The sequence below is a fragment of the Macaca nemestrina genome, chromosome 10 (genome assembly GCF_043159975.1).
Source record: "Macaca nemestrina isolate mMacNem1 chromosome 10, mMacNem.hap1, whole genome shotgun sequence".
Lineage (NCBI taxonomy): Eukaryota > Metazoa > Chordata > Mammalia > Primates > Cercopithecidae > Macaca > Macaca nemestrina.
In genome coordinates this window covers 78,993,550-79,108,635 of record NC_092134.1, presented here as the reverse complement: position 1 = coordinate 79,108,635, position 115,086 = coordinate 78,993,550, and the positions used below count along the sequence as shown (strand labels likewise).

General features: G+C 50.2%; 4 protein-coding genes, 1 long non-coding RNA gene and 1 other non-coding gene across 10 annotated transcripts; 1 reads left to right on the top strand and 5 right to left on the bottom strand.

Moving 5' to 3' along the window:
* Positions 1-8,781: 8,781 nt before the first annotated feature.
* LOC112425290 (U6 spliceosomal RNA) lies at positions 8,782-8,885 on the bottom strand. The gene has a single exon (XR_003016360.1). It is a non-coding gene; the product is annotated as a U6 spliceosomal RNA (small nuclear RNA).
* Positions 8,886-13,355: 4,470 nt separating this feature from the next.
* Positions 13,356-41,477, top strand: LOC105474223 (COPI coat complex subunit zeta 1). 2 transcript variants are annotated; one of them, XM_011728720.3, is made up of 9 exons: positions 13,357-13,460; positions 30,602-30,670; positions 32,589-32,670; positions 33,629-33,720; positions 36,029-36,084; positions 38,352-38,429; positions 38,585-38,636; positions 40,224-40,262; positions 41,076-41,477. In XM_011728720.3, the coding sequence occupies exons 1-9, from the start codon at positions 13,443-13,445 to the stop codon at positions 41,121-41,123; spliced, it is 534 nt and encodes a 177-aa protein (XP_011727022.1). In that variant the 5' UTR covers positions 13,357-13,442; the 3' UTR covers positions 41,124-41,477. The 2 variants fall into 2 exon arrangements, with proteins under 2 accessions (XP_070927736.1, XP_011727022.1); XM_071071635.1 differs by lacking the exons at positions 40,224-40,262; positions 41,076-41,477 and adding an exon at positions 40,292-41,063 and having other exon boundaries at positions 13,356-13,460.
* Positions 41,478-43,035: 1,558 nt separating this feature from the next.
* On the bottom strand, positions 43,036-49,783 carry LOC105474224 (uncharacterized). The gene is made up of 3 exons (XR_982707.3): positions 49,116-49,783; positions 48,864-49,021; positions 43,036-43,198 (listed from the first exon to the last, which is right to left on the bottom strand). It is a non-coding gene; the product is annotated as an uncharacterized lncRNA (long non-coding RNA).
* A 3,480-nt stretch (positions 49,784-53,263) lies between these two features.
* LOC105474225 (G protein-coupled receptor 84) lies at positions 53,264-55,595 on the bottom strand. Its single transcript, XM_011728721.3, has 2 exons — positions 55,500-55,595; positions 53,264-54,652 (listed from the first exon to the last, which is right to left on the bottom strand). Exon 2 carries the CDS (start codon positions 54,642-54,644, stop codon positions 53,454-53,456), a length of 1,191 nt encoding a protein of 396 aa, XP_011727023.1. The 5' UTR covers positions 54,645-54,652; positions 55,500-55,595; the 3' UTR covers positions 53,264-53,453.
* A 6,198-nt stretch (positions 55,596-61,793) lies between these two features.
* LOC105474222 (zinc finger protein 385A) lies at positions 61,794-84,889 on the bottom strand. 4 transcript variants are annotated; one of them, XM_011728716.3, is made up of 8 exons: positions 84,771-84,889; positions 77,658-77,794; positions 68,587-68,697; positions 66,657-66,819; positions 64,127-64,369; positions 63,586-63,755; positions 63,285-63,380; positions 61,794-63,142 (listed from the first exon to the last, which is right to left on the bottom strand). In XM_011728716.3, the coding sequence occupies exons 1-8, from the start codon at positions 84,778-84,780 to the stop codon at positions 62,912-62,914; spliced, it is 1,161 nt and encodes a 386-aa protein (XP_011727018.1). In that variant the 5' UTR covers positions 84,781-84,889; the 3' UTR covers positions 61,794-62,911. The 4 variants fall into 4 exon arrangements, with proteins under 4 accessions (XP_011727018.1, XP_011727019.1, XP_070927735.1 ...); XM_011728717.3 differs by lacking the exon at positions 84,771-84,889 and adding an exon at positions 79,194-79,294; XM_071071634.1 differs by lacking the exon at positions 84,771-84,889 and adding an exon at positions 77,925-77,942.
* A 3,946-nt stretch (positions 84,890-88,835) lies between these two features.
* On the bottom strand, positions 88,836-113,057 carry LOC105474221 (integrin subunit alpha 5). Its single transcript, XM_011728714.2, has 30 exons — positions 112,589-113,057; positions 105,441-105,571; positions 103,427-103,539; positions 103,175-103,295; positions 102,834-102,895; positions 102,697-102,742; positions 102,069-102,194; positions 101,791-101,835; positions 101,608-101,651; positions 99,501-99,557; positions 99,299-99,351; positions 98,802-99,010; positions 98,336-98,527; positions 98,063-98,108; positions 97,778-97,879; positions 97,543-97,598; positions 97,257-97,411; positions 96,819-96,956; positions 96,615-96,682; positions 95,812-95,962; positions 95,633-95,725; positions 95,408-95,487; positions 95,217-95,297; positions 95,005-95,110; positions 94,478-94,627; positions 93,502-93,585; positions 93,281-93,394; positions 92,239-92,340; positions 90,910-91,032; positions 88,836-89,928 (listed from the first exon to the last, which is right to left on the bottom strand). The coding sequence occupies exons 1-30, from the start codon at positions 112,951-112,953 to the stop codon at positions 89,845-89,847; spliced, it is 3,297 nt and encodes a 1,098-aa protein (XP_011727016.1). The 5' UTR covers positions 112,954-113,057; the 3' UTR covers positions 88,836-89,844.
* Between the last annotated feature and the right edge of the window lie 2,029 nt (positions 113,058-115,086).

The following is a 115,086-nucleotide window of genomic DNA, read 5'->3' as shown; positions in this document are numbered from 1 at the left end:
GAGAAAATCTCAGAATCTGGCTAACTAGCATCACTTTAAATTTAAAGGGTGCCGTGGCTCATGCCTGTAATCCCAGCACTTTGGGAGGCCGAGGCAGGCAGATCACTTGAGATCAGGAGTTAGAGACCAGCCTGGACAACATGGTGAAACCCTGTCTCTACTAAAAATACAAAAATTAGCTGGGCGTGGTGGTGCATGCCCATAATCCCAGCTATTTGGGAGGCTGAGGCAGGATAATAGTGTGAACCTGGGAAGCAGAGGACGCAGTGAGCCGAGATTGTGCCACTGCACTCCAGTCTGGGCGACAGAGCAAGACTCTGTCTCAAAAATAAATAAATAAATAATAAAAAATAATACCCCTAAAACTCAACACTCCCAAATAATTCTATATTTCCCTGGTAAATTCTCTTTTCTACCCTGCATAATGATTGTTTCACACCTTCTCTCTTCTAACATCTCCAATACCACCTCCACTTCACTCTCAGCAGATGATCTTGCTTCGTGTTTCATTGATAAAATAGATGCAATTAGATGAAACTGCCTCATTTTTTAGAATACCAAATCCACCAGTTTACTTGTATCTATTCCCACATGTGTGGTCTTCTACCTTATCAAGGTGAAAGAAGGCAGCCGGGCACAGTGGCTCACGTCTGTAATCCCAGCACTTTGAGAGGCCTAGGCGGGTGGATCACCTGAGGTCAAGAGTTTGACACCAGCCTGGCCAACATGGTGAAACCCTGTGTCTACTAAAAATACAAAAATTAGCCAGGCGTGGTGGTGTACGCCTGTAATCCCAGCTACTCAGGAGTCTGAAGCAGGAGAATCACTTGAACTCGGGAGGCAGAGATTGCAGTGAGCTGAGATCTTGCCACCGCACTCCAGCCTGGGCGACAGAATGAGACCCTCTCTCAAAAAAAAAAAAAAAAAAGAAAGAAAGAAATATCCCTCTTCCTAAGGAAAGTCATCCTCTCACAGCTCTGTGAAGGGATGAAAAAAATTGGATTCCTCTGAGTGCATAGCTAACATTCAATTCTGCCCCCAGCAATGTTCTCTATGCAGGTTACTATGTTTGATGTAGTCCTGAGGAAGACTGATAAAGTAATTAAGAGGTAGGGGTGGATCTTTAGGTGGCAGTCTAAATAGTTCATCCAGGTAGCACTCCAACCTACTGGATGAAGGTTGCAACTACATAACCCTAGGAATCTTCCTTTTTGTGGTCTTAATTTTCATCATAGTCATATGTTGGGGAGATACCTCCTACACCTCAGAGACAAAACCAGACCGTTGTTAAGTTAGATGCCACGACTGGGTGTGGTGGCTCACGCCTGTAATCCTAGCACTTTGGGAGGCTGAGGCAAAAGAATTGCTTGAGGCCAAGAGTTTGAGACCAACTTGGGAAACATAGTGAGACCTTGTCTCTACAAAAAAATTTAAAAATTAGCCATCTGTGGTGGCGCACACCTATAGTCCCAGCTACTTGGAGGCTGAGGTGCGAGGATCACTTGAGCCCAGGAGGTTGAGGCTGCACTCCGGCCTAGACAACAGAGGTGTTTTTGTCTTAGAAAAAAAAAAAAAAAAAGATGCTGGGCACGGTGGCTTACACCTGTAATCCCAGCACTTTGGGAGGCCAAGGTGGGTGATCACCTGAGATTGGGAGTTTGAGACCAGCCTGGCCAACATGGAGAAACCCCGTCTCTACTAAAAATACAAAATTAGCCTGGCATGGTGGCACATGCCTGTAATCCCAGCTACTCAGGAGGTTGAGGCAGGAGAATCACTTGAACCCAGGAGGCAGTGGTTGCAGTGAGCCGAGATTGCATCATTGCACTTGAGCCTGAGCAACAAGAGCAAAACTCAGTCTCAAAAAAAAAAAACAAAAAAAAAAACCAAAAAACGATGTCACCCTTCTATTGTCTCCCCAAGACCTGATTTTGTGGAGAAGATTCGCCCACATCTCCAGGTCAACAGCTGTAGTTGCCCCAACTCTGCTGTGATGACCACTGTGCTGTTTCCTATTACGCAGTGGCTGGAGTAGAAGCAATCTATGATTGCTATAGTAGGAGCCAAAGCAAGCCCTGGGTTGGGAGTTAGTGTCTAGAGCCTTATCTAATTGAATTGTGTGGCCCTAGGCAATTTGCATTGCTTTTCTGAGTCTGCTTCCACTGCAGAATGGAAAAACCAAAAAATTCCTCTCACTGTCTCTTCTGAGCATATGAAACAAGGTTCCTTCCACACCTGGGTTGATTACACTATCAAGGATAGAAACATTGCTAACTTTAGGCCAGGCGCGGTGGCTTATGCCTGTAATCCCAGCACTTTTGGAGGTCAAGGCGGGTGGATCACGAGGTCAGGAGATTGAGACCATCCTGGCTAACATCGTGAAACCCTGTCTCTACTAAAAATATGAAAAAATTAGCCGGGCGTGGTGGCGGGCATCTGTAGTCCCAGCTACTTAGGAGGCTGAGGCAGGAGAATGGTGCGAACCTGGGAGGCAGAGTTTGCACTGAGCCGAGATCGTGCCACTGCACTCCAGCCTGGGTGACAGAGCAAGACTCTGTCTCAAAAAAAAAAAGAAAAAAGAAACATTGCTAAGTTTTTTTTTTCTAAGAACATTCAGGCTGGGCACGCTGGCTTATGCCTGTAATCCCAGCACTTTGGGAGGCCGAGGTGGATGGATCACCTGAGATCAGGACTTTGAGATCAACCTGGCCAACATGGTGAAACCCCATCTCTACCAAAAAATACAAAAATTGGCCAGATGTGGTGGTGTGTGTCTATAGTCCTAGCTACTAGGGAGGCTGAGGTGGGAGAATCCCTTGAACCAAGGCGGTCGAGGTTGCAGTGAGCTGAGATCGCATCACTGCACTCCAGCCTGGGCAACAGAGTAAAACCCTGTCTCAAAAAAAAAAAAAAAAAAAGAAAGAAAGAAAAGAAAACATTCAAGCTTTGGCTTGAATGCCCATGTCAATTTTGGTCAATTAATTCATCTTGGAAGAACTCACTTATGCTGACCAAACTTAGAAGAGTGTAACATATAAGCCACATGGTTAATTTACATATTTCTACATAAAACTTCCAGTGGCCTGGCTGGGCACGGTGGCTCGGGCCTGTAATAACAGCACTTTGGGAGGCCAAGGCAGGTGGATCACTTGAGGCCGGGAGTTTGAGACCAGTCCAGGCAACATGGTGAAACTCTGTCTCTACTAAAAATACAAAAATTAGTTGTGCGTGGTGGTGCACACCTGTAGTCTTAGCTACTTAGGAAATATTTATCTATTTTCAAACTGAAAATCACTTGAACCTGGGAGGTTGAGGTTGCAGTGAGCCGTGATTGCACCACTGCACTCCAGTCTGGGTGACAGACAGCGAGAGACTCTGTCTCAAAAAGAGAGAGGGTGGGGCAGAGAGAGAGAGAAAGAAAGAGAGGAAGGAAGGAAAGAAAGAAAAAGAAAGGGAGGGAGGAAAGAAAGAAAGAAAGAAGGAAACGAAGGAAGGAAGGAAAGAAAGAAAAAGAAAGAAAGAAAGAAAGAAAAAGAGAAAGAAAGAAAGAAAGAAAGAAAGAAAGAAAGAAAGAAAGAAAGAAAGAAAGAAAGAAAAGAAGAGAAAGAAAGAAGAACCAAACAACCTCTCTGTACCACTTTTTTTTCTTTTTTTGAGATGGAGTCTCGCTCTGTTGCCCAGGCTGGAGTGCAGTGGCGTGATCTCAGCTCACTGTTACCTCCACCTCCCGGGTTCAAGAGATTCTCCTGCCTCAGCCTCCTGAGTAGCTGGGATTACAAGCACATGCCACCACACCCAGCTAATTTTTTGTATTTTTAGTAGAGACGGGATTTCACTGTGTTAGCCAGGATGATCTCGATCTCCTGACCTCATGGTCCACTTGCCTTGGCCTCCCAAAGTGCTGGGATTACAGGCATGAGCCACCACACCCGGCCGTCTGTACCACTTTTAAATTTTGTTATTAAGAAATAGAGAAGGCCGGGCGCAGTGGCTCAAGCCTGTAATCCCAGCACTTTGGGGGGCCGAGACGGGCGGATCACGAGGTCAGGAGATCCAGACCATCCTGGCTAACACGGTGAAACCCCGTCTCTACTAAAAAATACAAAAAACTAGCCGGGCGAGGTGGCGGGCGCCTATAGTCCCAGCTACTCGGGAGGCTGAGGCAGGAGAATGGCGTAAACCCGGGAGGCAGGGCTTGCAGTGAGGCGAGATCCGGCCACTGCACTCCAGCCTGGGCGACAGAGCGAGACTCCGTCTCAAAAAAAAAATAAATAAATAAAAAAGAAATAGAGAAAAAAAACTTCCAGTGGCCTAGACAATCTTATTGGCTAATTAAAATGGTTGACTATTTTGGAAGCAAGTTTGATCTTAGAAGGTTGCTTAGTGAACAAGTGGAATTAGTTGGATTATTTTATTTTATTTTTATTTATTTATTTTTTTTTTTTTGAGAGGGAGTCTCGCGCTGTCGCCCGGGCTGGAGTGCAGTGGCCGGATCTCAGCTCACTTCAAGCTCCGCCTCCCGGGTTTACGCCATTCTCCTACCTCAGCCTCCCGAGTAGCTGGGACTACAGGCGCCCGCCACCTCGCCCGGCTATTTTTTGTATTTTTTAGTAGAGACGGGGTTTCACTGTGTTAGCCAGGATGGTCTCGATCTCCTGACCTCGTGATCCGCCCGTCTCGGCCTCCCAAAGTGCTGGGATTACAGGCTTGAGCCACCGCGCCCGGCCTATTTTATTTTTTTGAGATGGAGTTTTGCGGTCACCCAGGCTGGAGTGCAGTGGTGCGATCTTGGTTCACTGCAACCTCCACCTCTCAGGTTCAAGAGATTCTCCTGCCTCAGCCTTCCAAGTAGCTGGGATTATAGGCGCCTGCCACCACTCTTGGTTAATTTTTGTATTTTTAGTAGAGACAAGGTTTTGCCATGTTGGCCAGGCTGGTCTCGAACTCCTGACCTCAGGTAATCCACCCTCCTCGGCCTCCCAAAGTGCTAGGATTACAGGCATGAGCCACTGAGCTCACCCTAGTTGGATAATTTTAATGACTAATGAAGCATACATCTTCTTTATACAGATATAAGACATTCATTTGTGTTGGACAAATGGGTAATCTTCTTTCCTAAATGTCACTGGAGAAATAATGACAATTTTAGGGGTGGGAATTCTTTGCAGAGTACTTCCTTACTCCCCTTTCTATGAAGACAAGGTACAATTCAATTGATTGGGTTTCAGCTCTAGCCAACTTAATATAATTGATTCTGTTTATATTCCCTTCAGCCATGTTATTATAATTGATTGGGTTAGAATTTGATTGTGTTAGGCCTCCAGCCATTTTACTTTGAGTGATTAGGTTGCTAGAATTTTAGATATGTTGATAGAATTATGCTTTCCTGAAACTACACCAGATTATTTGCTACTTCTACAAATGACTGATACCATCTGTTATACTTTGAGTTTTCCTAATTTTTTTTTTTTTTTTTTTTTTTTTGAGATAGGGCCTCATTCTGTTGCCCAGGCTGCAGTGCAGTGTCGTGATCATGGCTCACTGAAGACTTTAACTCCCAGGCTCAAGGGGTCCTTCGACTTCAGCCTCCCAAGAAACTGGGACTGCAGGTACATACCACAATGCTCAGCTGACTTTTCCTTATTTCACTTGCGCACAATCTTTGGGGGACGTTTTCTTACTGTTACTGTTTTGTGTCCATTGTAACCTGAAGAACTGCAATGAATTCCTAGTTGGTCTTTCTGCTTTCTGTCTCTTCAAATCCTTTCTGCACACACAGCTGTCAAATTAATCATTTAAAAATTGCTTCCATAAACCTACAGAATAGAAGAAAATAATTGCAATTTTTGTACCTGATAAGGATCCAGTATCCAGAATATACAAAGAACTCTTAAAACTACAATAATCTACTTAAAAGTGAATAAAGGACTTGAATAGACATTTCTCAAAAAAAGATATACAAGGCTGGGCGTGGTGGCTCACGCCTATAATCCCAGCACTTTGGGAGGCCAATGCGGGCAGATCACAAGGTCAAGAGATCGAGACTATCCTGGCCAACAAGGTGAAATCCCGTCTCTACTAAAATACAAAAGTTAGCTGGGCGTGGTGGCACGTGCCTGTAATCCGAGCTACTGGAGAGGCTGAGGCAGGAGAATTGCTTGAACCAGGGAGTCGGAGGTTGCAGTGAGCTGACATTGTGCCACTGTACTCCAGCCTGGCAACAGGGTGAGAATCTGTCTCAAAAAAAAAAAAAAAAAAAAAAAGCCCGGGCGCGGTGGCCCACGCCTGTAATCCCAGCACTTTGGGAGGCCGAGGTGGGCAGATCACCTGAGGTCAGGAGTTCGAGACCAGCCTTACCAACATGGTGAAACTTCACCTCTACTAAAAATACAAAATTAGCCAGGCATAGTGGTACATGCCTGTAATCCTAGCTACTCGGGAGGCTGAGGCAGGGGAATTGCTTGAATCTGGGAGGCGGAGGTTGCCGTGAGCCGAGATTGCACCATTGCACTCCAGCCTGGGCAACAAGAACAAAACTCCGTCGCAAAAAAAAAAAAAAAAAAAAAAAAAAAGATATGCAAATAGGCAAACATATGAAAAGATGTGCAAATCATTAGTCATTAGGGAGCTGGGCGCGGTGGCTCACACCTGTAATCCCAGCACTTTGGGAGGCCGAGGTGAGTGGGTCACGAGGTCAGGAGATCAAGACCATCCTGGCTAACACGGTGAAACCCCATCTCTACTAAAAATACAAAAAATTAGCCAGGAGTGGTGGCGGGCACCTGCAGTCCCAGCTACTCGGGAGGCTGAAGCAGGAGAATGGCATGAACCCGGGAGGCAGAGCTTGCAGTGGGCCGAGATCATGCCACTGCCCTCCAGCCTGGGGGACAGAGCGGAAAAAAAAAATCATTAGTCCTTAGGGAAATGCACATCAAAACCATGAGACACCATGGTTTACAAACACCACTAGGATGGTCGTAAAGAAAATACAAAACCAAAAAACTCAGAAAATACCATGTGTTGGTGAGGATGTGGAGAGGAGAAATCAGAATCCTCAAACATTGGCCGGGCACGGTGGCTCAAGCCTGTAATCCCAGCACTTTGGGAGGCCGAGGCGGGCGGATCACGAGGTCAGGAGATCGAGACCATCCTGGCTAACACAGTGAAACCCCATCTCTACTAAAAATACAAAAAGAAATTAGCCGGGCGTGGTGGCGGGCGCCTGTAGTCCCAGCTACTCCGGAGGCTGAGGCAGGAGAATGGCGTGAACCCGGGAGGCGGAGCTTGCAGTGAGCCGAGATCGCCCCACTGCACTCCAGTCTGGGCGACAGAGCTAGACTCCGTCTCAAAAAAAAAAAAAAAAAAAAGAATCCTCAAACATTGTTGTTGGGAATGTAAAATGGTGCAGCCACTGTGGAAAATAATTTGGTAGTTCCTCAAGAAGTTAAACACAGGGCCTGGTGCAGTGGCTCACGCCTGTGATCCCAGTGCTTGGAAGCCCAAGGCAGGAGGATCGCTTGAGATCAGGATTTCAAGATCATCCTGGGCAACAAAGCAAGAGTCCATCTCTACAAAGAAATTTTATTTTATTTTATTTTATTTTATTTTATTTTATTTTATTTTCTGAGACAGAGTCTCACTCTGTTGCCCAGGCTAGAGTGCAATGGAGTGATCTTGGCTCACTGCAACCTCTGCCTCCCAGGTTCAAGTGGTTCTCCTACCTCAGCCTCCCAAGTAGCCGGGATTATAGGCACCCACCATCATGACCCACTAATTTTTGTATTTTTATAGATATGGAGTTTCTCCATGTTGGCCAGGCTGGTCTTGAACCTCAGGTGATCTGCCTGCCTTGGCCTCCCAAAAGTGCTGGGATTACAGGCGTGAGCCATTGCGCTGGCCTACAAAAAATAATTTTATAAAAAATTAGCCAAGTGTGCTAGTGCACACCTGTGGTCCCAGGTACATGGGAGGCTGAGGCTGAAGGATTGCTTGAGACCAGGAGGTTGAGGCTGCAGTGAGCCGTCTCTTTGCCACTGCACTCCAGCCTGGAAAACAAAAACAAAAAAGCAAAAAAACAAAACAAAGCAAAAACAAAAAACAAAGTCCCAAAAAGAAGTAAAACAGGCCGGGAGTGGTGGTTCACACCTGTAATCCCAGAACTTTGGGAGGCCGAGGGGGGCGGATCACCTGAGTTCAGGAGTTCCAGACCAGCCTGGCCAACATGGTGAAACCCTGTCTCTGCTAAAAACACAAAAGTTAGCCGGGAGTGGTGGCGTGTGCCTGTAATCCCAGCTATTCAGGAGGCTGAGGCAGGAGAACCCTGGAGGCAGAGGTTGCAAAGAGCCAAGATCCCACCACTGGACTCCCACCTGGGCGACAGAGTGAGACTCTATCTCAAAAAAAAAAAAAAGGAAAACATAGTTACCATGTGACCCAGCAATTCCACTCCTAGGTACATACCCATAATAATTGAAAATACCTGTGGCCGGGAGGAGTGGCTCATGCCTGTAATCCCAGAATTTTGGGAGGTTGAGGTGGGTGGATCACTTGAGGTCAGGAGTTCCAGACAAGCCTGACCAAAATGGTGAAATCCTGTCTCTACTACAAATTAAAAAAAAAAAAAAAAAAGCCTGATGTGGTGGCACACACCTGTAATCCCAGCTACAGCAGAGGATGAGGCAGTAGAATCGCTCGAACCCAGGAGGCAGAGGTTGCAGCGAGCTGAGATCTCACCACTGCACTCCAGTATGGGTGATAGAGCAAGACTCCATCTCAAAAAAAAAAAAAAAGGAAGGATTCGTGAATTTGCATGTCATCCTTGCACAGGGACCATGCTAATCTCCGCATCATTCCAATTTTAGTGTATGTGCTGCTGAAGCCAGCACTATATATATATGTTTTTGAGGCGTAGTCTTGCTCTGTCACCCAGGCTGGAGTGCAGTGGCATGATCTTGGCTCACTGCAACTTCTGTCTCCTGGGTTCAAACCATTCTCCTGCCTCAACCTCCTTACAGGCGCACACCACCACGCCCAGCTAATTTTTGTATTTTTAGTAGAGATGGGTTTTACCATTTTGGCCACGCTGGTCTCGAACTCCTGACCTTGTGATCTGCTTATCTTGGCCTCCCAAAATGCTGGTATTACAGGTGTGAGCCATCACACCTGGCCTCTTTCTGTTACTTCTTTGGGGTGTCTCAATGAAATGTCCCCTTCTGAATAAGGTATTCCATGACCACCCTATTTAACTCTTCTTCCTTGTTTCTCTCTTCTCCCTAACATAAATGTACCATTTCAAATTGTGCAACGCATAGCCCAGCACCCATGGCATGAGCCTGTAGTCCCAGCAACTCAGGAGACTGAGGTGGGAGGATCCCTTGAGCCCAGGAATTGAAGTCCAGCCTAGACAACAGAGTAAAACCTCATCTCTAAAAAAGAATATATATCTTGAACATATATGTAAAAGAATATATATATTCTTTTATATATATTCTTATATATATATTTTATATTCTTTTTTAGAAATATTTTCTTATATCTAAATATATATATACACATATATATAATAAATTATTCAACAAAGTGGAATTGTCCACTAACCTCTTTTTCCATTTTGTTGTTCTCCATAATACTTATCACCTAACCTACTATATAGTTTACTTTTTTTTTTTTTAAGTGGGGTCTCACTCTGTCACCCACACTGGAGTGCAGTGGCAAGATCATGCAGCTCACTGCAGTCTTGACCTCCTGGGCTCAATTGATCCTTCAGCCTCAGCTCCTGGAGTAGCTGGGAATACAGTCGCATGCCACTGAGCCCAGCTAATTTTTTATCTCTTTAGAGATGAAGTCTTGCTATGTTGCCCAGGCTGGTCTCAAACTCCTGGCTGGCTTCAAGCAATCCTCCTGCCTCTGCCTTCCAAAATGTTGGGATTACTGGTGTAAGCCACCCCTCACTGGCCTCAGTTTACTTATTTTTTTGGTTTATTGTCTGCTTCTGCACATTACCCCACCCCTCCAGCTAGAATGCAAGTTACATGAGGGTAAACATACTTGTCTGTTCTGTTCACTGCATTATCCCCAGTGCTTACAGTAAGTGCCTGGCCCACAATTGGCATTCAATAAATATTAATAGAATAGAATGTAAACATTTACAGACATAATTATTCATAATTATAGTCTTTTGTGTGTGTTTTTGAGATGGAGTTTTTGCTCTTGTAGCCCAGGCTAGAGTGCAATGGCACGATCTCGGCTCATTGCAACCTCCTTCTTCCAGGTTCAAGTGATTGTCCTGCCTCAGCCTCCCGCGTAGCTATGATTACAGGCATGCACCACCATGCGTGGCTAATTTTTGTATTTTTAGTAAAGATAGGGTTTCACCATGTTGGCCAGGCTGGTCTGGAACTCCTGACCTCAGGTAATCCATCTGCCTCAGCCTCCCAAAGTGCTAGAATTTCAGGGGGTGAGTCACCACGCCTCACCTATAGTCTTATTTTTTTTTAATAAAAAAATGAAATAATGACATATAAATTACTCTGCAACTTACTTTTGTCATTTAACATGCCATTGTTATTTCTCCAGGTGAATGTATGTAGATCTAACATTCTTTTTTTTTTTTTTTTTTTTTTGAGACGGAGTTTTGCTCTTGTCTCCCAGGCTGGAGTACAATGGTGTGATCTTGGCTCATGGCAACCTCCTCCTCCCGGGTTCAAGCGATTCTCCTGCCTTAGCCTCCAGAGTAGCTGGGATTACAGGTGCCTGCCACCACACCCAGCTAATTTTTGTATTTTTAATAGAGATGGGGTTTCACCGTGTTGGCTAATCTGGTCTTGAACTTCTGACCTCAGGTGATCTGCCCGCCTCGGCCTCCCAAAGTGCTGGGATTACAGGCGTGAGCCACCACGCCCAGCTACTTCATAAGGATTTAAAAAAATGTATTAAATAATGTATTTAAAGATTTAGCGCCGTGCCTGGCACATAATAAGTGGTCAGTAAATGTTAGTATTATCATTAAACTGCCAAGCCAATGACAACCCACTGACTGTGATGCCAGGCACAGTAAATGTTTGAACAACTCTCCTTGAGGAATAAAAGGACAAGCCTTCACTTCTTCCAGATATAAGGCTTAACACCTGGGATTCCACCAGAAATTCACCTTCCTTCATAGTACACTGTAGCTCTATAATTTGCATTGTATTATTTTTTATTTTATCTTATTTTTATATATAGACTGGGTCTCACTGTGTTGTCCAGGCTGGAATGCAGTGGCTATTCACAGGCACAATCACTGTGTGCTACAGCCTCAAACTCCTGGGCTCAAGCATCCTCCTGCCTCAGCCCCTGGGGTAACTGGTACTACAGGCACATGCCACTGGGCCCTTGTATTGTATTGTTTTATATGTTTCTTTGATTCTGCTCCGACTATTAGAAAAATTCCTGGGTGGCTGGGCGTGTTGGCTTATGCCTGTAATCCCAGCACTTTGGGAGGCCAAGGTGGGTGGATCATCTGAGATCCGGAGTTGGAGACCAGCCTGGCCAATATGGCAAAACTCCGTCTCTACTAAAAGTACAAAAATTAGCCAGGGGTGGTGGGCGCCTGTAATCCCAGCTACACCGGAGGCTGAGGCGGCAGGGAGAATCGCTTGAAACTGGGAGACAGAGGTTACAGTGAGCCAAGATCACACCACTGCACTCCAGCCTGGGAGACAGAGAGAGACTCCATCTCAAAAAAAAAAAAAAAAAAAAAAAAAAGAAAGAAAAAGAAAAATTCCTGGATAAGTCTGGAATCTCTTCTTGGAGAGCTCCTAAGGACATAATTTTCAGAGATGAGGGAAAAAAATCCCTGAGGGATAATTAAGGCAATAGGTATCCCTGCCCTAAGAGGAGTCAGGGATCAGGAAACCAAGAGATAGGGGAAAGGCCGGGCGCGGTGGCTCAAGCCCGTAATCCCAGCACTTTGGGAGGCCGAGACAGGCGGATCACGAGGTCAGGAGATCGAGACCATCCTGGCTAACACGGTGAAACCCTGTCTCTACTAAAAAATACAAAAAACTAGCCGGGCGAGGTGGCGGTCGCCTGTAGTCCCAGCTACTCGGGAGGCTGAGCCAGGAGAATGGCGTGAACCCGGGGGTGGAGCTTGCAGTGAGCTGAGATCTGGCCACTGCACTCCAGCCTGGGCAACAGAGCGAGACTCCGTCTCAAAAAAAAAAAAAAAAAAAAGATAGGGGAAAGCCAAGCTTCATCAAAACCATTCCCTATTGTGAAATCCTTGCATTCAGTAAACTTCTCTTTTCTCATTTTGCAACGGCTCGTTTCTTTCCTTTTCTTTTTCTTTCTTTCTTTTTTTTTTTTTTGAGATGGAGTTTTGCTCTTGTTGCCCAGGCTGGAGTGCAATGACGTGATCTTGGCTCACCGCAACCTCGGCCTCCTGGGTTCAAGAGAGTTTCCTGGCTCAGCCTCCCGAGTAGCTGGGATTATAGGCATGCTCTACCACGCCCGGCTAATTTTGTATTTTTTTTTTTTTTTAGTAGATACGGGGTTTCTCCATGTTGGTCAGGTTGGTCTCGAACTCCCGACCTCCGATGATTTGCTCACCTCGGCCTCCCAAAGTGCTGAGATTACAGGCTTGAGCCACCGCGCCCAGCCACAACGGCTTGTTTCTATTGGAAAACCCCAGACCTTACTCCCTATAACCCTCCCTTATTCTAATCCCTTTCCCCGTTTGTCCCCCCAACTCCATCTCCAAAGACGATTTCACGTTGAGCCAAAGTTAGCTTTTACAAACTCTGACTTCTCATGTTCCTCAGGCCCAGCAAAGCCTGGAACTCCACCTTAGGGAGATTGTTACTGCGACTATCATCTCCTGGCAGCCTTGGTTTATGTAGTTAACATGTTGGGCCTTTCTTGGCTCTACTCTATGGTTGTGCAGACTTTCTGTGAGGATGCTGAAGTGACCCGAGCGAGCCTGAGGGAAGGGCTAGCCACAGAGATCATGGACCTAGGGGGCGCTGAAAATAGGGATTATTAGGGCAGGATCCCTGTTAGGAAGCGCCAGCGTTAAAGGCTAAGGAGACACAGCGCCCCCTAAAGAGGGTGCGGTTTAAAATCGCTAAATCAGGCCGACAATATCACGTGTCCCCGGCCCTACCAATTGAAAATTAACAATCGCTTCCTCCGTTCCCCATGGAAACAACCCCGCCCCACCGACCCTCCCGCCCTAATAAGTCGTGAGGTTTTGGCGTTTTATTGAGTATTCAAACTGACAATCAAACACCTGTGCCTTCTGGTTGGATACTCTGCTTCCGGTAAGCAAGTTAGTACAATAATTGGTCAACAGAGCAAGTCTTACCCAATGATCCTTATCCTAGGCAGGGCCTAATGGGGACGTATGGCCAATCAGCGGTGGCGTTACTTTTGCGGCTCCACGTCGGCACCAGCTGCGGGGCAAGATGGAAGCGCTGATTTTGGTAGGAGCTGGAGGGGCAGCAGAGATGCTGTGCTGTCCACAGGGGCCGGGAGTCAGGGTGCAGCCCGAGTGGGAGACGGGGAAGGAGAGTTCCGGGTAATTCTTGGGGACTGACGGTTCTGCCGACCCTTGGAATAAGTGTGTGGCCTAGTGTAGGAGCTAAAGCCTTGGTTTAGAGTAGGAAGCCCTGCCGGGGAGAGGGCATAGAGTCGGTGGAAAGTTAAAGGTAGCACATGGACTCCTTAGGATACACAGACCTGTAAGCGTACTGGATTAGGACTCTTCAGGTTTCCCCTTATTTTTAGCATTGTGGATGATATCCTGATTTTAATTTACCCAAACCACCAAACTAGCCCCATATTGTGAGAAAAGATTACAGATGTTTTGTCGTTACAGGCTCCTCCTGATGGTTTCCCAAGTTTGACTCTCCATTGCTGATTCCCTGCCACATTCTTTCAGGAAACTGTTTTCTCTTGGGTTTCCTGTTAATCCCTATTAAATAGGTTTGTCATGATAAAGAATCAGTGTTTCATCAAAGTTCTGGGATACCTGATAAAGTTAGCATGGATTGTGGAATATTTTTTCCAGACTCCTTATTCTGTTCTCCTTTTCTCTACCCATTGGACCTTAGGAATTCTTTTTTTTTTTTTTTTTTGAGACCGAGTCTTGCTCTGTCGCCTACGCTGGAGTGCACACGTGGCACGATCTTGGCTCACTGCAATCTCCGCCTCCCGGGTTCAAGCTATTCTCCTGCCTCAGTCTCTTGAATAGTTGGGACTATAGGCGCGTGCCACCATGCCCGGCTAATTTTTTTTTGTATTTTTAGTAGAGACGTGGTTTTACCATGTTGGCCAGGCTGGTTTCGAACTCCTGACCTCAAGTGATCCGCCGGCCTTGGCCTTCCAAAGTGCTGGGATTACAGGCGTGAGCCATCGCGCCTGGCCAGGAATTATTTTATTTTATTTATTTATTTATTTATTTTTGAGACGGAGCCTCGCTCTGTCGCCTAGCCTGGAGTGCAGTGGCGCGATCTCGGCTCATTGCAATCGCCTCCTCCCTGGTTCACGCCATTCTCCTGCCTCAGCTTCCCGAGTAGCTGGGACTACAGGCGCCTGCCACCATGCCTGGCTAATTTTTTGTATTTTTCTTTTTTTTCTTTTTTTTTTTGAGACGGAGTCTCGCTCTGTCGCCCAGGCTGGAGCGCAGTGGCCGGATCTCAGCTCACTGCAAGCTCCGCCTCCCGGGTTCACGCCATTCTCCTGGCTCAGCCTCCCGAGTAGCTGGGACTACAGGCTCCCACCACCTCGCCCGGCTAGTTTTTTGTATTTTTTTTTTAGTAGAGATGGGGTTTCACCGTGTTAGCCAGGATGGTCTCGATCTCTTGACCCCGTGATCCGCCCGTCTCGGCCTCCCAAAGTGCTGGGATTACAGGCTTGAGCCACCGCGCCCGGCCAATTTTTTGTATTTTTTAGTAGAGATGGGATTTCACCGTGTTAGCCAGGATGGGATTTCACCGTGTTAGCCAGGATGGTCTCGATCTTCTGACCTCATAATCTGCCTGCCTTGGCCTCCCAAAGTGCTGGGATTACAGGCGTGAGCCACCGCGCCTGGCCAGGGATTCTCATTGTATGATCTAGGATGCTAATTTCTCCCTTTCTGGTTACATGAGAATTGTGGTCGCTACAAGGAGTGTATTAGCTCTCTTGTCCATATGATGCTTTATGCTTGTTCTAACAAATAAAATACCTGTTACCCCTTATTTAGAACTGAACCAGATAATTTCTCTCAAAAGTGCCCTATTTTGCGATTTGGAGGGGTGTGTGTGTGTGTGTATGTGTGTGTGTGTGTAGGTAGGTAGGTAGGTAGTATAATGTAGGAATTTAACTCCCAGCCTCCTTCGTTAATTGGCTTGAACTCCAGGCCTCTTTCCAAAGAAGCTTGTCTTTTATTTTCCTTTAGATCTCCTATGCATACATATTCAGATCCTCGTCAGATAAAAGAATAACAGTTTTTAATTCCTCTCTTTCAGCATGTTAAAGACAGATAATTCCTTATGTCAGTTGGTCAAATATAGGTAAAAAGCTTAAAATCTGAGTAGTTTTAAATATTTTCTGTACCAGGCAGTTAACAAATATTCTTTTTTTTTTTTGAGATAGAGTCTGGCTGTGTTACTCAGGCTGGAGTGCAGTGGTACTATCTTGGCTCACTGCAACCTCCGTCTCCCAGAATCAAGCAATTCTCGTGCTTCAGCCTCCCGAGTAGCTGGAATTACAGGCACGTGCCACCATGCCCAGCTAATTTTTGTATTTTCAGTAGAGACGGTTTCACCATGTTTGCCAGGCTGGTCTGGTCTTGAACTCCTGACCTCAAGTGATCTGCTGCCTTGGCCTCCCAAAGTGCTGGGATTACAGGTGTGAGCCACTGCACCTGCCCAGTTAGCAAGTATTTTTGTTTTTGTTTTTGTTTTTGTTTTGGAGACAGAGTCTCACTGTGTCATCCAGCCTGGAGTACAGTGCTGTGATCTCAGCTCATTGCAACCTCTGCCTCCCGGGTTGAAGCAATTTCTCCTGCCTGAGCCTCCCGAGTAGCTGGGACTACAGGCACACACTGCCACGCCTGGCTAATTTTTTTGTATTTTAGTAGAGACGGTTTCACTGTGTTGCCCAGGCTGGTCTTGAACTCTTGAGCTCAGGCAGTCTGCCTGCCTCAGCCCCCTAAAGTGCTAGGATTACAGGAGTGAGCCACTGTGCCCAGCAGCAAGTATTCTTTTTTTTTTTTTTTTTTTGAGACAGAGTCTCACTCTGTCGCCCAGGCTGAAGTGCAGTGGCGTGATCTCAGCTCACTGCAAGCTTCGCCTCCCAGGTTCATGCCATTCTCCTGCCTCAGCCTCCCGAGTAGCTGGGACTACAGGCGCCCACCACCACACCCAGCTAATTTCTTGTAGTTTTAGTAGAGATGGGGTTTCACCATGCTAGCCAGGATGGTCTCGATTTCCTGACCTCGTGATCCGCCTGCCTCAGCCTCCCACAGTGCTGGGATTACAGATGTGAGCCACCGTGCCTGGCCACTGGCAGCAGATATTCTTAAGTAAGAGATTGAATTCAGTGGCTCACGCCTGTAATCCCAGCACTATGAGAGGCTGAGGCAGGAGGATCTCTTGAGCCCAGAAGTTTGAGGCTGCAGTGAGCTATGATTGTGCCACTGCACTCCAGCCTGGGTGACAAAGCCAGACCCAGTCTCTTAAAAAAATAAGAATAAAAAACTTGCCCCCAAACCCAATTAACAGACTAGGATAGATTTTAGGGAATTGGTTTCTTTGGAAGTTTTTATTTATTTATTTATTTATTTATTTATTTATTTTTTGAGACGGAGTCTCGCTCTGTTGCCCAGGCTGGAGTGCAGTGGCCGGATCTCAGCTCACTGCAAGCTCCGCCTCCCAGGTTCACGCCATTCTCCTGCCTCAGCCTCCCAAGTAGCTGGGACTACAGGCGCCTGCCACCTTGCCCAGCTAGTTTTTTGTATTTTTTAGTAGAGACGGGGTTTCACCGTGTTAACCAGGATGGTCTTGATCTCCTGACCTCATGATCCACCCGCCTCGGCCTCCCAAAATGCTGGGATTACAGGGTTGAGCCACTGCGCCCGGCCTCTTTGGAAATTTTTAGACTTACCTATGTATATTTAGAAGGGAGCCTGTTTAAAGGTAAAGGAATGAGGAAGATAATACTTGGGGAGCCCTTTTAACAATGGGCCTGTGTGTAATGGGTAAGTTGGGGGAGTTATATGTGAAAGTATCTCTGTCAGGCGCAGTGCAGTGGTTCACGCCTGTAATCCCAGCACTTTGGGAGGCCGAGGCAGGTGGATCACGAGGTCAAGAGATGGAGACCATCCTGGCCAACATAGTGAAACCCTGTCTCTACTAAAAATACAAAAATTAACTGGGCATGGTGGTGTGTGCCTGTAGTCCCAGCTACCTGGGAGACTGAGGCAGGAGAATCGCTTGAACCAGGGAGGCAGAGGTTGCAGTGAGCTGAGATCGTGCCACTGCACTCCAGCCCGGGCGACAGTGTGATACTCCATCTCAAAAAAAAAAAAAGACCAGGCACGGTGGCTCACGCCTGTAATCCCAGCACTTTGGGAGGCCGAGGTGGGTGGATCACGAGGTCAGGAGTTCGAGACCAGCCTGACCAACATGGTGAAACCTGGTCTCTACTAAAAATACAAAATTTAGCCGGGCGTAGTGGCAGACGCCTGTAATCCCAGCTACTCAGGAAGCTGAGGCAAGAGAATCACTTAAACCTGGGAGGCAGAGGTTGCAGTGAACCGAGATTGTGTCACTGCACTCCAGCCTGGGCGCCAGAGCAAGACTCCGTCTCAAAAAAAAAAAAAAAAAGAAGAAGGAAAAGTCTGTCTGTCACATTTCTCTTCCCTTAGTTCTCTGTCTCTGCTTCCTCAGTGAAGTCTGTTTCAGCCTGCTTCTACCTTATTCTTCTGCTTTATCTATGCCTAATAGGCTGCATTGACAGATCACTGCTAACTTGGTCAGGTAACCCTGGACTTTGCTTTTAAAACCACACTGATTCTTTGTTATGGCAAACCTATGTAGTGCTGTTAGGGACAATCTGATCAAAGCATATTCTTTTGTCCTTACCTCTACAAGGTACATACATAGCTGCAGGATGTTGAGAAAAAGGGACGGGTAAGATACAGGGGGTCAAGAAGAACTGTTGATCAAAGTTGCATTGATTGCGGAATTTCTAAATAACAATAGGTTCCCTTCGTTTAGGTACTTTACAATGGGTCACATTTCTTTCTTGAATTAAGTAATCCAGCTATAGCTTTCAAGCAGATTTGTCGATTCTCTCTTGGGTTTCCTTAGGCTCTAAGGAAAGAGACCCTTTTGTCTCTTTTAGTTCCCAGTACTTAATAATAGTGATCTCAGCCTACATCTTTGGACTTGGCTTCTTCTCTCTTGCTGTTTCTGCTGGGGCTCCCTTTTTGAGTTGCAAATGGAGAGGATCTCTGCAGGTCACCATTCTCCATTAATAACCTATGGAATCTTAAAGATAAGGATTTCCCCTTCCTCCTTCCCTCTTTACTTTTTTTCTTTAAAGCTGAATTACTGGGCTGGGCTTGGTGGCTCACGCCTGTAATCACAAGGTGAGTGGATCACCTGAGGTCAGGAGTTCAAGACCAACCTGACCAACGTGGTGAAACCCCGTCTCTACTAAAAATACAAAAATTAGCTGGGCCTGGTGGCATGCGCCTGTAATCCCCAGCTACACGAGAGGCTGAGGCAGGAGATTCGCTTGAACCTGGGAGGCGGAGGTTGCAGTGAGCCGAGGGGCCATTGCCTGGGCAAAAAGTGAAACTCTGTCTCAAAAAACAAACAAACAAAAGAACTGAATTCTGTATCGGTTTAGATCTTTAAATCTTTGTTCATAGGTTTTATTTTTCCTAATCCTCTCTGGATTCACTTTCAGAGTGCTTCTCCAGTGCTTTACAGACTAGACTTCTAATTCTGTAATTTCTCTTACCTTAATATTTTAAAACCATGACCAAATCCCAAATTCTAAGCCTCATGCAAAAATCAGGCCATCCAAAGTGCACAAGGATATGAGTATATATGGAGGAGGAAACTATGCGGAATACGTCAATGACTTTAAAGGTTGATATTGCTCCTTGGCCTTCGCTTCCTGAATCATCTTAATGGGGCTTTTGTTAAATTCCTTTGGCACTAACAGTAGAGGTACTTGGCCTAAATGCCCCCCTCCCCCTGCTCTGGGCAAAGGTATCAATTACATTAAGCCCCTAAAGCACTCCCATCTCGTTCCTGGCAGTCCCTTGTGCCCCTCTCCCAGCTGCGTCCTTGCTGGTGCCTGGCCCCTCCATTTCGTTAGGAGAAGCAATCTCCTCGTTCCTGCGCTGTGGAGATATATTTCTCAGCTAGGGCGCGAGCTGTGCCAGCACTGCCCCCGGTGAGGTCCCTGGCAGCAATAAAAATTTTTATTGTGATTATGTTGGTGTCGGGGTGTCCATCTGGGTTATTGCACACCTAGTTTAATTGATTGAAGTTTAATTTATTGACACTTCAAATTAAATGATCAGAATAAACTGTGCTGTTACTCTGGCCGGCTTGTTTTAATGGTTGATTGCTGGAAGCAGACCTCGGCTTGAACTAAAACCCCCAAAGAGCAATTGATGCTGCTTCTAACTCTCCCCATGTCTTGCCCTCCAAGAAGACCTTGTTATAGATTTCCGACGTATTTATATATATTTTTCCCTCTCCTTCACAGTGGTGGGAAAGAGTTGGTCCCTGGCAAGGTATAAATTATATCAAAGATCTAGGGGAGCTGTCACATGGTCAGAAGAGGAGGAGGGGGCCTCCATGTGAAGAAAACCAGACCCTTGAGAAGCTAGGTCAGCCTTGGGAGGCAGAGGATGAATGCAATTATCCAGGTATTTGAGGGAGCCTAGTGGCAGGTTTAGGGTCTTTTTTATATAGATACTTGCTGCTGTTTCTTACTTTACTCCATTGACATGACTTGGTTAGAGTCTGGATGTTGACAAGAAAACAGGTTGTGGAAAGGGAAACTAGAGGAGCAAATTAGATGGAGCAGGGATAAAGAATCAGTACCTATGTACCCACTTGTGCTGGAGTAATTAGGAAGAGGAAAGGCAGAGTGCCCAGGGGACAGCTGATGAAGATGGATTGGGAGAATGAGTCCATGCACTTGTAAGATGCTTGTGCTTACAAGGGCCCTCTCACATTCTGTCCTTCCTGTTTCTGGGCAGAATAGGTTTCCTTACATCAGATTATTAGGGGGATCTCTCCTGGCCTTACATTCCCTAGCCTGTGTCACCTCTTCTGGTGTTTGACCACACCCATCTCTTCAGGAAGTCCTTCCTGTTGTGTAATCTAAGTTATATATGCTGCAGATGAAGCCTGCTTTTTTATTCGGCTTTTTATTTTCTCACTCTCTTTTTTTTTTTTTTTTTTTGAGACAGAGTCTTGCTGTCATTGCCCGGGCTGGAATGTAATGGCACGATCTTGGCTCACCACAACCTCCACCTTCCAGGTTCAAGCAATTCTCCTTCCTCCGCCTCTCGAGTAGCTGGGATTACAGGCGCCCGCCACCATGCCTGGCTGATTTTTTTTTTTTTTTTTTTTAGTAGAGACGGGGTTTCGCCATGTTGGCCAAGCTGGCCTCGAACTTCTGACCTTGTGATCCACCCATCTCGGCCTCCCAAAGTGCTGGGATTACAGGCGTGAGCCACTGCGCCCGGCCTATTTTCTCACTCTCAATGCAGATATCCCATCCATAGCCAATTGCGCTGGATAGCTCGGTCAGCTAATTTTCTGCAACTCCTTTTCTGTTGTGTAATTTTAGAGGGGGACTAAAACCAGAGGAGAATAGAGCAGTTTTCCTTTAGGGGTTGATTTGGGGGCATAAATAGACTGAAAGATAACACAGAGGCTGTCAATTCAGTCTTTCAGAGACTAGCTTTTTGTTTTCAGGAGCAAAAGCAGGGGGCTGTGGGGGGATAAATCATGATACAAATCGTGACCGAGGACTCATCAGGAATGGATCTAGCCCCGTTTGATTTTTTTCCTTTTCTGAGTGATATTTAAGTGAGGGCCCCTGGATTACCAAACTGAGAAGGCAAAATGTTCTAATGGTGCTCTCAGGCCTCAGGTCTGGAGTTCAGTCTGATTTCTCCTTCTTCAGTTCATCTCTCTTCCCAGCAGTACTGCTTTGTCCCTCATTTCTGTGATTCTTTCACTTCCATGATAGTTGAAGAATTAGGGACTATGTGACCCCTGGGTAAAAAATTCTCCAGCAAGTCCGGGCATGGTGGCTCATGTCTGTAATCCCAGCACTTTGGGAGGCCGAGGTGGGCGGATCACGAGGTTGGGAGTTGGAGACCAGCCTGACCAACATGGTGAAACCCTGTCTCTACCAAAAATACAAAAATTGGCCGGGCGTGGTGGCGTGCGCCTGTAATCCCAGCTACTCAGGAGGTTGAGGCAGGAGAATGGCGTGAACCTGGGAGACAGGTTGCAGTGAGCCACTGCACTCCAGCTTGGGCGACAGAGTGAGACTCCATCTCAAAAAAAAAAAAGATCCTCCAACAGACAGGCTTTCTGAGTTTTGAGAAAGAACCTGAGACTTTGCATTCCTAAAAAGCTTAGGGTTTGGTTATCTTTGTCCTGCCCATTTCACAGTCACCAAATTCAGCCATTGAAAGCTGGAGGTGGCCGGGCATGGAGGCTCATGCATGTAATCCCGGCACTTTGGGAGGCTGAGGTGGGTAGATCACCTGAGGTCAGGAGTTCGAGACCAGCCTTACCAACATGGCAAAACCTTGTCTACTAAAAATACAAAATTAGCCAGGTGTGGTAGTGGGTGCCTGTAATGCCAGCTATTTGAGAGACTGAGGCAGGAGAATCGCTTGAACCTGGGAGGTGGAGGTTGCAGTGAGCCGAGATTGCGCCATTGCCCTCCTGCCTGGGCAACAAGAATGAAACTCGGTCTTAAAATAAAAAAAAAGTAGGGAAAAAAAAAAGAAAGCTGGAGGGGGTGTGGTTGCTGACCTTTATTCCCCCTGCTGGCTGTTAGTTTTCTCAATCATATTTATTAATTTATGAAGGCCACACACACATTTATTGAAGTCATTACTGGGTGCCAGGTAGAGTAGAGGGGGTGATTTACAAAAGTATTACTCATTTCCCCTCTTTTTCCTGCTCCCTCCACACCATCTTATTATATACAGAGAGAATCTCACTTAATTCTAAACTCGACTCTATGAACTCTTTGAAATCATAAAAAAATTGTTTTTATATATATGTATATATATATTTTTTGAGACAGTCTTGCTCTGTCATCCAGGCTGGAGTGCAGTGGTGCGATGATCTTGGCTCACTGCAACCTCCATCTCCGGGGTTTAAGCAATTCTCATGCCTCAGCGTCCTGAATAGCTGGGATTACAGGCATGCATCACCATGCCCAGCTAATTTTTTGTATTTTTAGTAGAGACAGAGTTTCACCATGTTGCCCAGGCTGGTCTCGAACTCTTGAGCTCAAGCGATTTGCCCCCGCATTGGCCTCCCAAAGTGCTGGGATTACAGGTGGGAACCATCATGCCTAGCCATGAAATAAAAAAAAAATTGTGAATGTATTTTGCTGGGAATAAGGGCCATAGATTTAATTGGTTTATCAAAGGGGTCTGCTGTAACTCAAAAAAGGCATTAACCTTAACTGATCTAGATCAAGCCTCTCTCTCATTCTCTGATGAAGAAGCCGAATCTCAGAGAATGGGAAAACTTGAGTTAATGACTGATTCTGATTATAACACAAGTATTGTAGCCAGGCGTGGTGGTGCATGCCTGTAGTCCTAGCTATTTGGAAGGCTGAGGCGGGACACCTTGAGCCCAGGAGTTCAGGTCCAGCTTGGGCAACATAGCAAGACCCTGTCCCTATGAGATGGATTGTAGGAGTTTAGAGACATTTTCTCCTGTAATATCAAAACTCTTTTTTTTTTTTTTTTTTGAGACGGAGTCTCGCTCTGTCGCCCAGGCTGGAGTGCAGTGGCGCGATCTCGGCTCATTGCAAGCTCCGCCTTCCGGGTTCACGCCATTCTCCTGCCTCAGCCTCTTGAGTAGCTGGGACTACAGGCGCCCGCCACCGCGCCCGGCTAATTTTTTGTATTTTTAGTAGAGACGGGGTTTCACCGTGGTCTCGATCTCCTGACCTTGTGATCCGCCCGCCTCGGCCTCCCAAAGTGCTGGGATTACAGGCGTGAGCCACCGCGCCCGGCCAAAACTCTTGTTGACTGTGCTTTACATGTTTTGGGTCTGTGTCAGATAGGAAGATTGTAGGTGTCTCTTCCTCCAGTCAGTTCTTCCTGAGTCATGTGTTGAGTTTTTTCTTTATAACCAATATTTGGTATCATGTCAGCTGGGTAATATTCTGTGGTACCAGTGGCTCCCACTCTTTCCTGAGCTGTGCTTTTTGAATCTAATCTTGTTTGTATCCAGAAATAATTAGCAGGGTGTGGTGGCATGTACCTGAGTCCCAGCTACTTGGGAGGCTGAAGGGAGAGGATTGCTTAAGCCTGGGAGGTTGAGGCTGCAGTCACCTGTGATGGCACCACTGCAGTCCAGCCTGGGCAACAAGAAATGATAATAATATTAATAAATCTGATATAGGCTGCGTGCGGTGGCTGATGCCTGTAAGCACTATGGGAGGTCGAGGCGGGCAGATCACCTGAGGTCAGGAGTTCAAGACCAGCCTGGCCAACATGGCAAAACCCCATCTCTACTAAAAATACAAAAATAAGCTGGGTGTGGTGGCAAGCACCTGTATTCCCAGCTGCCTGAGAGGCTGAGGCAGGAGAATTTCTGGAACCTGGGAGGCAGAGGCTGCAGTGAGCCGAGATCACACCACTGCACTTCAGCCTGGGCAACAGAGCAACACTCTGTCTCAAAAAAGAAAAAAAAAATCTGATACCTAAAAACTGCTCTTCCCTGTCAAAGACTTTAGCTAATTCTTCTTTTCTTTTCATCTGAAGTCCATAGGATTGTGGCTGGCAAATTGGAGCCCTTAACCCCAGAGGAGCTTTTAATTTTAAAAAAGTTGGCACAGGCCCGGTGCAGTGGCTCACGCCTGTAATCCCAGCACTTTGGGAGGCCGAGGCAGGTGGATCACGAGGTCAGAAGATCTAGACCATCCTGGCTAATATGGTGAAACCTCATTTCTACTAAACAAAAATACAAAAAAATTAGCTGGTCGTAGTGGTGGGTGCCTGTAGTCCCAGCTACTGGGGAGGCTGAGGCAGGAGAATGGTGTGAACCTGGGAGGTGGAGCTTGCAGTGAGCTGAGATCGTGCCACTGCACTCCAACCCGGGCGACAGGGCGAGACTCCGTCTCAAAAAAAAAAAAAAGTTGGCACAGAGGCCAGGTGCAGTGGCTCACACCTGTAATACTAGCATGTTGGGAGGCCGAGACAGGCAGATTACCTGAGTTCAGGAGTTCGAGACTAGCCTGGGCAAGATGGTGAAACCCCATCTCTACTAAAATACAAAAAATCAGCCTGGCCTGATGGCAGTCACCTGTAATCCCAGCTACTGAGGAGGCTGAGGCACAAGAATTGCTAGAACCCAGGAGACGGAGGTTGCAGTGAGCCAAAATGGTGCCACTGCACCCCAGCCTGGACAACAAAGTGAAACTCTGACAAAAAAAGGAATGTTGGCACAGAGTCAGGAAGTATACCTACTTAGCCATGTGGAGCTGGGAGTGGTATCTAGGAATTTCTCCTTCTAGTTTTTACCATCTTAGTTTTACTTTGTAAACAGGATTGAGAGAAGAGAGAATCTTGTTACAGTTTTTAATTCATCAAGACCCATTGCCACATCAGGGTAACCCCTTTTGGTATGGCCTTAAGGATTTTTTTTTTTTGAGATGGAGTCTTGCTGTGTCGCCCAGGCTGGAGTGGAGTGGTGCGATCTCAGCTCACTGCATCCTCTGCCTCCCGGGTATAAGCGATTCTCCTGCCTCAGCCTCCTGAGTAGCTGGGATTACAGGCGTCTGTTACCACGCCTGGCTAAGTTTTGTAATTTTGGTGGAGATGGGGTTTCACCATGTTGGCCAGGCTGGAAGGATTTATTTATTTATTTATTTATTTATTTATTTATTTTTTTTTTTTGAGGCGGAGTCTCGCTCTGTCGCCCAGGCTGGAGTGCAGTGGCCGGATCTCGGCTCACTGCAAGCTCCGCCTCCCGGATTTACGCCATTCTCCTGCCTCAGCCTCCTGAGTAGCTGGGACTACAGGCGCCCGCCACCTCGCCCGGCTAGTTTTTTGTATTTTTTAGTAGAGACGGGGTTTCACTGTGTTAGCCAGGATGGTCTCGATCTCCTGACCTCGTGATCCGCCCGTCTCGGCCTCCCAAAGTGCTGGGATTACAGGCTTGAGCCACCGCGCCCGGCCGGATTTATTTTTAAAGTAGACAATGAAGAACTTTTTGGTGATCTCAGTCAGCATCTTTTTTTTTGAGGCATTCTCACTGTTTTGTGTAGCTGGAGTGCAGTAGCGCAATTGTAGCTCTCTACAACCTTGAACTCCCAGGCTCAAGCCATCCTCCTGCCTCAGCTTCCTGAGTAGCTGAGACTACAGGTGCATGCCACCATGCCTGGCTTTTTTTTTTTTTTTTTTTTTTTTTTTTAAGTTCTCACAGAGACAGGGTCTCACTATGTTGCCCAGGTTGGTCTTGAACTCCTGGCTTTAGTGATCCTCCTTTCTAAGCTTCCGAAAGTGCTAGGATTACAGACATGAGTCACTGCGCCTGGCCTCCAGATTCTTATTTGTGCTCTTTCAGCTCTGTAGCTAGCATCCTGTAATTCCCTCCATAAAGGCTTCTTGGTTTTTTCCCCTAAATGAATCAAATAATTCATCATAGTTCCCAGGTATCCTCTATCGTCCCCAAACACTATTCCCCTAGTCTTCTGGTGGCTTACTAAGATCTTACCCCAAAGGGTTCTCTTACTATATACATTGTGAACAGACTTAATTCAGTTATTTTTCAGGGCCCATCTCTACTAGTTTGTCCTACAAGACACACAAATAGCTTTTATCCAGAGCTGCCTTTGAAAAATATTTTTGCTAATGACTATAATCCTGTGGAAGCTGCAGGTCACCAAGAAGGCCCACAGGGGGCAGCATTGGGAATGACTCTTCCCCTCTAGTCCTCTATGTGCTAGGGGAGAGGGTTCTTGGAGATGTTGATACTTTTCACCAGGCTTTAGAAGCTCCTGACTGAGGCCCAGCACGGGTGCTCATGCCTGTAATCCCAGCAGTTTGGGAGGCCAAGGCAGGCAGATCATGAGGTCAGGAGTTCGAGACCAGCCTGGCCAATTTGGTGAAACACCGTCTCTACTAAAAATACAAAAATTTGCTGGGCGTGGTGGTGTGCACCTGTAGTCCCAGCTACTCGGGAGGCTGAGGCATGAGAATCGCTTGAACCTGGGAGGCGGAGGTTGTAGTGAGCCCAGTTTGCTCCACTGCACTCCAGCCTGGGCGACAGACTGAGACTCCGTCTCAAAAAAAAAAAAAAAAAAAGCCCCTGAGATCAAAGATTCATTTGCAGCAGCCTAGTTGCTTGTTCTGTGGTGTTTCACCTGTCTTGAGGACAGCATTCTTGTTTTCTTGATAATAAAAACATAAATACATGAAAATCTGCCTAAGTCACCCAACCTCCCACAAAAACAATCTGCCTATACCTCATTTCCAAGCACGATTAGCATTTGAGGTGAAGTTCTGTTATACACTCAGGCTGTGGCTCTCTGAAAGTCAGTGCATCACAGAACTTTGTCTCGAAAGCTTTCTAGCAGCTACCCATTTTGGGAGTGGGAGGGAAGAATAGACCTTTTTAAATTCTTTCAATGTGGCCCTAAGCTGATAAGGTCTTTCTCAACAGTCAGCATTTAATGTGTTACAAGGTCAAGCCTAGTCCATTGTCCTGGAAGCCCATTTCTCAGTAGCTGGGAGTTATTTATAAACTTGCCCTTTGCAAAAACTTAAAATGAAATTACATTATCAGTAATGACTTCTGGGGCCTTTAAACTGGCTAGTTTTATGGCATAGCCCTCCCCACTCCTGAGAGGTAAAAGCCCCAGGCTGAAGTGGAACCAGCTGCAGTCAGGAGGTGGCAGGAGAAGTAAAGAAGCTGCTGGCTCCAGCTGTAGCAGAATGGAGAATTGAAGCGGCATTTAAGCTCCTGCCTAAATTCTCAGCTTTATTTAGTATGCTTCCTCCTTTGGAAATTTGAAATGACCAGCCTTTTCTGTAATGCCTTCTTTCCCTTTTGAGAGCTCCAGTAAGCTCTGTGTCAAATCTAGTCTTCATCCTTGTCCTCCTTAGCCTGTCTTTTATTCTTCCCAGGAAGATCCAATGTTTCTATTTTTGGGGTTTCTTTGATAATGTCTTCTAGGAAGCCAGTGAAAAGAACCAGGAGCAGAACCCAGGGATATGTTCTCTCTTTGCCAGTGTGGCTGTCGTAGGCACTCACACCCTGTTGGCCACAAAGGACATTGACTGACTTTCCCAGTTGGCTGGTGGCCATTAGGGCTTTTCGTTTCTTTGGGTTCTAGGGATGCCAAACTCTATGGCTGCAAGAACCAGTTTCCTATGCCAGGTTAATGCCCAGCTTAAACTAATGGGCAGCTCTCTAAAGTTGCTATGAATGTGGATGGAGGAACAGGGCCAAAGAATTCCAGGAAAAGGTTGTGGGAAAAAATGATTTTGTCTAAATTTCCTTCCTTTTGGATTTCTTTTGTTCCATTAAGAAAACTCATTCCCATTGTTGTCTCCCTTTTGGAATTGAGGACCCAAGTTGTTACAGAACTGAGCCTGCTTTAAGGGAAGATCTTTCTGTGAGGAATTAGGAGTTAGGAGGGCTGCTTCTACTTGTGACCTTTTAAGACTAGACTCTAGAGGACTTCCCTCCACTAGGCAACAAAGTTCTTTAATTTGAGAGAGGAGTTACTCATGCCTTGTTTATTCCAGAGTGTTATGTATACAGGATGGACATCTCTAAGGAGGGTTTATCAGAGGAGGAATAAAGTTGGTAGTAATATCACCCAAAGTGGCCACATCAGAAAATCCACTTATATGTGGAAGTCTAATTATAAGTAGTCCCCTAGATGCACACTGCATCAAGATATTTTAACTTTATTCTCAAACTTCCTTTATTCTCTCAACTGTTCACCAAATATTGAGAGTTTAGTATGTGTCAGGCATTGTTCTGGACAAATGCGATAAACCAGCGAACAAAACAAAAATTGCAGTCCTCAAGAATTCAAGTGGGGGGGGGAGGGGGGAGGGATTGCATTGGGAGTTATACCTGATGTAAATGACGAGTTGATGGGTGCAGCACAGCAACATGGCACAAGTATACATATGTAACAAACCTGCACGTTATGCACATGTACCCTACAACCTAAAGTATAATAATAATAAATAAATTAAAAAAAAAAAAAAAAGATTTCAAGTAGGGAAAACTTATGTTCCTCATCAGCTTGTTGTCAAAAGACTGGGTTCCTTTTACTCCCATTCTGAACTGCCTGCCCCCCTCTGCACCCACAAACAGGGTTGATTCTTTGCATGGAACCATAAACCTCCTGAAGCCTCATGAGACAATTTATGTTTGTAGAGGCTACAGTTTCTGGGTTCTTGGCAATGATTCTTTCCTCCCCACTCTTGGATCTCTGTCAAACACACACTTTTGTGTTTGGCTCCTGTGAGGACTGTGGGTTTCTTAAATAAGGCCAGGAAAGAGGTAGCAAAGCAACAGCCTTGTCTCATAGCACAAGGGATATCAATGGTAAGTAATGTTGATTAGAAGGTCAAAGAATGTAGGCTGGGCGCAGTGGCTCACACTTGTAATCCCAGCACTTTGGGAGGCCTAGGTGGGAGGATTGTTTGAGCCTAGGAGTTCGAGACCAGCCTGAGCAATATAGTGACACCTTTTCTCTTAAAAGAAAAAAGAAAAAAGAAAGTCAAGGAATGTGAGGCTGCAAATACCTCTCATGCACACATCACTGTCTCCCCTCACTTTTGGTTTTTCTCTTCAATCAGAGATGGGGTTTCACTCTGTCACCCAACCTGGAGTGCAGTGCCACAGTCATAGCTCGGTGTGGTCTTAAACTCCTGGGCTCAAGAGATCCTCTCAAAACAAACAAACAAACAAACGAAAAAGAGATCCTCTCACCTCAGCCTCCTGAGTAGCCAGGACTGTAGATGCACACCACCACACCTGGCTAATTTTTTTATTTTTGTAGAGATGGGGATCTCCGTATGTTTCCCAGGCTGGTCTTAAACTGGCCTTAAGCAATCCTGCCTCAGCCTCCTGCGATTTTTCTTCTCCTAGTTAGCTGGCTTCCTGGAAGTTGCAGGGGTAGAGGAGAGCACCAGACCACCACAGCTTTTGCAAGTGATATACTTACAGTTGAAGAACCATGAAGATTGAGGCTGTGATTCCTTATGTGATTCTTGGTAGTGGAAAAAAAAATTACCCCTCTTGCTCACTCACTCTAGGCCCCAGAGTGTTTCTCAGATCATTTTGTCACTGCTTCTTAACTTCCCCAAAATTCAGATTGGCTTTTGTCCTTGGAAGTTTTTTGTTTTTTTTGTTTTTTTTGTTTTTTTTTTGAGACAGAGTCTCGCTTAGTTGCCCAGGCTGGAGTGCAATGGCGCGATCTCGGCTCACTGCAAGCTCCGCCTCCCGGGTTCACGCCATTCTCCTGCCTCAGCCTCCCGAGTAGCTGGGACTACAGGCGCCCGCCGCCTCGCCCGGCTAATTTTTTGCATTTTTAGTAGAGACGGGGTTTCACCGTGTTAGCCAGGATGGTCTCGATCTCCTGACCTCGTGATCCGCCCGCCTCGGCCTCCCAAAGTGCTGGGATTACAGGCGTGAGCCACCGCGCCCGGCATGTCCTTGGAAGTTAATTGGTAGTGTTAGTTAAGGTATAGTAGAAGAATTGGAAGACATAGGAGAGTTTTTGGAAGATGGCTGTCTTACTAAGCTGCATTGAGAACTGGTGTGCCTGTGTGTGTGTGTGTGTGTGTGTGTGTAAACGCTCTTTTCCCTCTGCTCAGTGTGTGGGTGGTTTAGGGAAGACTTGCTTTATGTTTCTGCATTGCTACTGCATTCGGACTGCAGAAACTTCCAAGTATACTAGGACATTCAACCCTATTTTCAAATGGCCTTGTTCAGTGCCTTTTAATTAATCTGGTCACATTCTATAACCGCCTGTACATGGGAGAGCAGGAAGGGAGAGGGTAATTTGGAAAATAACTGTACCATAATATTTGGAAATAACAGCATGACTTCTCTTGATTAAGCCCCCTGTGCATCAGAGAAACTGTTTCTCTGATGGTACTTTGGAATCCTTTGTTTAAATGCTTTCTCAGTTTACTTACCCTCGGTCTTTCTCAATGGGAAATATCAAAATCTGACCATGTTGAGGTAAGGGACTTACAGAGGTACCTCTGTATCCCCTTGCAGCCCCAATGGGACTAGGGGAAGGTATCTGGTTTACCAGTGGTGGTGGGAGCCTCAGGACTGAAGGTGTGTTCGTATCTCTTCAGGAACCTTCCCTGTATACTGTCAAAGCCATCCTGATTCTGGACAATGATGGAGATCGACTTTTTGCCAAGGTGAGATTCCCTTTTGAATTAGTTTAGGAACAACACAAAGGCTTATTCTGAGATTTGAATCTTGGGACTGATCCCCTATTAACTCATGTTGCTCAGTAGTATAATTTTGAGAACACTTCCATCTTTTTTTTTTTTTTTGAGACAGAGTCTCGCTCTGTAGCCCAGGCTGGAGTGCAGTGGCGCGATCTTGACCTGGGCTCACTGCAAGCTCCGCCTCCCGGATTCACGCCATTCTCCTGCCTCAGCCTCCTGTGTAGCTGGGACTACAGGCGCCCGCCACCGCGCCCGGCTAATTTTTTGTATTTTTAGTAGAGACGGGATTTCACCGTGGTCTCGGTCTCCTGACCTCGTGATCTGCCCGCCTCGGCCTCCCCAAGTGCTGGGATTACAAGCGTGAGCCACCGCGCCTGGCCTTTTTTTTTTTTTTTTCTGAGATGGAGTTTCGCACTTGGCGCCCAGCCTGGAGTGCAGTGGCACAACCTTGGCTCACTGCAACCTCTGCCTCCCGGGTTCAAGCAATTCTCCTGCCTCAGCCTCCTGAGTAGCTGGGATTACAGGCACACACTACCACACCCGGCTAATTTTTTGTATCTTTAGTAGAGACAGGGTTTCGCCATGTTGGCCAGACTGGTCTTGAACTCCTGACCTCATGATCCGCCCGCCTCGGCCTCCCAAAGTGTTGGGATTACAGGTGTGAGCCACCATACTCAGCCTGAATTCTTCCATCTTATCTTGCCTACTCCAGATAAAACCTGTTTTCTTTTGTCCCTTTGTTGTACTGTTGCCCTGCTTACTGTCCTCAGACTTTGACCTCCTTTGTTGTCAGCATCAGATTAGGAAAAAGCTTTGATACCTTGGTTCCTAACAAAGCAGTATGTAGATGCTAAGAGGCAGTCTGCCCATGTCCATCATTCCTGTCCCCTTCTCTTCTACCATGTCACCCTGCCTGGGTTTTTCCAGAGAATTCTCTTGCAGTTCCAAGGTTCCATTCCTAGGTCTATAGTCACCATCAAGCTTGTTACCTCCTGACTTTCCCAGAGTGATGTTTTCAACTTTGGATCTGTTGGAAGAAAGAAGAAAGGACACCCCTCTCTCCCTCCATATTCTCCCCCTCCTGTAGAAATTTCTTCTGTCCCTGGTGTATTAACTCCGGGCGAGCATAGCATAAATCAATCAGCAGGTAGAGATTAGTTTAGAATTCACCAGCTGTTCCTCCCTGTAATTGGATGTAACTATGCAGGACACCTTTTGAAACAGTTATCCAGTTACTAAATGCCAGACCTGTCATAGGTCTTCAGCTGACTGCAACGGATTAGCCCCTAAAGAGCTAGCGATTTAGCAGCCTGCATCTCCGCCCCCTTGCCAGGGAGAGCCTGGGAATGGGCTCAGTGGTATGCTGGATGCTTCTTTCAGCTTGCAGAAAAGAAAGCTAAGATAGACTATAGGGCAGGGTTTGCCTTTCTTTGGAGGAGGTTTTTGTAGCCTTTCCCCATGCCTCAACTTCATACAGTGAGTGAGGGTCTATGGAGGTGTTCTGTGCTTCTAGTGTTTTTTGTGTTCTCTGGCACTGCTTCCTGACATGGGGTAGCTCCTAGGAAATACTTGATGAGAATGGTTTAGGAGAGGTCTAGATTGCAGACAGGCACAGAGCCTCACCGTAGGGCTGGTAGGCTTCTGCCTTCAGACAGTCTTAGAAATGTGAGGTGGGGTTGCTTATGGCAGGATCTTTTATTTATTTTTCTTAGATTACTCACTGCCCATTCTCTGCCTCTACAGTCCTTCCTTTTCCATGTCAGTATTTCTCCCTTGCCCCATGCCTTGAAGGAGAGAAATCCAAGATCCCAGGGCAAAGCATAGTCACTAATCATTCTGGCTTCCAGCTGTAGTGACCCAACCCTGTCTCCTTCCCTCTGACCAGTACTATGACGACACCTACCCCAGTGTCAAGGAGCAAAAGGCCTTTGAGAAGAACATTTTCAACAAGACCCATCGGACTGACAGTAGGTCATTTTCCTTTCACTACTCCCCGTGTTGTGGGGAACCATGGTGGAAAGGGGGTGGTAGCAGGGCTGCGGAGAAAGGATAAAATGACTCTGCCTCCTTTTTTTTTTTTTCCTTCCTCCCCTTGTATAATAAACTCTTCAGAATGTAATGGGGAGGTGAGTGTGCCTCACGCGGGAATACCGTGCTGGAAGGTTGGCTGTTAGCTACCTGTCTAGTCCCTGGATTTATGAGCCTCACTTGACAAATTTAACTGCAGCTCTGCTTATTGTACCGCATCCATTAGGGCAGGTAAATGGAAGTCTGTAAAGGTGACCGCTCTGCATTTTCACCTCCGAAGGATCGACTAGTATCCTGTCTCATATACAAGGAGGGAAATAGGTATAGTGGGCAGGAACAGAGGATGGTGGTTAGAGAAGATACATTTAGACTCCCCCAAGTTTATGCTTCTCTTCTGCCACCACCCAAGAAGTGCAGATCATCTTCTGGCTTTGGAGGTCATTACAGTTGGCCTCACCTTAGCCCAAAACAGCTGGATACTAGGAATTCACGGTAATAGCTTTTTTTTTTTTCCTTTTTTTTTGAAATAGAGCCTTTCTCTGTCACCTAGGCTGGAGTGCAGTGGCACGATCTTGGTTCACTGCAGCCTCCGCCTCCCAGGTTCAAGTGGTTCTCCCATCTCAGCCTCCCGAGTAGCAGGGATTACAGGTGCACACCACCACGCCTGGCTAATTTTTGTATTTTTAGTAGAGATGGGGTTTCACCATGTTGACCAGGCTGGTCTTGAACTCCTGACCTTAGGTGATCCACGCGGCTCAGCTTCCCAAGGTACTGGGATTACAGGCGTGCAAGGTGCTGGGATTACAGGTGTGAGCCACTGCACCTGGCTGATAACTCCTTCTTTCCTACTTCCTCATCTCAGGCCACCCACTCTTTCTACTTTTTTTCCCCCACCAGGTGAAATTGCCCTCTTGGAAGGCCTGACAGTGGTATACAAAAGCAGTATAGATCTCTATTTCTATGTGATTGGCAGCTCCTATGAAAATGAGGTGAGAATCCCTACTACCCCTTTGCTATTTCTGATCCTACTTTCTAAACCACAGGCAGTACATAGCCACTGGTTTGGGGCCCTGATAGAGCCGTGTTCCTCTAGCTTCTGACCAAGTTAATGAAGTTGTCAGAGATCCCACCAGCCTCACAAACATGGCCCGGCAAATGAATCGCCTAGAAAGGAAGTTTTCCTAGATTGATCTTTTATATCCATTAGGAAACATCATATATGTTTTAATACCCTTCCCTGAGTAGTATTTTTTTTTTTTTTTTTTTTTTGAGACGGAGTCTTGCTCTGTCGCCCAGGCTGGAGTGCAGTGGCCGGATCTCAGCTCACTGCAAGCTCTGCCTCCCGGTTCTACGCCATTCTCCTGCCTCAGCCTCCTGAGTAGCTGGGACTACAGGCGCCCGCCACCTCACCTGGCTAGTTTTTTGTATTTTTTTTAGTAGAGACGGGGTTTCACTGTGTTAGCCAGGCTGATCTCGATCTCCTGACCTCGTGATCCGCCCGTCTCGGCCTCCCAAAGTGCTGGGATTACAGGCTTGAGCCACCGTGCCCGGCCCGAGTAGTATTTTTTAAGATGGATTTCTGAGGTATGGTCAAGATTGCAGGGAGATACTTGCTCCTTCTATGAAGGGTCCATACCTGACTGAGTTTGAGCCAATTAGCTAACAACCTGGGTCGTGTTGAAACCATACATTCTGAATGGGTCACTTGAGAAGACCTTGGGTATAGTCCTAACCTGCTTTCCATATACAGAAAAAGCTATTTGCCTCAGGTAGCAAATTCTAGGAGAATAGATAAATAAAAATAAGCCCCCAGATAATTTGAGGCAAAAGTCAAAGTTTGAGAAAGTCAACTCTTACTGAGCTCTTATTATTGGTATAAGTGCTTTGTAAAGTACATTGTTATTTAAACCTTGCAGCACTTCCATGAGTTGTAGGCATTAGTGCCTTTGTTTTACAAATGAGGAAACCAAACCATGAAGAACCATAAGAAATTACTTGTGTGTGACCATTGTGAAAACTACAAAAGTGGCAGTTTGATGTAGTTTAACCTAATAACTTTCTCAGGGTCACACATGTAGAAAATGGCTTAGCTTGGATTCAAACCCGTATCTGTCTGACTTAAAGTCCATGCTTTTTAAGAAATTTTGAGACATAGGCCGGGCGCGGTGGCTCATGCCTGTAATCCCAGCACTTTGGGAGGCCAAGGCGGGTGGATCACTTGGGGTCATGAGATCGAGACCATCCTGGCTAACACAGTGAAACTGCATGTCTACTAAAAATACAAAAAATTAGCTGGGTGTGGTGGCAGGCATCTGTAGTCCCAGCTACTCGGGAGGCTGAGGTAGGAGAATGGCGTGAACCCGGGAGGCGGAGGTTGCAGTAAGCTGAGATCGCGCCACTGCCCTCCAGCCTGGGCAACAAAGCGAAACTCCGTCTCAACAACAACAACAAAAATTAGTTGGGTGTGGTGGTGGATGCCTGTAATCCCAGCTACTTGGGAGGCTGAGGCAGGAGAATTGCTTGAACCTGGGAGGTGGAGGTTGCAGTGAGCTGAGATTACGCCATTGCACTCCAGCCTGGGCGACAAGAGTGAGACTCTCAAAAAAAAAAAAAATTGAGACAGGGTTCTTGTTCTGTCTCCCAGGCTGGATTGCAGTGGTGCAGTCTTGGCTCACTGCAACCTCTGGCTCCCAGGCTCAAGTGATACTCCTGCCTTAGCCTCCCAAGTAGCTGGGACTGCAGGTGCCCACCACCATGCCGGCTAATTTTTTTTGTATTTTTTGTAGAGACGGGGTTTTGCCATGTTGCCCAGGCTGGTCTCAACTCCTGAGCTCAAGCAATCTGCCTGCCTCGGCCTCCGAAAGTGCTGGGATAGAGTCAGGGTCTAGACAGGGTCTAGATGTTACAGGTGTGAGCCACTGTGCCCAGCCAATTAAAGTCGATGCTTTTTACACTAACTCTACAGCCTTCCTGTCACCTCAGCTATTGCTTGGTTAATGATTTCTCTACCTAAGACATCAGGTAACACACATACAGTTGGTAAAGACATTGTAGAGGACTGTGACAAGAAAGTTCTGTTTATAAACTTTTGGCTAAAAGAGATGTTGAATTGTGGGATCATGTAGCAGAATTTATTTCTATGAGAAACCACAGGTCCTCTTCCTGTTGTGCTCTCACTTCCACCTTATGTTTTTGGTCCTTTGTGAAAGCCTGTGTCTTTTGATGTTTAATGAATTAGGAGGTAGCAGCTTTCAGGGCCTTGAACCTTACCCTTCTGCCTCCTCTGTTTCCCAACAGCTGATGCTTATGGCAGTTCTGAACTGCCTCTTCGACTCATTGAGCCAGATGCTGAGGTGAGCAGGACATTCTTTTTTTCCCCCCCAAGTTACGATGGAAACAGCAGGGCATTGTTGATTTCTGTTTGGGAGATAAAGTAACCATCTTCAGGCTCAGGGATTGTAGGAGATTGGCAAACGCTCCAGGGAGTTGATTTAGTTTAAGAAGTTGGGTTTTGCCAGGCGTGGTGATCACGCCTGTAATCCCAGTACTTTGGGAGGCCAACGTGGGTGGATCACGAGGTCAGGTGAACCATCCTGGCTAACATGGGGAAACCCCGTCTCCACTAAAAATACAAAAAATTAGCTGGGCATGGTAGTGGGCGCCTGTAGTCCCAGCTACTCAGGAGGCTGAGGCAGGAGAATGGCGTGAACCTGGGAGGCGGAGCTAGCAGTGAGCCAAGATCACACCACTGCACTCCAAACTTGGCGACAGAGTGAGACTGTGTCTCAAGAAAAAAAAAAAAAAGAAGGTCGGTTTTATTAATTCATAGTAATTCATGCTACTGGGGAGGACTGGATGGAGAGTATGTCCCTCCTATGGAATAATGATCTTACTAAGGAAGGGGACTGGGAGGGAGCCGAATCTTTACCTCTGTGTTTACTCTTGTAATCCCCTGTGGCCCTGTCAGATCTGAGCATCCTCAAGGTGCTTTCCTGGGCTTCATTCTTGACATTAGAAGTAGGGAAAGGGCAAGCATAAGGAAGTGTCCCAGATAGTATGTCATTCAGTACTTCGGGAATGGAAGCAACACTCCCAATTTTTTTTTTTCTTTTTTTTTTTTCTTTTTTTTTTAAGATGGAGTCTCACTCCGTCACACAGGCTAGAGTGCAGTAGCATGATCTCGGCTCACTGCAACCTCTGCCTCCCAGGTTCAAGCGATTCTCTTCCTCAGCCTCCTGAGTAGAGTAGCTGGGATTACAGGCATGCGCCACCACGCCTGGCTAATTTTTGTATTTTTAGTAGAGATGGGGTTTTACCATGTTGGCCAGGCTGGTCTTGAACTCCTTACCTCAAATGATCCACCTACCTTGGCCTCCCAAAGTGCTGGGATTATAGGCATGAGCCACGTAGCCCAGTTTTTTTTTTTTTTTTTTCCACTTCTAGTCCTTGTTTTTTGCCTTCTATAGAACAGGAAGCACCCAGGCAGGAGGATTGCATAAGTCGAGTTCAAGACAAGCCTGGGCAACATAGTGAGACCCTGTCTCTGCAAAAAATAAAAAAATTAGCCAGGTGTGGTGGTACATACCTGTAGTCTCAGCTACTCAGGATGCTGAGGTAGGAAGATTGCTTGAGCCCAGGAGGTTGAGGCTGCACTGAGCTGTGATCATGCTGCTGCACTCCAGACTAGGCGACATAGCAAGACCCTGTCTCAAAAAACCAAAAAAAAAAAAAACAAAAAACAGGAAGCTTCTGCCATTTACCCTCTCCTCCCTTTCCACTTCCCCACTAGCCCTCTGTTAACCGTGTAGATGGGTAATAGAAGAGAGGTAAGTTACTTTTTCTGAAAACATCCAGGGCTCTGAACTTCATTCCCCCAGCAGCTCTCAAGTGAACCCAGTACAGACAGCCATCCAGACCAGAACAGCAGGCACTCTCAGCCCTGCAAACTCAGCAGGGTGAATGGCTCAGATTTCCTCAGGAAGGGGATGATTTATTTCTTATCCAGGTGAATGAATAGACTTCATTTCGGGTAATCTAGTGAAAGCCTCAAACTGACGGATGTGACAGGCCACATGCACCAACCACCGGATCTGAGGCTAGTGTATGCAGACCCTGCCCCCTCTTTGGGCTTCTTTTCAGGGCCTGAGCAGAGCTGGTAAGGGATAGGGAGAAGAGGGAACAGAAAATGTCTCAGGAGGTTTGTTAGAGCTTGAGTGCAAATAAGGTTTGCATTCAACCCCTCGCACCTCCGGCCACCTCCAGATTGAGTCTTAGCTCTGTTTATATTTTTTTCCACCCACTGATGTCAGTGTTTATGAGCAATGTTATGAGCAGCAGCATGGCAGGTAGGAAAGAAACAATAGCTGTGGATAATCAACCCCTGAATAGTCAGAAATTGACTGTATTATTTGAATCTCTTTCCATACATTCCTTATTCAGCAACCAAGAGTAGAAAGGGGTTTTGAGTGAACTAGCTAAAAAGTTCTTCACCTTATTTACTTCTTTGTGTGGTTGGTGGAGATGTTTATTGGTCTAGTTTAGGTTCCTCAATTCAGACAAGGTCCTAGGATTTCTTTCACACACAATTTGGTTTTTTTCTTCTCTTCTCTTGGGGACTCAGGAAAAATGTAGAAAAGCGAGCACTGCTGGAGAACATGGAGGGGCTGTTCTTGGCTGTGGATGAAATTGTAGATGGAGGGTAAGTTCTCTGACCTGCCTTGATCTTGGGTGAGGTAGTGGGATAACTGCCCCTGTCCTAAGTCAAGCAGGCTCAGCGGCCAGAGGTCCTGTTCCCCCACAGTGAGTTGGGCATTCGGGACAGAGTGAACAGTGATCTCTTCTTTGTTTTTGCAGGGTGATCCTCGAGAGTGATCCCCAGCAGGTGGTACACCGGGTGGCATTAAGGGTAAGCAGGAATGTGTTTCTCTGCATCCCCGCATCTATTCACAAACACCCTCCACAGCCAGACCTGCTGGATGTGTCTAGTAGTTGGGGCTCATAGGATACATAGAACCTTCTCTTTTTCTTTCAAATACATTCAGCCTTTCTCTTTCCTTCCCTTCTTATTGTCCCAAAGAAAGAAGAAGAAAGAACTTATTTCTACCCCTAATAAGGTACCTAACATCTCATACAGTCTTTGTACAAAGTGGACATTTAATACATATTTATTTAATAAGTGATAAAATAAACTAATATTTATGGTTTTGAAATTATAAAGGAACTTGAAGTTGGCTTATTCCCTTCTTGGAGATGGATCCAATCATCTGAGGCAGAAGAGTGTCTTTTTTGTCTTTTAAAGTGTTATATAGGACTGGGTGTGGTGGCTCACACCTGTAATCTCAGCACTTTGGGAAGTGGAGGCCGGTAGATCACAAGGTCAGGAGATCGAGATCAGCCTGACCAACGTGGTGAAACCCTGTCTCTACTAAAAATACAAAAATTAGCTGGGCGTGGTGGTGCGTGCCTGTAATCCCAGCTACTCGAGAGGCTGAGGCAGGAGAATTGCTTGAGCCTGGGAGGTGGAGGTTGCAGTGAGCCAAGATTGCACCACTGCACTGCAGCCTGGGTGACAGAGTGAGACTCTGTCTCAAAAATAAATAAATAAATAAATAAATAAATAAATAAATAAATAAAAGTGTTACATAACTGAGGATGGTGCCTCTCCATCAGGAAGTACGTATTTGCCAGAACTTCAGAACCTCAGTCCTCTTTGGTGCTAGTGATATCAGAAAGGGGCCTCTGAGTTAACCATAGAAGGCCCCAGGTCAGCTGAGGAGATAATGGTGGATGCAGAGAGCCCACAAGCAAATTATACGGGTGCAGAGATGTCTGAGCAAAGCAAATTCTCCCCATTCACAGAATGTCCTGGCTCTGACCTCCACAGAGTGAAGGCTGACAGTGCTTGGTAATGGGAAATCTTCTCCCTTAACTGCTGTGGGCTCCATTTGCATAGTTTAATCTTCTCCTCTAACATATGTCTCTATGTGGCAAGAGAGAGGGTCCCCCCACCAACTCCCCCCTTTCTCTTCTCAGGCTGCTGTTGCAGCAGTTTATTTCTTCAAATTAACATGCTGTCGTTACCCATCAGGCTTTGCGGGATCCATTAAACCACTCCTGGCTCCCCCTCATCCTTTCCCTAGCAATACTGATACTCAGAGAAGGCCTTTTCTGACTAGAGAATCAGGTCCTCCACCCCCAAGTTAAGGGAGTTGAGGATCAGATAACCTGCTGGTTACTCGGAATGGAGTTAAATCTTTTAAGAAGTCCTCCTGCCTTAAAATGGAAGCTGGATGAAATGACCCTTTTTTGTTCATAGTCCCTCTGGCCAAGTAAAACTGTAGCTGTCCTAGTCCCCAGAAGGGACTGAGAAGTTCAGTGCATCTGCCCTTTGTTTCAGTTTAAAGGATTACTTTTTTCTTCTCTAATACCAGACTCCAATCAGGTCTTACTCCAGCTTTCTCCCACACTAAATGCTTGTATCTCTGTGCCATAGGGTGAAGATGTCCCCCTTACGGAGCAGACCGTGTCTCAGGTATGACTTTCTCCCTTCTTCCTTTCCAGATGGACTGCATCACTAAAGAGGCTAGAACAGCATTCCACCCATACCTCCCAAGTCTGAGTGAGACTGGAGACTCAAGACACATCTTTCTTGGCTCCCTCTTATTCCAGAGAACTGGGACTTATACAGCCAGCTACTCCCTACCCCTACTTCCAACTCCTTTCTTAGTTTCCTGTGAACAGTGGCTGTCAACCTTGCTCTGTACCCTTCAAACCTTCCTTGCCTGATGCCTCATTCAGTGATTTATTCCCCAGCAGAGGCTTGCCTTAAGCAGATGGTCTGTGTGCATTTGTGCATACACTCTCTCTTTCTTTTATTATTCAAATGAGGGCTAAGCTGGAAATGCATATTCTAGAATATGCAGGTTTTGCAGATCCATCTTGCTACCTTGACTGCAGATAGATTGTCTACCTGATGTAGGGGGAAGGGAGGGGTTCTGTTTTCTACCCGCTTGACATTCTCACCAAGAAGTCCATCTGGATTTGTTACCCGTCTCCCACCCACCGCCCCTTTTAATATGTGTCCAGTAACTCCCAGTTTTTTTTTTTTTTCTTTTGTACCTCTTCTTTCTTCATCCCCCTCGGTGGATTTGTATTTTTTTTGAAATTTTCCAAACAATCTGCTAGGACCTTAGAGAGCTTCTTCCCATCTCTTTACCTTTGGGGATTTTCTATTCTCCATTCTTGTAAGGACAGGGAAGACAAGTGAGGGGAAGGAGATCCCCAGCCCTCATGCTTACCCTGCCCTGTCAGCAAGCTTTCCTCAACGCTGCTCTTATCTCTGCAGGTGCTGCAGTCAGCCAAAGAACAGATCAAGTGGTCACTCCTTCGGTGAAGACCCCACTGTTCCTGGCTCTTCATCCTCTTCAAAAAATTCGCATGTCTGCTGTGAATTTTCATCCAGTTCCCCAATCGATGCTCTCAGGGTCATCTCGGGGATCACAGGGATCCTTAAATCTCCATTCTGTTTGTGGTTGTCCCCCCAACCTCCCCTACACCCTCCCTATTATTTTTCATTCTTCTTGCAGTTCTGGGAGTAAAGCTCCCAGCATATTCAGATAATAGGGCAGGGGAAGCACCCTCTTTCTTTCTCGACTGGATTATGCTCACATGCTCCCCTGCCCTGACATTTTTGTAAATTCTGTGCCCTTTGTTGTAGCTACACTTCAGATTAAAGTAGGAGAAAGAATGTGCTGAATGTTTTCCTGCCTTTGCCTTTACCTGGACCTCATCCCGACACCCCAGCAAGGGGAGGGAGAAAGAGAATTCTTTACTATAGAACGAGTGGGGGTGGGGATGGGTAGGGATTTATCCAATCTAAGCCCTAGCCCCACTTACTGACCTCAGTGTTTTCTTCCATTCCTTCTTACTGCCCTGTCCTCTGCCTTGGAAAAGGTATTGGGAATAGTTCATAGGGAAGGGACAACATGGAAGAAACAGTGATTTAAATTGTATTGAATAGGGCACATAAAATGCATTCTCTACCCCGATCTGGCATATAGCTTCAAAACTGCCGTGGTGAGTGCCCGTCTCTTAATTAGCTACCTTAACTCTCCACCCTTACTACCTGTGGGATCTTTGCCTGGTTTGTCTTCTCTGTGTCCTGAAGCAAAGCTAGTTCCTAAAACTAAAACTCCATTCTAGTCTTGGGAAGAAAACTTTCTACTCAGAACTGGGGAAGGAGTAGAACTTATGACTTGGGCGTCTAGGCTGTCTCTGTCCCCTCAACTCCCCGACATGCATTTACTCCTCTGCCTTGGGTCTGCAGTCGCTGCAGCCCACCCTCTCTCTGCTTCAGCCTTACACCCAAGCAGTGCGTCTGTGCTCTCCCTGTCTCTAGGTCGCTGAGAGAGGTGCTTTTCTTCATGAAACCTTTGGGATTTGGATTTCCCCAGGAAGATGGAGAATGGAATACTCACTCTTGGGTGTAATCTTTCCCCTAGACCCAGAACTTCCTCCCCACAAAAATGTCTTTAAAAACCTTCCTGAGACTTAAGCATTCTGCCCCACTTACTAACTGCCAGTTCTCCAACACTGAAGTGGGGCAGATAACTGGGCATATTTGAGGGGGCATCTTTGTGTAAAAGATGCATGGAGTCAGGAGATAGCCACCTTCATAAACTGCTCTGTGCAAAGAGGAATAAAACATTTTTTCAAAACTGCCTTTGTGTGATGTTTCTGTTTCTCTTCCTCTCTTTTTGGCAGCTACTCCTGTTCTTCCAGCCCCCCCTCATTCCCCATCTTACAATATTTCTTCCCTCGTACCTCAGAGACTCTATAGCAGTGCCCCCCCCATCCCTAATTTACGGGGCTGTTTGCCTCCTTGGCATCTCTCCGTCCCCTCGCCTGGAAATTGGCGCCAGGGGTGGGGTGGGGATGGTATTTTCTCAGTGGGAGTCCCAGGGAACTGAGTTCTTCCCCCACCACCCCCAAAGCCAGCTGCCTGCTCCCGCCTCAGCCATTAGTAACCCAGAGACGCGCACCTGCGTGGGGGCTCTCCTCCAGCCCTTGCTCCCTTCCTGCACCTCCCACTCCTGCTCTGAAACGGCGCTGAGCGGGTTATTTATCGGAGCCAGCGCTGCTCCAGAAGGTCAGGACGGTGGTGTAAATAACCTCTTCTCGCCATTTCCCCGTCCCTCCAGAGCCTGCTCCCCTCCCCCTCCTCCACCTTTATTCGCACAAATGAATGTGGCTGGGCTGGCGCAGCGCCTGGCCCTGCATCTTAATGGGGCGGTGAGCTCACAAGATGGATTTAGCTGGGGGTTTTATGGTTGCCGCGGCGACAGAATGCTTTGGTTTTCTTTCCCCCTTCCTCTGCAGGATTTTTAAGGAAGGGGGAGTGTGGGGAGCCTCTTCTCCACTGCAGTTTGAAGGGTTTCCTCAGTCACCTCTGCCGCTCATAAAATGGACCTGCAATTCCAGGATTAAGCAAGGGAGACCAAATTAGTATCTCAGATGGGAAAGGATGAGGGAAGGAAGGTAACAGGAATGGGGGAGTCTCTCCAGCATCAGAACATGAAACCCAGAGTTTTCCAGTCTTGCCTGCTCTTCTATGAAAACCTGACAATTAAGCTCAACAACTATGGGGCACCTGTGCATGGGATACTCCTCAGCAGGTAGAAAAGAATAAAACCTGGGTGTACCACGTCTGCCTACAGTCCTGCATTGAAAGTTGGAATGCAAGAGTTTGGATAAAGACTAGGTACTTCTTTTGTCTTTGCCTGTGTGAGCTGGGAAAAAGCAATACTCAGCCTTACCATCCTAATCTTCCTACTCACCACACAGCATTGACCCGGGGGAGGGGCAGTGTCAGTACCAGAGCTGAGTGGTGGTGATGTGTGATGGTGTGGAGCATGGAGTTCTATCCTGTTCTCAAACTTGGAATTCTCTGAGCTTCAGTTTCCCCAGCTTAGCCTGGGTTAAACTCCTGCCTTCTGTTTTCCAGCATGAATGGAACTTTGGTGCCCTGGCCTGCGCAGTTTTTTGGCCAGCAGGTTTTTTTTCAGGGCTATGAGTAAACACATCCCCAAGCACTGACTGAAGCAGAGCCTGGCAGCGGGGTTTGATTATTTCTCTTCCTTGGTTTCTTTCTGTCTGTAAGCCTCTGTCTTTCTGTTTGTGAGCCTTTCCCTCTTTCCCAGGGGATGCTGGGAGGCCCCTCCTCCCCTCTCCCCTCTTCCTCCCCTTTGGCTGGGAAAGTGACTACAGCCTGAACAGTGCCAGACACCTGCCTGCCAGATGTGGTGATTCCCCATTCTTCCCCCCACCCCTCTATGTCTATTCTTTCCCTACCCCACTGAGCTCAGGCAGAGGGAGCCCCCCCACAGGGTGATTTACTGCTGCTGCCTCTCTTCCTCAAGTGCCCCCCTCCACTCCTCTCCCTCTCCCTCCCCCTGATGCCCATGCCCCCTCTTTTCCCACAATGTTCTGCAGCTACCTTCTTGGTACAGCCTCCTCCCACTCCTACTCCAGAGTGCTAGGCTATGTAAACTCTAGCTCCTGGACTAGAGAGTGAATGCATGGGGCAAAGGTGATTAGCCTTCTGTTTCACCCATGGGAGAGTACATCAGCAACTGGGCTGAGGACGGGCAGCCAGAGCTGATGTCATTCTCACTGGGGGAGGAAGGGAGGTGACAGAGTGGAGGAGGTGAATAGGGAGGGAACCAACACTCCAAGACTGTCTGGAGAGGAGAAAAAGGTCTCTGAGAACTTCCTTGGTAGGTGACAGAGAGTCCAGAATTGTGGCTGCCTGGTGGACATCACACCTTTCTGGCTGAGCCTCCAGACCTTGTCTTTGAACCTATATCGCAATATGACTTAGGAGATGCCCCTCAGCTCCTCCCCTTCACACTGACCCAAAACACACACTTAGAGAGAACTGCAAGTCTGCACCCTTCTCTTTTTAGTGTTTGTCCTTCTGTGTCTTTTCTTTTTTCTTTTTTTTTCTTTCTTTCTTTTTTTTTTTTGAGACAGGGTCTCACTCTGTCACCCAGGCTGGAGTGCAGTGGCATGATCAGAGCTCACTGCAGTCTCGACCTCCCTGGGCTCAGGTGATCCCCCCACCTCAGCCTTCTGAGTAACTGGGACTACAGGTGTGTGCCACCATGCCTGACTTTTTGTATTTTTTATAGAGATGTTTTGCCATATTGCCAGGCTAGTCTTGAACTCCTGGGCTCAAGTAATCCACCTGCCTTGGCCTCCCAAAGTGGTGGGATTACAGGCATGAGCCACTGCACCCAGCCTAGTGTCCTTTTTTTTTTTTTTTTTTTTTTTTTTTTCTGGAGATGGAGTCTTGTTCTGTCACCCAGGCTGGAGTGTAGTGGTGCAATCTCAGCTCACTGCAACCTCCACCTCCCGGGTTCAAGCGATTCTCCTGCCTCAGCCTCCCAAGTAGTTGGGATCACAGGCATGCGCCACCATGCCTTTTTTTTTTTTTTTTGTATTTTTAGTAGAGACAGCATTTCACCATGTTGGCCAGGCTGGTCTCCAATTTCTGACCTCTGGAGATCTGCCCGCCTCGGCCTCCCAGAGTGCTGGGATTACAGGTGTGAGCCACCGTGCCTGGCCTATGCCTTTTCTTTATTAATCTCTTCTCTCTCATTTCACCCTACCTCCCTTAGTTGTGCTTCTCTTTCTGGTCACCTTCTGCCCACCCCACCCTTCCATGCCATATCATAACCCAATATGATTCCCAGACCTCCCACTAAAGCAGGGACTCATTAAGAGCCTCTTTTCTCCTTCCCATCTATTCTTGGAATCTATCTCCCAAAGGTCCCCTCTGGGCCAGAACAGGGTTCTGATGTGGGACTGAGGTAGGAGGACTGAGGTAGGATGGCTGGGCTGAAGAGTGGCAGAAGCAGGACAGATGGAACAGCATCCAGGAATTTGGGGAGAGGGGAGAGGGAGACAAGAAGATGGAAAGAAACAATATGAGAGAGAAAAAGTGATTGAGAGACTGAGGCAGAGGTTGAGAGACGGCGAGAATAACAAACTGGGAGAATGAGAGACACAAAGAAGGAAAGCAAGACTGGGAGCAGAGAAAAAGAATAGAGTTGGAAACAGGAAAGTCATAGCAAGAGAAGGCCACTAGGGAGGGCCCAGGCAAGGGGCAGCCTGGCTCTCCAGGGCTCCCTCATGCCGTGAGTCCTGTGTGTGTGAGTGTGTGTGTGTGTGGGTGGGTGCGTGCATGGCACATTTGCATAGGGATCTGCGGTATGGATAGGAGGATTTCCACAATATTTTTCCATTTCTTTCAGCAGTCTCTTTCCTTGAGGCACTCCACACTAGCCCCCCATCTCCCAGTATTCCGGATGCTCAAGGGACCATTCTGAAGGTATTTCCACAACTCAGCAATCCTGGCTTTCTCACTTGGAATGCAGGCCTGCTGGAATGTCCAGGATCTGTAGAATGAAGAGGCCCCATCCCCTCACTGCCCACCCCCCATGCCTGCCCACCAGCTGCTCCTGTCCATCTTCTCCTCCCATTCTCCTTGTATCTCCCCTTCCTCCACACTGACCCCTCCCCCAGCTCTGACCCCCAGCCTGCCTGGGGCCTGGGTCAGAAGGGAGACAAAGACAGGATTTATCACCAGTATTGAGAAGCAGCCAGAGACCAGGGCTGGGGGCAATGACTGACCTCCCTCGGATAGGAGGGAGCACTAGGCCGGATGCTGGGAGGCTGGAAGCCTGGGTTCCAGTGGCTGCTGCTCACAACCCCCAACTTTTCCCACTCCAGCTTTCCTCTCTCCCTTATCTCTGAAAACTTAGAAAACAGAGAAGAGTATGATCCTGAGGTGATTTTAGGCCTCTGAAGGAAAACCTGGGAGAAAGGAAGAGATGCGATTGATGTCTTAGGGTTATTATCTTATGGATATGGAAGAGGATTTGGAAACTAGAGGCAATCAGGCACCAACTGTTTCCAGGGCTGGGACAGAGTTCAGGCCTAATACTGCAACAGATGAGAGGGACTGTCCTCTAATATAGAGAGGGACTTCTCAAGAACAGGCCCTGGTTGCCAGTAGGAAAGGAAATAAGGGTGATTATGGGTCCTGAAAGGTGGGAGACACAGTCTCACCTGAAAGCGAAGAAAGAAATGAAATTTACCAACGGCTAATTCTAGCTCTAGACCCTCTGAAAAAGTCTTCTTCCCTAACATCCCCGACTCCCTCCCGAGAGGTACAAGGAGCAGCTGGTCCTTTACAGTAAATAGACTATTGGCCTGAAATTGTCTCTACTCAGCAGACAGGGTGTGTGCTTGAGAGGGAACGGTATGATCCAGGAGTTTCCGAGAAACCAGACTGTATATCTTTCAGTGGACAGCTCCCGCAGCTTCCCTAGCTGCCCTTGGAAGCCCACCACCAGCCCCTCTAGAATCTCAGTGTGTCAGAAGCCTCCACAAACCCAGCTCAGAAACTTTGGTGCTCTTCCAGTCCCTGGCACCCAACTTCCTGCTTCGTGCCTTTACCCTATTGTCCCGGAAGACGGCAGCTAGAGTTACCTCCAAGTGAGAAGAGGGTGGAAGGATGAGAAACTGAGGGAACTGGGAGTTACCAATCTACCAGTTTCTCACCACAATCCCACCAAGCATTCCCACCCGGGTCTGGTGAGGGAAAACTTGTGATCTCCTCTCTTAAACTCCTCTGTAAGCTGAAACCATTCTGTCAATTTCTGATGCAAAGCCAAAAATTGGAAATTTTAGTGGGAAGGGGTCGTAGATTACAAGAGAATGGGAGAGGACAAAAGAATTGGGTGGAGGGGGGCGGTGTGGGCACACCAAGTAAGGAAGAAACAGGAAAGGGGAGAAGAGAGCATGTCTTTTTTCCTCAGTCCCCCTTCCCCCAGTTGAAGAGGCAGATTTACAGCCTCGGTTTGGAGAGGGGGGTGAGCATAAGGAAGACAGATCTGCAGTTCTGCCCTCTGAGTGTCTGGGTACTTAGCTTTAACTCCCCCATTAGCATCAATCCCCATCTTGCTGCCCATCCGTCTTCTGACATCAGCTCCTTCCCCTCTATGTAGCCCAGGCTTTCTGACCCTAAGTGGCTCTTAAAGGGCCAGTCTAGGCCTTTCCCTCCCTCCTCCCACTCCAGGCAGCAGTCTGGTGTATGTACGCATGTGCATTGTGGCCATTCTTGCTAAGGCCATAGTGGTTGGAGGGCATGGGGGATGGGGGCGATATGTGACTCTTCCCCAGCTCTCTTTTCCTTAGGGCTCCCTTATATTATGGACCTCCATCCTTGTTCACTTCCTACCCAAACCCAGAACAAGCCCTTTCACTGGAGGGTCACAGACACATGGCTCCTAGAGCTGAGGGCTGGAGAAGGTATGTGGATCCATAGGCAGATCCCCCACCCCTTCTCAATTTCCTGGAGACCCAGGGCAAGGGATGTCAAGAACTATTGACTGTTTTTAATTCTCAGCAGCAGTGGGGGTGGGCAGGTTGGAGGCCAAGACTCCTAGGAGATGCCCTGAGCCCCACATTCCTAGCCTCCTTTCCCAGGGATCCAGGCTGTGGTCTGTGGAGGTGGGGGATCTCAAATCTTCCTTTCCTGTGAGGATGGTGACAGGCCAGAGAAATCTGCCTTTGAATTTTCTGGCTTCTCTTTCCTATTCCTCAGCAACTGAGCTTAAGAGGACAGAGGGGAAATGGGCTTCTCCCCACCTTCTGAAAAAATGTAACAGCACACTAGGGGCTATACGAATGCCAGGATGCTTGGAAAGTTCCTCCCCTATCTGCCTTCAATCCTTTCTGCTGCAAAGCTCTGCAGTCCTCTGAGGGGCTCTACAGGATAGTCAACCCCTCTTCCTGATACCTGAAACCCATTCCTCACCTCCCTCTGTGCTTCCTTCTCTGGCTCAGGAGGAGAGGGAATGTGTGGGTGGGGGCCTTGGGAAAATGGCCATGTTAAAAATAGGAGCCCCCAGCTGCACCCCCCAGTGGACCCTTATTTATCACCTTCCAAACCTCACTCTCAAAGCAGCATAAATATTCCTAATTCCTGAAGGCCACCCTGGACTCATAAATTTAACTGGGGAGGTGGGCAAGGAGAGGAGTGAGGTGCATGGGATGGGGAGCTTACTGCAGCCTTGAGGAAGCGGAATCTCCTGGGGGAGGCGTCTGACTTGTCTGTCCCCTTGCAGACGCCAATGGGTCTTCATAGGGAGGAGGAGGAGGAGCCTTTCTGTCAATATTTCCTTTGGGGAGTAGTCTTCTCTCACTGCACTTTTCCTCCCACCCCTAAAAACAAACAAAAAACCAAAAACCCTACTTTCCTTCTGGTCTTCCCCATTAGTTCTCTGTCGCTCTCCCTCCCTCTTTTCTTTGCTATTACCTTCCAGTTGTCCTTTCCTGCTTCTCCCTCTCTCTCACCTCCCTATTGCGCCTTTCTCTGTCTTTGCTTCTCTAATGCTTTCCCTTTTCAGAGCCATTGTGTGAAAAGGAAATTTCCGTCTCTTATTCAGTCTGGATAGTGAGATTTGAAAAGTCCCTCTCTCGGTGCCCGGATCTCCCTGCTTCAGCCCGTGTGGACCCTCAAATGCGTCCTTTCTCTTCATGTCTCCTTTCTTCTCGGATCTTGGACAAATTACCCAAACCCCTACTTATCTCCTTAACCCTCTCTCTCTTCCCCTGCCTTCTTTCTCTCCTCAGCCTTCCTTTCTTCCTGTCATCCTTTTGCCCCCTCAGTTTCCCCTTCGTTCCTCAACTCGGAATCCTCATTCCCTGTTCAGTCTCCTCTGCTCTCCCTGTTGGCCCCCACCCGCACCCCTCAGACTCGACTCCTCCGCCTGTGTGTACCCCTCAGACCCCATCATCCCTTCAGTTCCCATCACCACCACACCCCAGTTTTCCCTCCCAGTGGACGAAAAAGAAGGGAGGATGGGGCTGAGGAACAGGTAGAGGGAGAGCCATTCCTTGAGGGGAGGGAAAGAGGAGAAAAAACAGGGGAGAGGAAGAGGGACGCGGCGACGAGGGGAGGGGTATCCTCACTCCCCAGCAGCGGCACCCCCCTCCCCGCGGCCGCTGAGCCATAAATCAGGGCCAAGGCGGTTTGGCCAATGGTAGAGTGACTCGTAAATCGGCCTGTCAAGCTCAGCCAATGAGAGGCGGCGTTAAATCAAGTTCTGTCAGCGCTTGGCCAATGAAAGGCCCTGAGCTGACCATAAATCTGCCTGTAAGAGACAGCGAAAGAGAGAGAGCGTGCGAACGAGCAAGAACAGCCGGGGCGGGAGACTGGGGAGGGGGCGGGGGGAGCGCGGGAACGGGGAATGGGGAGACGAGCTTAAGAGGAAAAAAAGGCGATAACAGAGGTACAGGCGATGAGGACGGCCTACAGGAGAGACGGACAGATGGAAAGAGACAAAGAGAGGCCGTGAGAGATAGCGTCAGAAAGTCAGCGATAGAGCTCGGACTCGGGCGGGAGACTGACAGAGATAAAGAGACAAAGAGAGATAGACGGTGACTCACACTCGTGAGCACACAGGGCCTCCAAACACACACACTTCCGGGACACGCATGAGCGACGCACCACGAGGGACCCAGTAGGGCTCACGCGCCAAGCACAACCGCAAGAGAGAGAACGCCTCTAGAAAGCCTGGCTTTTCTTAAGTTTCTTTCACCTCATTCAGCCCTTATTGAAATTAGGGGCGGGGGTGGCTGTGTGGGCCGTGGAGGGTGGCTGCTTTCTTACTGAGATCTGTCCTCTATGGTCTTAGACCCCAGGATTTCCTTCTGTGTCTCCTGAGTTAGTTTGTTTGTTTTTCCCCCCCAGCGACTGATAATTGGGAAGTCCCTTCTGAGGTCTAACTTCAATCCCTATTGCTTCACCTTTCTACTTGACACTATTGTGATTTGCCTTCTAAGAACATGTAAAGTAAATCCTTTTACAACCCTTCAGAGAGTTGTCAACTTTCAGAATCTCAGAAGGTCTGAATAGGAAGCATTGTTAGGGATCATCTGGGCATTCGATCCTAGTTTTAGAAAGGCAGTTTTGAGACTGCCCTCAAATCACGGTCTTGCAACATATTAGTCATTCGGCCTTGGACAAATTACTTAACCTATTTGTGCTTCAGTTTTCACATTTGTAAGAAAGAAATTATAATTTCATGTAAATGAAATAATGTATGTACAGGGAACTGCACGGGGCACTTGTTAAGAGTGTACCCCGCACCCCGCTTTGTACAGTTGATAAAATCTGAGCCCCAGAGTTGTCCAGAGATCTGCTCAAGTTCCCAGAGCTAATTATCAGAGAGCCTTGACTGAAACCTGTGTCTCTACACCCATACACTGTTGTTCTTCATTGGTCCAACAGTTTACCTGTCTGGACCCCTGCCTTAGTAGCCCCAGCTTGATTTGGTTTAGGTTCCTGTGACTTTCGTGGAAGGAGGACACCCAAAAGTGCATGTTCCATATTAGGAGTCAGAATTCCTGGACCCTAGAAGTGTATTGCATATGAGGGTATCAATCTGTCCACCCCAACTGTGATTCTTTCTGCCCTTAATATCTTCAGATTTTACTTTGTTCTGTCAAACCATGGACTTGGGGTAGGAAGGCGACAACATGCAGCCAGAGCATTAATGTCAGCATGACTCACATTTCATCCCCAGTGCCACCCCAGTGCCCACACTGCTACTCCCCCCAGCCCCACCCCAAGTAGACAATAATATCTCATGAATAATAAATGTCTCATTCTTCACCTTTCTTCCTCAGCTTTGGGGGAAAGGGAGGGTGCAAATCCCTGGGTCTCTATTCCCTGGTCTCTGGATTCCCAGTCCTGCCTACTGTCCTCAACCGGGAAGCCAGAAAGGAAACGCAGAGAACCAGCGTCACCTGGTGGCCACAGGTGTTTTAAGGGTGTGTGTAAGCATACACATTGTGACAGGATTTGGTCATTCTGAAGGGAAGAAATGGTATGGTTTCCTAGCCTGGCTCCTGAGCCCTTTTAACTAGAGTCTTTGTTTTCCTGCTTTCTTTTGTTTTATTTTCTTTTCCTTTTTCTTTTTATTTTTGGTTTGAGACAAAGTCTTGCTCAGCCACCCAGGCTAGAGTGCAGTGACGTGATCTCTCGGCTCACTGCTACCACTGTCTCCAGGGTTCAAGCGATTCTCCCGTCTCAGCCTCCCGAGTAGCTGGGATTACAGGCACCCGCCATCATGCCTGGTTAATTTTTGTATTTTATTTTATTTTATTTATTTATTTATTATTATTTTGAGACAGAGTTTCACTCTTGTTGCCCAGGCTGGAGTGCAATGGCGTGATCTTGGCTCTCTGCAACCGCCTCCTGGGTTCAAGCGATTCTCCTGCCTCAGCTTTCTGAGTAGCTGGGATTACAGGTATGCACCACCATGCCCGGCTAATTTTTGTATTTTTAGTAGAGGCAGGGTTTCACCATGTTGGCCAGGCTGGTCTTGAACTCCTGACCTTAGGTGATCTGCCTGCCTCAGCCTCCCAAAGTGCTAGGATTACAGGCGTGAGCCACCCCACCAGGCCTGTTCTCCTGCTTTCATAAGTCCAGATGACAAATGGAAGGGAACTGAGGGCCTGGGACTCAGGTGAATTAGCCCTGTGAACAAGACCCTGCCAGGGCACCTGGAACCTTTTTCTGCCTTTGCCTCAGCTAAGCTCAGTTCCATTTCTACAGACCAAGGAGTCCCCCTCAGTGACCATTCCCTTCACACAGAGCGAGGGCTGGGGGGCTGGATATAATCCCCAGCTGGATTATAAAACTTTTTTTGAGATGAATAAACTTGTTTGTAGGGATGGTGGATCCTGGCAGCAGTGGTTAGGGGCAGAGGTGATTTCTGGGAAGTTAAACAAAAAGACAATCACCTTTTCCTCTTATTTAAATCACCTAATCCTCTTAAATCACCTCACATGTTTTATTACCTAGAAACCCCTCTTTTAAAGGCTACGTCCCATGCCAGCTGCTTCCTGCTTCTGCTTTGACCTAGGTACCCCTGAATCCTTAGGTATTAGGTTCCAGCTCCTGGTGGCCACAGGTGCTTTAGGGATATGTGTGAGCATGCACATGGTGACAGGATTTGGTCATGCAGGAGGGATGGAATAGTATGGTCTCTTCCTAGCCTGGCCCCTGAGCCTAACCGTGACCTGTTTCCTTCTTCCCCAGAGACCACACCTGAGCATTAAAAGCACAGAATTCATTTATTAATAGTTTTTTTTTTTTTTTTTTTTTTGAGACAGAGTCTCGCTCTGCCGCCCAGGCTGGAGTGCAGTGGCGTGATCTTGGCTCACTGCAAGCTCCGCCTCCCGGGTTCACGCCATTCTCCTGCCTCAGCCTCCCGAGTAGCTGGGACTACAGGCGCCCGCCACCTCGCCCGGCTAGTTTTTTTGTATTTTTTAGTAGAGACGGGGTTTCACTGTGTCAGCCAGGATGGTCTCGATCTCCTGACCTCGTGATCCGCCCGTCTCGGCCTCCCAAAGTGCTGGGATTACAGGCTTGAGCCACCGCGCCCGGCCTATTAATAGTTAATAATACTCCTTGGGCAGTCTAGGGCTGAAACATTGATCAAGTGATGGAGAGACTTGATTTGGGAGGCTGGGGAGAGGTTGTTGTGAAAATGCCCGCACGTGTTATTTCACCTATTCTCCTATCAGCTGGCCACTTTGGTCCTGGAGGAGACGGTTCTGAATTCTGGTGACTAGGGTCACAGTTCTAATGGAGCCTACGGAAACTCCAGGGCCCTCTTTTGAAAACGGAGGCATATGCTTGGCGGAATTGGCGGTTCATGGCTGCATACAGCACAGGGTTGATGCAACCGTTGAGCCAGGTGAGGTTGGCGGCAAGCATGTGGACCACCCGGGGAGCCTGGACTCTCGCATCCAGAATGTTGAGCAGCAAGAAGGGGACGTAGCTCAGGGCAAAGCAGAGGAACACAGCAAAACACATTTGAGTCACCTTCCCAAATTCCGATGAAGAATCCGGAGCTCTTCGGGCTCCTTTAATTGGCTGGGCTTTGGCAGATGCTTCTGGAGGGCTTTTCTCTGCCATCTGCTCAGCTCTCTTGCTGTTGATCTGGTCTCCCACTTCTGATGAGTCCCCTTCCAGGGTCTGGGTGGTGGCAGCATTGACTGACTCAGATGAAATCCCCTCACTGGGTCCTCCTGATGCTAACCTGCTGTCCAGCTCCTGGAAACGACCAGGCATGGCCTCATCAGTCCCAGCCACATGGTTGGAGTGGATGCTTGCCTGTCGCAGCTTGTATTGGTCCAGTGCCTGTGCTGCTCGTTTGACCTGGCGGTGGATGAGGCAATAGAAGATGCCAACACTGCTGAGTCCAAGCACAAAGTAGATGCCCATGAGGATGGTGGTATAAGGCCGGCCTCGGATGCGGTCAAAGCTGCAGGTGCAGACTACAGGTACCAGGATATAAATAGGCCAGAGGGGGGCAAAGCTGGCCACACCCACAACCCAGGTGCTCACCAGTGCCAGCACTATCCCCTTGGCACTGAAAACTTTGGGAAAAAGCTTAGGGTGGGCAATGAGGAGGTAGCGTCCCAGTGCGATGAGGCAGAGGGTCAAGATGGAGACAGAATTGGAGGCAAAAAGGAGGAGCCCAAATGCCCTACAGAAGGTGGCACCGGTGCGCCAGTGCAGGTGGAGGTAGGTGTCCACAGAGAAGGGCTGAAGGACTGTGCAGTAGAGGAGATCAGCCAGTGTGAGGTTGGCTATGAGCAGGTTGAATCGGGTACGGAGCTTGCGCTGGATGACCAAGGCCAGTAGGGTGAGCACGTTGCCCACGGTGCCTGTCACAGCCACCACCACCCCCCAGCTAACTGCAACATAACGATAGCCCAGCACAGACTCATGGTAGCAGGAGAAGTTGGCGTCAGAGGTTTTCCACATGATAGAGGCTAAAGAGGCAGAGGGTGGAAGAGGAAGAGGGAATCAGAAGCTAGCATTCAACTTATATCTCTTTCTTTTTTTTTTTTGAGACGGAGTCTGGCTCTGTCACCCAGGCTGGAGTACAGTGGTCGGATCTCAGCTCACTGCAAGCTCTGTCTCCCAGGTTTATGCCATTCTCCTGCCTCAGCCTCCCGAGTAGCTGGGACTACAGGCGCCCGCCACCTCGCCCGGCTAGTTTTTTTTGTATTTTGTAGTAGAGACGGGGTTTCACCGTGTTAGCCAGGATGGTCTCGATCTCCTGACCTCGTGATCCGCCCGTCTCGGCCTCCCAAAGTGCTGGGATTACAGGCTTGAGCCACCGCGCCCGGCCCAACTTATATCTCTTGAACAGCTCTGGCACTCTGGACATCTGAACTGCTCCTGGACCTCACTTTAACTCACTATCCTCCTGAACCATTCCCAGGCTTCTTCATCTCAAGATCCCTAACTCTCTCCTTAGGTTCTCTAGTCCTTTCCCATTCTCAAATATTTCCCCAAGTTTTAATCTAAATATCTCTTGCCTAAATACCTTAGTCTTATTCTGCTCCAAACCACAGTCCTCTTCTATATCTATCCCATTGCTCTCAGTAAACCCAGTGCCCTCCAACTTTTCTAATTCCTTCCTCATCTCCGAAGACCCTCAGGAGTCCCCTCTCTCTATTCAGCATCCTGTATTCAGGATCCTCTCTGTATTCAGTTCCCTCTGCTCCTTTCCACTACACACACATATATAGGCTTTAGTCATTTCTGTTTGTTACCACCTGGGAGATGAGGAGACCAAGAAGGTAAAAGTAAACCCACTACAAAAGTACTTACCTGAGTTTCTCAGCCTTCAATTCTTTCTCTGATGGAAGAAGTTCAGCTCACCCAAAGAGCAGTCCTTTCTGGTGGACAGTCAGGCTTCAAGCAGGAGGCATCCTGCTCTTATGTTCCTTATTATACTCCACTGAGAGAATAAGAAACTCCCCCGTTACCCAATTCCAGCCACTTCCTTCACCACCTCCGGTCCTACTCATTTTGCTTTGGCTAGTGAAATCTAGGCTTCTCTGTTGAAATTCCCTTGCTACTTACCTCAGAGTCGTTTCACTCTTTTGTTTCTCCTTCCTGAAACCCAAACTCTGTTTTCTTGCCCTCTATGCATGGCAGAAGTCATCTGTAAGATCATTGCTGAGAATTGCTAGGGCACGGAGTCAGAGCATCAGAACATTTGGGCCATTCCTCAAAGGGCCAAAAGATAAGACCAAGTTCCAGGAGCAACTTTAGGTACCCCCAGAAGCCTTGGGTTTGTTTCGGAGGAGCACTACCTTTCTTCTCTCCAGGGCTTGGACATGGTTCAAGTCAGAGGGGCCCATATAACACCCTAGCACATCTGAGAAACCGAGTCAGATGAAGAAAAGTGGGAATGAGGCCTCCAGGATTCTGGTTTCATTCCCCTCAAGGGATCAGGGTCCTGTTCAATCATTCATTTATCCATTCACCCAGCAACTTTGTCTTAAGTGCCTACTATACACCAGACTCTGATCTAGACACTGGGGATACAAGAATGTCTGATACATGCCTTGTGCATAGTTTACTAGGGGAGACAAATACATAAATATGCAAATGCTTAATCGGTTCTCCAGAGCAAAGGTGAGTAAACTTCGCCCTATGGGCCAAATCTAGTCTGCTATCTGTTGTTGTATAGCCTGTGACCCAAGAATGTTTTTTTTCCATTTAATAATGGTTATATTTTAGGCCAGGTGCAGTGGCTCACACCCATAATCCTAGCACTTTGGGAGGCCAAGGAGGGCAGATCACTTGAGGTCAGGAGTTTGAGACCAGCTTGGCCAACATGGTGAAGCCCCGTCTCTACTAAAAATACAAAAATTAGCCAGGTGTGGTGGGTGTGCCTGTAATCCCAGCTACCAGGGAGGCTGAGGCAAGAGAATCACTTGAACCGGGGAGGTGGAGGTTGCTTTCAGTGAGCTGAGATCAGATCGTGCCACTACACTCCAGCCTGGATGACAGAGCAAGACTCAGTCCCCAAAAAATAAAATAATAAATAAATAAATAAGTAAATAACATAAAAATGGTTATATTTTAAATTGTTATATAAGTACCTGTGTAATATCCTCAGTTTTATCTCTTGATCAACACAGTTTAAAATATTTATAATCAGGCCCTTTGAGAAAAAGTTTGCTGAGGCTTGCTTTAAAATATTATATAGGCCTGGCTTGGAGGCTCATGCCTGTAATCCCAACATTTTGGGAGGCTGAGCTGGGAGGATGGCTTCAGGTCAGGAGTTTAAGACCAGCCTGGGCAACATAGTGAGACCCTGTCTTTTTTTTTTTTTTTTGAGACGGAGTCTCACGCTGTTGCCCAGGCTGGAGTGCAGTGGCGCGATCTCGGCTCACTGCAAGCTCCGCCTCCTGGGTTCACGCCATTCTCCTGCCTCAGCCTCCTGAGTAGCTAGGACTACAGGCGCCCGCCACTGCGCCCGGCTAATTTTTTGTATTTTTAGTAGAGACGGGGTTTCACTGTGGTCTCGATCTCCTGACCTTGTGATCCGCCCGCCTCGGCCTCCCAAAGTGCTGGGATTACAGGCTTGAGCCACCGCGCCCGGCCAAGACCCTGTCTTTACAATAAATAAATTAAAACAAAAATAGCCAGATGTGATGATGTGCATCTGTAGTCCCAGCTACTGGGGAGGCTGAGGTGGGAGGATCATTTGAATCTGGGAGGTCAAGACTGCAATGAGCTAAGTTCATGCCACTATACTCCAGCCTGGGTGACACAGCAGGACGCTGTCTCTGAAAAATTAGAAAAACAAACTAATAGGCTGGGCGCAGTGGCTCACACCTGTAATCCCAGCACTTTGGGAGGCCAAGGCAGGTGGATCACGAGGTCAGGCGTTCAAGACCAGCCTGGCCAAGATACTGAAACCCCGTCTCTACTAAAAATACAAAAAATTGGCCGGGTGCGGTGGCTCAAGCCTGTAATCCCAGCACTTTGGGAGGCCGAGATGGGCGGATCACGAGGTCAGGAGATCGAGACCATCCTGGCTAACCCGGTGAAACCCCGTCTCTACTAAAAAATACAAAAAACTAGCCGGGCGAGGTGGCGGGCGCCTGTAGTCCCAGCTACTCGGGAGGCTGAGGCAGGAGAATGGCGTAAACCTGGGAGGCAGAGCTTGCAGTGAGCTGAGATCCGGCCATTGCACTCCAGCCTGGGTGACAGAGCGAGACTCCACCTCAAAAAAAAAAAAAAAAGAAAAAGAAAAAAAAAAAACACCAAAAAATTAGCTGGGTGTGGTGGCAGGTGCCTGTAATCCCAGCTACTTGGGAGGCTGAGGCAGGAGAATCACTTGAACCTAGTAGGTGGAGGTTGCAGTAAGCCGAGATCGCGCCACTGCACTCCAGCCTGGGTGACAGTGTGAGACTCCATCTCAAAAACAAACAAACAAACAAACAAACAAAAAACAAGCAAAAAAACAAACCAAAAATACATGGCTGGGTGCAGTGGCTCACACCTGTAATCCCAGCACTTTGGGAGGCCAAGGCAGGTGGATCACTTGAGGTCAAGAGTTTGAGACCAGCCTGGCCAGTATGATGAAACTCCGTCTTTACTCAAAGTACAAAAATTAGTGGTGTGGTGGTGCGTGCCTGTAATCCCAGCTACTCGGGAGGCTGAGACAGGAGAATCTCTTGAACCTGGGAGGCAGAGGTTGCAGTGAGCCAAGATTGCACCACTGCACTCCAGCCTGGGCAACAGAGCAAAAACTCTTTCTCAAAAAACAAAACAAAACAAAACAACCCAGAACTATATATCAGAGGCTTAGAGAAAAGGAGCATACTATTAAGGAGGAGGTGAGAAAGGGTTCAGAGAGAGGTAACTGAGCTGCATTTTGAATGATGAACAGGAGAGTTTTTTGGGAGATAAGTAGAAGAACATTCTAGACAAAGAGAACAGTATGTGTAGAGGCGCAGAGGTTCAGGTAGAAGCCAACAAAGGGCATGAGGTAGAGAGCAACAGAGAAGAGCTTGGAGAGTTGAGCAGGCAGGGTCAAGGGGGACCTTGTGTATTGTGCTATGGAGCTGGTTTCATGCTGAAGGAGTTGGTGAGATTTGCACTGAGATTGCTGTTAGGAATGAAGGCATGCAGGCTGGGAGTGAGCGAAATGGTTAAAGAGGCACTAGTTCAGACAAGAGATAGAACGGGCCTAAGTTAGGGCCAGACCACCTGTATAATTGCATAGGGTCTTGCAGTTTGAAGGGACTGGTACTTGGTTCAATGCTTGTCAATCACTGTCTTTAAATTCTTTTTTTTTTTTTTTTGAGACAGAGTCTCGCTCTGTCGCCCAGGCTGGAGTGCAGTGGCCGTATCTCAACTCCCTGCAAGCTCCGCTTCCTGGGTTTACGCCATTCTCCTGCCGCAGCTTCCCGAGTAGCTGGGACTACAGGCACCCGCCACCTCGCCCGGCTAGTTTTTTTTTTGTATTTTTTTTAGTAGAGACGGGGTTTCACCGTGTTAGCCAGGATGGTCTCGATCTCCTGATCTTGTGATCTGCCTGTCTTGGCCTCCCAAAGTGCTGGGATTACAGGTTTGAGCCACCGCGCCCGGCTAAATTCTTAATACTATACTTTTTTTTTTTTGAGATGGAGTCTTGCTCTGTCCCCCAGGCTGGAGTGCAGTGGCGCCATCTCGGCTCACTGCAAGCTCCACCTCTCAGGTTCACGCCATTCTCCTGCATCAGCCTACTGAGTAGATGGGACTACAGGCCCCCGCCACCGCGCCTGGCTAATTTTTTGTTTTTTTTTTTTTGAGACAGAGTCTTGCTCAGTCGCCCAGCTTGGAGTGCGGTGGCGCCATCTCGGCTCACTGCAAGCTCCGCCTCCCGGGTTCTCGCCATTCTCCTACCTCAGCCTCCCGAGTAGCTGGGACTACAGGCGCCCGCCACTACGCCCAGCTATTTTTTTGTATTTTTAGTAGAGACGGGGTTTCACCGTGTTAGACAGGATGGTCTCGATCTCCTGACCTCGTGATCCGCCCGTCTCGGCCTCCCAAAGTGCTGGGATTACAGGCTTGAGCCACCACGCCCGGCCAATTTTTTGTATTTTTAGTAGAGACGGGGTTTCACCATGGTCTCGATCTCCTGACCTTGCGATCCCCCCTCCTCGGCTTCCCAAAGTGCTGGGATTACAGGCGTGAGCCACAGTGCCCGGCCAATACTTTTTGAATAAGGGGCCCTGCTTTTTCATTTTGCACTGGGTTCCACAAATTATGGAGCCAGTCCTGGTTAGGGCAGTGGTTGTGGGAATGAAGAAATGATAAGGATCCGTTTGTTGTTAGGAGGTCAAATAGGACTTATTTAGTGATTCATTGGATGAAGTGTTAGGAAGAAGGAGGAAGTAGGATAACTTTCTGCTTTCCAGAGGGATGATGGTGCTCTTAATAAGATAGGAAATGTGGCCGGGCGTGGTGGCTCACGCCTGTAATCCCAGCACTTTGGGAGGCTGAAGTAGGCGGATCAGGAGGTCAGGAGATCGAGACCATCCTGGCTAACACGGTGGAACCTCATCTCTACTAAAAATACAAAAAATTAGCCAGGCATGGTAGTGGGCACCTGTAGTCCCAGCTACTTTGGAGGCTGAGGCAGGAGAATGGCGTGAACCCAGGAGATGGAGCTTGCAGTGAGCCAAGATCGCGCCACTGCACTCCAGCTTGGGCGACAGAGCGAGACTCTGCCTCAAAAAAAAAAAAAAAAAAAAAAAAGGAAATGTGGGAGGAGGAGCAGGCTTAGGGAAAGGGGTAAATAATGAATTCAGTTTTAAACTAGCAGACTTGAGGTACTTGTGGGGTATGCTAGTATCTCAGACTCTCTAATCCCAATTTCTTCCAGTCCCTATCTCCTTCCCCACATGTGACCCAGCCACTGCTTTTCTTTACCCACTCTTCTGTAGGGCCTCTCTTGTTCCTCATCCTTCTGAATCCTCCCACCCCTTTTAAAGCTAGATTTACCTGAAAACAGACATGAAAACAAATACCAAAACACTCCTTACTGGGTTCCAATTCTGAACCCACAGTGAACACCCACCTTTCAACTTCACAGTTGACAAACCCAGGAGGCCCCCATTCCCCTCTTCTTCCTGTTTAACAGACATCATCCCAACTTCCCTCCTCCTTTCTTCTGCAAGACTGGAAAGTGGGTAGAGAGGGGGAAGTGAGCAGAGATGAAAGTCAGGAGGACCTCACATAGATTCTGGGTTTTGGTTTGGGCTTTTTGTTTGAACTTCCTGCCACTCAGTAGGGATAGAGGGGGTCAGGATTACTGGCTGCTCTTGAGAGTGTATGGTTGATCCAAATTTTGAGGATAACGGAGAGACCATTTTCCTCACACACCATGTGAGAGACAGCTGAACAGTGTTTCCTTGTCTCACAGAGTATTTAAGGGGCCAGTTGAGAAGGTATTCTAGTATATCTGTAAATGGCACAGTGTCAGTTCTTCAGTCTTGGATACATGAGATCTTAATGAACCTTTAAAAGACTCAAGTCTCCTCATTTTGAAGACTGCGACACTGAGGCGCAGAGAGGGCAAGGACTGACTCAAGGTCACTGTTTATGTGGGGCCAGAGCCTAGAGCTCAGACCCCCAGTCTCTGCCCCCCTTTCTTCCTGTGCCTTGAGTCTCGCTGGCGTGGGTTTCCCACCAGACACACAAAAGCCTGGATTCTTTTCTTTGTCTAAGACAGACTCGAGACCCATCTGCGTGGAATCTCGAGACACATTGCAGGAGCGGCTTAGCCTCGGGCTTAGACTCCTTTTCCGGGTCGTTGGCGCCGCCTTGTGGAGTTGTGGCAAATTCTCAACAGCTGCAGCTGCAGTCCCAGACTTGGACTCGAAATGATCCCCCAGGCCAAGTTTACACGAGCTGGACGAAAGTGGGGGTGGGTGGGATGGGGAGCCTCTGCTCACTTTGCACAAGCCTCATATTTTGCCTCCCCCTACCCCCGATTTCCTTTTTCCTCCTCCTTCTCGCGCCCTTTCCTCTCTCTGTGCCGGTCCCATACAGATACATTTCCCGATAGAATTGCTCCCCAAACAGCGGGCAAATACAGAGTCTGATCCAGGGGCGGAGGGCAGAACAAATTCAGACTTTATTGTCGGGGAGAGCAAAAAGGGGAGGACCGTGGGTGGGGGGCCGGGGTTGCTACATTGTCAAGCAGAAAGAGTTGATGGGAAGGGGAAGACCAGTGTAGGCCGGACCCCTCCCGGGTCGGCGGCTGAAGGGTTGACGATACGGAAACCACAGAGTCGGGGGCGGGGGCGGGGTGTCACACCCCCGCCCGGGTTGTGCAGTGGAGGTGACTGGTGGGAGGGGACAGCCATGAGGTCTAGGAACTGGGATCGGGGAGGCTACAGACTCGGCGAATTCTGCGGAAGGGGAGGGGCGGGGGCGAGGCTTCTATTGCTTTTTGCTCACAGTTTTGCGGAAGGCGAGGCGGGGGTGGGCTTGGACTGGACACCCCTTGCCCCCCTCGGTACCCCTTGGGCGATGGGTGCTGGTGAAAAGAATGGAACCCGGACTAGGGAGGAAGAAGGCGAGGGAAAGGTCTATGGTGGCATCTCCTTGGTCCCACCCAAGTGCCGGAGATGCCCCCAAGTGCTGCCCCCTGCGATGGGCCCTGCTAGACCTGGGGCTGGGGCATGGTGCGGGGCGGGCACAGTGAGGTTGCAGGCGGTAAAACCAAAGTGCTTATGAGGGACCCAGGATCCCGCCTGCTCCCCTCCCCCTACGGAGGACGGGGGTGTTCACGGAAGCGCTTCAGTTTGGGGTAGGGGGCCGGAGTCCCAGAGTCCGCTTATTGCCAAGAAAATCCATTTCTGTCCCCCCGGACCCCCACCATGGCTTGTGAACCCCGTTTTGTGCTAGGTTTGGGGGGGAAGGGCTGGATGGACATGGCTTTTGGGAGGGGGGGTGTCTCCAAGGGGGCTCGGGGGTGAGACGGCCCCCCCTTTTCTAGGGGAGAGGGAAAGGCAGGGGGCGGGGTTCCCTGAGATCTGGGGTGTTCCCCCCCTTCTGAAGCCCCCCTCCCCCGCTACCCCTCCCCTTTCCTGGAACCCCGTATCTCGGGGTGGGGGGGGAAGGAGAGATCATTTAGGGAGTGCCGGGAGGAGAGGCGGGCTGGGAGCCCGGAGGCCTGGGTCCCGGCTGGAGGTGGGGAGTTGAATGGGAGGGGTTCAGGGTTGAGGTCAGTAGGGGGAGAAGAGGATGGGTCCGTGCGCAGTTCGGATGGGTCCGGGGGCCGGGTGAAGCAGAGGGTGAGTGATCGGCGGTCCCTGGAGAAGAGGTGCGGCTGGAGCCGGGCGCAGGGACAGCGGCGAGCCTGCTGCCGCTGCCATCACTGCAGCCACCGCCAGGGGGCTGGGGAGAAGGCCGCCCGCCAGGGACTTGGGCAGCTCCTTGGAGAAAGTCAGCGTGCCCTGAAGCGGGCGAAAGGTGGAGGAAGAGAGAAGTCACCCAGCGGTCCTGCAAACCACGCCTCTCCCTGGGCAAAGCCCGCGTCCCTCTCTCCTCCCCACCCGCGCCCTCCCATTGCCGAATTCCCCAGCATCCAGGCCTCACCGCCAGCTCCCCGGCGCCCCTAGACTTCTTGTGACGGCTCAGTAGTGGGTTGGGCTTCCCGGCCACTCCGTCTCGGTGCCGCCGGCTGGAGATGTGCTGCAGAGACCAGTGGGTAGGGGGCTGTGAGCTCCCGGAAAGGGGCAACAGCAAGGGGGTATAATCAAGCTCCAAGCACCGGGCCCCTCCCATCTGGCCCCCTGGGGAAAACCCTGAAGAAAGGCCTTTACTCAAGCTCCTTGCTCTCCTTCCCCACTTAGAGGGTGGAGCTTCCCAGAATTTCTGGGAAGGGTCTTAGACCCACCTGTTTCAGCTGGACCTCCGAGTTGACCTTGACATTGCAGATCTCACAGTGGAAAGTTCGGTCCTGGGCAGGAGCCTCTGGTTCCCCCGGGGTGGGAGGCCCCAGCCGAGGGTAAGCTTTGATGGGCCCCAGCCCACTTCGGGCCTCCAGAATTGTCTTGTGCTTAGTACCTGGAGCCCAGAGAGGGCAGGAGGTAAGGGGTGGAAGAAAAATTATCCAGGCCTACTGGGCCTCAAATCTGCACATTCCCAGTTACAATATGAGGGGGAAGGGGTGGGCGCAGTGTGGGTTCTTTCCAAGCTCCTTGGGACCCTCCCAAACAGGTGGATCAGGAGAGAGTCATAGGTAAGGAGTAAGGTGGAAGGGGGAGCTGAGGAAGTAAAGGGCTAAGGAACGGGGGAGAGGGCTGGAGAAGGAGATAGGCAGATAGGCTGATAGGTCTTAGATGGTCTAGGGATGTTGGAAGCCAGGAGCATTAGGATGTAGAGGCAGGGGTGGCCTGAGGACAGGAGAGTCTGGGTGGGGGCAGGGGAGTCCATACCTTTGTTATGTGCCTCAAGCTGGGACAGGGAGTTCACAGCCACCTTGCACAGAGCACAGTAGAGCAGCCGCTTGGCTTTCTCCTCCTCTTCCTTGCTACCCCCAGGCAAGGAAGCTGGGGCTGGAGTCCCCCCTTCACCCTTGGTTACACCCTGACCAGTCTCCGGAATGCTGGGAGGGGATGGGGAGCCAGGCTGTTTCTCTGGGGATCCTGGGGCTGGCCCCAGTCCATTCTCCATGGAAACTGTTGTTGGGGAAGAAACATGGGGATCACCCTAGATGGCTCTTGGAGAAGACTCTTCATGTGGAAGAGTCCCCCCCCCCCCCGATTTCCTGGAGGGCAAGAGACCAGGAGTCCCCACCCTGTTACAACATGCATGCTCTCATGTCCTGGTCCAGAGCCAGATGTGGTCCAGCTGCCGCAGGCTGGGTGTGAAACTCCAATGCTTGGCTCATTCTCCATTAGCTGGGAATGGCCAAGGGGTCCAGCCTCACCAGCCTACCTTCAGGGTGAAGCTGGCAGCAAGCCCAGCCAGGGGGAGAGGCATGGAACAAGGATATAGCCCTCAGTGGCCTGCCAGCCAGTCTGGGCTTCCTGCCAGGACAGCCCCTTCCCGGAGTCTTGCCCAGCCCCCGGGGAAGTACACGAAAGAGCCCTAGGAAGGGGCAGAGGCAGGGTGAGGAAAGGTCTGGAGAGAGAAACACAGGCATGGCAAAAGGGAAACAGAAACAGCAGAACCGGAGAGGGAAGAAACAGGGATGCAGGCTGCTCTATAATTCATGGCTTGATTAAAGATGCACAGGCCCTAGGCCTCAGTGCTGGGTTCTGGCCTCTGTACAGGGGAAACTCTAGTGCTCCCATTCTTGCTCCAGCAGCTGATCCAGTTTCCGGGTCATGGCGAGGCTGGCAGTGGGGGTGGGGAGCTTGTGGGAGGGGAACTCCTCACCCCTCCAGGTACCCATTTGCTTGTTCATTCTATGTCCTTCCCCTTATTTCTCTTACTTTTTTCTGACATTCTTCACCTCCATCCCAATCCAGATAGCACATCCACATCTCAGTCTGGACAGGACTTCATGGTTTATAAAGCAGGGCAGGTATAGTTATCCTGCCTATATCCTCAGATACTGTAGGAACTACATGAGATAATACGTGTGAAGTGCTGTTCAAGAAATGTTAGCGATCACCATCATCACCATCATCATCATCCTCTTCCTCTCCATTTTACAGAGGTGTTAACAAACTAACCCAAGATGATCAGGCTAAGAAGCAGCCAAAGAACAATTAGAACTCAGCTTCCCATGGCCGGGACGGTGGCTCACGCCTGTGATCCCAGCACTTTGGGAGGTGGAGGTGGGTGGATCTCTTGAGGTCAGGAGTTTGAGACCAGCCTGGGCAACATGGTGAAACCCTTTCTATACTAAAAATACAAAAATTACCCGGGCGAGGTGGCAGGTGTCTGTAATCCCAGCTACTCAGTAGGCTGAGGCAGGAGAATCGCTTGAGCCCAGGAGGTGGAGATTGCAGTGAGCTGAGATTGTGTCACTGCACTCCAGCCTGGAGACAGAGTGAGACTCCGTCTCAAAAAACAAACAAAAAACAAAAAACAGAACTCAGTTTCCCCACCTGCCCACCTGCCCACTCACTCTCTCTGTGCATCCCTGAGGGGTTTTTTTTTTGTGTGTGTGTGTGTGTGTTTATTGAGAATGGGGGCCTGGTTTCCAATCTGGTAGTACAGATGTTTGTTTCTCATTCTTCTTAGGGTGGGGCAGGAAGGCCAGGCAAGGATAAGGATGGAGATGTTAGGTCTCTCTGGAATTGGCCATGATTGACATCTGATGTGGTAATCCCAGGATGGAGGTGGCTCATATCTTCCTATCTCAATATTCCTGTTCCAGTTTCTTGGCTGGAAGTATGGCTGAGGATGGTCAGCAGCCATGAGGAAAAAGGAATCTTGTAAACTTGGAAAAGACCTCAAAGATCTTAGTCTCACTCCTCTATTTCCCAGAAACAAACAAACAAACAAACAAACAAACAAACAAACAAACACAAACACCTCTGACTAGGGAGGTCAAAAGATCTACTACCCAACATCATCCAGGGAGTTTCCTAGGTTTCTTGCACTCTCTGTCTTCCCTGAGGGGAGCCCCAGTGGGGCAGGAACTCAGATATTCTGATTCCCTTCCCTGCCCCTCTCCCTAAGATGAAAAGGCCTCTCTCTGGATTTGATGGTTCTCTTTTTCTTGGGGATGTTTGCCAGGTGGCCTCACCCTAGCCCCTCTCTGAGTCACTGGGCTGTGGGGAGGACAGACAGTGGGGACTCTGTTGAGAGGAGCTGTGGTGGGGGTAAGGGTGACAGGATGGAAATTTTACATCACTGTGCTTGGCTCCAGGACTCACCTTGGGTGGGGGTGGGGGTGGGGGTATAGGGACTGAGGAAGAGAGAGATGGAAGCAGAGGAGAGTTCTGGGAAAGGGGGAGAGAAGAGAGAAGACAGAGATCAGTTGAAGAATATGGGGGGATTCAGACACACCTGGACGGGGTGCTACACCATCCCCATTTGTTGGGGTGCTGCCTGGGGGGGCTAGGTCTCCAGGTTCTCGGATGCCAGGCTCCCTGCCTCTGGTCTTGGCGGCCTCAATGCCTTTGACTCGTCGGGCGTGGCGGTTACCCTTGTAGTGTGCCTCAGCCTGGCTCTTTAGGGATGGAGGAAGAAAATGGAATCTGAGATCACCTTTCATCTGACGGATCTCCCCACAGAGCTCCCTCAAGTCCTGGGTGATCTCAGCAGGCTGCAGTTAATTTTTCCATACACCAATGAGATATAAAGCCCCATGCCAATAAGTCCTGGTTATTCCTGGGGCTCAGACTAGCTTCTCAAGCTTGAGTCCCTGGGAACCTAGGCCCCCACCTAGTTCAGACTCCACCCTACCACCACACCCAGGGCCTGGCTGCTGACTCAGACCCCTCACCTAGTCCTGGTAGAGAGAGGGGGACCACAAACCTATGGAAGAGTTATAAATTGGGAGAGGCCTAGCAATCCAGTCAGTCAGCATCCTCTTAGATCCCAAGGCTATGTGCCCAAGTCTTCTGCCCCTAGGATCCAGCCTTTGCTGCTTTCACCCTGAGGCTGGAAGTCCCAGGATCCCTGATGCCTGGGCTCCGTCCTGACTACTCCACCCTTGGTCTCATTTTCCCTGAAGTCTCTGTGGACACCCTGGAGGACCCTGGCCCCAAGCCCAGCTCTGGGGACAGAAACAGCAGTGGAGACAGCTGTCAAAACAGAACCATTTGATGGGGGAGGGTAGGGTAGGGCAAAAAGAGGGAAGGGCTATCAGCTTTTGGCTCCCTGCCCCTCTAGTCTTCCACCATCCACCAGTGAGTGGAGCCAGGGTTGATAGACAGGATGCCTGGGGTCCAAGCTAAAGGAGAGGCCTAATGCTGGGTTAGTCCTGCCTTCCCCTCCCCACCCTGCTCCACTCCCATATATACCCCCGCTAAGAATGTACAATCCTGGAGGCACAGGGTCACCCAGACAAGGGCAGAAATAAAAGGTGTGGATAGGCAGGAAAAGAAGATTGACAGCCTAGAGGTAGGGTAGCGGTGTGCAGAGCCCAGTAGTATGGAGAGAGAGAGAGAGAGAGAGAGAGAGAGAGAGAGAGAGAGAGAGAGAGAGAGAGTGAGAGTGTGTGTGTGTGTGTGTGTGTGTCTGGGTACTGGGTAGAGAAACAGAACATGCTTTTATTTTCCCGTACTCAGCAGAATGAGGCGCTCTGTTTTTCTCCAAAAGCTCTCAGGACCTGCACCCCACAAAGTCCCCTCTAGACCCGCACACACTCCCAGAGTCCCAGTGGAGCCTCAGAGGGAGGAAATCTGGGAGGCTGGACGTTTGGGTTTTGGGTTTTGGGTAGCTTCTCCCCAGGGGAAAGCCCCATGGGATAAGAGTAGGGGCCAGGCCTTGTGTGTGATTTGGAGGGAGGAGAATGGAAATGGGGTGGAGAGAGAAGGAAGCCAGAAAGTTAGAGGGAAGTGGGTGGGCCAGGGAGGAGTTTAGCAGAGGCCAAAGAGGACAGAGGCTCTGTGGGGGAGCCAATGACCAAACTCTGCCCCGTGCCCAACAACCAGTGGGCCAGAGGCCACACTCCTGCTCAGACACTGATGGCCACCTATGTTCCAAGAAGCTCTGAACCAGGGATGCCCAAGTCTCAAGGGAGGGAGGGATCAACGTTAGAGGACTGATCTACTTCATGTCAAAATACACAGCAATGTCTTGTCCCTCTCCAGTGCCTTCCACAAGACCCTGCCTCTCCTGCGGTATCCCTATTCCCTGCTCTTTGCCTACTATCCCCTTAATCCCTGTCCCTCACCCAGAGTAAGCCTTCTTACCCAGCCTCTGCCCTCCCTCAAGGTCCCCTGCTGCCCCTGCCCCACCCATTGGGTAGATGAGCAGCTTGGCTTCTTACCTGAGAATTGAAGCGGATTTGACAGACATTACAGGAAATGACGGGGCGCTTGGTCTTGAGCAAGGGTCCCCCAAAAGTGTGGGAGAGCACAGCCTTCTGTACAGGGTCCATCTGTGGAGGCAGACTGGGGTGAGCTGGGAACCCTAGCGCAAGCTCATGTCCAGCATTCCCCAAACACAGATATCTGTGTTGAACCAAGGTCCCCAGACCATTTCTATCCCTTAATATGCCTGAGGGCTCTGAGCCTCAGTCTTCTGTTTCTCTCTTAGCCCAAGCTTCATAGCACTGAAAGGGACCTGATCGATAACTGGCCCAATGCTCCCATTTTACAGAACATAGAAGTGGTTTGCCCAACGTCACACCATGAGTTAATAGCAGATCTGGTATCTGAACCTGGACTCCTGCCTTGGTCCATCATACCATGAACATCCAACTCTGTCGCCTTGACTTATCTCCTACAGTGAAGCCAATCTACCAGAGGCCTCTGACATGAAGTCCCAAAGCACCCTAGATCCTAGGGCCTTCAGCTGAAGCCTCTGAACCCTTTGGGCCTCCACTCTGGGGTAAGACGATCACCAAGCCCAGCCTCTGGTCCCAGGAGACAGATGTTCCCAGCCTCCCATCTCTGGGCCCCTGGTCACCCTAACACATTCCCTCTCTGGACCTCTTAAAGGCAGCAACTTCTAGAGGGAGTAAAAGAACTCAGGAGAGAGTAGGAGCTCCTAGTGAATCATGGGGACTAAGTGGGGGGACCTAAGCACCTGGGCTGGCCCAAGGCAACCCAGGGATCTTCTGAACCTTCTCTCCCTGATCATGAGGGTTTCTAGGGCAGAGCTGTGGGGCTGGGCGGGATTAGGAACCATCCCTGGGTCAGCAGATGTCTTTGCAGTCTCCTGCCAAGAGTTCATATGAGGAAGGGAGAGGATGGGAGTTTCTCTGAGGCTTTCTACTATCAGGGGATGAAACCAGGGGCTCAGAGGCATGAAAACTGCCTCCCTCAACAGTTCTCCTCCCTTTTGGCCTCTAGGAAGCTAGGGAGAGGCAAGACTGGAATGTAGCTGAGACTGAAGATTGGGGGATGGCTGGGCTTTCTCCTAAGAATAGGACAGAATTAGGACTGAAACCTTATCTTCCAGGTGGAGGGATCAAGTGAAAAATAGTTGCTGGAGACTTGGGATTTTTATCTCCTCAGCCGAGCCCGTCTCTGTGACAGGTCTTTAGGGTTTCCAATGAGACACTGGTGAGAGAACAAGAAGTGGGGGAAAGTGGTAAGAGTCAGAAAAGCCCTGCCCTCTGGACTCTCCTTTGCCTCTCCCCAGTAGTTTCACTGGCTGGGTGGGGTTAACGTCAGGAAATGGGCTTTAGTATCCCTGTGAAATAGATGGTGGCCTCATCCATTCTGCTCCATTTGGGTAGCGCTGAAGGCAGGGACCATGACTGGGTTCAGATAACTGGTCTGACTAACAAGGTCAATCTCTTGGCCTACTCTTGGTTGGAAAGAAGCCTCTCTAAGGGCTCACTTTTTTACCTCAGCTTCTCAGAAGCCCCAGTCACATCCAAGGAAAAGCCAAACAGGAGAACGGGTGTGTCTGTGTGTGTTAGGCAGGCTGTGATCAATCTGTGCATGGGTGGAGTGTGAATAAGTGTCATGTACTGTGTGTACATCATTTATACATCAACATTCTGCGTTGGGGGCTTTGGTGACACCATCAATGGTCAGGTGGTGTGATCTTCAGCTGTGTGTTTATCGGTGTGAATGTGTGATGTGTTTGGCAGAAAGACAGACAGACAGACCAAATTGGAGACAGGCTTTCATCAGAAAGGGGAGACAGACGGCTGCTCTCAGCTCCCAGTCTCCAGGCCTTAGTCCTTCCGATTTAGAGACCCCCAACTCTGTTCCAGAGTTCTCCTCAGCCCTGGGCTTCCTCACAGGCTGGGTGGGGAATGGGAATTCAAACAGAAACTCAGTCTGGGCCAGGAAACCCAAGTTGGATGAAAACAGTAGGGAGAGAGGAGCGGGATGGAAGCGGAGAGCAGTCTCCTGGTTCCGTCTATGCTCTGTCTCATCATCCCAGCCTGCTTTCCAGAGGGGCTGAGGACACAGGACCCCGAGGATGACTTGTGGACTGGCCATCCCAGCATCCATACCCTGAGAATGGTTTCTGTCCTACCTGGGTCCTTCCTCCAGGGTGAGAACCTTAGCTCTTGCACAACCCCCTCCCCTGGTTTAAGTCCACAAACACCAACTAGGAGTGGGAGTGGGGAGTGGGGAAGAGGGCACCAGTGGAGTCAGGTGGGTGCTTCCCACCCTCCACCAGCAACTAAGGAGACACCAGGCTGAAGGTGAGGACTCCTGGGCCCAATCCCTGCGCAGGTGGAATGTGAGCCACTGAAGTGCTGCTCCAGGCCAAGGTCAGGAGGCCCCGGTGACCTAGATGAGGGCTCCCTGGGGAGGGGTGAAGGCCAGCACCTCCCAGAGCCCATCTCACTCCAGAACCTCTTCCCTGGGATGCTGGCTTGGACACAGCCTGGAAAGGTCTATAAAACAGTCCCCTCCCACCTGCCCTCCAACAGTAGACATGAAGGGGAACCGCTCCCTGAAGCTGGGGCAAAATGAATCAGGAAGGGCAAGGGAGAGGGAGGGGGGAAACCAGATCAGGAACACGAGGGGTGCTATTATTATATTTCTTTCCATTGCCCTTTATCTGATGGAACCCGCTGCCCCTTGTGTGAGCACCCCACTTCCCCACCCACCACAATTAAGATGAAAAGGGAAAGGTGGTAGAATCTCAGGGACGGGAAGACCTGAGGAAGGACTGAGATAGGAAAGAGAAGGAGCTAGGGGGTATGTACAGAGCAGGTGGAAGCTGGTGGGGGAGGGATGCTGGGAAGGGGCCGGGGCTGGAGAGGAGGGATCTGATCAGTGTGGTCATTGGAGGGCAGGTGTAGGACCTGACAGGAAGTCTGAAGATTTGGGGGACTCCGAGAATGTGGGAAGCAGAGGTGAGGGTATCCAGTATGGTGGCAGTAGTCTGGGGGCATGAGCTGGGATCCCGAGATTGGTTAGGGCCGCGCCGGTGTGGGGGATGGGCCGGACAACCCGAGGACCAGGCAGAGGAAGAGGTAGCCAGCCCCGCAGGGGCGGGCGGGGACGGGGTGGGGGTGCGCTGCGGCAGCCGCGGGAGTCAGGGAGAGAGGAGGGGCCGGGTGGCTTACCCTGCGAGACCCTAGGGGCCGCGGCTCCATGGCCCGGGGTAGCGGACCCGGGCTGAGGGGCCGAGCCTGGCCGGGCCGGGCAGGCCAGGGACGCGGCGCTCGTTGCCCGGGCGGCTCGGGGCTGTGCGGCCCGGCCGGCGGGGAGAAGGGGAGGCGGCGCTGGCCCGGGCCGGAGCCCGCCCCGGAGGCGGGGCCGAGGACGGGGGCGGGGACAGGGACAGGGACAGGGAGCTGAAGAGGAATGAAAGGGGGCTAGGGCGGAAAGAGGGGGATGTCCATTATCCAGACACTCCTAGGAAAGAGCTTGTTCGGAAGAGAAGAGGCCACTTGGCCCCGCGGCAGGGGCATTGACCAGATGACCTCGTTGCTTCCACTGGGGCTCCTTCTTGGGTCCGGGGTCCCCACCAACTCAGACATTTCTCCTTTCTTTCACCCCTTTTGCCCCGACCTTCCCTTGATCCCCTGCTGATAGTCTGTCTTCAGAGTCCCCAGACGACCCTTCCCCGGCTTCCTCTGCAAAGGCGGCCCGTATGCTGCTACCCTTTTACAAGTCACTTCCCTCCCTAGGGATGGGAAACTGAGCCCAGGTACCCAGGTGTCAGGCATTGCTCTCTCAGAGACTCTTCCAAATTGTGGAGCTGAGGGCACCCAGGGCAAAAGCGACCTCAGACTGGGGATGTCGTTCCTAACTTCTTCCCACCTCCTACCCGCGCCCGCCACCTGCCGGAGAACCAGGCTCTCTGAAAGCCTACGCTTCATGCACCTGCTGCCCTCTGGCGGTTCAGTGGGGCCAGCATTGGGGGACTGAGGCTGTAGGGCCCAGCAGCCCCACTCCCCCAGACACCTCGTTCTGTCTAGACAGGTCCTGGGATTTCCAGTCTTTCATCTCTAGGTCTCATCTTCTCCCATTCCACCTAGGGCAGAGAGATTAGTGAAGCAGGGGGCTGGATCTAGAGAGAGGGTGGCTTTGGGAAACAGTGAGGGATGTCCAAGGGCAGAGGGAAGCAGTGGAGTTAGTGGGAGGAGAATGAGGGGAGACAGTAATTCCAGAAGAGGTCTAAGGAGTACGAACTGCCCAAGTAGGAGAGAGTGCGGGAGGTGCCAGTCCCCTGGGAAGGAGAGACTCTGTCATGAATAATACCACTACCACCATCTAATGTTGATTGAGCCCTTGGAATGTGCCAGCTTCTGTACTGAGCTCTTTGCATGGATTATCTAATTTAATCTTCACAACCACTATTTGAAGTAAGTACTATTATTGTCTTCATTTTATAGATGAGGGAACTGAGGTTTTGAGAGGTTAAATAATTTGCCCAAGGTCATAAGCTAGTAAGTGGCTGAACTGGGATTTGAATTTAAACCTGGGCAGTCTGACTCCAAAGCCACATACTTAACTGCTGCACAGTACTTCCAAAGGTCGGTCTGCAGCTTTTCTGCAGTCCTCATTCCCCTGCAGAATTTGACAGTATTGATGCAGCCCGCCACACTCTCTCCCTTGGCTTTTCCAACTCTACAGGAACATATTTCCCTCCCCACCCCCTCCAGTGGCTTTTGCATTCCTTTGCTGAAGCCTCTTCCTGTTCCCACTGCCTAATTCTGCATGTTCCCAAAGGCTAAGGCCTTGACCATCCTATGTTTCTCTCTTTACTTCTCTCTTAAATAAAAACAATAGCAATAGCATAATAATCATAGTAGCTAACACTGATCGAGCACTTAGTTTGTGATAGGCATTATGATTATGTAATATGATCTCACAACCTTGTGAGTTGGTGTTAATACTATCCCATTCTCAGCCTGGGCAACATGGCAAAACTCCATCTCTACTAAAAATACAAAAATTGGCCAGGCGCGGTGGCTTACGCCTATAATCCCAACACTTTGGGAGGCTGAGGTGGGCAGATCACAAGGTCAAGAGATCGAGACCATCCTGGCCAACATGGTGAAGCCCTGTCTCTACTAAAAATACAAAAATTAGCTGGGCATGGTGGTGTGCGCCTGTAGCCCCAGCTCCTCAGGAGGCTGAGGCAGGCGAATTACTTGAACCCAGGAGGCTTAGGTTGCAGTGAGTGAAGATTGCACCACTGCACTCCAGCCTGGGGGACAGAGTAAGTCTCTGTCTTAAAAAAAGAAAAAAAAAAAAAAAAGAAAGAAAGAAAGAAAGAAAGAAAAAACTATCCCATTCTACAGTTGGTAAAACTGAGGTTCAGAATGGTTAAATAACTTGCCTAAGGTCACACAGCCAGTACTTTGGAACATCAAGTTAAATTCTGCCAATCAGATGCAGGATGCAGTTCAACACCCTGCTGAACTCTTTAAGCTTATCCATGCTCATCGCTTTAAATACCTCTGCTAGAGGCAGTGGAGCATGAACTCTGCAGGAGTCGAAACCCTGGATTATCCAATCAACTAAGTAGCTTTGTGACCTTGGACAATTCACTTAACCTCTCTGCATCTGTGTTTCCTCATCTATACAATAGGGACACTGATGGGGTTGCTAAGATCTGAGGTCAAGTGTAAGTCAGGTGTTTAGATGGGGGGAAGTATTCTCCCCATCTTATGACCTATCACATCCAATCTTGCACTTTCTCAAATGCTCCTTTCTAGCCCTTGTTCATGCTACTTACTTCAGTCTGGAATGTTCCCTAAGGCTACTTTAAAACTCTTGCCAATAATTCTTCAAAGCCCAAATTATATGTCACCTGCTCCAGGTTAAATCCCTTTTTCCTCTGCTCTCTGTTTTTCTGCCTAGCTCTGGTTGGTCCCTTAGGACCCACCATATCCAGGAAGGTCTTTCTTGACACTTGGGCTTCCGTGCAAGCAAAATGCCTCTGACACAGCTCTTCTCACACTGCATAGGGTTAACTTGTTATCCTTCCTACTAAACTAGGAGCTCCCCAAGTGTGGTAACTGAGTCCTGTGTCCCTGACACCAGGCACAGTACTCAGCATATAGTAGGTACTCAAAAAAAATTTTTTTTTTGTTAAATTGAAATTTTTTTTTTTTTTTTTTTTGAGTTGCAGTCTTGCTCTGTCGCCCAGGCTGGAGTGCAGTGGCGTGATCTTGGCTCACTGCAAGCTCTGCCTCCTGGGTTCACTCTCCTGCCTCAGCCTCCCAAGTAGCTGGGACTACAGGTACCTGCCACCATGCCAGGCTATTTTTAAAAAATATATATTTTTAGTAGAGACGGGGTTTCACCATGTTAGCCAGGATGGTCTCGATTTCCTGACCTTGTGATCCATAAACTGAGTTTTTGTTAGGGTCTCTGCCACAATATTTATAACTTTCCCCCTGTTTTGCTACGTACTTGTCTATCTTTCTCCCCTGAATATAAGTTCTTTAATTTAGGACTGTCTTATATTTACCCTCATGTCTCCGTTGTGTCTAGAACAATGCCTTGCTTATAGTTAGTACTCAATTTTCTCAACTGTAAAATGAGGACAATAACAGCTACCCCACAAGGTTTCTTTGATGGTTGAGATATGAAAAAACAGTCTGAAAACTTAAAAGTGCAATGCAAATGTGTCTGGGTTCTTTGGGAAGAGTTTGGGGGGAGCAGCTGTGGCAGAATGATAACTCTATTTGAAGCCAGATGCAATGGGTTCAAATCATACCTTAGGCACATACTGTGTCAACTTATATAAATTACTAAACCCTCTGAGCCTTAGTTTTTGCTTTTTCGTTTGTTAAATGGAATAATAATGTCTACCTTGTTGGGTTGTTGTGAAGGTGAAATGAGATTGCAGATAGAAACATCTGCTACAGTGCCTGGCGTGTAGTCGATGCTCAATACATGTTTATGGCTAAATATGATTTGATGTGGATTATTTAAGTTGAATAAGGCTGACTTTCCCCAAACCTTTAGCTCTAGCCCACCTTCCAGGCTTCAAATTCTATCTGTAGGACATTTTGGGCTCAATGTCCTACTGGTATGCCAAATCACCATATCCTTTTTTTAAAAAAAATTTATTATTATTTTTTAAAACATACAGGCCAGGCACAGTGGCTCAAGCCTGTAATCCCAGCACTTTGGGAGGCTGAGGCGGGTGGATCACAAGGTCAGGAGTTCGAGACCAGCCTGGTCAAGATGGTGAAACCCTGTCTCTACTAAAAATATAAAAATTAACTGGGCGGCTGGGCGCGGTGGCTCAAGCCTGTAATCCTAGCACTTTGGGAGGCCGAGACGGGCGGATCACGAGGTCAGGAGATCGAGACCATCCTGGCTAACCCGGTGAAACCCCGTCTCTACTAAAAAATACAAAAAACTAGCCGGGCGAGGTGGTGGGCACCTGTAGTCCCAGCTACTCAGGAGGCTGAGGCAGGAGAATGGTGTAAACCCGGGAGGCGGAGCTTGCAGTGAGCTGAGATCCCGCCACTGCACTCCAGCCTGGGCGACAGAGCGAGACTCCGTCTCAAAAAAAAAAAAAAAAAAAAAAAATTAACTGGGCATGGTGGTACGTGCCTGTAATCCTAGCTACTGGGCAGGCTGAGGCAGGAGAATGGCTTGAACCCAGGAGGCAGAGGTTGCAGTGAGCCGAGATCATCATGCCACTGCACTCCAGCCTGAGAGACAGAGTAAGACTCCGTCTCAAAAAAAAAAAAAAAAAAAAAAAAAAATAGATAAAGCTTTAGCTTTAGCACCACATGCTAAAGGGAATTCATCACCCTCACCGGAGACCAACTTCCTTTTCCAACCCTCTGCCTCTGTCAATGGTGACTTCCATCCAGTCACAAAGACCTGAATGCTGGAGTCATCCTTGACTCATGCCTTCTCTTCTCCCTCACCCTCAAACACCAGCTGGTCACCATGACCTGTCAATATTTCCTTGGAATTACCTCCCCCATTCTTCCTTTCTCTCCATTCATACTGCCACTGCCACCAGCCCAGTCTGGCTTTTGAGGCTTACCTTGGGCCTGCATTGCTAGGACAGCCTCCTAACTGTTCACCTTCCTCCTGCCTCTGTTCCCTTTCATCCAGTTGCCCCACTCACTTTCCTCAAATGCTGCTCTTACCAAGTCAGTCTCCTACTCAAAAATAGACAGTGGTGGCCGGGCATGGTGGCTCATGCCTGTAATCCCAACACTTTGGGAGGCTGAGGCAGGCGGATCACCTGAGGTCAGGAGTTTGAGGCCAGCCTGGCCAACAGGGTGAAAACCCATCTCTACTAAAAATATAAAAATTAGCCAGGTGTGGTGGCACATGCCTGTAATCCCAGCTACTTAGGAGGCTGAGGCAGGAGAATCAGTGACCTCGGGAGGCAGAGGTTGCAGTGAGCCGAGGTCGTGCCGCTGCACACCAGCCTCGGCAACAGAGTAAGACTCCGTCTCATAAAAACAAACAAACACACAAATAGACAGCACCTTCCTATTTCATACTGTATTAAATCTAGACCATCTTGCCAGTCCTCCAAGCCCTATCCCATTGATCCTACCCACCCAGCTGTGGACTCCAGAGAGGTGAAACTTACAAACAGACATGCTTATTTTCTTGCTTATTCCCTCTTTCTGGATTCAGCACCTACACCCCTCCTACCTCCCTACTGTTACTACCACCAATTTAAGTCTCATTACTTCTCTAGATGGTAGGGCGATTCACTGTAGGACTAAATGGGATAATTCATATAAAACACTTAGCACAGTGTCTGGCCCGTAGCAAGATCTCAGCAAATATTAGCTATTATTATTGTTGTTAACACTACACCAGATGGCCCACAGTACTCAAAATTAACTAGAATTAAGGAAGATGGGGTCATAAGAGGAGATAAAGAATTAGAAACAGGAGAAGAGGGCAGAGGTGGGTCTGAGAGGGAAAGATCGGGTCACAAGTGGATGGAGAAGGCAGGCAGGCTGCTACTTACGGTGCTGTAGTTGCTGAAGAGGCCAAGGGTAGGGGCCGGCTCGAGTGGGAAGGGCAGGATCTGCTTGAGGTCCAGCGGGGGCTGCATGATGGGGGGCTGCCGTAGCAGAGGCAGGGGCCCTGCCCGGCTCAGGCTGCCTGAAGGGCAGAGAAAACATTTTGTGGAGTAGGAAGATTAAAGCTTGGAAACCCCACCCAAACCTGCCAGTCCCACTCCCTAACCAGGGCCCCCACACTCAGAAGTGTCACCCCAGTGCACAGTGTACACACTTCCCCTGCTGGCTCCAGAGCAATGGAGCACAGCGCCCTGTGGGTCTGGGGGAGGATGTAGACTGGTCCTTCCCTTCTGGGTGGTTTTCACTTCCCCCTTTTCCAGCCTCCCTCCCCCAAAGTCTCTAGGCACATTACCCAGTAAGAGCCCATACCTTTTCTGCAGGCTGCCTGCTGAACCAGCAGGACTCCCAGCCTCAAGCCCCTGGCCACCCTCTTTTTCTGGTTTTGCTTTCCCCCAGGGGATCCTAAAGCTTGGTATCACCCCAGGAAGAAGACAGTCAAGTGGGTGATTCATCCCACTGACCAGAGGGCGATATTGGGACTTAGATTTGGAGGGGGCTGCTGAATCTCTCAGATGCCCTAGAATTAGATTTTGCTGTAATTATAATTTTTTTTTTTTTTTTTTGAGACACAGCCTCACTCTGTTGCCGGGCTTGAGTGCAGTGGCGCGATCTCGGCTCACTGCAACCTCTGCCTCGTGGGTTCAAGCGATTCTCCTGCCTCAGCCTCCCGAGTAGCCGGGATTACAGGCGCCCGCCACCACACCTGGCTAATATTTTTTGTATTTTTCGTAGAGACGGGGTTTCACCATGTTGGCCAGGCTGGTTTCAAACTCCTGATCTTGTAATCCTCCCACCTCGGCCTCCCAAAGTGCTGGATTACAGGCGTGAGCCACTGTGCCCGGCTTCTAATTATAATTCTTAATTAACTATTGACACCTGTGGGGGTAGGTAGCGGGTGGTTTTTGCTCTGGGAGGTGAACTACCGAGGCCATTCTCAGAGCCCCTTCTCCCAACCTTCCTCAGTCTTCCCCAAGGCCCTTTTGTCTCACCGGGAATGCTCAGCTACAGGTCCAGTTCTGCAGGAGGAACCTCAACCTGGCCTCTGGGTGGGGAATGCCTGGGTCTGACCCCAAGGGGAAATGAAAGTCCAGGCCAGCCATTCAACTACCCTTTCCTGAAACCTTTTCCTCCTCCTCTCAGAGTCATGGGAGGAACCCACCAAAGGGGCAGCCCAAAGGTCCTCAGAGCCCCTCTGGGCTTCCACCGGCCCAGCTCCCTTCTGCGACCCTGCTGTGCACCAGTTGGGGAGTTGTGGCCACCCTTCACTGCTCCAGTAACCCCCTGACAGCAACAGGGGTTCCCAGGAACAAAGGCAAACCGAGGAGGCTGCATGCTTGGCCCGTCCTCCCTTGACCTTACTAGGGCAGAAGGTCCCCAGGATCCCTTCCTGTTCCCTCCATAGAGACCACCCCCTTTCATACCTTTAGTTTCTTGTGCCTGCTGCCCCCAGGCAGTGGCCTGGCCCTGGCCCCCCAGGGGCCTGGGCCTGACAGCGTCCCCTTCCCTTGGTTCTGCCCTCTGCCCCCTCCCTTGCCAGCCCCCTCCCCCTCAGCCCAGTCAGTAGAATCAGCCAATCAGAATCCTGGAAAAGTGGGGCAGAGGGGAGGGCAGGGGAGCAGGGATTAGGGGAATCTGAGGCGAGAGGGAGGGGGTGGGGAGGGCTCAGGCACAGCTGGGGGCAGGGAGCTGGTCCAGAAAGGTCTGGAGGGGTCTGTCTCTTTCACCCCATGCCAGGGTGGATGGTCAGGGTGACTGAGACAGAGGGGGTGTCAAGGCTACTGGGAGCTTGGGCTTCAGAATTCTCAGGGCTGAAGGACAGGGTAAGATCCTTGGTTTTGACCCTTAAGTAGCTGGTGGTCTGTATGCTTTGTGTCTATTCCCTCCTCTGTCACCTTCAAGGTTGGGATGGGGTAGAGAGAGGACACACACACACACACACACACACACACACACTTGGGATGGGGTGGAGAGAGGACACATGCACACACACACACAGCGAGACCGACAGATGAAAGTGAGAGGATGGGAGAGTGGTAGCAGCAGGAATAGGTGACGGAGGAATGGGACGGTGACACTGAGAGATAAAAGGATAGAGAACAATGGAGAGATGTCAGAGAGTGAAATCAGACATACAAACAGAAAGACACTGCCGAAAAGCTGGACACAGGGCTACAGACTAGGGCAGACAGACTGAAAGACACAGAACAGAGACAGCAAGAAAGATAAAAGAGAAGAGAGAGGGACAGACAGACCGACGGGGCAGCTTGACCATCTCCCCTTCCTGGTCTGTCCCCTCATGGCATCTCCCCTCTGTGCTCCACCCTCCCTTACTGCCTGTTACCCAAGGCCAGGGCAGCCTTAACGAGCCCCAGGCGGCATCAGGAATGGTGAGAGAAACCTGAGTGCTCCCAGAGTCCCCTGCACCCAGCATCCACCCCCAGCAGCTGGTTTTGGGCTGGCACTTGCCCTGCCCCAGAGCACCAGAGGCTGAAGCTTGGCTTGACCCTTTCCCAGGTTCTAGATTTCTCTAGGCTCCCACTTCTTGAAGCCATCTTAAGAGGAGACAGTAGAGTTCCAGAAAAAGCCACAGAAAAAAATTTGAGGCTACTATGTGCCAGGTAATGAATTCCAAGTATTATCACATTTAACCTCTGAAGTAGCTCAATGAAGTAGCCATGATTCAATGCAGTAGCTGATAATATTTTTTCTACTTGACTTATGAGGAAATGGAGACTCAGAGAGGTTAACAAACTTGGTTGATGTCACACAGCCTGTAAATATCAGAGCTGAGATATAGATCAAGATCTGTTGGACTCTATAGCAAATTCTTTCTCTGTGCTACCTTACTCCCAAAGGGCTTGAATTTAACTGAAGCAGAGATCTGAGCACAGGCTTCTTCCATCTTGTTCAAGGAGAGGAAGAGGAGAGCAAGTTCCATGCACTTCCTCAGGATGGAGTCCTCATTTTTCCTCCAGAGGAGGGATAGAGGAAAACAGGTAGCAGCCACTCAGTTATCTATGGCTAGCAACTCATCTTTTCCACAGACATGAGCCCTGGGTGAGCGGGGGAGGGGAGGAGAGTGGGAGAGAGGGGTCAAATGAGGGTACAGTGAGGGAAAGAAGCAGGGCGGGCAACTGGAGACAAACTGTCTCCTTCCCAGATTCCTGGGTCCACTCCATTCTGAGGTGGCGAGAGAGACAGATGGCAGCTTTTGGGTCGGGTGGGCAGAAACAGGATTCTTGGTTTCAGGTAGCCCAGGCCTCAGGCCCCTCCCCTCTTTTTCTGAGGCTAACAATAGTTGCCGCTTTTTGAGGCTTTACTATAGGCCAGGCACTTTACATACACAATCTCCCAGTAGGTGGTCCCACCACTCACTAGCTGGGTGAGCAGCTAGGTTCTCTGACTCTCAGTCTCATTTCTCATCTGTCAAATGAAAACACTACTTGCCTCACCAAGTTGTTGAGAGGATTGAACAAATTCCATGTAAAATGCTGGTATGTCACAGTGAGAACTCAATAAATATTTGCTGAATAAATGAATCCTCGTCTTATAGATGATGACAGTCGGCTCAGAAGGGGAGTTATTTGGCCAAGGTCACAGTTAGTGAGTGATGTGAACCTGTCTCTCTGGTTCCAGAGACAGGGCTTTCAAGCACTCCACTTTTCTGGCTAGATCTGGAAAGGGATGGGGGGAAAGGCAGGAATATAGGAAAGGCTGGGGAGGCAGGAAATGAGTAGGAAATGCAGGGCTTTTGACTTCTAGCTAGGTAAAATCTCTAGGCAGGTTTGGCAGAAGAGGTGGAGAGCAAACTGAAGTGTGTGTAAGTGTGTGTGTGTGTGTGTGTGCGCGCGCGCGCGTGTGTGTGTGTGTGTGGCACCCATGTCAGGCAAGGCAGGGAGGAGCTGAGGCCTGGCTGGGGCAGGCCACTCTTGAGGGAAGCTTATTAGAGTAATTACCTCCAGCAGATAGAGCCCCACCCAGCTTCATCAGGAATTGCTAAATGCTTTATTAAAGAAAGCTCCCAACACGATTTAGAGGGGGTGAATTCCAGACCCTTGGATGGATGTCCATCTGTCCATTTTCACACCCTACTTAGCCCTGGGCACTTTGATCCTGCTCAAGTTGCCCTGTCAGCACTAACCCTCAACCAGGCCACATCTGGCTTCCTCTATTGGTTTTTTCCTTTCCCTCTTCCCCAGAAATTCGGGCCAGGTCTGGAGCCCCAGCCCCTTGGCTATTTTAGGTGGGGCCCCATGCCTCAAGCCCTGTTGGTAAAGAATGCTTAGGGAGTGGCTGCATCTGGGTAGGAATAGGAGCCAGGAAAGGTGTTAGTACAGGGCTGTGGGTTAGTGTTGGTTGGAAGACTGGGCCAGAATGAGATTAAGATCAGAGAGAGATACTGGGGTTAAAGGTGCAAGTAGTTAGGGCCCAAGGTGGTAAAAAGCATAGGGTCAGTACTGGGTTAAAATGGGAATTAGACTTGGGCCAAAGGAGAAATTGCGATCTCTTCTCTGATTAATCTCTTTTTCCCTTCGGGCCCTTTGGCCTTGTCTCCCTCCCTAGAAGTGCCTAAAATTAAGGGCGGGGTGGGAGGAAAGCTTTGAACCCCTGGGTCTTTTTTACCAAGTGCCATATATATGCCCCCTTCTGCCTCAATTCCCCCAGCTTGGCAAGAGGCAGGCTGAGGACTGGAAAGGCTTTGAAGTCAAAGATGAAAGAGACAAGGGGGATGATTATGAACAACTACTCAAAACACCATGCCTAATAACCCCAGGGTGGATGTAGGTGGGGACTGGGCCTAGAGGGAGGAGTTGACTGGGAAGGGGAGAGCAGGGAGGCCCCTGGGAAATCTTTCCCAACTTGATTGGAAAGGGCCTCCTTCAATGCGCCCCTACCCTTACTGCACCAGGGACTCAGTTGGAAAGGATGGTATTGAAAGGCTTAGAACAGGGAACCTGAGCCCAGAACTGCCATCTTAAACCTGGGGCCCAGACTCTAGGTCTTGAGCAGGCTGGCTGGGTGTCACATGCTGGGCAGGGAGGTTTTAGGGTCCCTCCAGGGCTACCATGCATACGGATTCAGAGGACCTGAGTGTTCAGAACTGAAACCTTTGTAGGGTCCCTGGGGGTAGGGCCTGAGCCCTGGCTGGCAGCTTCCTCCCTCTCTCCTTCCTTCCTCAAAGAGGGCTAAGGTGTGTGGGCTTTGCCAGAGTTCCTGCCCTCCGTGAGCTTGGCATGAGGAGGGAATTAATTACAGTGTCCTCCAGGGGGATGTGAGGGTCCCACTCGTGGCTGTGGTCCAGTTTCAGAGAATGTGGACCCAGGAATTATTCCTGTGGCTGGGGTCTTGGTCAGGCTCCAGCAAGCAGGTCCACGATGTCCTTTTCAGGGCCTACTGACCAGGGAAAGCACGGCTTATGCCAGCCTGTTCTGGGCAAGCATGATGCTACCTCTCGGGCTATGCCCGGGGTGGAGCCAGGGTTCAGGGATCACACAGGTTGGAGGAATGTGGAGCCTGTGCTCTGGGGGACTGAGTGCAATGTGTGTTGGTGGGGGTCACTCTAGCGTCTGGGTGGTATTCATAGAAGAGTGGGTAATAACTTCCCCTGCTGGAGAGGCTCTTGAGAAGGAGGCAGGCAACCAGTCATTCATGCCTTCGTTCAGTCATCCATTCAATAGATAGGTGGAGTGCCAGGTGGAGGGGGTGAGACATACAGGAGAGAGAGACTGAGGACACACAGGAGGAGAGAAAAAGAGATGGAGGAAGGGCAGAAGGACAATAGGTAGTCAACAGGAATAGGCAGTGAAATGAAAGAAGGCAAGAAAGGAAGACAAATAGCAGAGGGACTCAGGAGAGGGATGAGTGCAGGAGCCAGTCAAGCCGTCTGGGTACCAGCATGGAGCCAGGTGTCCTCAGCTGGGGGCAGGGAGACCACAGGTGTCTGTGCCTGGTTGGGGGGCTCCCACCATAAACAGATCCCAGAAACCGGCCTAGCCAGGGTAGAGGGCAGAGGTCAGAGCAGGCCTGTGGACTATTGTGGAGGAAGGGTGGAGGGCAGGAGCCTGCAGCCGGTGCTGATGCAGAGTCCAGAGCACAGCTAGGCCCTTTCCTCCCCCACCCCTGGGGCTCCCTTCCTGATGTAGGTCATGAGGATGGGGTGGCTGTGGCTGACGGGCTGTCAGAGCCCAGCGGGAGTTCCCATCCCCCATCCTTACCCTCTCCATTGCCCCTCCCTCTCCTGCTGCCCCCGGCCCAAGGCAGGGGTGGAGGGAGAAGAAGGAAGTCAGGAAAGAGGGACTCAGGCAGCTAGAGCAGGGAGAGAGAGGGGCAGGTCTCGGCGTGTTGGGGCAGGATGGCTGTGGAGACAGGCTCTGAGCCGCAGGAGCCCTGGATGGACAGTTTCCCACCCCCTATCTTCCCCACCCCCTTTTCTCCCCAGCCCCTCTGCTCCCCAGTCCCTCTGCTCCCCAGCCCTCTTATCTCCGGCCCTCAGGTTCCCACCTCCCACCACACTCACCTCGAAGCTACACCCACCATCTTCTTCTTCCACCCCCCACTTCCTCCTTTCCCCCTTATCCTGGGCCCAGAAGGATGTCGGAGTGTCTAAGCTAAGGGTGGGGGAAGACGCTGGGGCGGGAGACGGGTCAGAACCTTTCCCCCAACTCCACCAAGCCAGGACCAGCCCCCTCCCCCAGCCTCTCGTAGACTGGTATATAATATTCATGAGCCTCATGAATACGCAATGTTCTAATTATGGGGCGGGGGTCTCACTCCGCTCTGCCTCCCGCTTTACCACTCCCTAGATTACCCGGAGCAGCGGCAGCCTGGGGAAGAGGGGAAGAGGGGACCCCAGATGTGGAGCCAGATGAAGGGGGAGGGGGAACCGGTCGCTGACGGGCGGCCGCAGTCACCGCGGTGCCGGGAGATGGGGGGGGCGGTGGGTGACCCACAGAGAGGATCCCAGGAGCCGGGAGCCTGGAGTCGCAGAGACCACTCACCGAGGATCATGCTGGGGACCCAGGCGCCCGGGGTTCCGCGTCGCTCTGTCCCGGGGGCCGTTCTGGCCGGGCTGGGGGTACGGGGGGAGGAGCCGGGGAGGAGCAGAGGCCGGCCGAGGCGGAGCGGGGGCGGGGCCCTCAGCAGGTGAAGACGGGAGGAGGGGACCCGGGCACTCAGGGCTCCGCGAGGGGGCGTCCTGGCCCCTCCCGCTTCCTCCCGCCCTTCTTCTTGCTGCCTGCTGGCCTCCTGGGTTTACGGTGTCACTGCGGCCAGGGCTGGGGGAACAGGACGTGTAGAAGACGGTGTGAGGTGATGGACGAAGCTGGAAACTAGGATGCCTGGGTTCCCGGGAAGGGCTGAGTCTGAGGGCGGGAAGTCCGGTTCTGGGCTGATATGGGGTGGGAAGGGGAGTCGGGGGGAGGCGGGCGGGGGTGCCTAAGTACTTTGGGAGGCGATGGGCCTTGGGTTGGGTGGGATACCTAGGTTCCCTCCAGAGTGATGGACTGAGCAGGGGGCAGGGGAAGTGCAGCAGAAATTGTGTGGGTCCTAATTTGTTGTTCTGGCTTTGGAGCAGGATGCCTGGGGGCTGGGCCTCTGAGGTGAAATGGGATGTTGAAGATGGATCCCAGGTTGAGTTCTGGCTGGGGTCTGAATGCCTGGGTCGTTAGGGAAGGTCTCAGAGAAGAGATTGCAATCAATGGACCTGAGGAGATGGAAATAGAAGCTTGTAACCGAGATCATTAGGGCAACTGGAAGATGACAGAAAATTGAGAACTGAGGCACCTTGTAGAGATGACCTGGATTGGGGTGGGGTGGCGTCGGGGAGCATCTATTCAGGGCCTAAATCTGGGGCATTCCCCACTAAGGCCAGCTTCGATTGAAGAGGACTGGTGCGGAGGCATGAGGGTATTTGGTGAGGTGGAGGGGAAGATGGAGGGTAGGACAAAATGTCTGAGCTGGGGAGAATGTCAGGAGGGAGAGGAAGTACATGCCACTGGGAGGTATTCTTTTCTTTTCTTTTTTTTTTTTTTTGAGACCCGAGTCTCGCTCTGTCGCCCAGGCTGGAGTACAGTGGTGCGATCTCAGCTCACTGCAACCTCTGCCTCCTGGGTTCAAGCAATTCTCCTACCTCAGCCTCCCGAGTAGCTGGGATTACAGGCGCCCGCCACCACACCTGGCTAATTTTTGTAGTTTTAGTAGAGACAGGGTTTCACTATGTTGGCCAGGCTGGTCTTGAACTCCTGACCTCAGGTGATCTGCCTTCCTCGGCCTCTCAAAGTGCTGGGATTATTGGTGTGAGCCACCATACCCAGTCCACTCAGAGGTATTCTTAAGGGACTCCAGTACAAGGCTGGAGTCTGGGACACTGCAGATGTCTGGGGAATATGGAGCCTGAACTTGTCTGTACTTGTCTCAAGAGGGAGGGTGGCAGGCAGATTTCCCAGAATGCCACACAGTTAGCTTCAGGCCAACCCCAATCAGAGGAAAAGTGGGTGGGAACTGGAACGTTTGAGGTTTAGGCAGGTAGAAGTGGAGGGGAAGAAGTCGGTGAAAGGGTGGTGGGCCTGAAGTTTTGGAACAGTTTAGGAAGGGGAAAGAGACTGACATTCCTGGGTTCTGGAGGGAAATTGGGAAGGTGCAGGAAGTTGGAGTTTCTGTTTCTGGGTCCCAGCAATCTCTTGCCCTCACCCCAGTAATCTGGTTTGAAGAAAAGACCTGTTTCTGTACCTGCCAAGACACTCCAGCTCAAGGGCAAGAGAATGCTGGGAGTGCCAATGCCTTAGTCTCCTTCTGATTCAGTGGGGCAGAGATCTCAGGTGATTGGCCTTGCTGCCCAAGTCTGGTGTTGGGAGAGGATATGGGGTTTCTGGGTCCATCAGAGGAGGTCCTCCTGCTCTGGGTCTGTCCTGCCACCATGCTGGTCAACTCTAGTATGAAAAACCTTGCTTCTCCTTAGACCCTGCCCCTCCTTTCCTCTTCCCATTCTTTCTCCTCCTGGGTGGACTCAGAGAGTAAACAAAAGTCATTATCAGGCATGGTCAATTGGTTTTAGAGACCCCTTTGCCCTCAGCTGTTGTCCACCCTGCCACACTGCCCCAGGGACTCTGGGTTAGGAAGACCTCAGAAGAGGGGTTGCTTAAGCTTACCAAGGGGCGGCAGCTGGCTAGAGGACGGGTGACCTTGCAGGCAGCTGGGGTGGGGGGAAGGTGTGTGGGGTGAATTCATTATTGATGAGCCCTGCACCCCGGGCTACTAATGAGCCCAGGCCGGCTGCTCTAATTGATGTCAAGAAACTTGAGACCCCCAGATCAGCTTCCCGCCTGCCAGCTGCCTCTCTTGAGCCCCCTCCCCCTCCCTGCACCCCCAGCTGCTCTGTTCACTTCCTAAGACCTCCTTTCCTTCTCCTTTTCATCTCTACCAACACAGCCAAGGATAGGGCTCAGGCCTTCCGGCCCCCTACACTTCTGGCCCCCCTACACTTAAGTCTCAAGGTGGGAGTCACACTTCCTTCGGAGGGTTGGGAGATTTGGGAGAAGAAACTTAGACCAGGAGTCTGAGAATTACAGCTCAGGGAAAGAGAGGCTCATACTAGATTACGTCTGTGGCATTTCTGAGCTCAAGGAATTTCTTCCTTGTATTGTGCATCCCGGGTAAGAACTTGTCACTGTCTCAAAAGTACAGGCCCTACACAGTGACACACCCATGACACCAGCCCAGTTTCCACAGCCCACTTCCCTTCCTTATTTCCTCCTCACAACAGTGGAAGACATTTTAGGTCTGGCGCCTGAAGTTTGGCTGCTTCTACCCCCAGCTCTCTCCCAAGAGGGGGACTCCTCTTAATGTATCCAGTATGCGATTTCCTCCCTCTAGAATTTCTGGTGCCTTGTTATGCCATGGCTGCCATTCTTAGAAATGCTAGGGGGTTCTTTGTCTCATGCTGCCTCTTCTACCCCATCAGCTCCTTTTCGTTTATGGGTTCTGTGAAGACATTCCTGACTCGGAGCATTCTAAGAAGTCACAGACTGGAGCGTGGTCCAGGCTTGGTCTCCCAGGAGGGATATTTTATGCAGGCCCTGCTAGGCAGGAGCCTGAGTTAATGAGAATAGTCCTGGTGATGGGGGAAGAGGGTGAGGTGGACCGCATACCCTACCTTCCCAAATTTCCCATAAATTTGTGGCTATGCTGCCCTCTGGTGGCTGAATTTTAGTCTATCCTGACAGGGACATCTTTGTCTCCAACAACCCCAATGGCTCTCCCTCTTGCTGCATGTTGTGACAGGCCTTGAGGAGAAAAGAGGACCCTGAGGATCCCTCACTTTGCATGATTTATCTTCAAAGATCTGAACCCTGTGGCATGTTGGTTAAGAATTCGGACTTTCCCAGTCAGATAAGGCTGAGTTTCACTCTGTTCTGCCACTCACTGTGTGACTTTGCACAAGTTATGTAACCTCTCTGGGCCTCAGTTTCCCTTTGTGTAAATGGGATTAATAGTACCAACCTCACAGAACCCTGTGAGAAATTAAATGTATGCAAACTAACACCCCCTACCAGCACACAGTAGCAATGAAAACAAAGCAATACAAAAACCTAACTGGGCTTTCTTCTAATTTAGTTCTATGGCTTTTTCCTCTCATTTCATTATTCTGATTTAGGGAAGCCTGGGAAATTTTCTGAACCATCCTTCCCCACCTCCACCTTGGACCTCCCCCTTTGCTTTCTTCTCTAATCCTGAAACCCAAAGAGAAGAGATTCCTTTCACTTCTCCCTTGGGAGTGTTGGGGACCAGATCTGATGGGGGATGAGGGAGGGGGAGAGGAGTCAAGCCCTGCTTTCTCTCCTTCCATCACGTCTTTCACCTAAGAAGGGAATCCAGAACTAGTTTCACAGTGTCTAGGGGGTCGTACTTCTGGCCCCGAGTGGAAAGAAGCCATGAGAGAAATAGGCATCTGCTTTCCACCAAGCCGCTTGGTTCCAGGATGGGTTTGGAAAGAGTGAGGTATGAGATCACAGATTCTAGTTCTGGTCAGTGGGGGCACTGGGTCAGATCACAGATTCTAGTTCTGGTCAGTGGGGGCACTGGGTCAGATTTATTGCACTTGCAACAGAGTTTAAATAAGTCCTGGGTGTCTGGTGCCAAGGTGAGGGAAGGGTTGGGCAGAGAGAGGAGGGGCAGCATCAGTGCAGCTGGCAGGCAGAACCCAAATTCTGCAGGTCCAGGACAGTGGGCTCCCCTTTCTCTGGGGAACAGGGAGGGCCTGTGTCTGGCCAGGCTGAGGTTCCAGATCTGTTGCCATTATGGCCCCTTCGGGGTCCTGGGAAATTCCTGGCTTCTCCTAAAGCAGGGTGAACTGGGCCTCCAGGATCAGGTCTGGAGCAGGCCCAAATATAGTCCCAGATCTGCCTGGATTAGGTGCCAATGTCTGAGTCTGGGTTCCAGATCAACTCTAGACCCCAGGCTGGATGTGGCCCCATTTGAGTTCTGATTCCCCTTCGAGCTGGGCTCTGGGCAGCATCTATCCTTGTGGCATCTGTCCTGAGCTGGTCCTGGGGCACCATCCATAGTTAGTGTTCCTTCTTGGCCCACCAGGGTGGGGCTGTCCAGAGCTGCCAGGTCTTACTCCCCAAGTTCCAAGTTCTTAGCTGGGGCCTTCTTTTGGATCTCTGGCAAGGCTGTGGACAGATCTTTGCAGGTTGGAGCTGGACAGGAAGTCCTTGTGGCATGTCTGGCCCAAAGAACTGTGAATGGATTTCCTAGTCATCTTTCCAAGTTGTTTCAGGAAACTCTCCAAAATGCAAAGGCTTCAGGGAGGCTGGGGCCTCTGTCCCTGGATCTGAGTTCCCCCATCCATGAAGAGGGTATGTGTAAACAAGGGTCCTTCACAGTGCGTGGGGGGGAGGGATCCCCAGCTCCTCACCCGCCTGGCTCTGGCCCTTCAAGTATGTCTCTGGGCTGGGGAGAGGAGCTTCTCCCTGGCCCTCAGCACCTTCAGGAAGTACCCAGACCCCTCCCTTTCAGTAGAATGAGGGTGGGGAGACTGGTTCTTCAGGATTGGGAGTCTGAAATTGGGAGGACTCAGGCATCAGAGGTGGCTGGAGGCTTGAGCTGAGCTTTTTCCATGGCGGTGCCATATGGGAGGGAGCGTTTGAAGAATCCGAGCTGATAAAGGGGAAAAGAGGGAGAGTTTAGGTACTATGGTTGCCTTTTCTCCACAGCTCTTATCCCAAGAAGTAATAAGGAGGACTCTAGTGCCTCCAGCCTCTACATCCTGCAAAGTGGCCTCTGAATTCAGGCTAGGACTACCCCTCCAAGTTGTGCAATGGACCCAGGAGGACTAAACTTGGGGGTGGTTTTGTATGGTGGGTATCTTTTACCAGTGTCTTTAAAATTCCCCAGTTAAGCCAGAAATGGCAGATAGGTTTGAACTCAAGCGGCCAGTCTGATTGCTTAGTAGTGGCTGCTTTTGTTTGTTGGTTTTTGAGACAGGGTCTCACTCTGTTGACTAGCCTGGAGTGCAGTGGCATGATCATGGCTCACTGTAGCCTCCAACTCCTGCGCTCAAGCGATCCTCCCACCTCAGCCTCCAGAGCAGCTGGGACCATAGGCACGCACCATCAAACCTGGCTAATCTTTGTGGTTTTTTGTAGAGACAAGGTCCTAGTGTGCTACCCAGGCTGGTCTTGAATTCCCGGGCTCAAGCTGTCTTCCCACCCTGGCCTCCCAAAATGTTGGGATTACAGGGGTGAGCCACACACTTGGCCATGGCTACCTCTTGAGAGAGATTCTGAAGCCACTTCTAGGAGATGATCAGTAGCCATTTCTAGGTTAGTGATGACTGCCATGGATTTTTGGAGAAACTGACAGCACAAATGCCATGTATTTGTAATCTGTGGGTTCCACTGATTTTGCAAGTATAGGCAAACTTACCGTCTTGAGTCAAGAGGACCCTTTCTAAGCTAGGGGCTATAGAATGTAGGGAGGGATCCTATAGGAAGGGTTAGGATGGGATGCATGTAGCCAGGACAGAGGTGGGGGCACATGGCTGGTGAACTGGTCTAGAGGTAGATACTTGGGACTGTGCCAGGTTAAGGGCAGAGCCTGATGAGAGGGTAGCCAAGTCACAAGCAGGATGTGGCTGACCTTGTAGAGGATGTAGATGAGTAGACCTAGGAGCAGGAGGCCAAAAAGGATGGCTAGGATGATGATCCACAGTGGGACGCCATAGCTGCCTTCTGCCTTGGTCCATTGCACAGCTGTGGCCACCTGGGGAGCAAGTTGGGTTAAGTCAATGAAAGCTCAGAAGTTCTTTCCACCCTATACTTGGCCTCCACTTGTCATTGGATCTAGACCCACTTCCCACCTCTTATTTTGAACTAACAGCATTCTGAGCTTAAAAATTTAAGTTCCGGCCGGGCGCGGTGGCTCAAGCCTATAATCCCAGCACTTTGGGAGGCCGAGACGGGCGGATCACGAGGTCACAAGATCAAGACCATCCTAGCTAACATGGTGAAACCCCGTCTCTACTAAAAAAATACAAAAAACTAGCCGGGCGAGGTGGCGGGCGCCTGTAGTCCCAGCTACTCCGGAGGCTGAGGCAGGAGAATGGCGTGAACCCGGGAGGCGGAGCTTGCAGTGAGCTGAGATCCGGCCACTGCACTCCAGCCTGGGTGCCAGAGCGAGACTCCGTCTCAAAAAAAAAAAAAAAAAAAAAAAAAAAAATTTAAGTTCCTAAAATGTGCAATATTGTCTCTTACTTTCGGGCTTTCATATCATATCCATTTCTTTCTTTGACAGGGTCTCACTCTGTCACCCAGGCTGGAGGGCAGTGGTGCAATCTCGGTTCACTACAACCTCTGCCTCCTGGTCTCAAGCGATCCTCCTGCCTCAGCCTCCCGAGTAGCTGGGACCACAGATGTGCAACACCACATCTGGCTAATTTTTGTATTTTTTTTGTAGAGATAGGGTCTCACTGTGTTGCCCAGGTTGGTCTTAAACTTCTGAGCTCAAGAAATCCGCTTGCCTTGGCCTTCCAAAGTGCTGGGATTACAGTTGTGAGCCCCTGCGCTCGGCCTCATATCTGTTATTCACCTCCCCAGGATATCCCTTTCCTGAATGACTAGCCTGGTTAGTTCCTATTTATTCTTCAGGTCTCAGCTTGAACATCACTTCTTCCAGGAAGCCTTCCCTGATCCAGTTAGACTGGGTTCAGGTGTTCCTATTATGTGTTTTCATAAATATCACCACACTTGGAACACTGTGTTGTTCCACGAGACTGTGAACTCCAGGAGCAAAGATACCATGTTGGTCTTGCTTACCACGCTGTCTCTGGCATCTGCACAGTGCTTGGCGCATATTAGATTCTCAACAGTTGTTAATAATACCAAGGCCAGCCCTCACCCATGTCCCAGCCCTAGTTCCAGCACTCTGAGCCCTGTATTCCCTCGTCCAGTCCTCTGGCCCTAGACTCACCTGACGCTCCTTTTGGGGCAGCTGCCGAGGCAGGATTCGGTAGGGCATCTTCAGGGCTTTGTACACAGCCTCACACTGCAGGCTAAATGGCTGGTGCTCCCGCTGTGGGTGGGAGAAAGTTGGTCAGCACATCCTCTCTTGGGATCCAGAGGACATAGGGTTCCCCATGGTCTGGCTGGGGTTGTGATCTTTCCCTATTTTGGACTCATTCTTCCTGAGTCTCTCTCTCTCTCTCTTTTTTTTTTTTGAGACAAAGTCTTACACTGTCGCCCAGGCTGGAGTGCAGTAGTGTGGTCTTAGGCCATTGCAACTTCCACCTCCTGGGCTCAAGCAATCCTCCTGCCTCAGCCTCCCAAGTAGCTGGGACTACAGGCATGTGCCATCGTGCCCACCTAATTTTTGTTTTGTTTTGTTTTTGTAGACGTGGAGTTTTGCCATGTTGCCCAGGCTGGTCTCAAACTTCTGGGCTCAAGTGATCTGCCAACCTCGGCCTCCCAAAGTGCTGGGATTACTGGTGTGAGCCACTGTGCCTGGCCCCTGAGCCTCTCTTGATGTTCCTTATATGGGATGACAAATGTGTAACTGAATAATTGTAACGATAATATATAATTAGATGACTACATGTTCAATAAAAACTTTTTTTTTTGAATTATTAATGTGCTTTGACACCAGGACAGTGCCTGGCCTGCAGTGTGTGCTCAAGAAGTGACTGCTCTTTACTATTCCTACATGTGCTTACCTCTCCACTATGGATTCATCTTCCATCTCACTGTTTTTCTATCATTCTTTGCACACTGGTCTCCCTCCAGCCCTCCCCCCTCTGAATGGGCCGGGAAAGGGAAGCTGCTGCTCCCACTGTGGTCACTAGGTGGCGCCAAGGACATACAGCCTGGTCTAGACAAGGGCAAGGGAGCTGGAGTGCTGGATCCCATTCACCAAAGGAGGGGTGGCTACTGTAGTGGAGAAAGGGGTGGGTCAGTCTAAGCAGGCCCAAAGGTCAGGGGTCAGGGCTCCTCAGAGGTCAGAGGTAAGGCTCCCTCACCTGCAAGAAAGTCTTGGCCCAGACTCGGAAATGCAGCTGCAGACTTTGGCTCTCTTGTTGGTGCAGGGGCCCGAGCTCACAGCGCAGCCTCAAACACTCAGCCTCCGGGCATTTCTAGGAAGAAAGAAGCTTAAACCTGGTGTTCTGCCCTTGTGATGGCTGTGAGAACCCAAACAAGTACTCAACGCTTTCCTCCACACCTCATTCCCTGTCTGACTTACCAGGATCTGAGGTCCAGAGGAAGCAGAGCTGCGGCTTGGAGCTTCCCGTTTTTGCCGGTGGTGCAGGGAACCCTCGGGATCCAACTATAAGAGAAAGAGAGTATTGGGCCCCTTTGCCATCTCATTACAGCTTCTGAGTCAGCCGGCACCTGGATTCCAGAGCAGCTTCAACCTATTCTTTCATCTATCTCTTTATTGATCATCCAACTCTTCGCCTCCTATGTGCAAGGCACCGAGCTCGGGGTTAAAATATGGAAATGAAGAAAACTTGGTTCTTAGAGTTCACGCTAGAGGAGATGCTTAAATAAATAATTAGGTCCATGTTCCTGTTTTTGCACTGGCTGTTCCCTCGGTTTGGAATGCTCATCCCTGAGTCTTACAGATAGGTTCAACCTTATCTTTCAGGCCTCAGTTCAACTGTGACGTCAAGAGGTTTTCCGGTGATTCAGTTTAAATCGTATCCCCACAGCTTATTAACACTTCACTTCATCACTTTTCAATCCCTGTTAATTTTTCTCCTTCTCTTTCTATTTTCTATGTATATCACCCTTCACTAGAATGTAAGTTCCATGAACGTGGAGACCTTGTCAGTTTTGTTTGGTACAATATTTCCTGGGCCTAACAGTGTTCAGTACAGGCACTTATTTAATTAAATGTTAACGAGTAAATGAACTATAAAACAGGCATTGGGGCCCAGAGGAAAAGGTTTGAAGAAGGCTTCCTAGAGGAGGTGGCACATAACTGGGCCCTAGGGGTATGCCAGGAAACAAAGAAGGGATAGTTCAGGCAGAAAGAAACACAGTGGATGAAAGTCCTTTTTCCTCCAGAGGCTTTTGAGGTACCTCTGGGCCTTGTGACCCTCAGCCCTAGCTATAGGCACATCCTCATTGCCTCTTGCAGGCCCCCAGCAACCTTCCCCAATCCCCAGGTCCTTTGAACCTGCTCCTCTTCCCCATGCCAGTGTTCAGGCCCTTACCTCCAGGCCTTTTGGGTTAATGGGGTGATTGGTGGTGCAGTTGAGTCCCGTAACTCTGGTCACATATAGGAGCTGCTGACCTTCCAGAGCCTGGGGACAGCTGAGCTCCAGCACGCCCTGGCTGATGGAGCTGGGGCCTTGGTTGATGAGCTGAGGAGGGAAGAGCACAATCATCATGAGAAGGAAGGGAATGCTTCTGCCCCCTTGAGACCCTGGATCACCGTGGCTCCACTATACCTTGCTGTCGGGCTCCTATCTCAGAGATGAAGCAGGGAAGCAATGGGCAGAGGTGAAATCCTCTCTAGCCAACACTTTTGGAGGGGGCTCCATCTTTCTTTCCAAGCCACTCAACTGGCCTGTTTGTCTTCTGGCTGTTTCTCACAGGACTCTGCCTCATGCCTTTACATATCACTTACCCCTCCCTCCTCTCTTTCTCTCAGTACCTCACGTGGGTCTCAGCCATCTGTCACTCATACTACCTCTCCTTTCCCTTCATTCATTCTGGCCCTGCCCCTTTCCCTCCTTACCTCATAGACATGGTGCACAGCAGGTCCCACGTCCTCCTCCTTCTGAGGCTGGTCTCGGGGATGCCAGTCGCTTACTGGGAATAGCACTGCCTCAGGCTTGGAGACACTAAGGAGGAGGGTGGTTTAGGGGAGGGTGGAAAGAAACCCATATGCATCATTCCCTAGAAGTCTGTCTCCCCTCTCAGAAAGACCCCATTCTGCCTGGCACTGACCCGTTCAGGGTGACCTGGGCCTGAGCCTCCACGGAGAGCCGGAAGGAAACCACGTCACTTTGCGAGTTGTTGAGATTCTTGCTGTGGGATGGAGGCAAGACTGAGGTGCTAGAGTGCAGCCAGTGAGAACTGTGCCCAGCCCTCCCTTCTGTCCCCAGCTCAGCCCCAGCCTAGACACACTCACTCCCTACCTGAGGATCTGGAAGTCAAACTGGATGGTTTTCTTAGTGTCCCGGAGATGAGGGACTGTAAACCGAAGGCCACCCCACAGCTGGGGACAGAACAAGAGGAAAAGAGGGCAGTTGGACTGTGTATTTCACTCTCCCTCCCTATCTCACAGCGGTACTCTCGGCTGGCTGGTTACCGCCCTCAGGTCTGCTCTCCCTCTGTCCCATCCTCCTTCATCCCAGACTTACACTGGCTCCTGCCTTCATGGGGTTGCCCAGGTCACACACCAGCAGGCGGCTCTGGTTCACGGCAAAGTAGTCACAGCTCAGGCTGGAGAAGTTCTGGAGGTGGGGTGGGCACTGGTCAGGTTTTGGTGTCCTCTCTGGAGAGGTATCCTCCCAACTCCCACTGGAGAATCTCATCTCACCCCTGGATGTCTGACGAGTCCTGAGTACTCAGCCTCTGGAGGGGCGGTGACCCGAAGCTCAGCCTCATAGGCGCCACCCTCACCCACATTCTGGGCATGGAAAGTGAGGTTTAGGGCATTCTTGTCACCCAGGTACACATGGTTCTGCTCCCTGGAAGGGACACAGAGGGTAAGGGAAACTGGGGAATTAATCCTCAAACTAGGACAAAGGACAATTATAAGAGTAATAATACGAGGCCGGGCATAGTGGCTCACGCCTGTAATCCCAGCACTTTGGGAGGCTGAGGCGGGTGGATCACGAGGTCAGGAGTTCAAGACAAGTTTGGCCAAGATGGTGAAACCCCGTCTCTACTAAAAATAATAATAATAAAAAAATTAGCCGGGCATGGTGGTGGGCACCTGTAATCCCAGTTACTTGGGACGCTGAGGCAGAGAATTGCTTGAACCTGGGAGGTGGAGGTTGCAGTGAGCCGAGATTGTGCCACTGCACTCCAACCTGGGTGGCAAGGGCATGACTCCGTCTCAAAAAAAAAAAAAAAGAGTAATAATACAGTAATAATAGATACTGTTTACTGAGTTCTAACTCTATGGCAGGCACTAGGCTAGATTTTTTATGTAGATTATTTCATTTAATCTTTCTAAAAACTCTGAGAAATAAATGCTACTATTCCCACTATACAGACAAAAGAGTTAAAGCTCAGAGCAGCTGAGCAGCTTCCCAAGGCGACACAGCTAGTGTGTCCCTGGCTGACTCTCTCAGGTGCCAGGTGCGCCCGCACTCCCTAGCTAGTCGCGCCGCTTACCCGAACACTTCCAGCTGCAGGCCAGGCACGCAGATGTTGTCTTCTCCACAGTCCAGCAAGATCTGAGCCTGGGGAGCAGGGCAGCCTTGAGAGGGGAAGTTTAGACCCATTCCTGGGCTATGGGCTCTTTTCTTTCCGGGGCCCTGCCCCCACAGTACCCAGGCCTCTGTCCTCCCAGGTCCCTTCTCCCTGCCCTGTCCTCACCTTGTCCTCTATCCGGCTCTTGCTCTGGTAATGCAGGGCTGGCCTGAGGCCGTGGCTGTCCACTGGGGCTTGGGGGTCCAAGGAGAAGTCGAGAGCGATGTGAATTGGGGAGAGTTTGTCTCGAAATTCTGACTCATTCTGGGGACGGAGGAGAGAGTTCACAGAGTCAGGGGACTCTGGAGACTTGGTGGTCCTGCTCCTCAGCCTCTCTCATATCCCTTTGTCTGCTTAGGGCCCAATTCTGACCATTCTTATTGTTTCAGAGGCGCTGGCAGCCTGCTTCCCAGCTCCTCTGACAGAAAGTCTCCCTTTCTCAGTCCCCACAAGAGTCCCAAACCCTTCACTGGAATCCCCCAATCTTTTTCCCTTCAGGAGGTGCCCTCAGTTCTATGTGGCCACCCTCCCTGGCCAGTCCACACCCTGCCCTCTGGGCTATACCCTGAGGTAGATCTTCATCTCTCTGCAATCCTCTCGAGCCCCATTCTGGATGAGCAGGGTCTGGGTCAGGGTTGCCTGCCTGGAGGCCAGGAACAGTGCCCGCCGTACCCCTCCCTTCTGCTTCTGCCAGTCCAGCTGAAGTTCCACTGTGAAGCCTGCAGCCAGGGACATATAAGGGGAAACTGCTTGTCTCTCCTCATCTTTTCAGAGAGAAGAAATGTCCCCAGGTACCCAGTCCCTTCGTTCCCTGTCCTAGGGCCTGAGAGATCCAGGCAGTCTCCCTCACCAATGGAGTCAGCAACATGTTTTCCAGAAGCATTGAGGCAGAAGCTAAGGTTGATGCTGGAGAAAGACCAAGAAGAAAGCTGGTGAATCCAACTGGAACAGACATCCTATCCTCTACCTATCTCCCAGCCAGACCCAGACTAGGACACCCCCATTTTTCCCCTTCTGAAGGCAGACTTGGTGCCCCTGCCCAATCCCAGGCTCAGGTCTCTGCAATTCCCTGGGCGCCAGCTCACCAGGCCACAGGGTTCCCCTCTAAGCTGCAGCTGCGCTCCTCTGGGTTGAACATGGCAGGGAAGATGGTGAGGGAGGCACTGGCAGACACGATGGGGCGGCCCCTGCCAAGAGTGGATGTGGGGTCAATAGAATTAGGACTCCTCTGTAACCTGGACACAGGAAACTGATGCCCAAGCCCCAGAGTGTGTGTCCTCTGCATTGATTTTCCCAACCTCAGCTCTGTTGAGAAATTTCCAGTTCCAGTTCCCCTACGTTGTCCCCTCAACTCCCCTTGGAGTTCATACCTGTATACCACAGCCTTGTCCACACCAAAGGACCCCACAATCAGATCTGTAAGAAGTCAAGAAATCACGTCTTACAGCAAGCCCCAAATCAGGATCCTTTCTTCCTAACCCCTCCTGGTTTCAACGCTCAGGGAGGCTGAAGTGAGAAGACAGCGCCCTCTGTTGGAATTAGCTAGAACTGCACCCAGGAACTTTAGGAAAGGTGAAGAAGAGAGGGTAGGGGTCAGTGACCAGTGAATTTTAAGGTGAAAAGGGGCCTCAGGCACAACTCACCAGGGTATCCGTTGCCATCCAGGTCTCGGCCTCCTCGAAGGGCAGAGCCAAAGAAGTCTGGGGTGTGGCTGGCTGCCCACAGGGGTTGCAGAATCTGGGAAGGCTTAGAGCCCAGCCCTCCTGGGCCCCCAGGGAATACAAACACTACTCCCTGCTGGGTCTCCCCACCAAAGGGAGCCCCAATGGCCACATCTGGAAGACACAGAACACACACTAGTCAGCAGGCCAGGAATCCAGGGGCCCAAATCTCTACTCCCAGACCCCAGGACCTAGGATCCTAGTTTTTTCCCATCTGTCAGTCCCTATATTCTAGTCTCTTGAAATCCCAAGACCCAGACAGTGGGGTTTTAACCCCTTGGGAAGTCATGGAGGTCTGGGTATCTTAGCTGACAGACGCCCTCTCCCCAAATCCCTTCTGACTTGGGCCCCTGCCTCCCCTTTCACTCTCTGAGCCCATGGTACTCACCATTGTAGCCATCCTGGTCCAGGTCCCCCAGGGGGGTCAAGGAGCTGCCAAATCGGCCAAACTCATCATGGCCAGTGAGGGTAAGGGTGGGCGTGGGCTCTATGCCGGCTGGGTGCTGCAGGTAGACGTAGACCCTGCCCACCTCCTGAGGCCGCCCGTCAGGGGTCCGATCCATGAGCAGGGGTGCCCCTACCAGCAAGTCATCCAGCCTGAGGGGAAGGGCAAACCCAGGCATCTCGATACCCTGTCTTGCCACCCCACCCCAATCCTAGTGCCAGAAACCCCAGGCACTCTGGATTCCATCGAGTCAGAAGACCTGAGGTCTCTGATCATTAGCTCTCAGCTTTCCTTGTCCCTGAGCAAGGGGAATGCAGGTATAAGTGAGAGTCTAGAGAAAAAGCCCTGGAGAAATTCTCCTTGCATTTTCTGTCCCATTCCCACTCTTCCCTCCTGGAGCTGGGAGAGGTATCACAGTGAGCTCATTTCCCACTGCTCACCCGTCCCCATTGATGTCTGTGGCAGCCACTGCATAGCCGAAGTAGGAGGCCATCTGGGGAGGACAAAGGGGCAGCGCTGGGTCAGAACTAGAAGGTTCAATACACAGGATCAAGAAGGGCTGGAAGTTGGGCTGACACAGGTCAGGGCTGGGGCTTCATTGGCAGAGGGCCAAGCTGGGGTGGGATTGAGGGGTATCCTTACCTGTTCCCCTGAGAAGTTGTAGAGGGATCGGATGTCTGAGCCATTAAGGATGGTGACCTGGGGGATGAAGAGATAGGCCCCTTGGTCCTGGAATCCCAGAGTATCCCATGGTTAAAGAACAGATGTTTACAGGACACTCAGGGGCAGGTATCCCTTAGAGATGCAGACCACTGTCCCTAGCTCCCTCATCAGCTTTGCCCTCATATTCCCACCTCTATGCCAGGTAGCTCCACCCTATGTCTGCTCCACTATTTTTCTGCATATCAATCACCAACTACTGACAGATTTGTATTTATCTGTTCCTTGTCCCTCTCTACCCACTAGAATGAAAGATCAATAGGGGCAGGAACTTGATTTTGTCCTTTGCTTTCTCCTCAGAGCCTAAAGTCATGCTTGGTGAGTAGGAGGCACTCAATAATAATTATGACTGAATGTGTGCCGGTGCCTCAAACCCATCATGTTCAAAACCTAAGTCATCCTCATCCTCCAGTACCCCGAACCACAAACACCATGACTCCCCGATGTTCCCTTAGTGACTGGCCCCACCAGGCCTCTTGAATCCTGGTATGAGCCCTTTCCCAGGACTGCTAGACAGATGTCTTGACAATGTCCCTGCCTCCAGCTCTCCCAGCAGATTTAGGAGGCTACCTCTGGCTTGGAAATCCAGTGGCTCCCTGCAGTCACTGCCCAAAGTCTCAACTTCTTGGCTGGTCCTCCAAAGCTCTGGAGAATGTGGCCCTAACCTATCTGTTTTTGCTCAACCTTTCCATATTCTACTCATCCTCAATCAGCTCATGAGTCTGCTAAGCTGGGCTGAAATTGTTTCCTTTTCTTCCACCTCGTTCATGCTCCTGCACAGGATGCCCTCCTGCCTCATCTCTGCTGAACCTTCATAGAACCTTCTCTGATCTGTCCTCTTCCTTTTTAAACATTTTAAATTTTTATTTCCTGACTCCCCAAACTTGTTATCATCCTTTTCCTAGAAAGGAGATTATTCCTTCCCCTAAACTGCTATGTCACTGTATCCACTTTTCTGAAGTTTAGCAAAGTGCAGAAAGAATGCTGATATTGGATTAAGAGAGACCTGATTTTTTTTTTTTTTTTTAATTTTGAGATGGAGTCTCGCTCTGTCGCCCAGGCTGGAGTGCAGTGGCGTGATCTCGGTTCATTGCAAGCTCCGCCTCCCGGATTCATGCTGTTCTCCTGCCTCAGCCTCCCCAGTAGCTGGGACTACAGGCTCCCGCCACCACGCCTGGCTAATTTTTTGTATATATTTTTTTTTTTTAGTAGAGACGGGGTTTCACCGTGTTAGCCAGGATGGTCTCAATCTCCTGACCTCGTGATCCGCCCGCCTTGGCCTCCCAAAGTGCTGGGATTATAGGCATGAGGCACCGCGCCTGGCCGAGAGACCTGATTTTAAACCTACTTACTAACTGGTTGATCTTAAGGAACTTACTTGGTCTCTTAGAACTTCAGTGTTCTCACATGTAAAATACAAATGATAATATCTACCCCATAGGCTTGTTGTGAAGAATAGAAATCATGAATAGATAGCGCCTGATGCACTGAGTAGAGAATGAATAGTTGCTCCACTTTAGATCATAATTGTATGAGTGTCTTATCTATCATACTTGATTAGAAGCATCTTATAAGATGGGGTATGATACCTTATTCATCTTCTTATCTCTTACCTTGCCTTAATAAATGTTGTTAATTGAATGAACTCCGCTGGCACTCTTATCTGTATCTTTTTAAAAGCACTTGTCCTCGTCTAATAATAACATCTGCCAGTTGTACATTGCCCAACAATTCACTGACTACTTTCACATGCATTTTCTCATTTCATCCTTGCCAGAGCCTTGTGAGGTCAGAACGATTGTTATCCCAGTATACAGAGAAGAAGGAGGCTCAGAGAGGTTCAGCAGGAAGCAGAGTATGAATAAAGAGCAGAATGATTCTGCCAGAGTAAGTGCCAGAACTTGAATGCCAGTCTGCCTCCAGAGCCCGTGTTCTGATCCACCTTTTTGAGCCCTTGCAAACTGCCATGCATGGTTCTTTGTGATTAGGCAGGGGAGGAGAGGAAGTGAGGGGTCAGGCTGGGTCTTACATAGCCGTAAGTGAGGTTCCCTTTGGGCACACCAGCAACAAAGTCTGCAGAGAGAAGAGAAAGTTGTGACTTAAGGTCGGGGAAAGGGAAGTAGATAATGGTAAGTGGCCGAGTTCACAGGCTGTCTGACCCTGAGCCTCTAACCACCCCCCTCCCTTGGCCCCAGCCTGGGGACACACTCACCTTCTGTGTCATCACCACTGAATTCACCTACAGCCACAGAGTATCCTGGGGGACAGAGTGGGTGGATATTAGGATTCCTGCTTTGGGGACCCCTCTGCTCTGGCCTATCCCCCAATCCCTTCCCCACCCCTGCTGGGCCTTCATAGTCAGCAGGCACATGGCAAGTATGGCAGGGGTGCTGGGGATGCCCGCGTAGGAGAGGGGAGGCAAGGGGGTGAGTGGGGACAGGAGCACTTGAGGTTCTCCCTCTGCCATCCCTTCCCCACTTGCTTGCTCACCTAGGTAGCTGTCATCATAGATGGAACTGGCCTGGCGAGTCTGCAGCTGCCCCTGAACCAGGTTGATCAGGTACTCGGGGTAGTAAGATTCTGCAATCTGCTCCTGAGTGGCAGACAGGATCTGGCCTGGAGCGAGGATGAAGAGGGAGTAGATGGTGGGGAGGTGGCAGAGGGGGCTTGGGGCTCTGGGGGCTGACTGGGTAGTATTCCAGAAGTCTGGTTCAAGAAAGGGAAGCATGGGGAGGGTGGTGGCATGTAAGTTTCAGGAAAGGAAGAGGAGAATTGGGAGTAGGGTGGGAGGCTATGTGCCAGGTGACTTAAAGAATGGCAGAAACACGCTGGGCATGGTGGCTCACGCCTACAATCCCAGCACTTTGGGAGGCCAAGGCAGGTGGATCAGGAGTCTAAGACCAGCCTGGCCAAGACGGCGAAACCCCATCTCTACTAAAATTACAAAAATTAGCCAGGTGTGGTGGCAGGCGCCTGTAATCCCAGCTACTTGGGAGGCTGAGGCAGGAGAATCGCTTGAACCTGGGCAGCAGCAGTTGTGCCACTGCACTCCAGCCTGGGTGACAGAGTGAGACTTCGTCTCAAAAAAAAAACAAAGAATGGCAGAGAGAGGACTTACCTTGCCAGAAATAGCTTCCTGGTCCACCTAAAACCACACGGCCAGTCTGTGGGTGAAAGGAGGGGAGTCCAACATCTGGTCTCGATCCCCCCGTGTCCACCACCCACGGCCCCTTCTCTCCCAGACCACACTCTCACCTTGGTGAACTCAGCACTGAAGCCTCCTTGGCAGTAACCCTGTCCTGCTGCCCAGCTGAAATCTGTGAGGGGAGAAGGTGGTGAGAATGAGCCCTGCATAGAGGGTCATCTAGGAAAGAAGAGAGGGCATAGGGAAGGGGGTGGGAGAGCGAACCAGAGAAAGGGCCTCCCTGGACCAGTCAGTAAGCATAAAGGCTAACTAACTGGGTTAACCTTTATCTTAAGCAACTTAGAATCTCATGGGGGTATGTGGTGGGGGGCGCGAGTCAGCCCTAAGTATATGAGACACTCCAAGTATATGAGAAGGCAGACATGGGGCACAGGCCCCCTCTTTCCCCTACCTGAGCGGCAAGGTGCATACTCCAGAATTCGGGTGAAGTTATTTGTGGAGAGGTAGCAGGTACCCACGGGGTCGCTCAGTGGCTCCTTCTCTGTGCGCCAGCTGTACAGTGGAGCGCACGCCTGGGAAGGCCCAGGAGGAGGGGCCTCAGATTCAGTCCAGTAAGGCCCTTCCTCCTTCCCTCCAGGCCCGGTGTTATCCAACCACTGCCCATCCCCTGGCCACCACACCACTGAGCCTGCTGACCGCTCACCAAGATGGAGGAGCCATGGGCTCGAACTGTTGCCCCGAACCACTGCAAGGACTTGTACTCCACAGGCTCCTCTCCTTCTGAGCTGGACAGTGAGGACTCCAGGAGCCGAGAGCCTTGTGGGAGTGAAAAGAGGGAGTCTTGCTGAGCCATGGACAGCTGAGCTCTAGGGCAGCCCCTACCCTCAGCCTGGGGATACCCAACAAACACTTCCAAGCCCTGAGATGTCATGACTCACTGGGAGTGCGGAGTTGGTAAGGAGCTTAATTCTGCTTTGTGTAGCCTGTTTGTGTAGCCTGACTCACCTCTCCACTACACACATACACATACACACACACACATACACACACAAGCACACGCACACAGAACCTGGCTTTCTAGAGTTGCCTCCCCATAGTTCCTGCTTTCTCACCCAACTGAGATAAGGATGCCTGCTGTGGAGTAGGGGCAGGAGGGTGGTGGGGAACAGTGGCTATTTCCCAAGAGAGTAACCCTTTGGCTGAACTTCTTTGTCTGTACTTGGGCTCGGTCTCTAACAGCATCTTGTTCCACCTCCTTTTTTTTTGAGATAGGGTCTCACTGTGTTGCCCAGGCTGGAGTGCAGTGGCGTGATTGCAGCTCACTGCAACCTTGACCTCCCAGGTGCAAGTGATCCTCCCACCTCAGCCCCCCAAGTGGGTGGAAACTATGCCCAGCTAATTTTTGTGTTTTTTGTACAGATGGGGTTTTGCCATGTTGCCCAGGTTTTTAAAATTTTTTATTTTTTAAACAGGGTCTTGCTCTGTCACTCAGGCTGCAGGGCAGTGGGGCAAGTACCACTCATTGCAGCCTTGGCCTCCCCACTCAAGTGATCCTCCCACCTCAGCCTCCCAAGTAGCTGGGACTACAAGTGCTCACCACTATGCCTGGCTCATTTTTTTTTTTTTTGAGACAGAGTCTTTCTCTGTAGACCATGCTGGAGTACAGTGACGTGATTTCAGCTTACTGCAACCTCTGCCTCCTGGGCTCAAGTAATTCTTGTGCCTCAGCTTCCCAAGTAGCTGGGATTACAGGCAAGTGCCACCATGACTGGCTAGTTTTTGTATATTTAGTAGAGATGGGGTTTTGCCATGATGGCCAGTCTGGTCTCAAACTCTTGGCCTCAAGTGATCCACCTGCGTCAGCCTCCCAAAGTGCTGGGATTACAAGCATGAGCCACTGCGCCCGGCCCCGTCCAATGTTTTTGGTAGAGACAGGGTCTCACTATGTTGGCCAGGATGGTCTTGAACTCCTGGGACCAAGTGATCCTCCTGCCTCAGCCTCCCAAAGTGCTGGGATTATAGATGTGTGCCACTGTGCCCAGCCTCTCCGGTTTTTATTTCTGGAGACAGATGGCCCTAGTTCATAACCTCACTCCAATGTTTGCTAGCTGTATAACCTTGGATAAGCTACTTAACCTCTGTCTCCTCACTTAGAAAATGGGGATAATAATACCTTATACAGTTGTTGAAAGGATTAAGTGAACTAATACATGTAAAGTGTTCACAACTGGGCCTGGCACAGAGCAACTGATAGCTATTAGTCTCTGTCTTCCTCCCATCCATCTGTGTCTACTCAGACCTTGAGCTCATGAGGGCAGTGGCTTAGTCATGTTTCAATCCCTGCAGCACCAGCACAGTGCCTGTCATGCACTGTCACTTAGTCACTACTTCGTTAAAGCAACTGAATAGTTTGTGCAACATTTCCCTGTCTTTGTCTGTGTTATGGCCCTGGCCTCCCAGAGTTGTGGGTGATTCAGGGGAAATGAGAGCCACATGTTTCTGAATCATGCCCGTCCTCCTTGGGCTGGGCTGGACGGGAGTGTGCAGTGAGTGCCATGGGGATCCACTGTAAGCAGTTGGAGCACCAGAGCTGGTGCTGAGCAGTCACGTGGCCGGGGGTTCCAGCAGGCTCCACCCCTCACCCCAGGCCCCACCCAGGCCTTGCCCCCAGGCTGCGGTCCCACTCCACAGTCCCTCTCTGAATTTCACTGGCCTACCTTTGCTGTCAAATTCAATGGGGGTGCACTGTGTGGGGCTGGCGCCCCAAGGACAGAGGTAGACAGCACCACCCTGCAGCACTCCTGGCTGGCTGGTGTTAGCCTTGGGTGCTCCCACTAGCACACTGACCCTGTGAAGGGGAAAAGAGAGGCAGTTCAGGATGGCTCCTAGCTCTTCATCGGTGTCTGGAGGCAGGAAGGACCCAGGCCTCTAGGCTGGGGCTGGCTGGGGGTGGAGTAGATGCCCCCTGGGTTGTATTTATATCTCAGAAGATGCCACAGATGCCAGAGGCACAGACTGGAGTCAGGCGGTCCCCATGTGCCGCTGTCACTAACACAACCCTCTCCTCCTCCTGCCATTCTCTGTCCTCTCCTACCTTCCCCTGTTCATAAAGAGAAGAGGAACCAGAGTCAACTCCCAGAAGGGGAAGAGGGGCCAAAGCCTGTACCCCCGGCTTCTCCCTCTCCTCTGTGTACCTTCTGAGATTAGATGTGCAGCCTCTGGAACCCCAAGGTCCTGTGGAGCCTCAGGGTCTCTCATCTAGCCTATATACTCTCCTCCCAAGCTAAATCCCCTCCCTGGGCCAAGACCCAGGCATCCGGCTGCCCAGCCACCCGGCCTTGGGGCGTGTAGGAGGAAAATGTGAGTCTTGGAAATTAGGCAGCAGGAGTGGAGAGAGGAGCTGCAGGACAGTGAAAACAGATTGTTCCACTGGGCCTGGGCCTGCCCTCACCCCGGTCCTGGTGTGGACCTCCCCTTCCTGGCTGGGTCTCTGTCTCAGCCCTTGAACCCCTTTCCCATAGACCACCCCCAGCTGACTGAATTAAGAGTCTTCTCTACCGGGGTCCTAGTTCTGGACACAGTGCCTCCGTTCCCCCTGAGACGAGAAGTTTGCCTCTGTTGGAGGTCCTATGTAATGGGGTGGTCATAGCTAAGGGGCTGGGCAGTCCTCCTGCCGTCAGCTCTGCCTCATTCATCCCTTGGTCCCTTGCCTCCAAGACCTCCACACAGCTCTTGGCTCTCTTGGCTTTCTCCTAAGGGTCTCCCGCCAGGAGTTGTATCTGGCTGCCTGGGCAACTCGACCCAGCCTCTGGACCAGTGCCCCTGCCAGCCTTGGCCTCTGCTCTGCTCCGTGTCAGCCTTTGGCACTGCTTCTCAATCTCTCTGTCCCTCTGCCCCTATGACTGCTTGCTCTCTTGGTTTTGGTGTTTGGATCCTATCTCTCTATCTCAGATTTTACATTTCTCCATCTCTATTGGTTTCTGTCCACTTTCAGCTTTCAGCCCATCCAATACCTACCCCTTCCCTGATATTTGAATACCTTCCTCAGCTTTCTCACTAGGCAAGAAGGCCCAAAGTGAGGGAATATGGTAGAGGTTACAAGAGCTGGGGGTATTTTCCAAGAAGACCAGGTATACTGAGGCAGGGAGGAGTGGCCCAGGAGGTATAGGGGATGGAAGCAGCAGAGAGGACAGTTCTGAGGGGACGGAAGTGGGGAGAGAGGAGGGGTCTGTGAGGGCCAGTGGTGAGAATGGAGGGGAGAGAAGGCAGGGTCCAGAGGAATAGGAGGTGGGTAGGCTGAAGAGGGAGAGCTCCTGAAGTTAGGGGGTGGGGAGGGGAGGTGCCAGTCTCCGTTACTCTGGGGACAGGAAATGTTTACTGCCTGTGGCTTCCTGTCTGTTTCCAACCTCTCACTTCTCCGTTTGTCTCCCACACCCCCACCTCCCTGCCAGGCCCCACCCTTCTCACTCAGGCATGACATCCAACTGGGGGGTCTGGCTGCGCCGCCCCAGGGCTGGGTGAGGTGAGAGGAGTAGACCCCTCTCTCAGCAGGGGCAGCCCCCAGAGAACTTGGTTGCTGCCTTCAGGCTCTAGAAAGCAGAAAGGGCCACCAACCTGAACTAGACCAGAACAGTAGAGGTACAGGAAGCAGTGAAAGGAGCACTGGACCAGGAGCCAAGAGTTCTGGTTCAGGCACTAACTGTGAACTTGGGCAGTACCCTTTCCCTCTTCCTCTGGGTGAAGAAGAGGTTATCTCAAAGTTTTCCTAGATCTCCGGGCTAAGGCCAAGGGACCCTGTTCCTGTTCCCAATTTCTCCAACACCCACTGCTCTTGGAGAGGAGCTGAGCCTGACACTTCTGGGGTGGCCTGAGGAAGTAGCCTGGAGTTTAGCAGGTTGCAAGACAGAGAGTTTACAAAGCTTGTAAAGCTGACAAGTCAGGGGCATATCCATTCCGGCTGTGTGATGGTTCAAGATACCTGGCATGCAGGCAAGTGACACAGACCCAGGCCTCCTTTCCTCCTGCCACACTACCCATGGCTTATACCTGGAGAGTCAGTGGCCCTTCCATCCCAGCAACCTTAAGTCAATCCAATAAATAGTGCCTCCCCTGCCAACAGGCCAAGTGAGGTGACTGGCGCCAGGGATGGCATGCAAGCTAGTTTGTCTTTGTTTTCCCACATCTTGTTCCTGCTTCCTAAATCCTGCAGCAGTTGGGCGCTTTTAGGGGTCTAAGAAGATAACAATGAAGGGTCCGTGGGCTATTTTCAAGATTTCAGAAAGGCTAACGGAAATCATGCATTTACCAGATAAGGTGGCCTAGGCTAATTAAAAGTGTATTTGCTTTTGGCTGGAATTATATCAACTTATGTGGGAACCTGGATATCTTATGCTGGTCAGAAACTCTGATTGGCAGCTATAGATGTTTTTGGTTAATAAAAAACGAGAAAAGCGTCAGATGCGGTGGCTCACGCCTGTAATCCCAGCACTTTGGGAGGCTGAGACGGGCGGATCACAAGGTCAGGAGATCGAGACCATCCTGGTTAACATGGTGAAACTCCGTCTCTACTAAAAATACAAAAAAATTAGCCAGGCATGGTGGTGGGCACCTGTAGTCCCAGCTACGCGGGAGGCTGAGGCAGGAGAATGCGTGAACCCAGGAGGCAGAGCTTGCAGTGAGCAGAGATTGCGCCACTGCACTCCAGCCAGGGGACAGAGCAAGACTCCATCTCAAAAACAAAACAAAACAAAACAAAACAACAGCCGGGCGCAGTGACTCACGCTTGTAATCCCAGCACTTTGGGAGGCCAAGCAGACGGATCACCTGAGGTCAGGAGTTTGAGACCAGCTTGACCAACATGGCGAAACCCTGTCTCTACTAAAAATACAAAATTAGCCGGGCGTGGTGGCGCATGCCTGTAATTCCAGCTACTCAGGAGGCTGAGGCAGGAGAATCTCTTGAACCTGGGAGGTGGGGTTTGCGGTGAGCCGAGATCGCGCCATTATATCCCAGACTGGGCAACAAGAGTGAAACTCCGTCTCAAAAAAATAAAAAATAAAAATAAAAAAAATGAGAAAAGGAATTCATTATTTCTTACTAAATGCAGTTTGGCAGGTACACTCTTCTGAAATAGAGTCTGAGAGAAGAAATAATTGCCATAATTTATTCTGAAGCCTCAGAAATGGAAGGGTTGATCCTTAGAGACACAGACTACCACAGCTAGAAGGCACTGTAGAGAGCATCCACTGGTTTTAAGACTTTACTGTAGGTGCCTCAGGCCACATGGCATAAAGGCAGGCTGGCCTCGTTCTGACACTCCTTAAGAAAAAGTTCAAAGCTGCTCACCTCGTCCCATGTTCTCATTCTGTAGATGGGAAAACTATCTCAGAGGAGTTAAGTAATGTGCTTAGGTCACTCAGAATCCCTCCCAGAATATGAAGCAGAAATCAGGAATCCTGATTTCTAGGACAGCATTCTGGTCTGCCCCATGGCCAACTTATTCCCTCCTCTCATATCTGCTGTCTCCCCAGCTTTTGATTAACCAAGTCCCAGTTCAATACTGGGTTACTGTTTGACTCTGTTGGACTGACAAGGTCAGGGGTGGAGAGCAGTAAGTGGACCAGTGCCCAGCTCCTACAGGTCCTACAGCAGCATGGGCCAGGCCAGAGGAGGACACCTGGTTTGGGGTCCCCCAGTGCATTCACAAGGGATATGTATGATTGGCTGGGGAAGAACAGCTGTCTCCACTTGTGGCAGTTGCAGAAGGAAACAAGGGGCTGAGCTGAAACTGGCCTGCCTTTCAAGCTTTCAAGTGTCCTGGGCCAAGTCACTGTCTCTCTTCAAGCTTTGGATTCTCTGGCATAAAATGATGGATTTCCCTTGAACGTTTCCTAAACTAACTTCTGGTTCAAAATTTATATGACTCCTGAAGCCTCAGTTGTTTTTATTTTTTGTTAGTTTGTTTGCTGTTTTTTTGGGATGGAGTCTTGCTCTGTCTCCCAGAGTACAGTGGTGTGATCTCAGCTCACTGAAATCTCGGCCTCCCAGGTTCAAGCGATTCTCCTGCCTCAGCTTCCCGAGTAGCTGGGATTACAGGTGCAGACCAGCACACTTGGCTAATTTTTTTATTTTTAGTAGTGACGGGGTTTCACCAGTTTGGCCAGGCTGGTCTCGAACTCCTGACCTCAGGTGATCTGCCCGCTTTGGCCTCCCAAAGTGCTGGCATTACAGGCGTGAGCCACTGTGCCTGGCTAGCCTCAGTTTTTATATATCTAAAAATGGGGCAATAATGCTTCCTTGGCTTTAACACAAGGATTTTTGTTACAATCCAATGGAAAAATCGATATGAAAGTGCTAAAGGAATATAAGAGACTATTGTTACTATCACCAGTATAAGCAAATACTCAAAGCAAGTAAGAAATGGGGGAGAACTTAAAGAACTAGGCGGTAGCCAGGAAGGAGAGAACCAGAAACAGAAACAGCTACCCCATAAAAACCATGCTGCCCATCTATTGATCACCCTCTGCAGACCAGGTTCCTTTTGTATATGTTTTCTCATTTAGTCCTCAGAACTCCATTAGTTAGGTGTCTGATTTTCACGGGAAGACCAGCCTCCAAGAGCTTAAGTACCTCACCCTAGGTACCAGGGTACCACACAAAAAACTAGTAAGTAGTGGGGACTCACACCTACCTCTGTCTGACTTAAAGCTTTGCCCTTTCCTGCTATCTAACTGCTTTGGTGTTCACCCTGTCCTTTAATGCGGTTTTGGTGTTCACCAAGAGAGGTGATGCAGGAAGAACAAGAACACTGAGGCTGTCCCTCTTTGGCAATGGCCGTAGGTGAGGGGCTATGTTTGTCTTGTGTTGTGGGGAGGCGGGTGAAGGCCTAGCTGTGGTGGGAGGAGGTCACTGGGAAGGTAGAATGTTCTACTCTAAGAGGGTATTGTAAATAGGAAATGAGAGGGAAGGAGTGCAAGCTGGACACCTGGGTTCTCTTGGGAGGGGAGATGAGCAGAAGGGGAGGGGAAGGGATGAGAGCTGGGTCCTGTTTTAGAAGAGGACTTTAGGGACTATAGGATCAGGCCAGGGGCCAGACAGACACCTAGGGGACCAGGAATGTGTGAAGTCCAGATGTTTTAGAGGAGTGTTTTAAAGGGAAATTTAGGGGAGGTGGGGAGTAAAGAGAAGGTTAAATGCCAGACAACTAGATGCTCTGATCTGCGGGAGGAGACCTCATCTCCTTCCTCCCTCCCTCTTTTTTACTCCTTTAGGGCTGTGATAAGAAGTTTGAGAGAACCTGGGGGAGACCAGGCCTGGCAGAGGCTCCAGGCCAGGGTGATGCAATGGGGTTTGGGCAAAAGGCCAGGGGGGTAGGGTGGGGGTTGGGTGGGGACGTTGAATAGCCCAGAACCAACTGCCCAGGCCTAATCATTTTTCTTTTCTCCCATCCCCAAGTCCTCCAGACAAAGGAGAATTTGCCTTTCTCCCCAATTGTATTAGCTAGATTAACCCCTTTGCTCCAAAAACCACAGGGACTGAGTAGAGATCAGTTAACTGTCTCATGTGTAAAAACAGGTCACTTCTGAATTCCCCGCAAACTCTGAGATCTTGGGGGTGGGGTGGGGGTGAGCAGTAGGAAGCTCCCAGCTCAGAGATGTAGAAGAAAAAGGATTACACCAGTCATTGTGGAGGACCAGGAATCTGGCATCTGTGGCCTAGCCCAGGAGCAACCACCTACCTCTTTTGCTTCCCAATCTCCCCCATCCCACATTTAAACAGACACCCTTGGTTCTAATGTTGCTTCCACTCTAACTCCTGTTTCCTAAGCCTGTCAGCACCCCATTTTCTAGGCACTCGGGGTCCGGGTCTGCTTATCACTCTGCTGAGTTGGGAATAAGGATCCTCCTTTGAGACTTCCAGGGTCCTGAGTCCTTCATTCTGACGTTCTTGGCCCCACGGAGCCGGCGTCTCCCCAGCTTCCGACCCCAGCCCCAGAAGTCCCGGTCTCAGCACAGCTCCAGCCGACCAGCTACAGGAAACCAGCTTTTCTCTTCCTCCCAAGAGCTAGAGGAAGAGGGAAACCGCCCACCCCCCTTCAGGCGCGCACACACCCCTCCCGACACATCCCAGCACCCGCCCTTGGCTGAGTTCGCCCCCAGCCCCAGCGCCCCCATTGCCAGGGTCCCCGCACTCGCCCCCAGTTCTCGGATCCCCTCGCCTGAACAGAGAATGGGGGTGGAGGGAGGAGTAGGAGACAGAGGAGAAAGGAGAGGGAACCGCCGTTCCTCTCTCGGGTCTTCCCCAGCCTGAGTTGAGGGGGGAGGGGAGGATGAGGCTGGCCCCCATTTAACCTTCCGACCCCTCAGTCTCTGACTTTCCTCCTACTATACGTAGTTCATTCGGCTTCTACCCGTTCTCTCCCCGCACAATGGCCCCTACGGATCCCGAGGTCTCCTGGAGCCCCTCAAAAACCCTTCCCGGCCTCTGCACCCCCTCTGCGCCCCCACCCGCCTCAGGTCCCAGCAGCCCACAGACTTCAGCCAGAGACCCTCAGCTCTCCATTCACGCGCTCTCCTCTCTCTTGGCCCGGAGACCCCTGCCCAGACTTCTCCAGCTCCGTGTCCTCTCCCCACCCGACACATGTCTCCCCACTGATCGCAAACGCCAGGGCCCCTCCTCACCCGCCACGGTGCCCTCCCTACTCCAGCGCGGGCCCCCAACTTTAGCGCGGGCCCCCAACTGCAGCTCTAGTCCTTCCAAACTCCACCCTCAAACTCAAACTCTGGTCCCCTCCAGACCCCAGCCGCGCCCCCAGTCTCCAGGCGGCTACCCCACCCCCATCCCGTCGCCAGCCCTCCTCACTCACCCGTCTGTTCCCGGCCGGTAAAACTCCACTGAGAATCCGAAGAAGGAGCCTGGGGGCCCCGAGAGCACTGCTGGGGCCTCCGCGTCAAAGTTGAAGCCCCCGACCCTGGGTGGCGGCGGCAGCAGCAGCAGCAGCAGCGGCAGCAGCGGGGATCGGCGCCGGGGGCCCCAGCGCAGCTGCACGGCGTGGAGAGGGGACTCTGGCGTCCGGCTCCCCATAGCGCCCGCTCTTCCCTGTCCTGGGGCCACCGACCCGGAGCCGCTTCCTAAACCTCCCAGAGGCGAATGACTCAACGCGGGGAGGAGTTTGCCAAACTCCCGGCTGAGCCCTCCCCCCGCCTGCCGAGGGGGCTGGCGGGGGGGCATTCCTGGGTCCCTGGAACTCCGAGCCCGCGTCCCCCACCCCTAAGGGGCGTGGGGGGAGGCGCACCTCTCCAACCCCCTTTCTTTAGCCCCAGCTGGAAGCCGGTTGTCTGGACTGGGTTAGATTGGGCGGGTTTGGGTTCTTCCCCCTCCTCTCTGCTTCCCCCTCCTTCCTCCCCACTCCTTTCCAGATGTACAACGTAAACGCTCGGAAAACGAGTCGGAAAAGGGAGCGGAGAATTTCCTAATGAGGAAAGGAATCACTTCTGGTGGGTGGAGGAAGCCTGTATATGTGTGTGGGGTCTCCCTCAGTGCTTTAGGGAGGAGACTTTGGGGTCTAAAGCGACAGGAGACTCCTCTGGCATCCGGCCAACTGGGATTCCCCCTTGCCTTCCGGGGCCACCGGGTGCCTGGGTTCTAGCCAGCTGGATTTGGGACACAAGAGTTCAGGTACAGATACAGCGTTCGCAGTCAGCTTGCTAGAGGACCTACACCGGCTCCTCAAGTTCCGCTGCCTCCTCCTCCAAGCTGCTAGTATTGAAAACCCAGGAGTCTGGGGTCGTTCACCAGGAGGATTCTGCTCCAGTTTGTCCCCTTCTTGGTCCTACGGTATGTAAACCTCTGCTGAGCCCCTTCCTTGGATCTGACAGTTAACCAAAACCCTGCGAGTGGCTGGCCCCTCAGTACCTTCTTGATTAAACTCACCTGATTCCTACAAACCTGGAGAATTGTGAGGAGTGGTGGTAGCGGTGGGAAGTCTTGCAAAGGGACCCAACCTTCAGCTCCTAACGGCTGTAAACACTGGGAGCTCTGGCCAGGCACGGTGGCTCACACCTGTAATCCCAGCACTTTGGGATGCCCAGGTGGGCAGATCACCTGAGGCCAGGAGTTCAAGACCAGCCTGGCCAAAATGGCAAAACCCATCTCCACTAAAAATACAAAAATTAGCCGGATGTGGTGGTGCGCACCTGTAATCCCAGTTACTCGGGAACCTGAAGCAGGAGAATTACTTGAACCCAGGAGGCAGAGGCTGCAGTGAGCCAAGATTGCACCACTGCACTCTAGCCTGGGTGACAGAGCAAGGCTATCTCCAAAAAAAAAAAAAAAAAAAAAAAAAAAAATCCAAAAACCAAAAACCAAAAAACACCAGCAGCTGAAACCCAGGACCCCATTCTTCCCAGATCCCCTGTGGAAGTAGAGGAAGGGACTCTAGTAAGGGAAGGCAGTGACCCCCTGCCTCCCACCTCTTCCCCAAGCTCTGGCTCTGTGTGATGAGATCACTTTTCAGGATTCTAGCCTTTATCTTAGTCTGGGGGAGGGGGACTACGAGGCCTTTCAGTCCCTTTCCTCCAGGACTCCTCCCTTTCCAGAATATTACTCCTGAAGTCAACCCTGTCCCTTCTGTTCCCCAGTCCTCTGCCCCACTCTGGGCTGAAAGGCTCAGAATAAGAGTGCCCAGAGTCAATGTTGTTTTTCCTGCCATGACTCTCCCCCTCACTCTGCTACTCTACTTCCTGTCCCAAATCACCCATCTGCTTTTTTAAAAGCCCCTCTCCAGAGCCAGCTGCAGCCCAAGGGAGAGGCTGGCTGGCCAGACTGTGGGGCAATGCTGGCCCGTATCCCATCCTCACATCTGCAAGTCCTGACCCTTTCTTAGGTGAGGAACCCAAGGAATCTCTGGGTCAGGATCTTTAAGCCAAGCATTGCCAAAAAGGCAACCTTTAGGTGAAAGCTACTCAAGCCATGGGCTGGGAACCCCCTTTGGGAGGAGAAGGGCTGAGGCCTGATTGCTTTTTAGCCCAGCAAAGCACATGTGTATGAACCAAACACTCTCCTTTCTCAGTCTAGGCAAACTCTTTAGATTTTCCCAGGATTTGGGAGATTGGGGGTGGGGGTGGGGAGGGGTGCAGGGAAGGAGGTGCGTGACTCAGCTCCTCCCAGGAGCCTTGGTGGGGGAACAGGGGACATAGCGTCCTGCCCGAGTCCTCCTCCCCACTCCACCCCCAGCCTTGGCCAACTCAAACAGGCCCCCTCCCTGTCCATTCCCTGCTCCTGTTTACACCGGGAGCCCCTTAGTCATTCTTTGGCTGGCCTTTCTACTCTCCCCAATATCCCTCCTCTCTTGGCTTTTTCTGC

Bases quoted from the DNA above. Each gene is read 5' to 3' on its own strand.
- LOC105474223 (XM_071071635.1), top strand. The intron at 33,721-36,028 runs GTGAGAATCCCT...GTTTCCCAACAG, and splicing joins GCAGCTCCTATGAAAATGAG to CTGATGCTTATGGCAGTTCT. The intron at 38,637-40,291 runs GTAAGCAGGAAT...CTTCCTTTCCAG, and splicing joins TACACCGGGTGGCATTAAGG to ATGGACTGCATCACTAAAGA.
- LOC105474225 (XM_011728721.3), bottom strand. From the start codon at position 54,644: ATGTGGAAAACCTCTGACGCCAACTTCTCCTGCTACCATGAGTCTGTG.
- LOC105474222 (XM_011728716.3), bottom strand. The intron at 63,756-64,126 runs GTATGGACTCCC...TCTGGGCTCCAG, and splicing joins GCTTGAGGCACATAACAAAG to GTACTAAGCACAAGACAATT. The intron at 63,143-63,284 runs GTGAGGCCTGGA...CGCCCGCTTCAG, and splicing joins GGGGCGCCGGGGAGCTGGCG to GGCACGCTGACTTTCTCCAA.
- LOC105474221 (XM_011728714.2), bottom strand. From the start codon at position 112,953: ATGCCCCCCCGCCAGCCCCCTCGGCAGGCGGGGGGAGGGCTCAGCCGG. The intron at 95,298-95,407 runs GTAGGGAGTGAG...TCCATCCCACAG, and splicing joins TTTGACTTCCAGATCCTCAG to CAAGAATCTCAACAACTCGC. The intron at 93,395-93,501 runs GTAAGTCAGACA...CTTTCTTCCTAG, and splicing joins CCTCTGGACCTCAGATCCTG to AAATGCCCGGAGGCTGAGTG.